The sequence below is a fragment of the Centruroides vittatus genome, unplaced genomic scaffold (genome assembly GCF_030686945.1).
Source record: "Centruroides vittatus isolate TY-2023 unplaced genomic scaffold, ASM3068694v2 contig_1824, whole genome shotgun sequence".
NCBI lineage: Eukaryota > Metazoa > Arthropoda > Arachnida > Scorpiones > Buthidae > Centruroides > Centruroides vittatus.
The window spans coordinates 2,177,498-2,291,137 of record NW_027121123.1 but is presented as its reverse complement, the minus strand read 5'-3'; the positions used below and the strand labels follow the sequence as shown (position 1 = coordinate 2,291,137).

Below are 113,640 nucleotides of genomic sequence, written 5' to 3'. Positions count from 1 at the left end.
AAAAGCACTAAGACATTAACTGAAATCAATTAAAAATTGGAGGTGAATTTATCATATATGGCAATTACCTCACATTTTTCTACCATTTGGATTATTAATTTAGATCAATTTATTGTAGTTATTAATAAAAACACACAGTATTGTTATTTTAAACAGCCAAATAAATATACAAGCAGAGGAATAAGTGCAAAATATCTAAATCAGTATTTTATACCTAAAATGTAAAAAACACTAGTTGAACTCAAAGAAAAATAAATCACTACACAGTTCCAAGTACTTTTGACCCTCTTAGCTCATAAATCAGGAATGCATCATCATCAAATAATAATATAACTAAAAAATTTTAAAATTCAAAATCTTTCCAAATATTAGCCGAATAAAAATTAAATATTTAAAATGATCAAATATTAATAATCTTAAAATACATCATCATCATCATAATTTTCCAGCAAAATCTTTTTAATATCAAACATACTAGCATTTTCAGACATTTTGAATAGCCATTTTCAGGAAATCTTTAAAAAAAACATCACAAATAGAAAAATGAAACAGCACATGATCTACAAGCTCAGATTTAAAGAACTTAAATAATTCAAAGTGCAAACATTAAAGAAAACATTATGAAATTTTAAAATAAAAGTTAAAGAACAATGTAAAATAATAAAGAAAACCATTTAAAATTGATACAAACAAAATATTTAAATAAATATAAACCTAATAACATTCATATGCATGATTCCTCTTGGACACACATAAATTGGGTTTAATAGATTATTTCCATCTCCATCTCCATCATCATCATCCACAAATTTAGACCATGTTGACCCATTTTGGTCTCAGCTAGACAGGATCTAGGAGTCGTTTGTGGACGTCCAGGTCGCTGTCGTCCTCGTGGTTGATACTATAAAACTGCATGAGGTATCCTACCCGGCAACATTTGAGATACATGTTATAAAGAAAAATGGCTTTATGTGGAGAGTTTTTCAATTAATGGTCTCATGTGGAGTTCCTCCAAAATATCCTCATTTCAACAATGATCCAGGAGCGTATATCCAGCAGTTCGGTACATAAACCTCATTTCAGCTGCCTGTAATCTTTTGATATCTTTCTTCTTTAGAACCCAGATTTCACTACCATACAGGAGAGTCAGAACAGCCAGTTTTATATAATTTAAGTCTGGAGTGTTTTTGTACAAGGTGTGGTTTTACAGTATTATTATTTCTAATATTTGTAGAAATTTTGTGAGCTTATTATCTATGTCATTCTCACTTTCATAAGAAATACTGCATCCTAGATAAAGGAAATTATTAACTTGCTCTAAAGTAGCATTATCAATTACGATTTTGCTGCGTATTGGCTCGGTGCCTCTAAATGCCATTACTTTGGGTTTTAGCAGTTGAAATTTTCATGCCATATTCTTTTGAAATTTTATTTAAGGTAAATAAACCTTTTTGTAAATAATCTTCAGAGTTAGCAATAACCACCTGATCATCAGCAAATAGCATGGTGTTGACTTTATGTTGTTTGGAAGCTGAATTCCTAATGTATATTCTTCCTGCCATTGATGTATTATGTTATCTATATAGATGTTAAAAAGTGTTAGTGACAATGGACATCCTTGTCTTACTCCTTGATTTATTCTTCTATATTCTGAAGAAGCATTGTTGAACTTAAGTTGTATGATGTTATTTTCATAAATATTGCACATAGTTTGAAGTAAAATATTTGGTATGTAACATACCAAATATTTTACTTGACATCCTACAAAACAGAAACATACCGTATGTTTCTGTTTTGTAGGATGTCAAAAAGTTTGGGTCTTTTTATCATGTCAAAAGCTTTGGTATAATCTATGAAAGCTAAATGTGTATTCAGATTAAATTCTCAGATTTTAGCTGATTCTCAGATTGGTATAATCAATCAAAGCTAAATGTGTATTCTTCAGATTAGATTAGTTCCAAATATTGCAAATACTGTTCCTCCTGGAAAGTAATAAATTTTTCCTGCCTGTTGATTTGTAAATCTCTATTATTCCCAAAGCTCTCAAATCCTTAATGATATGGTGACCAACCATCCTCCTTTAGGGAGAACAGTCCTCCTTTTGTAAGTTCTGTCTTCCCTCGAAAAGTGTCCTCCTTTTCAATATTTGAAGACTAATCTGTAAATCTCCATATTTGATCAATGCCAAGCAAATTTGTTGCATGTGATGTGATATGTTTGTATTTGACATGATGATTCATCACAGCTCAGTACAGTGCAGTGAGATGTATCAACATCCGCACAGGAGATCTTGAGAGAGTGTATCGTGCACAAGTGGCTTTGTTTACTTCTTACCAAAACACAACATGGCACATACGCATGCAGTAGAAATTATTATAATGTATTATTGTTGCAATGAATAAGATGTTTCTTTTATTTACGATATTTTTTCTTTCAATTTGTGTCCTCCTTTTCATTGTAAAAAAGTTGGTCACCTTATTAATGGTGTATATTCAAGTGGATGATCTTAGTCTGCCACCATCACATCTACATTCCATGGTCCTCTTTCCTATACTCCTTAAGCAAAGTTAAGTTCCTGAATAATGCCCAGTATCTTTGAAAGGTAAATATAGTCATTATTTTGTAGTAGCAGAATACTGTAAGGGTCTTTGTAACAGATAGTGCTGTTTGTTGATCTTGCAGTTTCAGAATGCATACTCTGTAGTTGCATGTTGTAGGTACCAGGCTGTTCTCATGGTCCCTTCCTCTTAATTCTCTCTGTATTATGTTGAAATCTGGTCTCAAATGTATTAACCAAATTCTCTACAATATTCCTTTGAAAATGAAAAGATGAAAGCAAAAAATGAATGGGATCTAATGATGCTGATAGAGGAAATATCAAAATTGAGCAATCAATTTGGACTAACACTGAACTGCAAAAAGACCAAAACTATGGTCATTTCCAGTGAGAAAAACTCCAAAAGTAAATATTAAAATTGGAAACAGTAAACTGGAGCAAGTCAAAAGTTATGTCTATCTGGGACATATGATTACAGATGATGGAAGGAATGATAAGAGAATTGGAAGGAGAATTGAAATTACAAGGACTGCATTTACAAATATGAAACAAGTGTTGACATCAAGGAAGATTAGTATACAAACAAGAGTTAGGTTGGCAAAATGTTGTTTGGTCAACCCTGCTTTACGGAGAGCTGGACAATGAATGCAAATAATGAAAAGAAATTAAAGGCATTTGAAATGTGGCTGATTCGAAGAATGCTGAGAGTTCTTTGGAGGGCAAGAAGAACAAATGAAGATATCCTGGCAACTGCAAATCAAAAAGTAGTAAGGAAAAGAAAAGTGAGTTATCTGGAGCATGTACTGCAACACCAAAGTCTATAAAAACTATTACTGGAGGGAATGATTGAAGGGCAGAGAGGCAGGGGTAGGCCAAGAATAAACTGGTTCAACAACATCAGGAATTGGACATACTTAATGTATGAAGAGTGCTCAAGAGAAGCACAAGATAGATCATAGTAGCATGAAATGGTCATCAACCTCCTGACAGGAGAAGACATCTAAAGAAGAAAATTCTCATTAATGTTTCACTTCAAGAATTCTAACTATAGCTGGTCTAAAAGGACAAACATTTTTGCATATAATAAAACATTTTACTATCCAAAAAAAGCAGTATGGATTTTTGTTTCTAACAATATAGTATCAACAATTTTACAATTTAAAATTTAATAGGATATTTTGTTAAAATATCAAATTAGTAAAACATTAATAGCATGATAAATTGTTATGAACATTTTTCAAATAAACGTTAACAATATTTCAGAGGGATTTCTCAGTAGCCACTTTCATAACTATATACTGTACAGTATACCATTATATGTATAGTATATATCAATAGATGAAACAGTATTCAGCTTATAAACAAGCATATTTGAATTTTCAAATAAGCTTGTTTTCACAGTATCCTTAAATAAATTCTATACACAACATATACTTTGGATAGAACTGTACTTAAAGTAAAGCACTCCTAATTCAGTGTTGTGTAGAAACTTTATTCAGTCCAATGCAACTAAATCTGATATGGTAACATTTCAAGCATGTGAGATTTCCATAAAAAAAAATTAGTATCAAATTTCATCACTATGGTACTTTTGGCATTGCATGCAACAAACATTTCATTTGAATAAATCCCATGCTACATAGATTTAGCAATGCAGGAACGCTGTTCAATGTGGTCTGACTATAATTGATCCCTGTGATGTGTCTCATAGAATCCTCTGCAGTTTAATACTGTCTTTCAAGGCTGCTGAATTTGCAACATGTTCTTGATAAACCATACTTTTTACGTGTTCTCAACCAAAAATCACACAAATTTGGAGAACAAGGCAGCCAGACAGTAGGAAAAGTAAGATTAATCAATCAATCAATCAATCAATCAATCACTCTGTTATTGACGAAATGTTACTACAAACTGCTATATGTAGATTTACACATCTGCATTTACCAGAAGTAAATGCAGATGTGAGATGTAGCTTGTAAATTTGAAATGTACACAATTTTACACAAGTATATACGCTGAGAAGTTTTTACTATTAAACTAATAATGTATGTGCATATACCAAGAAATCCACAAATATTTATGTATCATGACTGGGGAGGGACCTGTTAGGTCTGAAATAAATATAACAAATACATTGAGACAACTTTCTTCTAAGTCAGGGGTGTTCAACCTTTTTGTTTCTCTGGGCCACATTGAAAGAAGTCATGGAGTTTTGGGTCACAAGTATATTGTATATACTTGAATGATGCAGATATACTTCCAATGTGGCCTAGAGACTTATACAAGTATATTTAAGGATTAACATATTTAAGGACTCTTCCGTCTAGATTATAGTAATAAGTATTAAAACTTTATCACGAAAAAGGATATTTTAAAAAATTACTTCTACAGACACTTTCAATTTTTGCTTAGAAATAGATAAATTCATTTATTATAAAGACGACAAACAAAAATTTATTTGAAAAAACACAAAATTTATTTTATTTGGGTCTCTAATCAATAAAAACGACGAAACACCATTTTAAAGTGCATTTTTATTCAACTAATATAGTTATAAGTAATATGTAGCCCAAAAAGTACCCAATGCACTAAATGATATTTTTTATGCGAAACTAAAAAATGGGTAGCTAAATTTGGCACAAAGTAGCCAAATCTTGCAACACTGGAAGTAATACTAAATAAAGCTGGAGTTGGGACTCAAAGGATTATAGACCCAAATTCGGGGAAAGGAGAGAAAGGCCCAAAGATAAAAAGTAGTGAGAAAGGTTAAATAGACCTGTTATGCAAATATTGACTCTTATTGTTTCAACCTTCTTCACCTCATCTTTTGACCTTTCTCTCCTTTCCCAGCATTTGGGTCTATAATCCTTTGAGTCCCAACTCCAGCTTTATTTAGTATTCCTTCCTCATTCACACATTTCCATGTATTTGAAAATATTTTCTTTCCACTTAAAAATAAAATACGTATGAAAGTTTAGCAGTCTAACTGCCTACATTTATAAATTTTGTTATTAATAGTAAGCCAAATTATACCCCCATATAATCTGGAAAATATGATAATAAAATATTTGGGGTTAAGTTGTCTAATATACACACAATTTTTTATAGAAACAAAACAGAAAAAATATTATTATAATACTTGAGTTAATTCCTGGTAGTTAGAAGTTGCTATCACATTTTCAATGGCTAACCTGCAGGTGCAAGATAAACTGCAACTTAATGATGACCATAGGGCAAGTTATGGAAAGGTTTTATTTTGTTTCTGCAATTTTCTGCAGGGTATACATCCAAAATTAGTTACAAAAATAAACTATAACAAGTGAAATTATCATTTTTTCTAATATTTTTATAAATAAGCAATTGATGAAGAAAGCTTTTAGTAATCTAAAATGCATCTCTCTCAAGTTGAGTTAAAAGAATGACACATGATGATCATCTTCATATCATCACCAGGTGACTTGTTATATTCGTGCATAAGCGCCTCTGTATTGATATAGTTTGAGCTTTATAAAATTGATGATGATTGTATTGGATATAACTACTTAACAGTTATGATAAAAAATATATATAGTTAATTATTGAAATAGTGAGAACAAAAAGGGAGACTTGTCAATGATTTTGGGATACGAGTTAGAACCATTATATGTATTTATATACAAGGTGATTCAAGCCACAAAAATTTTAAAAAATTAACAACTTGCAAACTATGATAAGATGATGTAGTTTTCACAGAAATGCTTAGAAAGAAAATGGGAGTTTTTCATGTGTCATAAAAATTTTAGTACCAAAATAGTTACATTTCTTGCCATAGATGGCACTTAATAAGATACATAATTTGTGAAATTGTTACTAGAACTTACACTAAGAACATTTTTATTTTTTTATTCTTACTTTAACAAATTGACAAATAATTTCAGTGTTTTTACAGTACCATCTATGGCAAAAAATATAACTATTTTGGTTCTAAAATTTTCATTAAACCTAATAAAATCCAGGTCTTTCTAAGCATTTCTGTGAAAACTGCATCATCTTACTGTAAATAGTTTGTGAGTTATTAATTTTTAAAAATTTCTGTGACTTTTGAAATCACCCTGTACACACACACACAAACAAAATCCTTGACCATTTGATGATAGTGAATTTCCAAAATTGTGAAGTGTATAGATAACCCTGAAATTAAAGACATCATTTACTCTGTCATTACAAACCTGCTTTTGCACAGGTGATGTTTTAGTTCTACCTTTTACAATGACATTGTAAATAGGTTCAATGATACAGGAAAATCAGCTCAAAAAGATTCAGTTACAGGATAATGATAATGTTAAACAACAATAAATAAATAGCTCAAAGATATATCTTAGCATTAGTGTAATGCTAAGATATACCATATTTACTTGCATATAAGACAAGATTTTTATTTGTTTATCACAGCTTCAAATTCCTAGGTCAGTCCTATACACACGAGCAAAAGATTCTTTGCATTTTTGCAAAGAATTTTTGTGAACCACGTATTTGCATTTTTTTACTGGATGTCTTCCCTCTTGTATTTAAAAACAAAACATATTTTATCTGGGTCGTTTGAATTGTTCTTGTATATTGTCAAGAGTAAAGATGAATAGCAATAGGAAAAGCAAAACTTTTGAATTGAATTCCAGATTGAAATTCCAAAATCACACGGGAGCTCCGATATAAGTTTTAATCCATTCCCACATGAAAACAGATGATTATTTGGAAATCAGAATTCGGAGGAACTCTTAAATGTAATCGATGGAGAGTGGATTCAACTGTTAAGAATTGGCTAAAAAAGGTTCTCAATTGTCCAGCTTTACATGAACAGATTATGTTGTTGATTTTACAAGATTTTTCCTTAAAGTTTAAAATGCCAGTAATTTTTGCAGGACAATGTGTGAATTTACATTTGTTTAATCATAAGTAAAATATCAAATAAACTAAAATTAGATTTGTATTAATAAATCTAATTTTCTTTATATTGATCCTTAAAGTCAAGATTTATCCTATATGCAAGTAAATACAATATATAAGTTCTTCACTGTATTTCTCTTATTGGATAGGTATAAGAAATGTAATTTCAGTTATATAACACTTAATTTATATATAAAATTAAAATATATATTTGTGGTATACCACATAATTTAATTTTTTTTTGAAAATTAAAATTTTAATTTGTTTCAAATATTACTTCTAATGAGGTTGAAAAAAAAGACTTGTCAACAATTGTCGGTCATTTTTGATTATTTACTGGAAATTACCTGTGGTTTTCTATGCTGTGTACTTACTTACATTCAAGTCTATAGAACTATTATTAGTCATTTTAAAAGGCAATTTTTCCAAGGTTCAAACAAATTATTTACACCTAAAACTAAGATAAACTAAATACACTTTTGCTAATAATGAAGTAAAATTTTATTTCCAATTGCAGTAAAACAGCTGGTAAAGTTTTTTGTGTTTTTCTCAAATACAAAACCATGACAAGTCCCCTTTTTGATCTTACAATTGTATAAAAAGTTCTTTCTTGTCCATTACAATAACAAAAAAAAAATCTTAATAAAACTAATACAATAACTCTAAAAATAAAGTTTATTCTAAAAATGTACATACAGTAAAATAAAACTACTGTAATGTTAGTTAAAATCACTTGAGAATCTTCAAATATCAAAATTTTTCTTTTACTCTAAAGCAGTGTTTCTCAAAAACTTTATCTAGTGGCACACTGAAATTATTAAACAATAATAATAGGGGTGCCGTGAATTTTATTATTTTATTTTATTTATTTTTTGCTTTTTTACGGTTAGTAAAGATATGAAGGATGAAAAGTCTTTGAAAAAAATAAACTTACTTACTTTAAAAAACTTTTATTTCCAAACAACACAAAAACATTCAAAACAAAAGTTATTATTATAAACGTATCTGGTGATAAAAAATTGAGAGCTCATTTTATGATTTACTAGTGCTAATTGATTCCTTAGTTTTGCTACCAGTAACCACTACTTGATCATTAGAATCTTCACGTTTTCTTTTCTTAATGAAAAAATTATTCATGATATTGAACAACATAATTAACTTCAATATTTTATTATAAAATTTAATTACACGTTAATAATTTATTTTTTCTTGTTGTAAAGAAGAATATTTTTATATGATGCTTTTTCGTTATTGTCTGAACATATAACAATAATAAAAACAATTACTGCATTCAACGCATTTATATTGCATTTCTACTCGCTGCAGGAACAGAAGAACAGACTAGTAACTAGTTCGTTTTTTTTCCCCTAGTATTTACGTATCGCCAATTACCGAGTCACTGAGACAAGTGGCAACATAACAAGATTAGTAGAAAAAAACCAATATTCATTTTTTATAATTGTTTTAATTATTTATTTAATTTAATACTTTAATTCCATTATTTTAAGTAATTTTAATTTAATTATTTAAAAATTTCGCGGCACTCTTGTGGCGTACTTGCGGCACCCGCTTTGAGAACCACTGCTCTAAAGAGAGGAAAGAACTACAGAACTCTAAAACACAATTAGAATAGAACAAACTTGTCTCCAACAATTATAATTAAATAAGTATTTTCAGCTGCAATTATTGACCATCTTCAGGTTCAAAAAATATAAACATACAATTTGTTTTTGTTCTATATTTCAAATTAGTAGATAGTCAATAAATGCAGCCAAAAATATTTGTTATTCAAGTACAATTAATTACTGAATTAGATTTCCATCAAATGCAATATAAAATCAAAAAAGATGGTGCAATGAATTAAAATAATCACTTTAAGGAAATATTTTATGAATTTTTAATGCATTAGAAACATTTCTGATGTACTGTTAGTTTTAAAAATAATCATCATCATTACTGGAAAACCAATAAGAAAATACAAATTAACAGCAATCTTTATTGAACTTTTATATACGAGTACTTTATTAAATTTTTCACAAAGAAATAAAAAAAAACTACAAGTATGAAAATGATTTGTTAAAATTTAATATTTTTCTATATTTCCTAACCATTCATTATGCTTTATTACATCTATACAGTACATTAATACCCCGAACTTAGGCAATAGGTGGGACCAAGTGATAATCACGTAAGCTGAATTCACATAAGTTGAGGTATAATTTTGCACATAAATACATACAAATTATTTTTAATTGGGGCCGGAGACTAAAGAAAACAATAATTTAGAAAAAAATGTTTAATAAAATCTTAGATAATATAATTTGTTATAGATATGTATTATTAAAATTGTAAACCAAAGTTATTTTGATGTAGAAGGCTTCATAAAATCTAACAAATTCGTTTGACAGATCAAAGATTGTTTTTTTCTCCTGCAAAATTTCCTCGTAGCATGCTAATAAATTTTTTTTTCTCGTTTTGTAGAAGAGATGTGCTCTGCATTGAAGTCTATACTTTCTAAAATTTGTAACTCCTTTTCATTTTTGTATCGAAGTCTTTAATAATGTTAACCTTACACTCCAAAGATAAAGTTTTTCTTTTCTTGTTTGATGCAGAAGAATCAGTTCTACTTTGTTGGATGACATAGTAGAATCTTTCAAGTCTCTGTAGATATAACAAACACAGAAATAAATAACACAAAATAAATTGTAGCTGTGCGTCGATTCCACATGACATTTGAACATGTAAGCTGAACAATAGTGTGAGGGAAGTGAGTAATCAATAGTTGCATGGTGCCCGAACAAAAGATGAATCAACAAAATTTAAAAATCGCGTAACTCCGGGATTGAGTAAGTCGGGGTAGCATAAGTCAAGGTATTACAGTATATTAAACAAGAAACTGTCTATGGATCTGTTTGGAAAGGCTTACTGATCAATTAGTTGATAATGGTGAATGATATTAATATTTGGTCAGTCACACACTAACCCACCTTCAAAGATTGATAAGTCTGGAAGCAACTAGTAAACTTGACGGGAAACTTTGTAGGTAACATTTCTGAATGACACCCAGTTTAAGCAGATGAACCAATAAGCATTTCCAAACAGACCTTATAAATGTAAAACAAATTTCCTTTTCACATTTTCACAGATTTGCATTCATACTTTGTTTGTTGCTTTTTATTTAGTGATACATTAAGGTCATTAAAAGCCTTTTCTCTTTTTATCCAGTATTTTCTCTGTCTTCAGTTGCAATTGGCTTCAAGTGCTTGTAATTTGATACAGTTATAAAATTAGTTTTACAGATAAGATTTTAATTATAAAAAAAGTACTATTTCTTAAATTCACTGTACATACAAAAAAATATTCAGAAGATATTTTAAATCTTCAGTATGAAGTGGGAAGAAGTGCATTTTATCAAAATTATAATGAAAAAAGTTACCAAGTATAATATGAAGATTTTTCAAGTATTAAAGATCTCAAGCAGAAATGAGAAAAATAATGCTATTGAAAAAACAGGCAAATGCTTTGATTTTCCATTAAGAAAATGACAATTCAAAATGTACAGTACTTACAAGTTAATGTATCAAACTGATAAAAATGTGCCTCACAAAAGATTAATGATTATTGAAGAACTGTCTTAAATTTTAATCATATTATTGTTTAAAGAGAATATAAAGCCCCACTTCTAGGGCCAACAACAGAATTTCCAGAATTTTACTTATATGATGTTTATATCTATATTAACTCAAGCAATGTTAACAGTCCAAAACTTTGATACAATAATACTGACATTAATATAGTGTTTATTGTAACCCAATGAACATGTTAATTAAGGAAGAAAAAAAAAATATATATATATATATTTTTTTTTTATGTTTTCTCATTAATCAGATTAAGAATAATCTTTTTTTAAATATTCTAAATGTTTAAACAAATGAAAACTACATTTTTTTTTTTTTAAACAAAACTTATTTTCTTTTAAAATAATACTGTTGTAAACCCTCAAAAATATTTAAAATCTTTAACTTTGTTCAAACAACATAACAATTACTGGTAAATTACACAAAATGAAAAGATTAATGCAATGCAATAACATGAAATATAATAAGCATATATAAAAATAAAGAAATCAATGAGGCAATTTGACAGTGCTTAAAGATCTGATAACTAATGTAAGTGAAGAATTACTTCAGATAAAAAGATAATGGACAAACTGACAATACATAGAAAACAGACAGGTTTTAATTGTCCAAAGACAAATGTTAGAAACAATGGAGAAACTTGAGAACACAATTTTTGTGTGTGTGTGTGTGCAAGGTGTCTAACGCATTTCCTGAAAATTAATATAAAACCTATTATTTTACATCTTTGTATTTATCACTTATTATACATACGTTTATGGCAAACAGTAGAAAGTATTCATTTATGCATATAATTATTAATTACTGTTAAATATCAGTGTAAATACATACATTTCTTGTTAACATAATATGACATTATTATAATTAGAAAGCATGACAGAAATTTTAAAAGTTTCCATTATACATTTACTCAATAACAAAAACCAATAAAAGAAAAAAATAATAATTAAAATCCGTCATACGATTTAAAAAACCTCACCTAAAAGCCAATATGAAGTCTATTGCCGGCTGGCTAGAAACGTAAAACACATCTATTTATTCTTTAAAAACTGGTGGCCGATTCGGCCATTTTCTGTTGCCATATCAACGTGCAAACAATCGATAGACCGCATAAAATGGTAAAAAATTATGACACGTAAAAGAAACTAAACTCGGAAAATAACGACGTAATACTCCATAAAATATTCTCTAATATATTTATAAATTAAATAATAATAACGTAATTATTACTTTTATAGATTTATTGACGTCATTGCTGACGTCGCCTTGACATCATTGTACTTACACGCATGGGACGTAAGAACGGAGAAAACTGTCCGAATCGAATATATTCGAGCAAGTTATGTCGTTGTTATATATTATAGATTTAATTGAATATATAATAATATAGAATATAAGAAAGAAATGAGCGTCGAGGCTTATGGACCAAGTTCTCAGACTTTAACATTTTTGGATACGGAGGAAGGAACGGATTTGCTGGGTGCAGATACACAAGGAACGGAATTTGATTTCACCGATTTCACCTTACCTTCTCAGACTCAAGCATCACAATTAGAACATACGCAAAGTCAGGCGTCAAGAAGTCAGGTAAATTCAATTGTTTTAAGTTAAAAATAAAGATAAAATAACAAAAATCTTAACCTTAAACTAAGCCTTAAACCAACGCTTCCATTTTAACCCTAATATTAGGCCTAATGTCTTCTGTTTTGTAAATTTACTCCCGTGTAATATACAATTGATCATGTGTTTATAATAATTCACGATTCGATTTTTGTTAATTAACGAGTAAAATCTGTGCGTAGTTCGATTCCATTTTTAATTGTTTTCGAAAAAAAATATGTGTAATTAGATCAGGTGTTTGTGTTGTGTTTCTAAACAGAAAACGTTTTTATTTATTTATTTATTTATTTTCTATAATTTTGGCAATTTAAATAATTATTATTATTCTTGGTAATTAGGTTTATTGGATTGTTTATTAAATTTATTTATTTTTTCATCAATTAAGAAGTTATTTTAATTTTTCAAAAATAATTATTGACTTAATTAATTATTCTGATCCATAATTAAAATTCTTTAATGGTGACAATATGTTTAATAATAATCATTTACAGTGTTAAAGCTTTTTTTTTTTTTAAATAAATAAGGTGCATGATGAAAGTTGTTGTTAATTTTTTGGTATTTTTCTGTTAACTGGGTGCTATTCAATTCAATTACAATGAATGTTTATACACATTTTTAATATTACAATGAATATGTTTATACACATGTTTAATATTACAATGAATATGTTTATACACATGTATGAATTACAAAATAAAATATCAATTTTGCTAAAAATACTAGTAAAAATGACTGCCAAAATGACTGGTGCCAGTTAACAGAAAAGTACCAATTTTTTAATAGATTTATTTATTTTTTTGTAATTTGTGTAATAATTACCTACAACATTAGTTCATATTTCTAGTACAATGTGCAAATACATTTATCAAAAATAGTGTTCTACTTTTACACATTTGTTTGTTTCAATGTATAAATAAAAACAGTAAAAGTATTAGAACAGTTTCTTTGTTAAATAATGTAGTGTTGATGTTATGGTTTTAAACTTTTAATATATTTAATACTTTTACTTAACAGATGATCATTCGATTAACTGGTTTTGTGTTTTTATGTATGATTTATTATTTATTGTGATAATTTAGCTTAGTGGTAACTAGTTGGTATGTTACATTCCATCAAAACATTTATTTTTGAAGTTGTTAAATACTTAGAAAAAATCAATATGAAGTTCTGAAAATAAACTTTTATATTATTATTTACAATGTTATTTTTATTGAAATTCCAGAAATAGTTTGTCTTCTTTTACTATTTATACTTACAAGCAATTTATAATAATTATTGCTAATTTTATTCATTTTAAATATATATATGCTACTACTATATTGTAGAAATTGAAATGGAAAAGAAAAATTTTAAACATTTAATGTATAAATTTACAAGAAATTTAATACTGTTTGAGTTAATATCTTGACAGAGTTTACATTTTTAAAATAATAGATGATAAACATACATTTTAAATGATATAGTTTATAAATTTGCATTTTAATCATTCTTATCATCATTTAATGTGTGCAGTGATACATGAATTCAACAAACTCTGTAATTGGCATAGTTTTATCATATACTACTTTTTATAAAAGAGCTTTTTATCTTATTGATGAAATAACTTAAATGTCTGTTTATTTGCAGTAATGTATTTATAGATCAAATAAATTGGAACTTTGAATTTTATTCTGATTCAGTTAACCATTATCTTTTGACAATAACAGTTTGTCCTTCAAATTATGTATATATTTTATTAATATATTTTGAAAATTTAGCAATTTTTGATCACATACGGAAAGTTATATTGAATGGCAGTTTATATACTATTTTCATAAAATGCAACTTACAAATCTAAAATGATTCTTTTAAAATAAGTTGGAATTTGTTGTCATCCCTATTTAGAATATGTACAGTACTGTACATGTTATTTAAGCTACTTGTTTAATAAAATACAAGTTTTTTTTAAGATATATTAAATGATGGGACATTGTTTTCTTAAATATTCTTTAAATATTTAACATAATTAAAACAAATGACATTATTTATTTCTAAGTAATTCTATTATCACATTTGAATTTCCTGTTTTCTATTTTTTTTTTCTTGAGATGTAGATCTTAGATGAATTACATTTTCTTGTATAGTTTTTGTTAATGAACAACAGTTTTATTCAATTCATTTCTATTGTTATTGCTAAGAAATAGTATATTTCAATGTCTTTGCTATTGTATCATATATATATATATATAATTAATATTCTAAATTATCTGTATAATTAGAAAATATATGTATATGTAATTAAAAATTCCAAGATTTCTAAATAAAAGTTATTTAACATAATTCAATTTAAAATTTTCTTCATGATAAAAATGCATTATGTTGTATACCATATTTAGTTTATAATACCAGTAATATTGATATGTATCTTTATAAATTAGAATATTGATAGAAATATCTTTTGCAGTATTATAAAGTTTGAATAATCTACAAAAAAAATAAATACAATTTAAGGCATTTTTTAAAAATTAATTTAATCTTTAAAATTCAAATAGGTATAGTATTACAATATGTAAATTTCTCTACTCTGGTATTTATTGATTTTTTTGAAAAATATACATTCATTAATTTTTTATAAATCAAGAAAAAGCTATATAAGTCTGCAAAAAATTCTTTACAAGAATTTTTAGTGCAAAAAAATTCTTTACAATTTTCAATAGTGAAAATTTTTTATAATTGTTTGCCATAAAAATTTCCATCTCACAGGATTTGTGATGGTTACAATACTAACATTTTCATTGTATTATTATAATAATACAGAGAAAATATTTAATAGATAAATTTTGTTTTGTTTATTTAAATTTTTTTTATTTTTTTACACCATTCTGACTTCTGTATAAACTTTAACTTCTTAACACACTGGGATGAATATAAAATCAACCTTACTTAAATCAAATAACCAGAGCAAAAATATTCTACTAATGCAAACATTTTTGATGCCCCTTCTTTCTTTCTGTACTTCTCCTCCGGTTTATATGGAGATTCTGGCCTTAATTCGCCTTTTCTCCGATAGACTGTGCCACCTCCCTACGAGAAGCGGCCTGTCCGTATTATGTACATCTCAATGCTTGCTAAGTGAGCTTTTGGATTGTTGACCGCGTTCAGCCAGTAAAGCGGGGCCAATGACCTGACTAGGGTAAAGTCCAATGACATGCTCCGGCCCAAGTCCTGGCGGGCCGCCGCGTACTTCGGGCAATGCAACCAGTAGTGCTCCATAGTCTCCTCGTCCCCGCAATGTGGGCACCCGTTAGTGGGGCGTAGCCCCCTCGAATACAAAAACCCGTTGAGGGGAGCCGTCTCTGTCTGGAGCTTGGCCAGAAGCGTCTCCATCCCGCACGTCGAAGCTAGCTGGTAAGGCCACCTGTCGAAAGGCCTTAGGTGCTTTGATGCCCCTTCTGGGCTCTTCTTCAGGCTTTTATGTAAATCCATTGCAAGCTGTTCATTCAATTTTTTGAATTTCATTGAGAAGGCATTCAATTTCTGATTGAAAACGTGCAGGCATTCCAAGATATTCAAATATCGGATAATCATATGAGATTCTAAATGCGCACAAGATTCAATTCAAACCATTAAAAACCAATACAAAATCAAATGCTATCGTCCATTAAAACTTACCATGCCGTGGAAAGTGACATTTTTTCTTTAAAATTAATGCATGTGGTCTTGCAACCCACCTTAAATATTTCCATTGCCTCCAACACCTTGAGGTGATCATGATACGGGATGGTGAGGGTGATACATGCTTTATTAAAGTCAGCTGTGGTGTTTAGGTCTGTCGCATAAGTCGAAAGGGCCGTTGTGCATTTATTGTGTAGTATGTCTGACTTGTTCTCCTTTAATCTTACCGGTAACGAACGTTTGGTAGAACCAACATATACCATATCTCTGTCACATCTGCCATCTCTTAGTGGGACACTAGATCCTCGGTAATCTGTTTGGCTTGGGATGGTCTTTTCCATTCCTTAGTGTGCTGTAAATGGATGGACACCTCCTGTATGCTATACTGATCTTACATTTGAACAGCTTGCAACAGATTTACGTAAAAGCCTGAAGAAGAGTCCAGAAGGGGTGTCAAAAACATTTGCATTAGAATATTTTTGCTCCAGTTATTTGGTTTAAGTAAGGTTGATTTCTGTATAAACTTATTTATTTTTCAGAATAATGTATTCAAAAGTAAAAAAACTGACAATTGTATGCCATATAAATCATATAGCAATGATTGATTTAATTTTATATTTTGGCAGAATGTTAATTTATAAAATAAATTTAAATAAAAGTATTTATAAAGTATTTAATTCTGTTCTTTAAAAAATAAAGTATTTATTTATTTTATTATTCAAATCATTTACAATTTGTTTATTATTATGCAAATAAACAAATTGCATATATAGGTAGAAATTTTTGTCAAGTATGGTATTATCTGAAACTTATTTATATTGATGGTTCTAAAATTGTGATACATGTACAAATGTGGAAACTTGATTATCTTAATCATGATTATCCAAAATGGTTTTAAAAAAAAGAATGTGCAACATTGTTCATATTAAACTCTTCATATAACTGAAAATCAGTCATCTATCAATTGTGGTACCACAAAACTAGGTCATGTACTAACATTATTTTCAATTTTGAGTTAATTATTTATTTTCAAATATAGTAATTGATTACAATATTTATTGTTCATAAAACTTTAAATGTGCAGTGCTTTATGTTGTACCCAAAATGCAAAAAAAGAAGGTTTTTGGATTATCATTTATCCCATAATACCATTTAAGTTTGGATAACCAAGTTTCCACTGTACTGTATTAACTGTATTCCACAAGCTTTGCTTGATAGCCTATAACAGTAAAAAAGTTAATGATCAAGATGCCATCTTATTTTCATTATCAAATCTTTGATTAAATATGATATTAAGCATGTAAGAATTTAGGTAAAATGTATTTTTTCTAATTCTATAAATTTATTTTCAATAACAAATATATCTTATTATATAATTCATGAAGCATCTTTATATAAAAGATTAAATTAGAAAATCATAACAAGTATATGTAAAATAAATTAATATTTTTGAATTAAGTAATTTATTTCTATTTCTTTGAACTTTTAAAGTATTTTATATAAAAATAAGTAAAGAATGAATGTATTTTAATTTAGACATATTCATTTTGATATATTGTATCTTTGATGTATCTATACTCATGATTTAAATTATTTTTTTATTGACATAAACTTAAAAATTTAATAACACTAAATTAACTAATTTTTTTAATCCAAATACATTTGGATTTAAAAAAGTTTTTTAAATTAATAAATTTAATTTTTTATATTACATGTTAAGCTTAGTTGCTATTTGTTTACTATTTGTTTGGAAGTTTATGATTTTGTAGTTTGCAATTAAGCACATTTAATTTCAAAATGTATTACCTCACAGAAAGAAAAATTTATTTTGTATTCTATTACAATCTCTTGTAGAGCAATTTATAGATAAATTTTCATTAGTCTCTGATCTAACTGATAAGTTTAAAAAATATCAAAAAAAAATAATTGTGATATTGGTATAGTTTTTTATTATAATCTTAGTGGAAAATACATTTTTTTACAGATTATAAAAAAATTTTTCTTTTAGAATAAAAAATTAGGAAAAAAATCGTATTTGTTCTTTATGTATAAAATTTTTTCATTCAAAACAAAAATTAGCAAGTTATATAAAATAAAACAAAAAACCCCATAAAAATATTAGAAATTAAATTAGTTGTTAAATGTAAAATGATCTGTCTGGACTTTATCAGTTATTGAGTATATATGTACTTTAGTACAGTAAACATATCTTGAAGCTAAATAAGTATATTTCTTTTAGACTAAGAATAAATATGATTATATGAGTTCATAAATTATTTTAATTACAAGTTACAAATAAAGTTGTGCTATTAATTTTTGAATATCCGGATTATATTAAAATAAGCCTAATTAAATCAATACCAGTTTATTTAAAATATATAGAAGAGTTCATAAAATTAGTAGTCATCATATTCAGATTTGTAGATATTGTGAATCTATAGTTCCTAGAAATATTTATACAAGAATTCTATATATATGTATGTTATATATACATCTATATGATATTATAATACTAATCATAGTAACTAATATTATATTTAAAAAATTTATTGCTCACTTTTTATGAGAATATTATTTTATTTATATATAAAAAAAATTATTTTCTTGCATTATTAGAAAAAGAAATGGTTAAGAATTCATCAATAAAAAAGTTTTAAGTTGTGCTTTTAGTAAATTTTTTTAATGTATTATTAGGAAATTATATGGAAACAGTTACTAGAAATATGTTCTGAATAAAATTCAAAGTTTACATATATTGATGGTAAAGTAAACAATAATTGATGATGTTTATTCCAAAGACTTATTCAATTTTCTTGATAAAATCATAATTTAAGAGAAAAAGTCATAAGATATATCAAAATTTTTGGATATGAATAATATAAAAAAACATTGAAAATTAAATTTTTGATCATGTATCTTTAAACTTCTTACATAAGTATGAATTGTAATGTAATTGAAATATTTAATAGATTACAATATTAAAAGATCTAAAATCAAAACTACCATGCATTACATTCAGTGATAAAGTATAAATTGATCACTTACTGTTATCTGTGAGTGTATTCTGTTAGGCAATCTTGCACCAATCTTGCACAATGTGAACAACTGTAGGAGAAAAGCAAGCAAGTCCTGTGCCACTTGGCCAATTGCCAGAAATCTTTTATATAAGTGGAGACATTTGGATGTGATTTGAACCTATTAGCATCATGCAAGGCTTTGCCAGTAGGCTGTGAGGATTCTAACAAAAGATATTTTCCATGCACTTAAATTGTGTGACTTTGTGTTGTTTTTATTACTAGCAAAAAGCATTTTCATTTATCTCTCATGTAATTAAACACAGACATTTTTTTAAATGTATAAATGCTCATTTTCCATTTGCATGCTGGCAACATATAAAAAAAACACATCATGTCAGAATTACATTCAATCTTATTACAGTTCTATAAAATTCATTCAGAATACTGTTGCAATGTATTACAAAAAAAAAGTGAATGAAAATTTTCAATAGCCTACAGCCTCTTTTATATGCAGAGAAGTTTGAACAAGGTTTTCAGTAGCATCCTATTTGGAAAAGAAAATATTTTGGTAAATTGTGCCAATAACAAAAACATGGGTAATAACAGTTTAATTTTAAACTTTTCAAGTAATTTTTGTCGTCATTATACAAAGATGACTGAATTGTGCAGCTACACAGGAAACATTGAGTATTATACTGGATAATTTTGATAAAACAGCAAGAATAACCACCATCACCACCCAGGGATGGGTAAGATCTAAACCAGGAAGCAAGGAAACTGCAAGTAAATAAGAGGAAAATACAGGAAACACCAAGTGGAATTGCATCTGAAAGAAAAAGCTATAAGGAGGTTAAAGTTTTTGTAGCATGATCTAAAAACAGAATTTGGATCATCAAACAGTTGTATAGGAAATCTAGCATATGATCCATTTTATAATGTTTATGATGGCAGACAGGGACCACCAAACAGTTGTATAAAGATCTATTCATATATGTCAGGATTTCTCTTCTTTTCCAGTAAATGTCTTATGTGATGGACGAATGGACGGTGTTCAAAAGAAAAAAGTTTCGATTGTTTCCCCTCCACCATTTTATCTGTTGAAACCCATAAAAATTATTTCCCACGAACTTGCTTCCTCGTTGAGGATGATCCATCTAGTTGGAGTACGTCACCCGGAACTTTTAGAAGTAATTCACGTATTAGACACCCGACCCTTAACAACGAGATTCTGACCTCATGGAAAAAACCCAAGTGGAAAAATAATACGAAGGAACGATGACAAATCCAGGGAGTTGTCGTTTGGTTAGCCACTGCGAGCCCAACCCTGAAAAAACTTTCCTCAACCTTCTGATCTATCTCTGAAGCCTTACCCCACCTAGAAGACCGGGAATTAATACCATGGAAAGATTACTGAGTGGATTGGTTTATACTGTGAACTGTTTTATTCTGGGGATTGTGTGCCTCTGTGGAATATACTGTCTAGAATCGTGGATACCCAGCTGTTCAAGGAACTCTGACATCTCCTTAACCAAGGTATTTATCAACCCACGGATAGTTTGTAAACTTTCTCTCTCTGTATATCTAGGAATACGTTATTGTTAGCTATGCGTCGTGCTCTAATCTCTGTTATTTTTATTAAATTTATTCTTGTTACTTAGCCAGTGTCCCGAGTGACTCACTTCCTCGATTCTCCTACCTCCATCTCCACAACAAACGTATCCGCTCACCCGCAACCGCTCATGACGTAAGAACCCTCCGTTGCAATTTCCGAGTCTTGACAGACTCGATGGTGTCACATCCTGACGAGGGGTCAAAGAGACTCCGACCCTCCAGTCACACTTATGTACAGCTCCCACAAGGTCACTAGATATAATGTTTCAGTTGTTTTCCTCCTGATTAAAAACAATCAAAAAAATGCTTTCATAAGGAATGAAAAAATTTAAATTGTCTGAACTTGAGTGAGCATGATGCAAGTAACACAAGCAGATGCCCATAGAATGTCACACCATGCATAGATTGCTAAACAGAATACATTCTAATCTTAAATAAAGATTTTATATTTGGAATGGTGAATATTTTTGATGATGAAATTGCAATAATTTCAGGACTTTTTAGCATGCTCCACTATACTAGTGAAGTGCTTATGTTAGGACTTTTGTGTGTCTGTCAGACATTATATATTTGAGATTATGATCCATTCAATCCAAATGTTCAGTTCCCTTTTGCACATGTGCAAAAGGGAACTGAACATTTTCATTTATGGTCACTGTAAGCTATAGTAAAAAACTACCCAGTTCCTCTGGAATCTATAAACTGCATCCCTTATTGTATATTCAGTGAAAAATTTGGTTAAATTCTACATAGGTAGTCCCAATGGTTGTGTTTTCAGTTGCCATTTTGTTTGCAACCTGTGCGCATGCAAACAAGGTGGCAACCATTGAAAATTACCAATGCGCGTCTAGTTTTAAATGTTTTTTTTTTTAACTAAAATATATTAAAAACATAAATTTTCTACTCACTTTTTCCGTACTTATATTTTGTTTTCCTGTTATTTTTTTTCCTGCTTGATGACTTGGTTCTATTTCTGTTTTAGAACCTTCCTTTCTCTAATTTGACGATTTGACTACATTTTTAGTAGAGGTTTTCTTCTTTTCTTTTCAGGCATTCCTTTCTTTTATTTGCTGGATTCGGGGACAGTAGGGGCTCATGTTCTAACCTAACCTAACCCATTCTAATAAATTACCAAAATAATTCATTTTCCAATTTTTTTTTTCCAGCAGACAGATCCTCTGTAAAATGCATTAGCAAAAGTTTCCTAGTTTTTCAAGTACAAAACTAATATTAAAAAAATAAAAGTACAAACATTTGAATAACGTGAACCCCACCACCCACACCCAAAAAAAAAAAAAAAAAAAAAAAAAACACAACCTGCACCTTCTGTCTCACCATCACAGAACTCAAAAGTTTGCATAATTCCTCTTACTTTTTGAAGGGAGAATTTTGAAGCAAATTTGGATCAGAAAGTGTCAATGTGATCAGCAGCACCTACATCGGATTTCTAATCGCATCTGCTGTCAAGATTCTGGAAGTGTAGCCATTTTGGACTACCTAGGTAGAATTTAACCAAAAATTCTTCTGAACAACTACTTGATTCCAAGAATTTATAAAATTTATTTTAAACAAAATTAATATTTGATTTGTTTTTGTGGAGTGTGCTCTCAGATCGGCTTGGCCAATCTTGTTTATTTTCAGAAATGTTAGAAGAATAAATGATCTAAGATCGTATTTTTAATAAACTGAATTGTATTATGAATGTAATGCTACTGTAGCTGTGATGAAAGTATATATATATAATAAATGTGTGTAATAGAAAATTATAGCAATTAACAAAATTTTGTAATTTAAAAGATTTTTAACCTCATACTCACTAGAAATTGCTTTATAAAAACAGATACATTTAATTTGTTTTTCAAATTAATATAAAAGTTTTAGAACAGAAATTGAAAGTTTTGAAGATCCAATATTGTCAATAAAGTAATATTAATTTTAGCTGCATATATGTAGTAAGAAGCTATATATTAAACTTCTCGTTTCTTCATTTTCATCCACTTAGAAATGCTCTTTGATAAAATTTAAATAGTCTGCCACTGACAATTATTATAAACATTTCCAACATTATTCAGGAAGATAATACTTCAAGGACATACTGTTTATTATATTCTTATTAAAAAAAATAGATGCATGTATGAGGGGGCTTCAAAAAGTTTGTGGAAAAGTGATTTCATTCATGATGTTTATTTTTCAAAATATGCTCCATTAAGGTTGATACACTTCTGCAAATGTTAATACCCATCTTTAAGTTTGTCTGAGTAAAACTGAGGGTCTCGTGATCTGAACCATGTCAGAGCAGCTCTTTTTACATCTTCAACTGATGGAAAATTGGTACCTTTCAATGATTTTTTCAACTTTGGAATCAAAAAGAAGTCAGATGGAGCTAAATCAGGGCTGTAAGGGGGATGTCAGATGATTTTCCATTGAAATTCACATAGCATAGCTCTTGTTTGCTGAGCACAGTGAGCAGGTGCATTGTCAGGGTGGAAGAGGATGCGTTGATGCAGCTTTCCAGGGCGTTTTTCTGAGATTCTTTTGGACAGTTTTCTCAGAATGCCTTCATGATAAGCAGATGTAATTGTCTTTTTGTTCTCGAGGAATCAACTAGCAAAATCTCCTCTGCATCCCAGAAGACAGTGGTCATGACCTTTCCTCTTGAATGTTCAGATTTTGCTTTGACTGGTCCACTTCCACCCTGTGGCAGTCACTGCTTTGATTGAATTTTGTCCTCAGGATCATACTGGTAGAGCCATGTTTCATCCCCTGTCACAATTCTTTGCAGAAAAAGCTTCAGAGTCCCCATCCCACTTGTTCAAATTTTTTTTTGAAAGATCTCTCGTTTGCTGCTGATCTGGGTGCATTTATTTGGTGTATGGCTACACATCTAATTAGTAAAAAGAACAGAAAAGCAGAAAAAAGACCACAAACCATAAATGTAAATCTAAGTTAGAAATATAGTTTAGTGCACTTTTAGTCACAATCAGGAAGTCATTCTGTTGTCCCGGAAAAGATCTTATTGGACAATCTTCCAAGATATGATGTCTAGTCATAGTCTAGTCATCAATAGTCTAGTGGAAAGCTTGCTTAGTCCCAAACTCTCCACAAGAATTGTGTGTATCTGCTACCAGTTCAGTGGTTATTCGAACAGCATCAATGTTTTCTTCCCAAACTGACGTTGTTGACCTGCCACTGCAGAGCTCATCTTCAACCTTTGTTTTTCCACTTCTGAAGCAATTATTCATTTGTAGATAGTTGACTTCTTTGGAGCATTTTCACCATAAATGTGTTCCAGAGTGTCAATGATTTGCCTATTCTCCTAACTAAGTTTCACCACAAACTTTGTTTGTTTTGGTCTTGATTTTGATGGATTCCATGTTGCTTGAATGGTGCCTGACTTTCAACTGGCGGTGCTGCGTTCTTACCCACATTTAAGGGTTCATGTTTGAACATGTTATAACACATTGGTACAAGAATGGTCAGGTGCATTGAAATCAAAATCTTTCCAAAGGATTTTTAGTTACAGACTTTTTCCATGAACTTTTTGAGGCTCCCACATATATTGATTTTTCTCTACATTTTGATATTAGATAATAAAACAGTACATCTGATAAAGATAAACATTTCGCATATAGATAACACAGAAACTAGAAGAAAGGAAAAAAAAACCAAAACCTCCAGTAAAAAGTATTTTCTTCAAGATAGTAAAAAGTTACAAAAATGTTTATTTCATTTTCAGATCTATTCTACAGAAAGAAATAACATTGCCTTTAGAACATTATTTCCAATGAGTAAATTTGCAAGGGATAAAAGGATATTGAAAGAGAGACAAATAGCTGTTTATGGGAGTGTTGTGGTAGCTGTATTCATGTATGGTAGTAAAACTTGGGTATGGCAAAAGTCATAGGAGTTGCATTATTGTATGTGAGATGAAGTATTTGAGAGGAGTGTGTTGCATAACAAGGAGACACTATGTGAGAGATGAATATATGGTGAGAGTGTTATTCTAAAGGTGAGTAAATCAGCTCTATGATGGTTTGACCACATTAAGAGAATGAAAGAACTGTTGAAGAGACTATACATGGGAAAGATGGATTGAAAGTGTGGTAGGGAAGGCTGAGAACTCTTGGTTGGACCAAGTGGATGAGTATCTGAAAAAATGTAAGGTGTTAAGTCAGAAAAAGTATATGAAGAAGTATGATAGAAGAGGAATGAGTGTGTCTAGACAGGAAGATGTGGAGAAAGTTGCTGAAGGGATGATATGTAAGATTTTGTCTGCTGCTCATCTTTTTTTGGATTATGAGCAGTAGTATATGTAGATATGTAGAACCTTATTTATTTCTGTACAGCAGATATGCAGATGGATAAGAATAAAAAATTTACCTTTTGGATAGAGAATTGGCCAAGTAAAATGCATCACTATGATGGACTATAGATATTGAAACAGTATTTATTGGACAAAAAACATAGGACATAGGGTGAAATGATTAAATTGATAACTCCATTTGACTGGTGGAATGTGGAAAAAATCAGTATTTTGTTTAGCTGTCCCGAGCAGCAATAACAGTTGCCATATGCCAGGGCATTGAATGAAAGAGGCTTTGGATGACTGGGATATGTCATACCATGCTGTTTTCACATGTTGCCAAAGTTCATTCAATGTAGCCATAGGTGGTGTGTTATGCCAGTCACAAGGCGATCAGTGACTAGACATGTTTGATAGGTAACAAATTGGGAGAACAGGCAGGCTGATGGGTATTGAAACATTGTTGGACGTTGCATGTAATGTGCAATTGCACATCGTCTTGTTGAAAAAGTCATGGAGGTACAGGGTCCAAAATGTTGGAGATGTAACACTGGCTGTTGAGTATACTGTCAATGTATACTAGGCAAGTATGGAAGTAGCAACTAATGACACCCCAAACAATAATACCATGTGACAGACCAGTATGGTGATGCAAAATGCAAGGGTCGGACAGTCTCTTGCTGCATTGCTGCCAGAGGTGGAGTTGTCCGTTGTAGTGCTGTAGACAGAATCGTGATTCATCAGTGAAGACAATGTCCTGCTATTATTGGTTCCAGATGTGGCATTCTATTGCATGCACCATTGCTGCTGCAGACATCTGTGGTCAGAGTCAAAGGCAATCACAGCAATGGACATTTGGTAAAAATTTCCTGCTGCTGGAGACAAAGTTGGATGGTATGTGATTACACAGGTTGTGCAATGCACCTTAATTCCTGTGCTATGACTACTGATGTTACAATGTGACCTGTCATAGCCATGCACACAATATGCCTGTCTTCATGCTGTGGTCTTACAAGGCTGCTGCAATCGTTCATGTTTTCCAGCACCCACCAATTCCATATTAGCATCACTGTAGCTTGATGATGATACACACACACACACACACACACACACACACACACACACCAATTTCTTGGAAGGATAGTCTGCCTTCTTGATGGGCTATTATTCTTTCTCTGTTAAACTTTAATTCATGCTTGAAAGACTGCCATACTTTGTAACAAGGCATAATTAAGCATCCTATACTCAAATAGCATACAAACATGTTTCAAATACTTAAAACTAGCATTTTGTTCTCTCTTTTTTTGTTTTGTTTTGCATGATTTGCATATCCTTCCAAGATCAATGCTTTATGCAAATTACAAGCATAATGGAAGCTTCCTTCATGCTGTTGCATTTTGCTTGGCCAGCAGTATACAAAAAACTGCACAATATAAAATCATATTTTGCTTTACATGAACTTTGTATTTTCTTGAATAGTTTAAATTAGAAATTTTAAGGAAACTAAACAGGATATTATTTTTACAGTTGAATATACTGAATTTCTCTATAAAATTAAATTATTTGATTTTTTTTTGGATAAAAATGAGATTTTTTTATTATTTCATAAAATTAATCATTAGCATGGCAAAGCGATTTTTACCAAAAATGGATGTTGGAAAAATATAAGCCAAAGCTCTTTTTCCAAAATCCAAAGGACATTTTCAATACAGACAAAACTGGTTTATTCTTTTAAGTGTGCACCCAATAGAACTGTGAGAATTCTCGAGTAGAGAACAATTTTATTTCATCAGTTAAAAATTTATTCAATTAATCAGCAATTTAAAGTAACATTTTAACATAAAAAATGACACATTTTGTCACTTTTTGTGGGAAAAGAAGCAAAACTTCCTTTGGGAAAGATGTTATCATACATCTTTGATGAACATCTGTCCCTTTGTGTCAGAAATATATCCCATAAGATGTTATGAATACTGAAACCTGATTGGAGAGGAATTTAGAATTAAAGGCAGAGAATTCGTATTCTCAGGGTAGTCAACAATAATAGGAACTGCCCAAATCACAGGCAGGGATGACAATAACCTGGACTGCCAGAGAGAGAGACAACAACCTGATGAAGAGAGACATAGAAGATTCTCGCATAGCCAAAGTGATCAAGCATTGAAGTCCTGTCTTGCTACACTCCAGCCCTCCTCCGTCTCCATATCAGAAAGACATCTCCACATATCATTTGGATTACATCAACGGAAACGAATCAACTAGCCCAGAGGTATTATAATTATAACCTTTTGTAAACTCTCTCTCCATGTTTAGAGGTGTATGTAGTTAGGCATCGATATAACAATAGATTATTCCTTTATGTATTTCTTTATTTTATTTATTAAACTTTTATTAGTTATTTGTTAACCTGTCTGTTCACTTTGTTAAATACAGACAATTGAACTGCCTATCAGAACTTACCCGCGACTTTCCTACTCAATAATTATAAAGTCCTCTTGTTAAATATAGATCTAAATATCGTGAGTTAAGAGTGCGGATTCTAACTTGTATTTTAACACACAAATGTAAACTTACTTAAAATTAAAATTACATCTGTATTATGTTGTTAATCTATATTATGTTTATATTAATTTAAATTACATAAAATAATGAAAAAAGTTATGTTAAAATAATACTTTATTAACCAAAAAGTGTACCTTTACTTTTAGCTTTATTTCTGTATAATGAAATTTCCCTACAGCAAATTTTTTTTTCTAGGATTTAGCAACTGTTATATAGAGTTTGATTGTATATCTTTTCGGATGTTTATGATAGTGTTAAAATGCATTCATGTTACTTTCGAAAACTTTATTTGCTCGTCAAGTCTGATGGTTTAGACTTGATTGAGCTAATAATAATCAAAATTGTTTTGTAGAAGTCTGGATTTCTGTAAAGTATTTTTATGGATTCTGATATTACATTTACTTTATAATGAAATTGGTAGTTGAAAATATGAAATAATTCATTATTTTGAAAAAATTAGAGATAATTTATAGAGTTTTATATCATAAGTTTTTTTTTTTTTTTTTTTTTTAATAATGTTGTTCCAAAGATGTTCAAAACTTGGAAATTATTGATCTATAAAAACTTACATTTTCTACCCAAAACTTACAGGCTATTCTACATCCTTGGAAATATCAATGTAATTTGTTTTGTAAATATTGCCTCTTGATTTTTGAAAGCAAGCAGTTTTTTTAGCTTTGTAGATTTTTTTTTTTTTTTTTTTTTTTTTTTAACTCTTTCCGCCCTGTGGGCACTAAGAGGGAGCTTTGTAGATTATGATTCATCTCTTTAAACAAAACCATTTTATATATTTCTGCTATACTTTTTATATTTATGGAGATTAAAGAAACTTGGCACCATTGTGGATAAATATGGAATATAACTAGATCTTGGTTGCTTGCTGTTCTCTATGGAATATAACTAGTTTAAGGAAACAACACCTAACTTTATTAAAGCTGTAACACTTTTGACCCATCTAGCACTTTTCTCAATTTGAAGCCAAATTTAATGTTCATTCTTGCTTTATTTGTGAATCAAAAGAGACTTTCCATATTAAAAGTGTTATAGAAAATATTTGAAGGTAAAGAATTAGCAATAAGACAATTCTCATATGATTGTTAAAAATTCAATTCAATGTACATTGTTGTTCCTATAGTATTAATATATTGATAATATTGTCAGCTTGTATTTGACTGTTTATTACAATTTTGCAAATTAATCCATAGTATGATTGCCATATCATATTTTGTATGTTGTCTCATAATTAAGTTACCTTATAAATCCCGAACTATCAATATTTCATTATATAAAAAAATTTTTGTTGAAATAAGTGTTTTAATTTTTATGTAATTTGATATTTCAAAATATTTAATGTGTTTCTTTTTTACAAAATCTGCTTTATGGGAAAAAATTATAAATGTAAACTAGCAATCATCCAATTTGTAATTCCAGGCACTTGGTCTTACTATCTAGAAAGCTATTTTATTGAATAGAGAGAGTAATGAATGAAATGCAAAAAATCAATTTTTTCCAGGTGCTTCTATCTGTTTCAGGAATTAATATGTTCCAAATTTAATTTTGATGATTTCTGAAGATTTAAAGTTTTTTCTTTTTATATTTACTTAATAGTTTAAAAGAACAACTGCAAATTTTTTGCTAGTTACAAGCTTAAAATTAAATATTTCTTGATATTATTGATTTTATTATTATTTACATCATATGTACTGGTAAATTAATTTATTACATTTAGCTTTATAGAAGGTCATGGAATATAGAAAAAAATTAATGTGCTATGTTCAGAAAATTTTTTTTTAAATTTATAAATTACAAAATATTTTTTTATTTTTGATTTATTGTAGTTTAAAATTTAACTTTTCAATGACATGATGGATATTGAAATTTAGCAAGGAAATGCAAATAAAAAAAATTAAGAAATATTCATTGTTGTTTGAATAAAATTGTTATATGCTTTATTAAATATGATGGTTTATATGTTGCAATTGAATCTATTATGTAAATAATAATCATATGAAATCATAGTAAAAATACAATTATTTACTATAATTATAATAATAGGGTAGATGTACCAGTTTTGGCCAGTGTTGTACCAGTTCTGGCCAAAAAACAAATTTAACTTAAAAATATAATCACAAATGAAACAAACGTTTATTGTTAACTGTGTGAACAGTTAACAATAAAAGTTTGTTTCATTGGACAGATTTGAATGTGTGGTGATTATATTTTTAAGTTAAATTTGTTTTCTGGCCAGAACTGGTACACTGGCCAAAACTGGTACATCTACCCTACCTCTAAGGTACTGATATCAATCAAATTAAAATGTCTAGACATTATTTCTCTTAACACATTTAACACTTCTGTAAATACATGTGCATCTTTATGTATATAAAGCAAAGCCAATCCATTTAATGTTTTCTAAAATTAATTTTTGGAAATAGGTCTTTAAAAATTTTAGAATTGAAAAATGATTCTTTGGCCTTTTCATTGTGACTAAAATCTTCAACAATTTGTGCTTAAGTTGCATTCTTTGGTTTGGTTTCCAAATGGGTTCTTAGTTGGTGATTGAATTGATTCTAAATCTTAAAAGTCAGCAGAAAAACATTCATGTACAGTAATACCCCAAACTTACATGATAGGTGGGACCGAGCGATAACTGTGTAAGTTGGGCTATAACTTCACATATAAATACATACAAATTATTTTTAATTGGGGCCAGAGACTACAGAAAACAATATTTAGAAAAAAAATGTTTAATAAAATCTTAGATAATACATATGTATAACAAATTATATTATTAAAATCATAAACCGAAGTTATTTTGATGTAGAAGGCTTCACAAAATCTAACAAATTCGTCTGACAGATCAAAGATTGTTTTGTTTTGTTTTTTTGTTTTTTTTTCCTCCTCAAAATTTCCTCATAGCATGCTAATAATTTTTTTATTTCTCATTTTGTAGAAGAAATGTGCTCTTCATTGGAGTCTATATTTTTTAAAATTTGTAACCTCTTTTTAATTAAACTGAGGCCTTCTGTCAAGTTTCCAACTGTCATTCGATCATCTGATTGAACTGGGTCTAAAGGATCAAGTTTTGCCAATTCACAAATTTTCATTTTTGTATCGAAGTCTTTGGAATGTAAAGTTAACATTATTAAAGATAAAGTTTTTCTTATCTTGTTTGATGCAGAAGAATCAGTTCTACTTTGTTTAGATGACATAGTAGAGTCTCAAGTCTCCATAGATATAACAAACACAGAAATAAATAAGACAAAATAAATTGTAGCTATGCTCCGATTCCGCACGACACGTCCAAACATGTAAGCTGAACAATAGTTTGGGGGGGTGAGTAATCAACAGTTGCGTGGCACTCAAACAAAAGACGAATCATCGAGATTTGAAAATTGCGTAACTCTGGGTTCGCGTAAGTCGGGGTATTACTGTAGTAGATCATTCTCTGTATTGGTTTAGAATCTTAGTGTTCCCACAATGTCAATCCATTTCAGTCAGAAATATAGCTGTTTAGAAAATCAGAGCCAATCCCTTTTTCTATTTTCAAAGTTTTTCTTCCAACTTGCTTTTACTGTCTACTAAATCAATGATAAATTCTTTCTTTATTTAGATGATATTTGGCTCTTAAAACTGAAAATTTGTGGTACTCTTTTTCTTTGTTTTAATTTCAAGTAAGTTTGTGTCAACTTTAAATGGTTCTTTCACAAATTGCCCTAAACCCTGTCTGTTCACCAATTCAGAAACAAAAAAAAACAGTGTCTACAGTACATATTTTAGAATATGCAATCCAAAGTATTCTGTCAACCACCACTGTCAATACATTAAATAAATTTCTTCTTATTTTCTCATTGCTGATAGTTGCAGCAGGAAAAGTATAATTTAGTGATGGTTTCCATAAACTGCTTAAAATCACAATTGGCAATATAAGTTTTTTTCTATCTTATTGTGGAATCTTCCTTTTCTTATTTTGTTATTAGACATTTCTAACTGGCTCATAGTCATATTGAAAAATTAGTAGAATCATTGCTGATGGATAATGCTGTTATAATTGTGTTTGTTGCTGTTATTGATGAAAAAAATGATTTTAATTCAATTATGTGTTTCTTTCTGTATCTTGTCCATCTTGTGTATAAGGCACAATCTTTCATCTGTTGAAATAAACATGTACAAAAATGATTTTCTTTTCATCAAATTTGCTTAAATTAACAAACTTGTATAAAGTTCTTTTTGTCTTTTTATTTTGAGACAAGAAAAAATAAAATACAACAGACAAAAATATATCTTATTTACTTATTTATTTAATTATCTTTATTTTAAATTTTAATATTAAATATACTCACACAAAAAATGAAATTATAGTAACTATTGGTTAATAGTGATAATGTTTCAAAATATGAATTAAAAAAAGGCATAAAAAGATTCTGTTTAAAAAAACTCCCTTTAAGAATGTAAGGAAAAATTCCTTACATTATTTTGCATACAGCCTTATTGAAGCAATTCTTTTCACAAATATTCATTTTTAAACAATAAAATTATTGACAGAAAACAATAGTTAATGCGTGTTACAAAATACATATCCATAACACTGAATAGCAAACTATCTCTTTATTTATTACTTCTTTGGAAATGAAAAGCATGTTCATCTGAAATTTCTCAATGCCTATTGATTTTGAATATGATTATTAAAAGTATTTTGAAATACCAGTTCATAGTGTACCATTGCTCATAAATATGATGACAAATAACAATGTATTCACAATTGTGCTCAGTTTTAATTTTTAATATTTATTTTATTATTATTATTTTTTTTTTTACTTGTCATTATCTTACTGGATGAAATAATTTTAATTTTACTGGCATTGAATACAATTTACTATTCACAGTTTATCTTATCTTACTGGATTATTTTATCTGTCATCTTATTGAATGAAATACTTTTAATTTTACTGACACTGAATATATGAATTTACTATTCACAGTTTAGTAAATTATGATTTTTTTTTAATATTTATATTTTTTAAAGTTCTTCATTCTTCTGTTTTAAGTTATAAATAAATTATATAATGTTTTTATGAAGAATAAAGCAAGCTAAAATGTTTTATCTAAATTAGAACTGTTGGTTAAAGTGGAAACCAATGAGGCATATAGAAGGGTGGGACACTTTTGTTTACAATGTAACATAATATTCTGTGACAATAATTACTTTAGTGTTCTGTCGAAAAGAGAATGTAGAAAAGCTATTTGGAAGGAATTGCCTGTTAAATAAGAACAGTTTCTTAACAATTAAGACATTAATTAAAACATGTCAGGATGAAATTAATACATTACAAAATTAAATGCATAGAAGTATCACAGAAGTGTCTTCTTTATTTCGAATGTCGTTTACACACTTCAGGTACAAACAGTCTTTACAGCATAGTCAATCTTCCTTTATAACCTACTTTCCCTGCCTTGATATGTAAAAACCATTTACCATTTTTATTTACAATAATTTTATTTTTCTGTTATTTAGCTAGGATTATGTTAATACATTTATATTTTATGAGTTTTATTCTATTTTTGAAAGTATGAATTCTAGAAATGTTTTGTGATGTCAAATTATTTGAAAAAAAAAATAATTTCATTATTGGGCTGCAATTTGAAAAACTGTTGTCAGTCTGTCTTTCCTTAATCTCTAGAATGGTGTTAGGATTTCTCATTTTCCGGTCTTTTGCTTGTTCTAGGATTTGGGGAAAAAGTGAAATGTTTCCCAGGATCTCAGGATATAATTAATTATTTTTAAAAGTAATTTAATACATTCTGCAACCTCCGAAATCTTAATATTAATAATGCTGTGTAAAATATATATTAAAATTACCTTTGAATTATGTAGAAATTTTCACTAATGGAAAAAATTAAAGTTTGTTGGAAACTGCTTTAAAAAATGACTTTGAATTGAGTTGAAAATTTAAATAAAAAATGAACTAAGATAAAACTTCTAACTTAGAAGGTAATTTTCGTTTTTTAAATAAAACACAAAAATTTACAATAATATTTTGTATTAATATTTTAAAAACCAAAAATGGTCAATACTCCGATCTCTCAATATGATTATTATTTTAATGATGAAAAGTCCTGCTACTGAAAATGCCCTTTCCAATTCAATGGACATAGGTGGAATCGTCTTTAATGCATTTAAGAGAAAACAAATGTTACATGTTTTTTCACTTGTAGCGTCGAAGATTTCTAGTTTGTTTTCAAGATGCGTTGCAGTACTTCTTTTGCTCTAAAGTATTCTTGATTTGTCTATTTCGGCTACTTTAATAGCAGTATCAAGCTTATAGCTTGATAATTCGGAAGTGTGTTTGGCTTAAATAATCAGGTTTATGAAGAAAGACTTCATACTTGCAGATTTTGTACTCATTTCTATCCTTGCCCAATTTGCACAACCTGGCATAATGCAGTTATTGAAGCTACTGGGCATAGTTAAAATTAAGACAGCATCAGCACAATTATTCAAGATATTACATGTTCTGACAAGTAAAGAATTTTCAGAATCCTGCCACAAATACGTATTGATTATTGGACTATGAACCCAAAGTTGAGTTTTAATTAAACACTTGGCTTTATTTCCATCTTTATTTAGTTTAGTTTAGGTATCTGTAAGATGTCATAACAAGCAAAAATTTAAAAAAATTAATAAGCAGGCTTAAAATTAATAAATACAAATGTATTCTGACAGTTTATGAGTTAATTATACTTTCTGTTTGCAAAATTTCCTCAGCCTTAACACAAAAAAAGAAAAAAGTAAACTTTTAAGAAATTTGCAGATTTCCTGAGATGAGAAGAATTTCCTGGGTTAAAAGTCAGCCAGAATCCAGAGATCCCATTTTAGAAACCCTATGTTAGATAAATGAAATTCAAGACGAGATATGGAAAGCTTAAGGACAGGAGGCCCCAATTAACTGTATTTGAACTTCTGATCCAAACTGAAGTCATATTATTTGAATTCAAAAAATTTTCCCCTGAAAGGAGTTAGATAGATGACAGGCACAACTCCATTGCTAATGAAAAAGTATGATGTACAGGGACAAGACACTACAGTAATAATTTGAGGTGGAGAGCATATATTTTAAATTAAATAAATTAAAAATATGATTGTCACAATGCTGGGCTGCAATTTTTAATGTCATAATAAATAATTTATAAATAAATAAAAAATTATTTATTTATTTTTATTTAATAAAGATTGGCAGTAAATTATTTTATTTACTTTTTGAATTTACTGAATTTTATTTACTTTATTTACTTACTGCAGTTACTATTCCTTGTGTTTTAATACAGAAATGGCATGGTATAAAGACTTATCATTACATAAAAAATATCATTAAAAAATTTGCCAGAACGAATTCACATTTAGAAACAATATATATTTCTTTTTGGACTATACATACAAACGAGTCCAAATCCTTCCGTCCTTTCACACGCTTTTTAGAGGCAATAACAAATCTACGGCAAAACAGACCTTTTATTTGAGGCTACGTGTCTATTGTCAAATGTAAATAAATTAAAAAGTCCTCTAGCTGTGGCTAGCACAATTATAAAATTAATAATTACATAAAATTTCCAAGACAAATTTACATTTAGAAACAATATATATTTCTTTCCTTATTTACATTTGACGGCAGACATGTAGCCTCAAATAAAAGGTCTGTTTTGCCGTAGATTTGTTATTGCCTCTACAAAGTGTGTGAAAGGACAGAAGGATTTGGACTCGTTTGTATGTATAGTCCGGAAAGAAATAGGCCCTATATATTGTTTCTAAATAAAAATATCATGTTTTAAATTCCAAAATGAAGTCAGTTTATGGGTTAATTTGTTTATTAGCATTAGCTACAGATGTTATTCTGAATATTTCTGTAATTATTTTTCAGAAAATTGTTTCAATTAGAATTAAACATGTTAAGAGAGAATTAAAATTTATGATTGATATTTGAGGAGAGTAACAAAATTATTCATTATAATTAATCTTGTAACATTAATTGTAATTATGACAAATGTTTTTCTATTAAAACTTTACTTTTAGTAATTTTTTTCTTTTTTATGTTCAGTTTATTTTCAGCACAAAATTAAAATAAAATAATAGTAAAAGAAAAAACAGCTAATTAAGGAATCCAAGGATAGACCTTCTAAGAGAAACATTTATGATTTTTATTTCAGCTAGCTTCAACTCTGCTCTTTCAAAAAGAGTGCAAAGTAAATGTGGTGTTCCATATAAAGAACTTTTTACAAATTTAAAATATAAAATTAAAGGTAAAAATTCAAGGTGCTGTAGCTTAAAAATAAAATAAAAACTATAAAATAGGAGACCTGCTAATTATTCTATTGTATGTTGGCATGTTTAATGAGCCTTATGTCCATATAGAACAAGTCCACATGTCCATGTTTTAGAGAGTTTACATGCTTTCTGTTCATTTATAACTTCATTATTTCTGTTGAAATAATAAATATACAACTGTTCTAGGATTCTAAGTTGTGAGGAAAGTTATGTTCTCTAATCATGCAAAGGTGCTTCCCATTTGACCATAGGCTCTCAAACTTCATATTTTTACATTAATAATTAGCATATATAGTTTTATCATATAACTATAATTAATTTAAATTTGGTTTTTATATTAGAATTAAAATTGTCTGTTTTTATTTTTTAGTTAAATGGAATAGAAATCCCATTACAGAATGGTTTGGATAGAGATGTCACTGCTGCCACCCAAGGATTAGGTGAATTAACATTTGAAGAAGATGAAGAAGATCAATATTGCACTAAAGATCTGCCTGAACATGCATGCAAGTAAGTCATTTTATGTTTAACTCAATAATATGCTTAATGTATAACATGGGAAAGTATTGGGATTATGTCAAATTTGACTTTCCAGGTTTTTTTGTAATTCTTGACTTTGAAACTCCTTAAACCCAAAAAAGTCAAACTAAACAGCAAAAAGTTTGTGTGTCTGTGTTGGCATCTATTTTGTTTAATATCTCAAGAAGGGGTAAAGATTAAGAAGTGAAATTTGGCATGATAACTTGTATGCAAGGGGCATTGGTGCTATTAAATTTAAGTGGTTAAAGTTTGAGTTCATTTTCTTCCAGTAATTTGAACTAGTCTTTTAAGAGATATTAATGAGATCATATGTCATATCTCAAATAGGATTGGACCTAATTAAAATTTTACTACTAATTGGCATTTACAATTTTTTTTTTTTTTAAACAGATAGCACCACACACAATTTTAACTTTGTGCTGATGTATCTTAGTATTTTGTAAGCATGAATATTTTTTGCAGGGAAAGTTGTACAAGTCATATTGTTAGATTCTTTTTTCTTCTGCTTATGAGGCCATACATGAACTATTGATTTTAGATATATGAACAACTTTTATTGACTTTACATTAAAATTGTGATATTGTCATCTATAATGATTATTGCAGTTTACTCTGTATGATATTTGAATTTCTGAGAATTTTCTTTTTATAGTTATAATTTTTTTTTTTTTTGTCTTATTTTTGAGGAGGTTCATGAGATATTACTATTAATGTTTGAAATAATAAGCTAATTAATTTTTACTTGCAAATTTAATATTTAGCTTTTTCCCTGATATTTAATAATTTTTTATAATGATATCTGGAGAATAAATTCATCTAACTAAGAAAAATATAATATTTTACAACTTGTTCTACTTTGTATACTGTATTTTTCAAAGAATATAAATGCTTTTTGTATAAATTCAAAATATGATCCTATGATATTTAATATTGATGGTGATGTAATTAAGATGAATCAGTTTAATAAGAAAATAAATGTGGGGTCCCTCAATATACTGTAGCTGAATATTATGTAATGTCAGGATGACTGTGACACAGATCAGTTTTTATGAGATCTGGCAACTCACTATATGTATATATGGATTTTAACCTTTTTTATCATAAGCAAGTGTATAATCATTAAAATCATTAGAAGAAAGAAGAGACTGGAGATAAACTTTTAGATTTCTCTTCTGAGAAGATCAGATTAAATTTTTCTAAGTTTTGTGTCTGATTCTCTGCAAAATATTCAAGATCACATATTTTTCACTGAGAAAGTATGAGAATTTTAGCTGGATGAGTGTTAAATATTTGAGTTCTTTGGAACAATTCAAAAAAAAAAAAAAAAAAAAAAAAAGATTCTGGCTGCAAATTCAGTGGACTTAGATTGTTAGTCTTGAAATGAAAGCAGATTTTGTTCATTTTCTTCCAGTAATTTGAACTAGTCTTTTAAGAGATGATTTGGCAGATGGTGAGAGGACTTGATCTAATCAGTGAGGACAGAGCTCTTCTTTGTTTGTCACTTGAACTTAACTCTTTGGATTGGTTCATGGGAAACAGCAAGGACAGATATGACTCTTTTGTCTAGTAGCTCAGGTACAATTTCTTCATCTCTGCAGAGGCTCAGACTTCACTCTTTCTTGTCTCTCTCTGTTTGACTCATATTTTCAAAGATTTTCTGCTCAGATAAATCCCTCTTTTCAGGGATGCTTTTCTATTGGTAAGAAAAATGAGAAAAAAGAATTTGATTACATTTATTTTTTCAGAATTTGATTACATCAGGTTCATTTTATATACTAATTATGAATCCAACATAATGTTTTCTTTAGCATTCTTCACAGTTGAAAGCTCTGTTAACATCTATATGCCAATATGAACACTGGTTTTTTCTGAGAAAGACTGATTTTTAGCTTTCATTTCTTCTACAAGATCATGAAAACTGATATCACTACTGCTGTCATGCAGTGTCATCTTTGAATCTGAATTTGAAACATCATTTGGAGTTGGAGGTCTGTACCCAACTCCAAATGATTAGCTCCATTTCTCTTTCAATTGTATTTTTCCCAGAGGATTTATACACCAGAGTGGAATAAGGAACATTAAAAGTCCTGTTGGCTGTGTGATATCCTATTTTTTATTGCAATAAGAGTTTTATTCATTGCAGACTCAGAATATTTGAATTTTTGGTTTTTTCAAACCTGGTTTAGACTGCATAAGAGACAATCACCAGTTTGATAAAAGAAAATCTAGAATAAAATCAGAAGGAAATGTCTTAATAATAAGGGAACCAGTAATTAACAGTTTATCAGTATTTCAATATCTGTTATGATATAACAGATATTGAAATTAGTAATTGACACTACATGTTTTTGCCTTAAATAGTTATTTGTAGCTTTAGGCAGTATTTTTTAATAATCTTTTACTACTTGAATTATGGAAATAAAAGTAAAACATTATTAAAAACACTTAATACCAATTAGATGTAAATGGATTTTCTCTGCTTTGCTCCTTAACAAAAAATTAAGGTCTTTAGCTTCACACACAAGCCACAACTAAAATGGCTTCTGTACATCTCACTAGCATTCAAAAACTAAACTATATCAAATTATTTGGTAGTACTAAAAAATAACACTAGACTGTTAAATTAAATAACTGTCTTAAAAATAAGTAATTGGTAGAGATATACAAGGCTTATCAAACTGCAATGGAGCCCAGTAATCAAGATCACATCAAGGAAATAAGACTTTTATTTGTGGGATGCATTTCAGTCTTCATTATACACTCCTCAGCCACAGTTATATGAATACAGATACCTACAACAAAGAAAAATTAAATTTACAAGAGATGCTCAAAATGAGTTTAACTAATACAAACTTAATAGCTACAGATAATAGAAGTATATACAGTATATTGTGAAGTTGTTCAAGGTTTGACATATCTCTGCAACAGAATATGTTGAATTTTTTCAAAAACAACATGTTCAAGTGGCCAAGGAAATGCTTTATCAAGACAAGTCATTCTTAAAATGCATCATTATGGGTGATTAAACATGGATTTATGCTTTGGACACCAAAATAACACAACAATCCAGTGAATGGTGCCCAAAAAGTAAAGCAAAAGACCGTCAAAGTCGGTCAAAAATCAAAGTCTTGTTGACTGTTTTCTTCAATTGTCTTGGTGTTGTGCATCACAATTCTTTCCTGATTGGCCAAATTGTCTACAAAGAATGTTGTTTGTTTTGCATCATTTGTGTGAAGCAATTTGTAGAAAATGACCTGATTTGTGGTAAGAAACTAGATTTTGCACCACAATAATGCACCTGCTCACTGTGCTCTTGTTTTCATGAATTTTTTGCCACAAATTTAACAAATATGATTAATTTAAACTTAAATTGTCAACTAGTACATATCTATTATTACAACTTATGCTGGATAACTGTTCTGCAAATTAAGTAAACAAAGTCAGAAAAACAGTCTATATTTATCAACTGAACAGATACATGATATCTTTGTGTTTCGGATCTGTTGGTCCCCTATCAGCAGGTTTACCATTGACATTCTCTAAAAAATTTCAAAATATTTTGGTACCTACATTACTTTTACAAGTTTTTTTTTCCTTATCTATTAATTTTTTTGGTTGTTCATCCTTTTCTATTTCAGTTTAAAATTTTTATGAAATTGTTTAAAATAACATAAAATTTCCAACAACAAATCAATTTAAAACTTACAATTCTTGGGTTTTTTAAGTACATCCTTGAAACCAACAATATTTAATGCAAAATTCAACAATATCAATCCAAACATATTCCTGCTTTAAAACAATATATATAACTAAATTAATGAAGATTGGTTTAAACATATTTTAATAAACTTACATCATCAAGCTTTTGCTTTCCCTTGAACATTGCTTTAACCTCACTTGATTTCTCCTTTTATACTTCCCCTCTCTTCCTTTATAGATGATGCTATTCCATGATTGGTCTATTTCTCTTCCTGTGTTGTTATTTATTCTATCTTTTTGTTTAACTATATAGATGTGTTCGTATAATTGTCTTTTAAAATTATTTTTCTTTATTTTTATTGTGTTTAAATCTACTTCGCATTCTTTTAAATTACAATGTTCTGTTACCGAGGAATTTGCATAATTCCCTTTGATTGCACAAATATGTTCTTTTAATCTTATTTTTAGTTTTCTTTTTGTTTCTCCAATATATGTTTTCTTCTGGCTACAACTACAATTAAATGAATACACCACACCTTTTTCTTCTGTTATTTCATATTTTTAATTTTTTCTATAACAAAGATGTTTTTTAGTTGAACGTATTTTTTCGGGTATTAAATTTATTTTACTATCTATTGCTTTTTTGATTTTTTTCAAATAATCTTGGTACATACATTACTTTTACAAATTTTTTTTCTCTTTATCTATTAATTTTTTTTGGTCGTTTATCTTTTTCTAATTTTTGTATCAATTTTTCCAGTAAGAATTTTGGGTAATTATTTAGTATGTACATTTTTATTGTTTCTTCTTCTTCCTGTTTCTTAGTTTTTATCTCAGTTGTTCTATATTTTATTTTATCCATATACATTTTAAATATATTAAATTTCATGCTAATAGGAATAATAGATTTGAAATTAATTATTTTTTGAAATCTGTATCAGTTTTACATATTTTTTATAAATTAATCTATCTTCTCTTCTTTCAATTGTTAGATCTAAGTAATTAATGCTATTCTGCTTTTCTATTTCTATTTCGAATTTGCTTTTCTTTAATATTTTCTTTTATCTGGTTAGCCTTTTTTAAAATTATATTTTCACTTGTTTTTTTTTGGTCATAAATTATAATAGTCATCTACATACCTGTTGTAGAATTCTATTCCCTCAATATTACTAATTTGTTTATCAATCTGTATCATAGATATTTCTGCCAGTTTTGGACCTGTGCAAGTTCCCATAGGTATTCCATCCATTTGAGTGTAGAATTTTTTATCATACTGGAAATAATTATTTTTGATTATAATTAAACGTAATTTAATTAACCAGTCTTGTGCATTTATTCTTATTAAAGATCTTTCAGTATCTTCTATTGTAATACTAGGGTACAGTACATATTTTTAACGTCCAATGATACTAACTCCATATTATTATTTTGTAATCTTTTTAATAAATCATCTACATTTTTTATATTTGGATATTTCTAATAAGTTTAATTTATTCTTTAAGTATTTTTCTAGATTATAATATACATAGTTTTAACATCTATAAGCAGTCTATACTTAACTGGATTTTTGTGTTTTTACTCTTATATTGAATTTCAGTGTTCTGTTATCTTCTCATTTTATATATTTGATGTCTTCTTCAGTTATCAATTGTTGTGTTTTCAAGTTCTTTTTTCAGAGATTTTGTTAGCTTTTTAATTGGATCCTTATCAAGTTGTTTATAACTTCCTTCTTTTATCAATTCTTTAATAACTTCCATTTTTTATTCATTTTTCATAATTATTATTTTTGTTTTATCACCTTGCAATATCTCTAGATTATTATTAATTAAACATATTTTTACATTATTTAAATGTCTCTTATTTCTTCTTACCTTATTTAACATTTTTTTGTTTAGTTTTTGCTTTTTTATAATTTTTGCATACTTGTTCTTATTTCTTCTCTTTCTTCCTCTGAAAATTTCCATAATAAATGTTCTGTGAGAATTGCAAAATCTTTTGTTTTTATTATTTCTGGTCTGTTGTAGCCCAATCCAAGCTCAAGTGTTTTTTGGATTGGTTCTGGTATATCCACATTCATTATGTTCAGTATTGGACTAGATTTGTAGTTCTTAATAATAAATTTTTGAAAAAAGGTAAAATTCTACACTATCAAATGTTCAAAATAAATTGTGAAATTAAATCTGTTAGAATTTTAAAAAAATTAAGATGTCTGTTCTATGAAATTGCAAAGACCATGAATCTATTATATTCAAGGACTTTTAATATTTACTGATTCCAGACTACTATTTATGATTAAAAACATATTTGTGTGAATCAAAAATACAATAAACTATCATTAAAACAAAATACATGTTAATGAATAATTATCAAATTTTTTATATGATAATAATTTTGGAAAATATTTTTAATATCTGGAAAAATTCTAAATAATTATTCACTATAAAATCTTATCTAAGTAGAATTTATTATGAAGGAGGAATTTTTTATATTGTTTTTTTTATAAATTTACCTTATCAGATTTAAAAACATATAAAAATATTATAGCATGTTTTTTTAGATAAAATAATTTTAATTATTTTTATTTTAGGTACTGTGGTATTCATGATCCATGTTGTGTTGTACAGTGTAATGTGTGCAAAAGATGGTTTTGTAATGGACGAGGAAATACCTCTGGGAGGTAACTTTTATTTTTATTTTTCAGTTAAAATTTGTTTAAAACTAAATAAGACAATAATATTACTAGTATATTATATGAAGGCTATTTTTTAAATAAGGTCTGTTTTTTAATAAGAAGAAAAATACTGTAAATATCGTTAAAATATATTTTTTCTATATTCTACATACTTTTATCTACTTTTCTACATCATTTCCATTTTGTTTAAACATTTGTCATATCGCTCAACAATTTTTTGAATTCCGACTTCAAAGAAATCTGCCGCCTGTCAAGAAGCCTAATCCACGACTGCAGTTTTCACTTCTTCTTCGTTGTTGAAATGTTGACCACCAAGGAACTCCTTTAAGTATCAAAACAAGTGAAAATCACTGGATGCAAGGTCTGGACTGTGTAGATGATCGAGTCAAAACGATAAAGCACTGTTTAATCTTTTTGTTTTGTGATCGTCAGAAAGCAGTCTTGGAACGCACCGAGAAAACAATTTTCGATAATTCAGTTTCTCTGAAACAATGGTATACAAAACTGATCTTGAAATCTATGGAAATTCAATTGATAACGTTGAAATCGTGAATTGTCGGTCCTCTCGAATTTTGTTATCCATATCACTAATCAAATCTTCAGAAATCAGAGAAGGTCGGCCAGGGCGTGGCTCATCATGCACATTAACTCACCCATCCTTGAACATTCTTATTCATTTTCGAACTTTACTGTCACTCATAGCATTATCACCGTAAACTTCACAAATCTGACGGTGAATTTCTGCTGCTGCCAAGTTTCTTGCATTCAAGAATCGAATAACAGATCATATCTCACAGTCTGCGGGAGACTCAATTTTCTTAAACATTTTAAACTTCTACAGCTCAGCATACAGACAGACGATATGGCTGCAAATGGCGTCAAAACGCGCGCCAAGCTTGCTCGGAGCAGAAGCGTATGCATACTGCCGTGATTGCGCATTATTCTCACTTTCATTCACAAACGGATCTTATTTAAAAAATAGCCCTTGTATGTTTTATTTAATGCAGATTGTAAAATACATTACATATCAATAATCTCCTATCATTTGGAATTGTCATAAATGTGATAAATTTTAATAAGTAATTTGATGTATACAATATGATTGTATGATAAATTTTGTTAATTTTTATTGATATAAATACACTAAATATGATAATTAGTTAAATAATTACTACTGATATATTTTTTAAAGCTGTAAATAGCTATTATAATTTAAAATTAAATGTATAGGAAATATTCACTATACGTACAAGCATTCCATGCATTTATCTTTTGTAACTTAAAGTTATTACATGAAACTTACCCTGAAGAATAATAATTACTGCTTTATTCAAATTAAAGAACTGTATCTGTACATGACAAACATATTACTTTAACAAAAAAAAGAAATATGATAATATCCTGATTGGTAAGATGGATCTAAAAATTAAATTGATTTAAATAAATAAATGAAGTAAGATCTTCATATAGAATGACCATGAACTAATTTACAGCTTCATCTCCCATTTCTGAATTGAAATCAACTTTAATTTATTTAGATTAAGCTGTATTCTTTAATATACAGGCTGTCAATAAATTATTTCTAAACTGATACTTAACTATTTTTTAAAAAATAATAAAATTTAAGGTTAATTCAAACATCAAAATAAAATTTATTGTATGCAATAAATTATTTATATAAATTAATTAGCTTGAAATGAAATTGAATATGATTTAAATGAAAATGTTAGCTATAATAAAAGTTTCAAGTTAATTATGCAAGTTTTCAGAAAGATTCTTTGTCTAATTTCACTTTCTCATTTGTTCCATTTTTTCCAATATGAAAATTACAATAATTTATTCAAATGGTAATTGGGCCAGTTTCAGATACAGGGTTTGTATGTACTTGGAAAGTCATGGAAAATCAATGATTTTCATTAGTGTTCAGAAAAGTCATGGAATGTCAGGAAATTTGTTAAAAATTGTCAAAAAGTCAGGGAATTTGCTTCCTTGGCTGCCTTGTTGATTTTTTTCTGACAATATGTTCAACTAAGTATAGCTATCTGAAGGCAGCAAGAAGTAATGTGGTGCAATACAACTTATGAAAAAGAGTGCAGAATATTTTCAGGACTCAAGATTTCTCCTCCCAAGCTTAATACATACATACAAGAAAGACATCGGCCATACACAAAGTGTTTAGCCAGCAGAAAAGAGGGTAAGGGAAAGGGGGGAAGAAGGAGGGAAAAGAGATAGACAGTAGAGAAAGATAGGATCCCTCTGAACGGCATACATATGGCTACAGTACCCTCTATGTTTGATGTTGGTGTGCAGTTTTTATGCTGCAAGGCCGTAGTCCCCCAAAGAATCTAAAAGAAAACCTGAGTGCCACCAATAATTGAGTGCTGCCACGAATAGCTAAGTGTAGAAGTTTACAAGCTTACACAAAATTTTCCCAAAAATTTACAAAATACACAAAATGATAAATAATTTAAATGGTATTATAGTCAAACCTGTTTTTATGCGGGGGATAGGGACCGCATTAAAAAAATTGCACGAAACTTCACGAATGGCTGTAAAAAATAGTTTTCGCAACACAATTAAAAAAATATTTTTTTATGCGGTCAACAGGGACCACATAAAAAAAGTCTCACATAGAAAATAACTCAAAACCGTACGAAATAGAATTTATTGACAACAGATGCCAGCACTTGACTGCATCGTCTGGTCTATCGTCTGTTTTACATATTTTTGTCCAGGTGGTGTTTTGTTGACTTAAAAAGTAAATTATTTCATTTTTCGCATATTCATGCAATAATATTACTATAATAAGTGCATTTATGCTATAATAAGTTTATTTAGCTATAATAAGTCAACGTGAGACATGACGAATCGCACGAGACTAGTCTCCTACTATACCGCACAAATAAAAAATTGCACCAAAAAAACCGCACAAATAAAAATCGCACATAAAAAGAGCGCATAAAAACAGGTTTGACTGTATTTATTATTTTTTTATTTTAATAATTTTGATTGCATAACAAAACAATTTCTGATTTTTTTCCAGTTTATTAATATTTTTTTAAAGTTCAGGAAATTTATTAAGAGATAAATTTAATAAATATATACTTCTCTATATGGATTATATAGAATTTGTTAATGAATAATAAAAAGTAATTTTTTTCAAAGCCTTGTGGATTAATAACAGAATTTTAATAATGCATTTAATAATAGATAAATAATAAAATTTTAATAATTCAGCAATTATAAAAAATATATGACTGTTAATTAGAAAAAATAACTAATTTAAATATTGGAGAAGCAAAACGTAGGAAGTCAAATGCTGTTTTATTTCGTCAATGTGCCATACTCTAAGGCCGCGACTCCACTAGCCGTAAAACAGCCGTAAAACCCCTCGCCGTAAAAGCTTTTAATCACGTGACCTGTTTGCGCTCGGATTGCGGTGGAGGTCCGGCTAGCGAAGCTTTTTACGGCGACAGTACTATTACGGTGTATCCGTGATATATTGATATAAAGACAATAATTATATTCTACAAGTTTTCTCTATACTATAATTACAAATATAGTAAAAGTAATATCTTTACTTTCATATATTGACTTTTTTTATTATATTATTAAGATAATATACAGCATTTATAAGCTTAGCTTTTTTATTATATACTTCTCTAAATTGAAGGATTTTCCTTTGGCCGTTCATATCGCGAATTTTAGGCATCCATTATTATAATCAGGATACCTCTTGTCGTAGATACATGAATACTTTCGGATGTTTTCGATAAATCTTTCCAGATCTTCTAGAGTAGCCGCGACAGAACGTACACAAAAACTCGTTTTCCGCCATTTTCGCACCGTGTCACGATGACCTAAATTTAACTGACTTCTGATTGGTGGATGGTACCAGTTTACGGTCGTATTCACTTCGAAAGTTGAACACTGCTCAACTCGCTTTTACGTTGGTTTTACGACCTGCTCAGGCGTAAAATATCATGGTCACGTGATTAAAAGCTTTTACGGCCCTTTTACGGCTAGTGGAGTCACGGCCTAAGGGACATGAGGGTCAGGGAATTTGTACAAAGTTGGTCAGGGAAAGTCATGGAAATGAAAACGAAAATTTGAGTAGGAACCCTGTAGATAGGATGCCCTGTATAATGTATTAGATGATTATAGCAATTGTCGGTTGTCATTTTCATATATGATTAATAGCTAAAAATTTAAACGTTATATTATTATTGGTCATATAAGTAAAGAAGAACTTTTCAGTTAAAAAATAATTAATTACTTTCTTGAATTAAAGGTAAGGTGCTAATAGAATGCAGAATGGCAATAACTGTACTTTTACAACAAGATTAGAATTATGAAGAAATTTTATATTGAATTTTAATTTTTTAAAGAATGCATTTTAAATATTTGTTTTTGGATTGTTGTATTACAAATATAGATAATTAAATTATTATATTTTATTGATTTAGTCTAATTTGTATTTTTTAGCCATATCTTGAACCACTTAGTAAGAGCTAAGCATAAGGAAGTTACTTTGCATAAAGATGGTCCGTTGGGTGAAACTGTACTTGAATGTTATAGTTGTGGATGTCGTAATGTCTTTGTATTGGGATTTATTCCAGCTAAAGCTGATTCTGTTGTTGTCCTTCTTTGTCGTCAACCATGTGCAGCACAGAGTAGTTTAAAAGATATGAATTGGTAAGTGTCAGTTTTAAAAAATAATGTTATATTTAAAATTACATAAATGATGTAGTTATTGATATAAATAAAAGCATTTTACTTAAAATTTTTAAGTTAAGGATGTGTATCCTAAAAATTGCACAAATCTCAAAGTTGTTTAAAAGTCATTATTTATTCTAAAATAAGGTTTTTTGGATATAGATAGGTTGCTTAACATTCAGATGAGATGATCAGGACTGCAATTGGCTACAAGTCAAACTTTAGTCTTAACCCATTCCATTAACTCCAGAAGTGGACAGCTTTGAAGGGGTGAAGTTTGGTCTTGATCTTGTCCTCCAACTCCTTTGTAGATCTAGCTTCCCAACCATTTTTTTTTAATTTTTTGTTTTAGTTTATATATCTCAATCAGTCTCAGTTGCAGAATATTTTGAACATTGTCTTTACAAGAGATGTATCAGATTTCTTAATGGTTCAACTTGGCAACTGTGTCATGAGCATTATAAATGGGCAATGACCATGTCTTGCTAGAAGACATATCCTTGGTCAGGGTTTAGGAAGATTACTAGTCTCTTCACCATACACTAGTACACCTCTTCACCATAGAAGAGACTAGTACTCCATCACCATACACTTCTTTGGTGATGGAGAACTGTGACAAAGCAATGAATATCTGAACATTCCTTTAGATTGATTGCCAGCTAAACCAGAAGCGTCAAGAAAATTTGGAGTGTTGCTTGAAATTGAATTTAGGATTCATGTCTAGCCCTTCTTTAGTGAAATAATGATAGTTACCAGTACATTCACCTCAACCTAGTATATTTAAACCCATTTTAACTCTCACCTTGTTATGTATGTATCCAGCAGGTACTGTACATGGCATTTTTTTATTGAATTTCTCAAAAATAAATAATAATTGGACTGCAGGCTATATTTGTAGTATTCCTCAATTGGTATGTTCTGAAGTGATTCTGACAGTGGTTTTCAAGTTTATGACTTTTTAAGAGAAATTTTACAAAAAACAGTACCTTACTACTATCTGCTGTAAATTCTTTCACAATGTGAGAGTGCTGTATTCTTGCAATTGTTATGTGCAACAATTGCAATTCATTAAAAAAAAAACAATCTAGACTATTTAACCTTTACCACAGTACTACACATTCTATCTTTTTCTCCTGGTTTCAATGATGGGAGAAATTCCAATTCATTTCAAATAAGTTATTGCAGTCCTTTTGACAATGTGATTTTTTCCTTCAGTGTCGCTCCACTGTCTCTCAATCAGAGCATAAGAAGTTTAGTACTTTCAATTTCACAAACATTATAATTTATGTTTATTATTTAGCAATACCATTTAGTATTGTCACCAAACTATTTATTTGGTAATTTTATCAATACTTTTTTAATTATTAAAAATAAAATTATAGACTTTATTACTGGCATTATTGATTGTTAAATCTAAAAGAAAACATTCCAAGTACAAGAAAACAATTTGTCAGTCATTTGACCCACTACTGACAGAGAAGAGAGTTTTTGAAAACAAAGTAATAAAACAATTAGCAGTTTATTGTATTTCCTCGTGGAAAACTGGCATAGTCTATTACTTTCACTAGAGAAATAAACAAAGCTATACTACCCTAAAATTTAAAAATAATACAATCCTGTGAAATTTAACAAATCTGATGTCAATAAGTAAATATTAAAATTATTCATAGTGAGATAATATTTGATAAGTTTAGTTTTTTGCATTTACAGATCAAACTACAAAAAATAAATAATAATCTCATTCTTTAAACCCATAAGTATTTTATACTGTTAGATAGTAGAGAAAATGTAGAAATTGAAGATATAATCATAGTCAAGCATATATATCAGTAAAAATATAAAAATTGTATTAATTGTAATAATTGTAAATATAATATTCTGTATTCATTTATAATAATCAATATTTTTTTATTCAAGTAAGTATGTGGTCATCTCAAATTTTCCTATGGATTTTAGAATACAGGTATACCTCACCTTATGTTGGTAATTGGTTCCAGGAGAGGTGACGTAAGTCGAATTTACTTGTGTAGTTATGACGTATGTTGAAACCACGGTGGAAAACGCCAATAATGAACACTTAAAGACCACTAAATAAGATGAAAACACAGAAACACAGATGTTTTCATGTTTTGTTCTCTAAGATTTATGATGATTATATTAACATTTACTGTAAATGTACATATTTTAATATGATTTTATGTGCTTTTAACGCTTTTCTAGTGATATTACGACGGATTTGTGGCAGATGGATGTAAAGTTGAATAAAATGACAAACTTGATTTTTATTTTTCCATATACTTTTTTGACAAACAATGTATAATCGAGAATGACGTAACTCGAGGTATACCTGTATTGAAATTTTCACTTATGGCAGTTATACACACTTTTCCTGGGAAAAAGTGCTTGCCAATCCATAAAATGAGCTCAAGAGTTATGGTTCTTGACATGAATTAAAATCATATTAAAATTAAAAAAGTAATATTAGATTTTAAAAAAAAAACAGTGATAACAAAAAGATAAAAGTTTCAAAACAGCAGTACACTTGGTAATGAAGTTCTTTGCTAATTGTATTGTTGTGCTATAATCTTATGACTTTTGCAGTTATTTCATTTAAAATGTTCATTATATTTTCACCGAATGATATTTATTTCAAGTATTTATCCCCACTTTTTTGATCTAAAAAATGATTACACTAATACATTTTACATTTTTTAGTTAAAAAATAGATGTCATTAACTATAGCAATAGTGTATTGAAAATGCATTTTTCATTTACATACCTGGTGGTTCTTGGTAATTTTGTTCCTATTGAAATTTTAAAAAATGGCTTTTCTTGCAAGAAAGCTTGCCAGTCCCTGGTATAATATAATGAAAACTTTATAACTAAGTATTATATTTCATGCAGAATTTATATATAAGTTGTGTAAAGTTATTAAACAGAAGACATTCACAGAAATAGAAATAGAATTGTTATTTTGTTTCATAATTGTCACGTTGAAATGCATAATAAATAATGTTAGGTCCTAGCTGAACATAACAATAAGCTATATATTAATTTGCAAAAATTTTTGAATTAGGAAAAAAACGTTCACACACAACTATTTTGAGTAAACTTTCCAGAATACCTCTTGGAATATAAACACTGATTTGAGGTAAAATAAAATAAATGATTTGTTCATTTCCACTACATAGATTATTATTATTTCAATATATAAATTTAATATTTAGTCATTACATTGAATTTTAAGTTACATGGATTTATTAAAAATAATAAATCTTTCATGTATCTACTGTAAAATAGTAGATACTTCTTGTAATAATAGAGTATATTTATATAAAGAATTTCAGAAGAATTTGTTATCAGTAAATATAATATTCTGTTTTTAGTTTTTTTTTATTCTGAAACAAAATAATAATGATTTGAATTGTAGCAACATCCTTCTAATCAAAAATTTGATTTTAATAAGATATATACATATACAGTCGACTGCACATAAGTTGACACTGGTCAATTAAGTAGTCATTTTTTGTGGTCCCAGCCAACTTACATAGGCATTAATGTAGAAATTTAGAATTCTGATAAGTCGACTCCCCCCCTGAAAAATGAGTTCACACCACACATCTTATTGTATGGTGTGAACTCATTTTTTCAGGAGGGGAGTCGGCTTATCAGACGTCTAAAAAGTGTGAAACAGAAAAAGTATGTTGATTTATTCAGTGGTGACGAGTTAAACGATGTCAAGTAAACAGAGTTTTTTAACATTAATAACATTATTGCCTATGTAAGTCGGCCGGGACCACAGAAAATTGACTAATTAACCTACGGTGTCGACTTATGTGGAGTCGACTGTATATCTTATTAAAATCAAATAGCTTATCTCTCTCTCTCTCTCTCAATAAATTAATTCTTGTTTGAAACTTATTGGTTTCAATATTTCCTTACTATGGTTTAATTCTGATAACTCATACTCATATGATAATAATCACACTATAATGCATAAAAAATTACATATAGTATTCTCTTAGTTCTTCACTAATATATAAAAATATAAAGGCAATATAATTAGTATTTTGCAATTTAGTAGTTAGAAACTGATAATTTAAGTTATTTAGAATCATTCCAACAGTAAGATCAGTAATATATATGTGCACACAATAGATCTTTTAGGTGAAAGTGTGTTTGGCCTGCCAACTCCCACCTGTACAATAAGAAATATAAATTTAGTTAATTACTGTTTTTATAGGGACCCAGAACAATGGAAACCATTAATTGATGATAGGAGTTTTTTAGCATGGTTGGTAAAAGTCCCACAAGAACAAGATCAGTTGAGAGCTCGTCAAGTTACTGCTCAACAAATAAATAAATTGGAAGAATTATGGAAGGTAAGAAAATAGATGTATGTTATAAGCTATTAGTAATTTTATACTTATAATAATAATAATAATAATAATAAATCACATACATTATAGACATATCTATTTCAAACACTCACAATATACAAAATACATTCACTGGAAAAATTAGCAAGTTCACAGAACTTGCCCAGGAAATAAGGCATCTGTGGAGAATGGATAGGGTGCTTATTGTACCTGTTGTTCTTTCCTCTACAGGTGTGATACTACACACATTACACAAAAGCCTGGGAACATTACAATTGAATAGAAATACATACATCACACTACAGAAGGCCACTAGATTGAATACATGCCACATTGTTAGGAAATTCCTGAATACAGACACTGATACACTTATTTAATTTTAGTTTTGTTTTGGTTGCTATGCCTTGGCTTTGGTCCGGCATAGTACACTGCCACTGGTGTCAACCGAGTATAACCCACTAAACCCAACATAATAATAATAATAATAATAATATATATATATATACAACTATTTTTTATTTGTCTAGTTTTTCAAAATTTTATATAAGTTTATAAAAGCAGTAAATATATAATTTATGCAGAAATATTTTTAATAAATTCACTATATAGGCAAAACAAGACAAAGTTGCTTTTCTTGCTTCTTTCTTTTTAGGGTTATTTTTTCTTGTTTACACTTACCTTTCTTGTTAAAGAAACTAAAATAATTGTACACTTTCTCCATTCATCTTGGATTTTTTACTATTTATACTGATAGGTTCTCTTGTCAAATATTGGTTTTTTTTTTTTTTTTATGCAAGCATCAAGCACACAACTGTGACACGAGTTGCAAATGTCCACATTTTTTTGTGTACACTTTCATTAGTTTTGTAATAATGAACCTCCCGTAATACTTTTAACAGTATTTCTTTCTTTTTTAATTTGGACTTACTTTTCTCATTTATTTTCATTTTCCTGACTGTTTTAAGGCCTGAGGTTATATTAGTCTACCAAATAATATTTGTTAAGTTTTAAATTTTACAATGTAAACCAGTTATTTTGTTTTTAATTGAAAATAATTTCATTACGTTTTTTGATTTAAATATTTTTTAAGATATTTGGTTAAAAGTTGTGTATATTTGTGTTTAATTGTAATAGAAAACTCTGAATTAATAGTGATAGAATATTATCATCTGTAAGACAAAATGTTGATAATTTTTAAGGAGTCAGTTTATTACTTGATAAAATATTTTTCAAGATTTATTATATCTTATCATCAGATCCAAACTTACTAGCAATTTTAAAACTGAATGTAAAAGTATAGAACAACTTCCAGTTGAACAATAAAAAAGCAACATAATATTGATATAATTAAATACGAGGTGTAACTATTAAATAACGAGACTGATGCTGTAAACATTTTATTTTGATTTTATACATATTTACTTATTATCACCTTCAATATACACCCCTCCTCTATTCCTACAATGCCCCATGTGAATCTTCCATTGTTCGAAACAGTGCTAGAAGTCTTCTTCTGTCAGCTCCTTCAAGACGCGTGCCACTTTCTCTTTCACAGCTTCAACGGACTCAAATCTTGTTCCTTTTAATGCAGATTTCACCCTAGGAAACAGATAGAAGTCACACAGCGCGAGATCTGGCAAATAAGGCAGATAGTCTAACACTGGGAGGCTGTACTTGGCTAGAAACCTCTTGACAGACAATGCAGAATGAGCCGGCGCATTGTCTTGGTGGAGAATCCATGACTTGTCCTTCTGCAATTCGGGTCGTTTTTTTCTTTATTCTTTCACGGAGTTCAGCAAGAACGTGAAAGGTAGTAATGTTGATTAATGGTTTGACCTTCAGGAATTCAGTTAAGGTACACAATCCCATGAATATCAAAAAAAAGTTGTCATTGCTTTGAATTTTGATTTGCTCATTCAAGCTTTTTTTGGCTCTTGGTGAGGTTGGGCTCTTCCAATGCATGGATTGGCATTTCATTTCAGGATCATAAGTAAAAAAACCACAATTTGTCACATGTTGTTATCCTTTCCAATAAGTTTCGGTCATTTTCAATGGCATTCAAAGTGTCAGTACAAACATTTTTGCGAACTTCTTGTTGTTCAAATGTGAGATTTTTAGGCACCATTTTGGCACACCCTTTTGACATGTTGAAATTGATATGTAAAATTTGCCGTACGCATTCTTTGTCAATTCCTACAGTTTCAGCAATTTCACGGAATAGATAGATGATAGATCCAGGCCGCACCGAAAGGCATAGCTTGAGAAAAAAGGAAGAGGAAGGATGAAGATTACAAGTGTGCCATTGCTGGGCATTAATTGCTAAACATAAAGACAATATATACGCATACAAAGGGTCCCGTGCACGGGATAAGCACATAAATGGTGAAAGAATGTGCAGGGATTGCGTGCCAAAATATGTACAGAAGATACCGAACCACACAGTGTGGTTTCACAGCTAAACGGGAAAAGGAAGAAAGGCCTGTAGGCCCCCCTTCCATAGACAGAATGACACAGTCAATGAAGTCCATAAAGGTAGAGTCCATTCAATGGTAAGTAGTCCTGCTGGAGATGAGCCTTGTCACAAAGTTTGCAAAGGCTTTGTAGTATTGTTTATTGCTGATGAGGAGGCTCGGGCTACAAGGCCAAGTGTTTTTGTTTTTGAGGATGGTGGATATGAGTTCCAGCCTTTCCTCCTCTATGCCCTTACAGTGATAGAGGAGATGCTCGGGTCTCATCCTCCCGTGGCAGCTGCTACATTTTCCGTCACCCTTCTTTAAAAATCTAGCAAGGTAGTAGTGGAAGTTCTCGTGCCCAGTCATGAATTGTGTCATGTAGAAGTTAGGGTTGAAGTGAGTTGGATTCGACCTGTCCACCCTGGGAATGAACTTGTGCGTCCACCTACCAGTGACAGAAGTGTCCCACTCCCTCTGCCATCTGCTTTTAACATAAAGCTTCAGGGCACTGGAAACCCAGGAGACAGGAACAGATGAGAAGGAGACGTCAGTAAGCCTCTAAGGGGCTACCTTAGCAAATATTGGTCTGCCCGTGTTTTTTCCTGGACAACTGGAGTGGCCCTTCACCCAATAGAAGTTAATATCCTTTGAATGTTGCAACTTTTGAAGAAGCCCAAGGATGTCATTAATAATAGGGAGTTGAGTTTGTTGTCTATGTTGATGCCAAGGTAATAAATGCAGTCATTGATCTTAATCCTGTTCCCATCAGTGGTCAAAGACAGTTTTCTGGCCAGGGGATTAGACCTGGGAAAAAGAATGCCAGTGCACTTTTTGGCATTTAACACTAACTTGTTCTCATTGGCCTGGATAGTGATGTGCAGTAGGACGTTGTTCATTTCTCTTTGGAGAAGCATTTGGTTGGCATGAGACAACAAGATGTCAGTGTCATCAGCGTAGGCTTGAATAAGTGGGTCTAGAGAGGTAGGGGCATGCTTAACCATATCAAATAGGCTGTTATGCAGTATGTTCCAGAGGAAGGGCCCAGCCTTTGACCCCTGGGGCACCCTCTGTTAATCTCCTGGCTGTGCATAACCTGACCATTGTAGATACTGCTGGCTTGCCTCTCAGACAAATAGCTGCTAAGAAGATTATACACATTTTTTGGGCAGCCAGAATCGAGAAGGCAATTCCGAATTTCCAGCCACCAGGCATGATGAAAAGCACCCTTAAAGTCCAGGGAGACCATAAGAGTGTGCCGATTAGTTTTCTTGGCTTTCTTAATATATGCCACAAGATTGGCAAGGGCATGGATTGTGCTCTTACTCTTCCTAAATCCATACTGATGGTAATTTATCAGCTCTTTGTGTTCATAATGGTAGGTGACCCGGTCGGTTTGAAGGGCATCAAAAATTTTCCCAATGACTGGGAGGAGAAAGATCAGCCTGAAGCTGTTGGCGAGGTGATATGATCTTGAGGGGATTTTTGGATGAGCTTGATAGGCACCTTCTTCCAATCCTTGGGGAAGTATCCCAACTCCAGACATTTGTTAAAAAGGGTGGAGAAGGTGGTAGGGATAGATAGCCCTGAAGGCATGCTTAGCCATCAGACCTGTAATATGATCCAGGCCCGGAGCCTTCCTGGGATTGATCCGTTTGAATTCTTTGGCAATCTCCTCCATGGTGAAAGAAGGGTCATCGGTGGTGTTACTGTCCCAGAGGGAGTTCTCCCTAGCTTCCTTGTGGTATGGAGTGTCCAGGTATGGATCATCTGTGGGGAAGAGGCTGGTGTAGATTGTCCTGAGCTTGTCAGAGATGGATTCTGGTGGTCTATTGATGGACTGAAGGGTAGGAGGGAGGCTGAAGGTCTCGCCTTCTTGGCCGCGATGTAATATGCAGCCGACCAGGTTCCTTACTTGCTTCTGAGCAGAACTTCCTCCAAGAGTCTGTCCTAGCCTGGTTTATTGTCTTTTTGTATGTCTTGAGAGTATTGATATAGTCTTGACGAAGGGTTTTTCGTCTTGCATAGTCAGTCTCACACCTACACTTTTGCCTGGCAGTCCTTGTATCTTTTCTCTTGCTGTTTAGGTCACAATTCCACCAGGGAGTATCCTTTTTAAATACTCTGATGGTAGTAGAAGCCCAGTAGGCAGAATGGATCTTGTCTTGGAGAGTTGTGACAATGTTGTCAACTTCTGCATGTGTAGTAATGTTGATAATTTGGGGAGGAGCCCAAATATTTTTCAGGGTATTTTCGAAATTTTCCCAGATTGTCCTATGAGCTATACTGATTTTACATTGTACTTGAAATCCATACAACTCTAGATGTGTCTATGATTGCTGGCAGTTTGACGGTCCACACTGCTGCATTTTAGACCTTGACTCATGATGCTGCCGTTGGCCAGGCAGATGTCCACCCAACTTTCGCCTGCATTCGAGTAGAAAGTGGAAAGCAGGCTTGTGTTGACTGAGTGAAGGCCTGCTACAGCCATCAGCTCCAACACAGCTCTGCCTCTGGGATCTTCACGAGGGCTGTGCCACATTGGTGATTTGGCATTGAAGTCCCCACAGATGAAAACATTTTTGCCAATCAACATGTTGGTGGTCTGTCCCAGGAGATGCAGGGCAGGCTCCAGCAATTCCAATGGGGAGCAATAGAAAGATATAATATATAGAGTAATGTCAGGAAGCTCTACAGCAATAGTGGTGTAGTACTTATTACAGTGGTTCTGAACCAACCTTGTGTTGATGTTTTTATTGCATATCACAATCCCAGTCTTGGGAATAATGGAGTTTGGGGAAGTGTATACATGAAGATTACCAAAAAGGGCCACTTTGCTCTGCACCAGGTAAGGTTCCTGTATACAAAGTATATCAATACCCTCCTCCATCGAGACATGGAGGGCCTCAGTGCTGGCTGCTTTAGACCATTGCAGATTTATCTGAAGAATCTGCAGCTTGTTTGTAAGTTTGGTATCCTTGTGGTCCATAATGGAGGGCCGGAAGGACAGGAAATAGTAGAGAACCCAAAGAAATACCTAATTATTCATACATTGTGGCTGAGATTTGTCTAATTCGATATTTAAGAAGACAGGCACATTGATATGAGAAAGCATTGTGATTGGTCATTACTTGTTTTCCTTCGGAAAGGGCCTTGTTCATGGCATGACAATTTGTGCATTTCGGTTCTTTGCCTACCCAGTCACAATTCATGAAGGGAGTGGCTACATCTCTGGAAGTCTGGGCAGGTGCTGGACATATGTCCCAGCCCACAGCACTTGTAGCACCTTATGACCGGGATATAATCATCAGCCATGATAGAACACCAGTCTATTGATACTCTTCTCAACTCCATCATAATGTTTCTTAGTTTTGGTGTCACAGAGATAATTGGGTGCTTAAACTGGCTGCCCTTTTTGGAATGTAGGGATCTTATTGGCTTTATTTCCTTCTGAAATTCCACTTTTCAGTAGCTATCTTTTATTAATCTGTTCTGGCTGTATAGCAAGTCAAGTATTTCCTGATCTTCCATGCTTTTCGGTATGTTAACTAGGATTATCTTTGGTTTTTGTTGAACTTTATCCACAACCCTGATATCCTTCACTAAGGAGTCGACCTCTGTAATAGCCTTCTTTAACTTATCAGCATCCTGTCCAGTTTGCAGGTCTATGCAAATGTCCCCACTTCTAAGGGGCCTAACTCTCTCCACCTCTAGACCAAGTTCCTTAGGGCAGATTGAGTCTTGTATAGTTGACATTAGTTAGTCAGGAACAGACTTTGGATGATTTGGTTGCGTGATCACTGAGAGAATGACACTATGAGCTGGGCAGCTGGGATTCCATACCCCTTTGTAAATAGCAGAATTTTCTCTGATGAGTTTTGTTGTTCTGCTTTGTGCCTTGGGTGGTTTTTTAACTGCTTCAGAGTAAGAAATGGCAGGGGGAGGAAGAAGAGTTTGCCTTCCTTTCTCCCTGAGAGCCAGAATAATACCAAATATCTGATGTGCTGAGGACTGCATCTTGATTGCAGCTTCCCTGGCCGTGGTCCTAGCAGCTATGTTAATCGACCCATTACAATTAGGAGGGATTGCGGAAAGGATAATTTCCAGTTGAGTATTTATGGTCTGTAGTAAGTCCTCTGAAAAGCTGTAGTTTAGGGTGTCCTGGGAGACCATGTCGCTCTGTAGATCCATGCTTAATAAACAAAAACACCAAGAGACGCCAAACAGACAGAGTTATAATGCACAGAAAAGTCCATAAAATAAGCCCGGAAAAAGTGGCCTAGGCGAGCAGGCTCACAAAACTTGGCCCGCGGGCCTAGGCGAGGACCAAATGGAGCTATGACCCGAAGGGATCAGAACTGTTGCCGAGAAAAAACTGCAGAAGCGGTGAGTAAACCCATGGTACAACACTAGTGTGCTGGCAACCGTATTAGGGTCCAGTGGAGTAGGGAACAAAAGGTTTTGTTTTTGTTCCTGACGAAAAACACGATAGCGAAAGATATCACGTTTAACAATACCGAATGTGAAGAACAGAAATAAAAAAAATACCATTGTACATAGCAGAACGTCTGCTACCAACGGTATAAAACACAAAATATTAGGCAAAGTAACAGATCAGCACGAGCGACTGAAAGAGACCACGTGGTCTAGCACTAAACCACCCGTAACTTTGTAAATTAATAACCAATTTTAACGTAATATACATAAAAATGACCCACTTGATAACAATAAACCGAAAAGGAACAGAAACAACCCACAAACAATAGGTAGAATGCATATGAGGTATCCCGAACAGGAGCCAATGGTACTCACGACCTAATGGTATGGCAACCAGAACCAGAAGTCCCAATTTCACAAATACCTACTGACGGTCAGATTGAACCAGATTGCTAATTTTTTTGATATTGTCATTCGTTTTTGACATGGAAGGGCGACCCAGGCGTGAATCATCTTCAACGTCTTCTCGGCCATCTTGAAAACACTTAAACCACTCAAAAACATGTGCACACGATAAACATTTATTGCCATACACTTCTTTCAATAAATTACAAGTTTCAGTAGCAGTTTTTCCAAGTTTCATGTGAAATTTCACAACAATTTATTGCTTTATTGTTACACTTAACATTTTTCCGGCAAAACAAAAAAAAAACAACTCTAATGCGAATGAAGGCTACGGCTATATGGATTTGTTTACAGAAGCGAGAGGTATTCAAAAGCGAAGGCTTCATGCTAAATAGCTGTCAGTTACTGGCATTTGGCACATGCATACTTCTTCTGTAGCAGCATCAGTCTCGTTATTTAATAGCCACACCTCGTAGTTTAAGAATTAACAGAATATTTATTGGTTTACTAACTTATTTGCCCATACTTAGTTTATACTCATGTATTTAATAGTTTCTGTAGTTTATCTTATATGGTAATTTTTTTTCTTCCAAGAATATAAAATTAAAAATATACACAGTTGGAAATATTTCTATAATAAAATTATTTATAGTTAAATTTTTAACATTTTCAATAAGTATTTATTTATTGTTTTCAGTATAATAATATTTGCTTTTTAATCATTAGTTAAAATTTATATTTTATGTTATAGGATAATGTTGATGCAACTTTTCAAGATTTAGAAAAACCAGGAGTTGATGAAGAACCTCAGCAAGTTCTCCTGAGGTAATATAAATTTTTGTTAATTTTATTGTAGGAATTATTATATTATATTATATGAGTGTATTTTTAAGTTAACCCTTAGCCTGCCGTTTGCCACGCCCCCTTATTTTGTAAAGTGACCAAGGTCAAAATAGGTGAATCAGGCAATATTATTTTAAAAATTCACTAAAAATTAAATTATTATTTTATTCATATGAAAAAAATCACATATATTTATCAATATAGTTAGTTTTAAATACGACATATTTCGATAAAGTTTGTTTGAAAAATTTATGAGAAAAAAATATATATATATGATAACTGACATTCAGACTTGAAAATTTGTTACTATTTGTCAAAATTAACATTGTCTGGTTACTTCATTCTTATTGTCACTGAGCCAATACGACATACAATATTGTTCTGTACAATTTGATATAACATTTATGCATGTACGTTTATTCGTTGTGAAATAATCGCACATTATATCAAACATTTGTTTGAAATCTGAACTTTATTCTGCTTTCAACTAATATAATGAACTAATATACTTTATTCCTTTTATATCAAACAAGATTATTTATTTTCGTAATAAGCATATGATTACCAGTAGCAATAGATGTAACATTTGCTGATATTTTAGATTTAAAAAATAATTAAAAATTAAAAAAATATATAAAATATCGGAACTGAAGGTCATAACTTGAATATTTATGATGCATTAACATATTATAGCTGAATAAACTTATTATAGCATTAATGAACTTATTATAGTAATATTATTGCACGAATATGCTAAGAATGAAATTAAAAAATTATCAGAAAATGAAAAATTAAGGAAAAAACATCAATAATTAAAATTTTTTACATCGACAAAACACCACCTGGACAAAAATATGTGAAACAGACGATAAACAAGATGATACTGTCAAGTGCTGACATCTGTTGTCGATAAATTTTATAAAAATCGATTTTTAACAGGGTCCGTTTTGCGAAACAATTAGGGTAACGATAGATCGGTACCCTGGCCAGGAAAGGGTTAAAGTTTAAGTTAAAAAAAAAATTATTTATTTATTTTTAATTTTGAGTTTTAAAGAAATTTGTAAATAAAAATAGAATATTAAATTTAAGACTATTTTTTATGATCTGGAATGTATGTATTTCATAATATATTTTGAATAAGAAAAACTTGCACAACTTGAAATTCAACTCCTAAATCATAAAAATCATGTTTTATTAGATATTACAAATTAACAAGTCATTTAAACCAAGCATTTCTGAATTATTGATATCATCAACATTTGATGGTGTATTTGTAATTATGACAATAGGCAGTGTATATTTCATTATTATTTCACATTATTCTCTTATACTTAGGGTTATAGCTATATTTTGTGTGTTTAAAATTTGAAAGTTTATTGAAATAGTATCTAAATGTTTACATTTACATATTATAAAGAAGTGGTTATTTTCTGTAGATATTTGTTGTATTAATGTTTTAAACATTAAGTTTTGCTAACTTCATCCAAAGTATTGCTACAAACATCTGATTAATGCTTAGTATTTTATTTTAAATTTATTAACATCTTAAAAATTGCTAATATATCTTAAAGAAAAATCAGTTAATTTAAATTTGTTTGTACTACAATAAACATAAGTTATAGATGTAAATTTAAATTTCCAATTAAAAAAACAACTATGTACATGACAAATTATAACCCCTCTTATAATCTTGAGTTATGAGCATGAATATCTGTGTAAATTACAATGAAAGTTTAAAATAATAATATGAATTTTGATATATTTTATAAATATTTCAATTTTTATGTAAACTTTAAACATTAAGAAAGCTTAATAAAATTTTTATTGTTTACAAAATCCTTAATTATTTTATTATTTAATTATTATATAGATATGAAGATGGATATCAGTATCAAAATATATTTGGACCACTTGTTAAAATGGAAGCTGACTATGATAAAAAGTTAAAGGAATCACAAACACAGGATAATATTGAAGTGCGGTGGGACATTGGTCTGAATAAGAAAATTATTGCTTATTTCACTATTGCAAAATCTGATACAGGTAAAGTTTAAAATAATTTAAGTTAACATATACAAAAAAGATTTTGTTATTTGTAAAATCAAATATTGTACAAGGACAGTTTGATGTTAAAGGTACAGGTATCAATTATATATGGCCTGCATATTCAGCTTCAATGTCATGGGCATGTATGATTATGTGGTGGAGAGTAGTAGTTGCTGTGCATTTGTTGTTTTTCTCCATTTGCTAGTCTTCATTTAACAAGCAAACAAAATTGTACGATTGAAAATTATTCCAAGTTTGAGGTGCATATAATTATCAAAATTTTACAAGCAGAAGGAATAAATTACAGAGTTAAATTTATCACAGGTTAGAAAATGCTTGTGGTCAGAATGTTTTAAGCAGAAAAGAAGTGTATGTATGGTGCAACAAATTCAAAGATGACTGAACTATACTAAATGATGACCTAGAAGAAAACAGTGACAGGCCAAGGAATTTGCACACTGATAAAAATTGTATTATTATTGAAGATTTGAAAAGAGATGATCAAAGAGTCAAAGTTTGTGAAATCATGTTGGATTTAAAGTTTCATAAAATGTCTTATCACTGGAGATTCTGAAAATGCTGACAAATGAACACAAAAGTGAAAGAATTGCTGGTTCACTTGAAAATCTATGATTACCAAGATGAAAAGGAATCTTTTGTAAAAACATCATTATAGGAGATCAAACATGGGCTTGAGTTTACTCCAGAATAAAAAAGAAACTCCATGGCATGGAAATATTCTTATTACTAGCTGCAAAATTTTGTGGTAATGAAGTTTAGCCATCTGGAAGCAACTATGTTCAGGGATTGTAAAGACCCTACTAAGCGAATTTCTTCTCCCAAATACAACATTAAAAGTTATAGATACTGCAAAACTGTCGACAAATTGCATGAAGTCATTAATGTGAAAGAGGTGACGATAGTTACGTACTGGAGTGAGACTTTACACAACCTTACTTACTAAACTAGAAAAAGCTTGGTTGGGAAAGTGGGACACTCTGCAGTATTCATTGCATAATCCTGTTTTTACCCCATCAGATTTTCATCTATTTGCCCATGAACTTCTTATTGGGAAAAAGATTCAAGAACCAAATTGCATTGCAGTTGTACAGTACTTCACAACACTTAGACAGGAGAACTACTAGGAAGGAATATTTAAACTTGTGAAATGCAAGATAAATGTCTGAATGTTTATGGAAAAGCAAGCATCAGTTATTAGTGTTTATTAAATTTCTAAGATTTTTACAATAAATAAGTTGATGTAATTTTGATCTGTACCTTAGTTATCAGACAGCCTTTGCATTACAATGAGATTATAATTTGTGTGTCATTAGAACTATTATAATTTAATTTGATAGACTATGAAAATCTGTTTGTTAAACTAGCTGATACTGATTAAACTAACTGATTAATTTTTATACAATGGATTTTTTTACCGTTTTCTCATTTATAAAATGTTATAAATTTCATCTGTAATAAAATGCTTTTTATATTAATAGTTAAATTGAAATTTGTTTCTATATATTGTAATTAAAACATTTTATCATGAATTAAATATTTGATAATTATTTACAGTATGGTCATGTTGATATGCAACCCCCCTATGTAAACAAGTATCACATAAAACAAATTTTGCATTAATTTGTATTCTGCCAAGTATTCCAGATAATCATCTAGACATTTTTATTCAACCATTTGTTACAATTAACCATTCAAATGTGTTTAAAACATTTTACTTGTGTTTTACTGTAATGAATATTTTAATCTAGTATTTCTGAATGTACAGAGTAAAATTTTATTATACTGTATCAAGGACACTGCTTGTGAAAAATACATGTAAACCATGATACTCACCATAATGAGTAGCATTTAGAAGTTCTCTATATTCAAAATGTCAGAAGCTGGGTATGCACAGTTTGCTAAATTAAGAATCAGATTCAGTTGCAGTAGCAGTGTTATGCATAGCAGTTGATTCTTAGAAGAACGTAGTGATGAATAGCCCTACTGCTTTTGTTTTAATTCTCTGAATATAGTTGTGTGTTTTAACATCTTTCCTCAAATTTCATTGTACAAATGAGATTGTCATTTTATTCATAAAAGAAATGTGCAAGGCATTTGGTATCACTCAAGTAATACCTGATGTCAAATACTTTCAAGCTGAGTTTCTTTTTTTTAAAGTTACTCTTCAATTTTGTTCTCATCTTCAGAATTTGAACAAACAAGCTCCTGTAGAACTTGTTTGTTCAAATTCAAACAAGCACTTCATCATCAGTTTTTGCTATTGTCTGCATATTCCAATTAAGAGATAGATAGACAACTTTTACTTCATTATTTGGAAACTTATTTGCAACATTGGATATCCTGGAGCGTTGTTTAGCACAAAGAAGGCTTTGAAGGGAAACTCTGAAAACTCATTTTTCTCTCAGTTATTCTTTAACTCCAGAATTGAAGCAGTGGTGGAAACACTCCAAAAAGAGGTTTATTATTCAAGTTTCCTTGTTTCACATACAATACACAGACAGCATATTCTTGTTATGTCCTCTAAAGCAGCGGTCGGCAACCTTTCTGACCTCACGGACCACTAAACTCGCACTTTTTAATCCCGCGGACCACTATCATGAATTTTTTAAACGATACAAAATCTGTAGAATAATGATCATAAAAGTTTATTGATGCTTGTTTAAAATAAGTTTATGGATTCTTAGTGCTTTTTCACAAAGAATGACTATCACACTCACAATATTGTTTATTATTTATTGATAACAGTAACTTTGGATTTGGTTTTAGAATCAAATAAAAACACCCAATGAGTGAAAAAAAAGCAACTAAGTATTTTGCATTTCTTTCGTAATACTTCGCGTAACCTTCATTGATCAATGTCCAAATCTCTCCACGGATCATCCAAATTATCTCACAGACCACCATTTGCTGACCATTTCTCTAAAGCTCTTGGATTTTTGTACTTGGTAAATTAGATCAAGCTTTATCAGTGACTTGTTGCATTACCACAAAATAGCAGCATATCTCAATCTCTTGCCACCTTAAAGCATGGTACTGTTTTCTCTTCATTTGCTATATAGGTATATTCAGGCATTTTCTTCTAAAATAGTGCTGTCTTGTTGACATTGTAAACCTGTTTAGATTTATATCCATTGTTATTGATGAGCTTCAGCTGTGCAGAGAAAGCATCAGCAGTCTAAAGCAAAGTTTCAATAATTTTTATTTCATATTGTGAGTAGTAACTTTTGAAGTTCTAGAACCATTTTGCTGATAACAAAAATAGTATCTGTAATTCTGCTGATTGAGGAAGTCTGTTGCTTACATATGTTGTAAAGTATTAGGGAGTTTGTGGAAATCATACTAAAATCTACAGGCAGGTTTTCCTGTGTTGATCCATCTAATCCAGAATGAACAATGCATTCTCCATTTTTAACATTATGTTATCAGGCACATAACTTGTGTGTTTAGTAGTTCAAATTTCAACAGCTTGCACTGTCTCTCTGATCTCATATTCTTGTTTTTATATATTGTATGATGTTTTTGTAAAACCGAACATGTGACCTCCATTCATGAATGGGACCTTCTAAACACTTATTTAAAGGCTGTACTGTCTCATCTAATGTCATTACTTTTTCTTGTCTTTATGCCTTTCTCTATCAGCTGAACTTTTTAGAACTTACAGTATTTACTTAAGCATAGGTATTTTATGCATAAGCAGCCATGAAGCAGTCTAAGGAACAATGGACATTGCCCTGCTGTTGTTTCATAGTACCAAAATTTTAATTTTAGCTTTATTTTTACTTCTGCATAGGTTGAAACTTCTTTCTACTTTCTTCATGTTTTCATTAAAATCTTCTGTTTTCATTTCATTACAATAATTCTTTCTTAAAGATAGGCTGTAAAATTTGCTTTTAGTTTTTATACCATTACTTTTGTTACACACTGACTATTTTTATTATAAAATTATTTATGTGCATTAATAGTTAGAATTAACCTGTGCATCTAAGGGTAAATGAAATCATTTGCCAGCTGTGAAAAATACAAATCCATGAATTATCACTTTCACAAAAAAGACCTAATTATATTATTGTTTAATACAGTGAATATGTACATAAACATCACCAAGCCTGATGTATTAATAATAAACTAAATAATTGCCATTGGGCTATTTTTTACTGCTGTTGTATGCAAAAATTTGTCATGTCATTCAAAATATTTTTTATAATTTCTATCAGAAATACAGAAATTGTTTAAAAGTTTTAATTTATATATCAATACATATTACAAAAATGTATTTAAAATATATTGGTTTTCTTTTCTATTTTTTATTATTAAATTTTTAAAAATATAATTATATTGGTATTAGAAATATAAGTGAGATGTATGAAGCTAACATTTAAAACTTTGTCATAATTTTCTTAATAAAAATTATATAAAATATTAAAGAAAAAAAATTTTTTAAGTAACATTTTTGAAAATATTTTGCTCTTTTATTTTACACAGAAATGAGACTTATGCATGGAGATGAATTAAGATTGCGCTATCTTGGTGAATTGCAGAAACCTTGGTCAGGAGTGGGTCATGTCATCAAAATACCAGATAGTATCCTTTTTTTTTATGATTATATATTTGTTTATATTATTATAATAGATAAATACATTTTTATATAAATGAATATATAATAAATGCTTTTGGTAAATTTAATGATGACTTTTTTCAGTTAATAAATAAATATATTAATGTTTATTATTACTGGGATGATATGTTTAAAATGTGAAGTCCACTTGAGTCAAAACATGGCTGCTAGAAAAAATAATTAATAATATCATGTTTGTATGCTATGTATTTTAATAAAAAATTAATATTTTCATTATTTGAAGTGTGAAATAAATTTACTTTGTTTTTTTATCTGTTCTGTAATCATATAATTGATAATATATATATATTATAGATATTATTACCTTAACTTAAATTTTAGACTACAGCGAAGAAGTTGGTATTGAAATGAAAACAAATCTTGGTGTCCCTACTGAATGTACTTCAAATTTTGTTGTTGATTTTGTTTGGAAGTCTACCTCATTTGATAGGTAAAGAAAATAAATTTTTGTTTTATGTAGTAATAAATTGATTGATATTCAATTCTCTGTTAACTTTGTTAAGGTTTAAAACTTTTCTGGAACTATACCGGCAATGCTAGTTCAAATATTAATTAATTCACAATTGAATATTTTTTGTAACATTTATTGACAAGATTATGTTTTGTTTATAAAATCGTACTGCCGTTTTTGTTACCAGCTTAGAGGTACGAAGGAGTACTGTACATGTCAAGAGTTGATATTTGGCACAGAGTATTAGGTGCCCAAATCATTTGCTCATAAAAAATCCAGACTTGTAGGTAGTCAGGGACTGAGAACAGAGTCAAAATAAAATACAAAATGGCAACCCTTTTCTACAAACAGGCAAACAAGCACCTCACCCCACCGAAGTCAGGTGGGGAGAGTACCACCCACAGTCATTCTAAGAAGTGAACTCTGACCTTAGGACTGAACACATAGTATCTTCTATGTTAAATAAAATTTGTACTCTAATTTTGTAAATTTGGGAGTGCTTCAAATATGACATTAAAATGGTTTTATGTTGTTACAAGTGGGTTTTTTTTAACATTATCTAGTATAGTAAAATCGTGGGATTGATAAAAATTTGACATGTAGGGCAGAGGGTGCCACCACGTGACCTTTGCCCTTTGACCTCACTTTTCTCCTAAACTCTAACGAGGAGAGACATCTTTTTACTTTATTTAGTTAACCTTTCGGTTCGACAGATCTTGGATTTATATTATATCTCGACACTATTGTAAATATCACATATTAAGTAAATTATCAGTTTCTCAGTTAATTTTTACCAGCAGAACAAAAGACACAAAACACGTGGTCGAGGTCAACGTGGACATCACAGACAAGGTAGGACATGCCACGTACAGATTTTAGCCACGCCACTAAAGACATTATATTAGGGTTGTCGTTACATCCAATGACTTTATAATTGCGTTAAACTGTATATTGTTTGTGCAAAATAAAAAAATAATTTTGGACGATACAATAGCCATGATTATTTTTTTCAAAAATGGGAAATTTTCGTTACGCATCAACAAAAATTCAACCCTGACTGTCATGCAACGAAAGAAATTTTGACATTGGATAGGGTATACCTGGATAGGTTAATTTCACCAAAAATGCATTGTGGATGATCTCGTGGTCATGGCCAGCGAAGTTTGAATGATTGCACCTAAAACCAGCGATACCAAAGAAGATTGGAGAATGAGAACGAGACCCACTTGAGCGTCAAAGCTTCTGACGCTCAAGTGGATTCTGCTTAGTAGTAAGTCTCCGAGACATAGTCTTGTCCCAAATACAGCTTTGCCGTTTTACTTGTTTTAAATATATGTTACTGTTATTTATACTGTATATTTTTTATTTGATGGTGTATATTTTTAACTTTATTTTATTTTATTTTATTATTTTATTTTTAACTTATATTTGTTTATAAGCCATTAAAATAATACATTTTATCAGTTGGACTATCAATGCATTTTAGATGTATTGATTTCCCCCTGTAGCCAGCAAATAAAAAATTTGAGGAAATGTGATCAAATATCACATGTTTATGATCTGTTCATTATAACTCAAAAAGAGACTTTATTAAATAATGCAGAGATATATCAAATATTTTATATGAAAATATTATGCTAAATAAGTAGATAATTTTTTATTTTGTAATTTTTGTTGTGTAAATTTTTATTTTCATTTTTTAACTATAAAAAGTTACTGTGCTACAAAATTTAGACTTCTACTTGGTTTAATTTTATAAAGTTACTAACTCTTAAAAACTTTTGATAAATACTCCTGCTAATCTGGCCATTCCTTGCACAGGGGGTGCCAGATTGCTGAGAATGTATAGGCCTAATGGCACTGAATGAACATTGCCCTTCAGTACTTTTTTTAAACGTGGGAATACAAATAATATGATGTGCTGACATGCAATACTGTACACAGAAATGAAACACAAATAAACGAGAAAACAGGATGTGTGATGTAACTAACATTTTCTTGGAAATGAAAGCACTTAAGCAATCAATTACACTGGGAAGGATATGTGAGATAATTGAGAGGCCAGAGTAACAAGAATATACTAAAGTTTTTATTTTTTATTTTTTTGAAAAATGATTGAGTAAATGAATTAGAAATATGAGAAAGCTGAATATCTTAATTATATTCAGTGATGTAGCATGATATGAGATTTATTTTTAAAATTTTGAGAAAATTTTATTCTATCAATTGCAAATTAGCTATTAATAAAACATAAATATTCATATGTGATTCATTCCAATCATTTATATGTTAGATTTAATATATAAATTATTTTATCTTAATAAAAATAAAATAAATAGAATAAAAAATTATCATTATTTTTTTCTAAAATAGTCTGTTTTTTTGACACAATTTCTGTCTGAAAAGGCTCAAAAATTTGCCTGCATCTTACCTGTGAAATTGCAATTTCTCACAGGCTAATGAATTCCTCACATTGCATGTACTGCTATTTGTGGTTATTAGTTTTTTCCTGTAGTCAGCAGCTTGTGCATATATTAATTAGAATATATTAATTGTTAATGACTTCTTTTATACGTTTTCCCTGATAAAGTTGCATTATAATTTTACCTTTTTTAGCTAGACTAAAGTGAAAAAATTTATGGGTCAAGTGCCAAAAATACAGAAAGGCCTAAATACACTGAATACTTTTCATATTCTATGCTGAGATGGGATGCATCTTACATGCAATAAAATGCAGTATATATAAATTATTATTATTATACATATTAAAACTTTTATAATTAAATAAATCGTTTACTCAAATTACATGCTATTTAATTATACAGAAGTGTAGAATAAGTTTAGTATTTATAACAATAAATATTTATATCAGTAAGTACTTAATTTTGTTATTCCATATACCGTATTTTACGGACTATAAGATGCACTTTTTTCTTCGAAAAATTGCCTCCAAAATTCAGGTGAGTCTTATAGTCCATAGCATCTTATACGTATTTTTTTAAAAAAATTGCTTAAAAATTAAGGTGCGTCTTATAGTCCCTAGCGTCTTATAGTCCGTAAAATACGGTAAGCAATTTTATTTTTATATTATTGTAAAGAATTATAAAAATAAATAAAATAAAAATTACCATTTTTATTACAGGATGCAAGCTGCATTACGTAAATTTGCTGTAGATGAATCTTCTGTTTCTCCCTATATATATCATAAATTATTAGGACATGAAGTAGAAGATGTTGTTTTGAGATATCAGTTACCAAAACATTTTTCAGCACCTAATCTTCCTGAATTAAATAGATCCCAAGTTTATGCAGTAAAACATGCTTTACAAAGACCATTATCTCTTATTCAGGTATAATTAATAATTTTTGTGATATAATGTAAACAAAAACTTTTTTGATAAAACTAATTCTTATATACAGCACAATTCAGTAATCTGATACATAAGGGAACAGAAAATTGTTGGATTCTTGAAAATAAAGCAATTTTAATCTGTCAATCATTTGGGAAAGAAAACATTTGTTTATCAGCATGCTGTTAAATTGGACTACTGATTAAAACATCCAAGCATGCTACTATTGCCAGTAATTAATATTGTCAAGTTGGTGAATTTTAGGGTTTTTAGTATAGGAATTCCTAGAATTCTGTAAATTTCTGAAAAAGAATGAACTCAAATCCTGGAAATTTTTTTAAGCTTTTAAAACTTGACAAAATATTTTTACACATGTTTGGAACTTATAGCTATATTCATTCTTGATGAACTAAAATTTTTATGTAAGCTGCTATGCTTACAAAAATGGTCCTAAGAAACATTTGGGATGATTTGACTATAATGGTTTTTTTCATGAAATATTCTTAATATATCATACAGAATTTTAGTATTTCATTCATAACATACTTTTCTACAGTTTTTATATTTTCTCAAAATATTACATTGCCATAATATTTTTTAAGATGTGTAGACTTGAAAATATTTCAAAATTTTTAGGTTTTGTGATTTTTCAAGCTGTAATAATAACTTTGTTTTTTACAAATCCCTATATGTTTATTATGTTATTTGTTCCATAAAATATGAAATTTAATAATAATTGTACTTTTAGAAATAAAATTAAAACAAATCTCAAATACTGATATTTTTCATTTCTTATAAATCTAAAAATCAGGAAATGTCAGGAATCCTAGTAGATTTCTAATAAATTCAATGGGAAATTGAAGCATCTGTGAAAAACTTAGTGAAAAGTACAGTATTCTTGGTAGGAAATTTCAAGGGCTGATTTTTATATTTATACAGTATTGTGTTATACTAATATCATGACCAATTTCAGGACATGTTTAGTGGGAAGGTGTTAAAGTTTAGTGGAAACTGGAATTTTAACTAGTGGGAAGCTTTTCTATGACTCAGTGACATACCTGAGAGTAGTTAGTGTCAGATAACTGGATATATCAAACTAGTAAATGGACAGATTACAGAGACTGTACTGTAATTCAAAATGTATAAATTTTTATATATATATAATAAAAGTTTTATTAAATTCAACATACTTAATAGAATATAAACCAGTTTGCCAGCTTTCACTTCATCAGAAAATATGCAGACAATAAAACAAGTGGTTTTGCAGAAATAATTTGTAAATGCATAACCTGTCAAACTATTAATTATACTAATGTTTCATGTATTCAGACTTAACAATTATTAATTTTAGAATTTAGTAGTATAAAGATTATTTTTTTAATATCCATTTATTTTATGTAATAAATATTCACAATCTAATGGTTGAATTTTAAATTATATAACTGTCGGCTTATGATTTATAATCAAACTAAATATTTTAGGGCCCACCTGGAACTGGAAAAACAGTAACTTCTGCTACTATAGTGTATCATTTAGCTCGTCAAAGTAATGGGCCTGTACTTGTTTGTGCACCTAGTAACATTGCAGTTGATCAATTAACCGAAAAAATCCATCGTACTGGATTAAAGGTATGTGTGTGAGATACATTTTAATTCAATGGTATGAAATTATTAGTAATAATACTTATTTTTTATTTTTTTAACAGATAATTAGAATTGTTACTTACTGAAAATAATAATATACATAGTTTTATCAGCTAAAGTTAATAAAATTTGTACAAAATAGTAGTCAAGCAGTGTCTAGCACTAAAGTGTCTTCTCTTTTTTTAAATCACATATGTGCTGATAGATCAGAATAATTTTATTCACATTTCAGCAAATTTTTCATATTTCAGTTAAGCATAGGGTCAGCATTTCATCATTTTTTTCTGCTTCACTTCTATAGCTCAAAAGATGCCTTCAAATTCATTGAGAGTTAATTTCTTCACTTGTACATTATTGCTTTGGCATCATTGTTTTACTTTGTTCAAATTCTCTTTACTGGTTTAAAAGATCATCATTATTATTCAATTCTTCCAAGTGAATTAAGTAATTTCTAGACATTTTGTATCATTTTCTAGTTCATTGTTTTCTAGCTTTTGTTATGTACAATTGAATTCATTTCCAACATTTGCCATTTCTTTTATAACAGTTTTTCTTCAAAATCATTACTACTTGCACAGTGAGGTAAAATGTGCTTTCATTTCCTCATGTCATACATGTTTCTTGCAGTTTTTGTTGCCAAGAATGGTGAATATTTTCTATTTATGCCTATTTATTCCCTTATTCTGATTGATAATATAATTTTTCCAGAACTCTATTAAGGACATTGCATTGTCTCCTGAAATTTTAACAAATGCTGTTCAAAAATTTTTTTATATACAGCAGGCCTTAAATATGTCAGTGGTTCCTTTACTCATGAGCTGTGGCAAAGGTGTGTTTGGCGGCAAAAAATTATTTTTACAATTTCATGCAATTAATCAAATGTAGTAGCATGACATGATATATTACCTAAAATCTAATGCTTTAAATGCTATGAAGCTGTCTTTTACAATATTTTTCAACAGTTGGGCAGAAGTACCTTGAAAACCAATCATTGAATAGAGCTGAATCATTAGTGCTTTCCTATTTGATCATCAAAGAATTGGAAGTGATTTATAGTTGTATCCTTTCAGAATACAAGGATTTGTAGACTGATAGACAAACAGCAGTTTTGATTGAAATTTGTTTTATACACTGCTTTCTTATAAAAGTATTTGGTGCTTTTTAAACACTTTAAATCCATTGAGCTTTTTTGTTTTTGTTTAGAAAATTCTGGGAGGATTTTTATCCAGAATAAGCTAGTTTCATTCATATTAAATAACTTATTTGTTGATCAGTATATTCACTTTTTTTCAATTATAATTTTTTCAAAAACAACAAGATATTTAGATGCTATATCCTCATCTGCACCATCTTGCTGGTAATTTTAACATTATGCAACTGAACTTGATTTTTAAATTAATAAAACCAACTAGAGCTTGCATATAACATTTTTTTTTTCCATTTTAATTGTCACAGCTAGGTGCATATAGACACTGGGCATTTCTGACATCATCATTATTCAGAATATCCTATAGGCCGATACGCATTTCGGGCATAACCCCTCTTCTGTCAGCTACATAATAAAACATATCATGAATTTCTCATATTACAAAATGTTTATATTATAATAGGTTACAACATACCATGACTTCCAGGATTTCTTGTAATATAAGAAATTCATGATATGTTTTATTATGTAGCCGATAGAAGAGGGACTTATGCCCGAAACGCATATTAGCCTATAGGCTATTCCGAATAAAGATGATGTCAAAAATCTCCAGTGTCTATCTATGCACCTAGTCATGACAATTAAAGAAGACATGGTTTCAGAATACACAATTTTTTCCCCCTTTAACAGTCTTAAATAAATTTAAAGCTTTTGTCTGAATGGCTGCACTGTTAATCCATTTTTGATTGCAATCTTCAATCCATATAGTTAAAAGAAGTTTCATTTCTGTCATTTAACACTTCTGTTTTTTTGTAGATGTTTGCAAACAATAAAACATTGATTGAAAACTTCTCTTTATTTTTTTATTTTATTTAGTTTTTTTTTTTTTTAAGAATAGTGCATTCTTTAGTTTGAGGTATTCCATGGGATCATGTTCATTCCATTCAATCATGTCTAATTCTTGCTTAGATTTTGTTCTAACAAGCTCTATTTTTGTTCTCATAATTTTTTTTTTGTATTTGAAGTGGATCATCTGTCCATTTTATTAAAATGGACAGATGATCTATTAAAGACACTTTCTAAAACAATAAAAATAAATCACAAAAAGTGAATATTATGGCAGACAACAGGACATCCATACTTGTTTATTGAAAGGAAACAGATAGAGATTGAAGTACTGGCATATGAAACCCTTGCAGTAACCACAACTGCTCATATGTCACTAGCTTCATGTTAACTGAATTTTGGCTTGCATTAAATGCAACCTGGTATCATTTTATAATTTGCACTAAATCAAATATCATGTTATTCAAACTTGCATTAATTGTGATCTAGCTATATAAATATGCTTATATTTGAAATTATAATTGTTTAATCTTTTTAACTTTATTAACTTTGTAAATTTAATTTTAGGTGGTTCGACTTTGTGCAAAAAGCCGTGAAGCAATTAGTTCACCTGTTTCATTTCTAGCTCTTCACAATCAAATTAGGAATATGGAAGGGTATGGATTATTTTGGTATAGTATCTTTATGAAATCTATGAAGTCTTAATAAGATTATGAAATATAATTAAAATTTTAATTATATTTTATAAGTATAGTAATAATATAGTTTTTAAATACAATTTTTAATGTTCTTTTTAACTGTTAAAATAACTTATATTTTCACATTTGTTTTTAATTAGTGTTTAAGCAATTTTATGATGTAACTAGAGAGGTTTTTCAACAAGTACAATACATTTAATGCATGTTTTAAGAATAAGTTTGCATAAATCTTAGTAATCCAAATATGGGAGAAGAGTTTTTAATCTGATGTAACAACTTTAACCAAATTGTTGAAAATAAAAATGGTAGCTGTTAAGTTACAAATTTAAATAGAAACTTCAGGAAACCAGCTTGATATTTTGCTGTTTAAACCAACTATCTCAGCATAAGATTATTTATTTGATTTTGTCATAGAATTAATATTTGAATATCATATCTGATTGGCATAAATATTGGAGTTAACTCACCAAAGGAAAGTTATGCAAATCTGTTAATATATAAATCTGTTAATCTGTTAATATATAAATTACTATCTTTTTTATTATTTTTGTCAATTTGGTTACATATATTACATATAAATATTTATTGAAAGATCTCATAATTGTAAAAAATGTAAAGTAAATTATATTTGTTTAAAATAATGGAGATGAAAATAATAGTAGCTTCTTAAATATAATAATTCTTTTATTTGTTAAAATTATCATCTTTTGTTAATTAATTGTAAACTGTTATATAATCAATGTTACCAGGTATATTAGATTTTTCTATAGTTTCTAAACTTTATAATGTTTTTATTTTTGTACACCTCAAGAGGAAGTAGAGTAACATTATGTAGAATATATAAATTAGTTAGTTTATTATTTGTACTGTTCTGTTGACTTCAGAAACCAAAAATTATTCTAGTAAAAAACCATTCTTCAACAGTTTTAAAAATTCTGTAGCTTTCATTTGTGCAGTGTATATGTAGCCACTATTTTTCTTGTAGTTCATGAACATTGCTACATTAAAATTTCACTTGAATAAAATGTTGGATAGAGAGTAGAAATTAAATCCAATTTCAATTAATATTACTTTTTTTGAATTATGTAAGTTTAATATTTCCATTTCAGTCATCTTGTTTCTGTCATTAATTGAATATTTCTGTTGGTTAAAAAATCTTCACAAGTTATTCATATAAAGTATATTTTTAATATTCCTGTCAGAAAAGTAGTTTACATTATAAATATTAAATGAGAGCATGAAAAAATGACAGGAATCTCATTTATCATTTGTCATAAGACATGCTAGGCATCAGTGCTTAGATGTCCTAGCCTTAGTTAAATAGAATGATATTGTTATCAACAACATTTCTGAACCTGATATATTAGTTAAACCAAATGAAGTGCCAAATAAAATGTCGCCATCTCAAGAAGATCAGATTCTCCATCTGATCTTCCTGAGATGGCAGCATCTGGGTATCATAACTGGCGACATATTCACAAGGTAAGTGGGAGTTGTAGGTTTGAGTTCCACTTTAGGCTGCTTCTTTTCTTAACTGCAATATTACCACCTGTCTCTAGACAATTAATTTCTAATTATTAACTTAGTCATATAATAGCTTAATAATTTGACACTTCATTTGTTTTAGAATGATATTGATAGAATATATTGTTATCTGCTTAGTAGTATATCTGTCAAAGACTGATTATCTTATTTACATGTATGTTTTATAAATTATTTTTGTAAATTGATTATAATCATTAATATTATGTTGTTTATGTAATTTTGCTAATGTAATACAGGTAAACTTTATTGTTAATAAAAAATTTTATTAACAATAAAGTTTTGTAAAACTATTGGAGATGTAAAGCATTTTTGTTCTTTTTCAGGGTGATATTTTGTTTTACTACTATTTTAATGTATTACTATATGTTTAATGTTTAATGTTATACTACTAATTTAAATGTAGAGTAAATGTTTAATTTAATATTACATTTAAAGTTTAAAATGAGAAATGTTGAAATAACAACATGCATTTTTTTTTTATAAGTTTGTTGTGGGCAGTCACTTATAAGTGCTGTCCATAACAAACTATGACAAATACAAACATACAAAAATAATATTTATAAATGTTATTTTGTTCATAATGAAATTGAACCATTTGTCTTGTCTTGTAATGGTACTGCACATCATTTCACTTTTGATCCTTTCTCTTGGCTAGTGGAAATTTTCCTAGTTGTTTATTTTTGAATCAGTTTTTAGTGACAGTGATGATTTTTTTTGTTATGCACTAAAAATAGTTTTCATAATGATTGGTATTATAATGCTGTCAGAAGTATTTTTATTTATTATTATTATTATTTTTTGGTGACTCTTCACTGAATGTTTTGAAGATATAATAATGATTAAGGTAAATAAATTGGAATTATAAATTTGAAAAATCATAAACAAATTGAAAGATCCAAATTTACAAGATGTTACAGCCAAATTTCTTTTTATAATCCTCCTATAATAAGTAAAGCTGGTTCTACTGAACTGAAAAAATATAGTGAGAGATGTTTCTGCATGAATTTACTATTACTACTTTCAAGATAGATAATGTTGACAGCTTTATGGTAAAATTAATGTACATGAAAATTTGTGTTTGATTTAAACCAGGGTTCTAATGTTATTTCCCATTTATTATTAATAATTTATTTCGAAACTTATTATTTTATTTAAAGTGTGTGTGTGTGTGTATATGTAGATGCTTTATATTTTTTTCTTTTATGTTAAAGCACTTTTTTCATAATGGCAAAATTTTTTTTGTAGTCATTCAGAGTTGAACAAACTGCAACAGTTGAAAGATGAAACAGGTGAATTATCATCAGCAGATGAGAAGCGTTATAGAATGCTTAAAAAAGCTCATGAGAAGGAATTATTAGAGGTACAACTACAAATTGTTATATGTTAATTTTATATAGTACATAGAATTTTTTATATTTTTATATATAAATTTTATTCAAAAATTTACTTTTGAAAAAGTATTTGCATCTTAAAAGTGTTTTTAAAGTCTGAAATTGCCTAGATGAACTGGATCAGTTTGAGTTAAACTATACTTATGGAACATATATATTTGAATAACATTGGAAATAGTATAAAAAATCTGATCAGTCATATCAAAATTTTGTTAGGAGATTTGAAATTAATTCAGTGTTGAGAAGTGTGTTTACATTAATGAAGTCAGTAATTTTATTAAGATTTTTTTTTAGTCTTTAATTTACTAATTTACTCAGTAGTTTATGATCTCTCATCATCTATATTAAATTTTCTGAAAATAACTTTGATATTTGGATATTATTTGAAATATTGTATTTAGAACAAATAAGTTAGTGTTTGATTTCTAAGCATTATCAGTATTACAGAATTCATCTTTAGGAAATTATTAAAAGCTTTAAAAGTTTCATTATATTTTAAAAGTCAGCTACTTTGAAATGATACAATGCTAATAAAGAAATAAAATCAGGGATATGTTTTATTATTATAACAAATAAAAATGTACATTTTTACAATTTAATTAGTAGAATTATATTTGCTCAAAACAATTAAGTATTCTCCAATAGATAGATTAGTTATACTAAGATACAATTTATTGCAACTAACAAATGTAAAAAATAAAATAGAAAATAGTATAAATTTTTTTTTATCAGATTTGGTATTTTTTATAGTTTTAAATTTTAAAATATACTATTAATTGACAAAAACAGGAAATGCAATAATTATGTGATATTTCAATAATAAGTACTTCAATTTTGACACGTTGGAATTATGAACAATTGAGTGTAAATTTTGAGTTTGTTAAGAAAAGTTTAAAATTTAACATTTTTAAGATTGAAAATATATTTCAAATGAATAAAATGGGCTACTTACTTTAAGCCATACAGTTCATATTTATACAAAATCTTCTGTTTCATAAACTTGTTTACATACATATTAAAATTTTGTTAATATCTTTTTTCAGGAAAGAGAAATACGTTAAATTTAATATTTTGTTAAACTTTATAGCATTTTTGAATTTTTATTTGATATTCAGATGTATATACTATAATTATTTAAGAGGATTTTGTATTTAATAATATATTTTTGGTTGAAATAATTTTAAGAAATTTATCTCTAAATAATTTATTCCTTTTACAGGCTGCAGATGTCATTTGTTGTACTTGCGTTGGTGCTGGTGATCCACGATTAGCACGATTCAAATTTCATTCTATTTTGATTGATGAAAGTATGCAAGCTACTGAACCAGAGTGTATGGTACCAGTAGTATTAGGTGCAAAACAGGTAACTAAAAGTTAATTTTCAATCTTAGGATTGAATTTTGTCAGTTGATAAAAGTAGAAATGCAGGAAGGCTGTGCAGCTGTGATATGTATAGGTATATAATGGGTATTTATATAATTAAGTTGGCATAATATACACAATAGGTTCAGTATAGTTATTTTTAAGATTTTATTGATTAAGCATATGATAAAAATTAAATATTTATTGAATTATTTATTTTTTGAATATTTTTATCATTTTCATATATAAGTAATTTATTATATTATAGTTTTGATAATAAAACAAAGCACATTTTATTTATTAACAAAATTATTATTATAATTTTAATTGCACATAAAACTCTTTTGTGAAGAAAGAAAACATATATTTATAGGTATTATTTATTTAATAATTATGTATTGCAGACTTCTTGTTTTGGTATTGAAAGTTAATAAAAATTTATTTTATATAGTTAATTCTTGTTGGAGATCATTGTCAATTAGGACCAGTCGTGATGTGCAAGAAAGCTGCACGAGCTGGTTTGTCTCAGTCATTATTTGAAAGATTAGTAGTTCTTGGAATACGTCCATTTCGTTTGGAAGTACAGTATCGTATGCATCCCCAACTTAGCAAATTTCCTTCCAATTTCTTTTATGAAGGATCATTACAAAATGGTGTTTATGCTGGTAAGCATTGTATTAATTAAAAAATTATTCATTTTTATTAAATTGTTGTACGCTTATTATTTTTTGTAAAATAACTTTTCTTTCTTAAGATTTAGAATAAAAATTGCTGAATGAATTAATTTTTATAAAAATTGAAAAATTATAATTAAAATTCAATATTTAATAACTGTTAATATATTTGATAGTATTAATTATAATAAAGAAATCAAAATAGTTTAAATTATATTTAAAGTTTTCAAATTTAATATGTGGTGGTCACTTTTTATTGTGATCACTAGTTAATGTTATCAGTCGCTTAATGTAATCAAAATCAATTTTCTTGAAATAGTTTTATATCTCTTGTGTCTTCTTGCTAGTTATTGTGATCACCCTGCCACTTGTTGTTATTAGATTAAATTAGGGCATTTATTATATTTATAACTGACCAGGTAGGATTAGTTTAAGATAAATTTTTTGAAAGCATTAGTTATTATTTAATAACTAGTAGCCCAAGACGCCCCCTAATGAGCATTCTACCAGCAGCAGTGTCATTCTGTGGTATAAATAATAAATTCCTATTACAAATAAAAATAATAATATACTGAATTTCTGATGGTATACCCCAGTGATGGGCAAACTTTTTAAAGAGGGGGCCAAAGGAAAGGAAAAAAACTTTAGGCGGGCCAATATAATTTATTAAAAAATAACAATGATACATTTTACAAAATTCTTGTATTTTTTGTGATACTAAGCCCTATTAATGACAAAGATTACGAAGGAGAATGTGATGAATGAAACTGTGACTGCATTTATAAAAGTTTTTCATAATTTGGTTCGAACTGGGATGCACATATTCTTAGAAGAGAAGTTAAATGCTCATCTGTCAGTCTGTTTCTAAGGTAACTCTTTCGAAGTTTTATTGTAGAAAACACCTGTTCACATATATATGATGAAGCAAACATAGCAGTAACTTTCTGGGCATGAGATATCAGATTTGGGAAAGTGGATTTCGACAAGGATTTGTAGAACTCTAATTTTGGAACATTAAAAACAACTGTTTGAGTTGAGTGTTACATTGTAATTCAATCAATTCAAGTTGGAAGTCCGGTTTCACTGTTTCACAGTTCACATTAAAAAAGGCATACCGAAAATTTCAAAGTCTTTTTCAATGACACTGAAGTCTTCAAATCTTCATTCAAATTCACCATGGAGCCTTCTCAGACTATCTTCGTAACTCTTAAGCTTTTCCTTCATCACTGGGAATATTGAATTTAACCTCAGGAAGTGAGACAAGTCATTCTTAGCAAGCTGATTCGCGAATAGAACAAGTTGTAGTTTAAAACTTTTGAGATGGCCCCCAGATATCATCGATAAATTGATTTTTGCCATGCATCTTGACATTCAACTTGTTCATGTAGCAGAGAAGATCCGTAAAAAATGTAAAATCTGAAAGCCATGCAGTTTCTTCCAGGATTTTATACTCTACAGATTCCTGTTTCTCAAGGAAGAATGTCACTATTTCGTCTTTCAGCTGCCAAACTCGCTCGAAGACGCGTCCTGCGCTAAGCCACCTTACTTTCGAGTAGTACAATATATCAGAGTACTCAGATTGCATGGATTCTAGAAACTCCCAAAATTGTCTGTGAGCAAGCCCATTAGATCGAATAGCATTAGCCAGCTTCACAATAACGTCAAGCACAGGTTTCATATCCAAAGTAGATTTACACAGGGCGTCTTGATGTATTATGCAATGTAGAAATATAACATTGTTATCTGGATATTTTTCATTAAAGTTCTCAACAAATCCAGACTTTTTCCCTGTCATATTTCTCACTCCATCTGTTGTTATACTACATATGCAATTTATAGGTACTTTCAAAGTTGAAATTCCTTCCATAAATTCATGAAAAATATCTGACCCTGTTGTAGTTCCCTTCAACGACCTCATGCATGCTAGTTCCTCTGTAATACAGAAGTTTTCGTCAACACCTCTTATAAATAATAGCAACTGTGCAGTATCATTTATATCAGAGCTTTCATCCATAGTAATTGAGCAGAATTTAAATTGGCCAATCTTTGATTCCAACTGTGATAATATTTTTTTATCTATTGCTTCAATTCTAGAAGTCACTGTTTTCCAAGATAAGCTTATTGTTTCAAAATCTTTTCTTTTGTCAGGACATAAAATATTGCAAACTTTGAGCATGCAGTGTTTAACAAACTCTCCATCAGAGAGAGCTTTGTTACTTTTAGCAATATTGTATGCTACAACATAACTTGCATGTGTAGCTGCTTGCTGAGAACTATTTCCTTTCTTAAAAATACTTTGCTAACCTGATAGTTTTTTGCGTAGATCTTCTGCTTTTTGTTTTCTTTTTTCTTCGGTCATGGCTCTAACCTTGACATTGTTGTTCTTAGAGTTGAAGTGTCGCGAAATGTTATATTCTTTGTAGACTGATACAGTTTTGTTGCAGATGAGACATAGTGGTTTATCCCTAAAAACTGTAAAAAAGTACTTCCAAGTCCATTCATCTTTGAAAACATGACACTCAGAATCAACTTTACGTTTCTTAGATAACATCTTAGGGCTAAAATTTCTTACCATATGCAGAGAAAAACTAGCAAACTAACAACACCAAGACAAGTCTGAATCAAGAAACGTGTTTCAATATCTAGCCGCGTTGCCAGTTTTACTCTTCACTACAAAGTTGCCAGCAGCCAGTGCCTCTCACTCTCAGCATAATATTCCAATATCTAGGATAAGTCAATAAATTTGTATGTCGTACTGATATAAAGCGAAAGAGAGGAAAAAAAAGGAAAATATTTAATTTTTTTTATAGCCTGTATTCTTTTTTATTTGTCAGATTAGGAATAATATCATGCGGGCTGGATAGAACATTTCAGAGGACCGCATCTGGCCCTCGGGCCGTAGTTTTACCCATCACTGGTATACCCTATTAAAACACAGTCAAAAATGCAAAAAACCACATTTATTGTTGTTTTAATATAAAGTCAAACTGCACAGCAGAGTATATAACCAAAATAATTGACTTGATTTCTAAGTGAGAATTCGTATTACACAGCGGTTAAAGGTTCACGTAAGTCAATTATTTTTGTTATAATATTGTTATGCAAAAAACTGAATTTATTGTTGATTTAAATAATAGCTAGGAGCACCCCTAGTGGTCGTTCTAGGCATACCGTTACAGATAAACTGAAATGGCTTATATTATTAGATTATCTTTATTTTAAAAATATGGCACTGATTACAGATTTATTAAAAAGTTTCTTTGCCAGTTTGTATATTACCAGTTGAGAACTTCTGTTCTATTACTGTTACTCCTGATTAAGATATTTTTAGCACATTGAAAACTTTAAACAAACAAATGTTAGATACAATATTATACTAGTAATTCCATTTTTATTTATTAAAATAATGCCGTAAATTCATTTCCTTTTAATTTAATCTAATTTTATGATTGTAACTTAATATGTTGTTCTATTGATACTGTAGAACAGGGGTACCAGCTTTTTTTGCTGTGCTCAGCTTTCATTGTATTAAAACTAGTTGCAATCAACTGTTAAACAAAAATTATGTCACTGTGTAAGGTAAATTTATAGGAACATCTCTACTGGCTCTGACCTACTACTATATATACAGTATAAGCAAGTATCCACACTTTCATCCATGATTTAATAGGATTTTTTAATTTGATAAAAAGATAAGTGTTATGAAATTGTGAATTGCAAATACTGTGATGATCAATTGAAAATGTTTTCAAGATTGATCTGTTAATCAGCTGCAATTGACTGTCCTTGTTGTAAACACAGGCCTGCCATGCAAAATAATGGCTGCCAGAGATTGTTATCAGTCGTTTATTATAATAAAAAACAGTATTGAACCAATGTGATTACAACAAGCAGTGATCATTGTATTTATAATGAAAGATGTCTTAAAATTGCTGACAATATTGCTATCAATAAATCTGATATATTAATTATCATAAATTCTTGAGCAATACAAAAATGCATATACAGATATATAAATTTAATGTAAAACAGTGTAGTCAGTTTTATAAGTGTTATTTTGTTAGTGTTTATTGTATTGTTTAAATTTTTAAAATGTAACAGATTCAACATATTTTTATTTTTACATTATCATCAGATGAAAGAATGATGAAAGGTGTAGATTTTCCATGGCCTCAACCTGACAAACCAATGTTTTTCTATGCTTGTCAAGGACAAGAAGAAATAGCAGGATCAGGTACATCTTACCTAAATAGGTATGTAGTAAGTCCATTTTATTATAATATTTTTGTACTGCAAATTTCTATCGGACTGCTTTAATTTCCTTGAACCTCATGTACATGTTTAGACATATTATTCACTCCTGCCATAACCTACTGAAGGCTGTATAGAGGATTTATTAGCCCATGGAGATTGTAACTTCACATATAAGATGCAGGGCAATTTTTTTTTTACAGAAGTTGTCTTATAGGTCAATATAAAATACAATACTTAAATATTTAAATAATTTAGCCATAATAGAGCAAAGCTTTAAAAATGATAATAGTTTGGAATGACTGATGGATGGATAATAAATGTATTATCTATATACTACTAAAGTCTGAGTTTGTTTAGTTGTAATTAAATACAGAAAACATAGTACAAATTATTCAAAAAATTTAAAAAAACCAATGGGATCGGTAAAATTTCAATTCTAAAAACTTTAATTTAAAGTTTTTAGAATAGTATAAATTACCACCACATTTTTAAGTATCTTATAGCCCAGGGATGGGCAACCTTTTTCTATGTACGGGCTGCATTTTAAGACTTTTGAACTGATGTGGGCCACATACAAGAGAAAGAGAAAAAAAAAAATGTTGGTAAATCAGAATTATTTATTCATATATAATTATAAATTAGCATAGGTATACTTAATTTAGCTTCTGAAACTGATGTAAACGTAATATATTGGAAATATTTGGTTAAATATTCGTCACTGCTAGTTTTAAATTAGTTTCCATGTGTCTGTTAGCCGGTTTCTTGTTTTAATTTTTACTAAATTCATTGCGGGAAAAACTATTCACATACATAAGTTGTAAAAATAATGTTTGAATTTTTGCTGCATACTTCCTTAAGCTGAAAAATTGATATATTTATTCACATTTTATGCATCGCGAGCCGCAAAATATATGAATGCAGGCCGCATGCGGCCCGGGGGCCACAGGTTGCCCATCCCTGCTATAGCCGAAATAAGAATAAAAACAAAATAAAACAAGTAAAATGGCAAGGCCATTTTTAGGACAAGATTATGTCTTGGAGACGCACTACTAAGCGGGATCACTTCAACACTCACTGCAGATCTCATTCTCTTTCTCCAATCTTCTTTGGTATCACTGGTTTTCAGCATGATCATTCAAACTTCTCCGGCCATGACCAGGAGGCATTTTCGGTGAAATTAACCTATCCAATGTTGAAATTTCTCTCCGTTGCGTGTCACCTTGGAAAGAATTTTTGTCAATGCCTAACAAAAATTTCCTGTTTTTGAAAAAAATAATCATGGCTATTGTATAATCCAAAATTATTTTTTTTATTATGCACAAACAAAATAAGTATGTTAATAAATGTAAAAACAAAAAAAAATTATATTTCGGAAGTTAGTGTTAATATAAAATTATAATGACTAGTGCCATCTAGTTTCAAAAACGTTCTGATGCTGAAATGAGATATCTCGGGTCAACCAGTCAAGGGATATGTCAGGAATAATGTGGGACAGGTAAATGGGTTTTTTCAAAGATTCATTTGTCAAAATTCAATTTTGCAACGTTCACATTTCCAACTTCCCAACAAGCAATGCATGCACAAATCTCACACTAGCACGTGTTTGTAGAAAGTATTGCCATTTTGTATTTTATTTTGACTTGGTTCTCTGTCCCCTGGGTACCTACAAGTCTGGTTTTTTTTTTTTGTTTGTTTGTTTGTGCATGATTTGGGCACCAAATACTCTGTGTAAATTGCAACTGCTGACATGTACTCCTTCATATCTCTAAGGTGTCCAGCTGTTACAGCATTGTGATTTTATAAACAAGACATAGTCTCATGAAAATTTTGTTAAAATTGTGGAACAGATTACCAAGTTATCATCATTTTCTGCCAATGATGTCACTTTTAAAGTTGCTGAAGGTGATCTTTTTAAATTTATATCACTTCGCCAATAAAATTTTTGCATCGAACACTTTTTAATTTCAAGTTTGAAAATCTATACAAAAACATTCGGTTTAAATATTTACATCGCTTGCCAATGGAATATCAATAAATATTCCTGTAGAACACTTTTTACTTTTAATTTATTCTGTATATGTTAGGTTGAATATAACAGCTGTGTACTAGCTGACAAAGGCCTCTAAATAGGGCTGAAAATGTTTGTGTGATTAGTAAATTGAATACTGGAATAGGTATTGAAGTTGTGTGTTTAAAAAAATGTATAAAAATAATTTTTATTTTTAAATATAAGAACAAATAATAATAGCCAAGTACAAATGTTGCCCCCCAGTGTGCGTGCTACAGGTTCGTCAATCAGCATATTTAAAAAAAAAGGCTCTCCATGCCACATGTTATGGCATCAGCTCTTACCTTGTTCTGTGAGACCAAGGTTTATTTCAAGGGGAAATATATAAAATGAGGTTTGTTAAGGTGTTATGCATCTGTAAAACTTTACTATTACCTATTATGGTATCTTCTATTCTTTATAAATTTAAATAATGAATGACCCAAGAAGTGGTCTAGTTTCAATTATTTTTAATCAGCCATGACATTATTTTAATGACTTTTACTATTATTTTTTTATAACAGGACAGAAGCTGCATTGGTTGAAAAAATAACAACAAGATTTTTGAAGTGTAGTGTAAAACCTGAGCAGATAGGAATTATAACACCCTATGAAGGACAAAGAGCTTACCTTGTTCAATATATGCAGTATAATGGATCACTTCATGCAAAATTATATCAAGTATATTATATTTATCACTTCGAGTAATAAGTTCTTGTTACTGCTTTGCTAATTTTTTTACTTTTTAAGGAAATTGAAGTAGCAAGTGTCGATGCTTTTCAAGGAAGAGAGAAAGATCTTATTATAATGTCTTGTGTACGATCTAATGAACATCAAGGAATTGGTTTTCTGAATGATCCTAGGCGTTTAAATGTTGCTCTTACAAGAGCAAGGTATATTATAAATTTTTTTCTTTTATTAATAGAGATCTTGTAATGCTTTTTATTTTCAACAAATGGTATAAACAGATTATACATAGACTATTGGAGAAAATTCATCTATTTGATAATCCATATATTACAGTTAAATTAATATAAGTCTTTTTTGATGAGAGTAGTAGTTGATTATTAAGTGAAGAATAAAATTTTGAATGTGTTAAGACAATAAAATGTTAAAATAGCATAAATTTTTTTTTTAATATAACTAATTGTATTAGTCATTTTAATGCTATTTTCTTTATTTTAATAGATATGGCATTATTATTGTTGGAAATCCAAAAGTTTTATCAAAGGTAATTTTTGTTATATTTATTTATATTATGTTTTAAGTTTTTTTATACAAGATATTAATAGCCTAAGTTTAGAAACAGTCAGCATTTGATCACTGTGAATAAAATTTATAGTGGATTTTAAATTTTAATTTATTAATAAAAGTGATATTTTTAAAATAATTTATAGTGAATATTTTGTCAATGTGATGAATTGCCAAAATATAGTTTCCATTTTCCAATTAATTACTTTTAAATGATTAAAATTAAGCTGAAATGGGCGATAAATTTTCACATCAGTATTATAATAACTGGAAGAATGTAGTTTTGCATGTTGAATTGAAGAATTTAGTTTCTGGTGGTGGTAATTTTTCTGCAATTTTTTAATCTGAATTTGTGATTATTAGATGACTTTAGATATTTTATAAGTAAAACTCAATTCTGCTTGAATGGTAATAGTCAAGTTCTACAAGTTTGTATAGTATTGTGAGATCTGGAAATCTCCCTGAACGTAAAATTATAATCATTGTTCCCTATTCTTAAAAGAAAATTTTCCTATTATAAACATCCTGGCTAAAAACGGTCCTGGCTGAGAAAATATGCATCCCCGGCCGTATAACTGTCAACTATCCATTGTTCTTACGCTGAGTACAGATCATCTTGCAACTTAAGTTTATAGTTAGCGCCTGAATTCGCCGTATTGTTTCCAATCTTGGGAACACCTATGGCCTAAGCACATGCACGTGACCAACTTTCCCAGCGAAAGGCTATATAAGATGCTTCCCCCCCTCAGGGGAGTCAATCATCGATTTAGATCGAGTCGCAATCTTACCCTTTGTGCCTACGGAATATTTGACTTTTGTGCCGCAAGTGCTACCGACCCTTCCCTTTAAAGGAATATTCAATCATCGTGACCAACAATATTTGAATTACTGATTGTCCAAGAGGTATGGAACCTATTTCTGTGAGCTCTCTCTCTCTCTCTCCTCACGTGGTAGGGATATATAGCTTTTTATATATGTCACCCCTTCTATGTCAGATTTGTGTAACGTATATTTTGTTTTCCATTAAATTGTTGTTATCCTGTTATATGGTGTCTTATTTGCTCGAATATTCGCTTATCGCCTTACCACGACTCCACCTTCCCTCCTACACTCGACCGGATGAAAAGTAGTCCCATCCCTACGGGATCCCTATTGACAAATAAGCCATCTCTGACTCATGGGCAAGTCCCTCCGACTTGTTAGCCGAAATTAGACAGAGGTCTGACCTCGTCGTCTCTCTTTGGTACCCACAGTATCAATCAGCATATATTTTAAAAAACCTGCCTTTTTATAGGCAGGATTGGTTCTTTCTTGGTAAAGTGTGATGGCAGGTTAATCATGTCAAAGTTACCAAAATATTTGAATATACAGTCAAACCTGTTTTTATGCGGTCTTTTTATGTGCGATTTTTATTTGTGCGGTATAGTTGGCAACTAGTCTCATGCGATTCGTCATGTCTCACGTTGACTTATTATAGCTAAATAAACTTATTATAGCATAAATGCACTTATTATAGTAATATTATTGCATGAATATGCGAAAAATGAAATAATTTACTTTTTAAGTCAACAAAACACCACCTGGACAAAAATATGTAAAACAGACGATAGACCAGACGATGCAGTCAAGTGCTGGCATCTGTTGTCAATAAATTCTATTTCGTACGGTTTTGAGTTATTTTCTATGTGAGACTTTTTTTATGCGGTCCCTGTTGACCGCATAAAAAAAATATTTTTTTAATTGTGTTGCGAAAACTATTATTTACAGCCATTCGTGAAGTTTCGTGCGATTTTTTTTTTTTTTTTTTTAATGCGGTCCCTATCCACCGCATAAAAACAGGTTTGACTGTATTCATGAAAAATTGTCTTGTTTTAGTTTTCATAATAGATTTCTTGTGTTTCTTTATATCTGTTTTCAATACTGTTTGGTTTTCCTTATTGAATTTTATAAATCTTCAAAATGCTTTACATTGGCTATTTTAAGAAATTTATTTGCTTTCTTAAAATATTGTGTGATAAGTTCTTTCAATTTACAATGATTTGTTATAAGATGTTTACTGTTGTAGTTTTTGTGTATAATTTTTAATTTTTCTTAAAGATTATCACGTAATGTATCTATTGCAATCTGTTTTGTAATTAATGCATTTTTTTATTATTGTTATACATTTTGTGATAAAAATTAAAGTTTTGGTGAATAGCATTTGATTTTTATCAAGTACAAAAAATTCTTGGTTGGGCTAGTACTACCAAAAATAGCAGGCATAAAAAATTCTCATTTATAATTGTAAATAGCACTTAAAATATATATATATATATATACTTATTTTCATTACTAAGATTTACTTTATGCATTACTAAGATGCAGATTACATTTGCATTACTAAGCTTGTGATATGACTTCATGTAAAATTGTTATTGTGGTCTGTCTTCTATTTTCAAAATTTTCTTGTTCTGTTTATGCTAAGCACCAAATCTTTTGGTAAATATGTTGTTGTTATTCTTCAATACTATGAATGGCTTAGTATTATTGTTAGGATTTTAATATGCATAATAAACTGGATATTCAGATAAAATTAGAAAAAAAAATTTTGAAATTGATTTTACAATTTTTGTTATATTGCATAACTTTTAAACTAATATATCAATTTTCTAGTTATAAAATAGATGCACAAATTACATTTTTATTGTTTGAGCATTTTATTTAAAATATTAGTTCTACTATGTGCAAAAATGTGATTGTTTTGATCATTGAATATAATTTGAATACAGTCCAATATATAATTGATATTTGAATACAGATAATTGAATACAGTCCAAGATATAATTCATATATACATGTGAATTATATCTTGGACTGTATGATATCTTAAAGTTTTCAAATTGTTTATTATCATTATCCACAAATTGTTTATTATTGGATAAGTGATAAAAAATTTTGCCATGTCAAAGACATGCTTACAACAGTCAATAAATTGCTTCTTTTAATTATAATTATTGCAAGTTTCCTACTAAAGCAAATCATGTTTGAATTTGGATTTGTTGAAAGTGTGAATGTTTTTTTTTTTTTTAAGCCACACAGTATTTTGCTGGCTTATGCTGAAAATTTACTAGATTTTAATAATATACTAAATTCTTGGCATAAGCCAGCAACTGTTGTCATTATTTAATATAAGTTCTGGATAGTTTTCATTCTTTAATAAACAATATTAATTTAAAGTGTTTTTGTAAATTTTCGTCATTCCAAATTGAAGTTTAGTTGAATTATGAATACTTTTTTAATTATGATTAAAAATTTTGCTTTTGAATATATTATTTAATGATAGTTATTTAAATTTTTTAAAAAAATGTATATTTTAGAAAATTATAATAAATTGTATGTTGTACATTTAGGCCATCTCTGTAATCATTTGAATTTTTTCAGCAACCTTTATGGAATCATTTATTAAACTTTTATAAGGAAAACAAAGTTCTTGTGGAAGGTCCCTTGAATCATTTAAAAGAAAGTATGATCCAATTTAGTAAACCTAGAAAATTGATTAATACAATAAATCCGGTAAGTATTCTAGATTTATACATTATATATGAGCAGAGTTTCAAGTAAAATAACTCTGCCTTTATCTCTCTGGTTTTCAATATTTGTGAGAAAACATTTTTTACATTGGACAAATTCATTGTTTTTATAATTCAATGATTTTCAAATTCAGAAATAAATTATTTTTATTTAAAAAAATATTTATCAAGTGTTTAAAGAAAAGTTGTCAACTTTATTTTCAAACATCTTAGAATTGAATAAAATAATAATCAAAAAATTTCACATTTCTGTAAAAATAGATTACATTTTCAACAAAATTTTCTTTTGTTTTTTGGTTATAATTGAATTTGATTTGTGAGATGTTTAAAAATACTACATTCATTTATCATTTGATGAATGAATAAAATCAGAGCAAGAAATAAAGGCCAAATAATTTTATTTGAAGCCCACTATTTTTTTCATTTAAAGAAAAGGTTTTAATTCAAGAAAATGATTTACATCTTTTGTGACTTTTTAAGGGTGGTCATTTTATGCACACAACAATGTATGATGCAAGAGAAGCTATGATTCCTGGAAGTGTATATGATCGTTCATCACATTTAAATGGCAAGTGAAAGTTTAGTTTTAAAATTTAAGTATAAATAACCATATAATAAAATTTTAAGAATATGAAAGAAACTTTATTAGGCCAATTTATTTAATTGAACATATCTGTACTTACCAATAAGTTTCAGGTGCTCTCTCTCTCTCTGTTTTTTTCTCTTAATGGAAATCTTTCAGAACTAGAATGGAATTATTTGAAACATACTTTTGTAGCAATAGTATTTTGTTACATGTAGTTTAGAAATAACTATAATGATTTGATAATGTTTGATTATTATCATTATAGTTATTATGTTTACCTGGGGCATGTTGAAAGTACCCAAGGTCAAACATCTAAGTTTACATGCTTTATTGCTTAAAAAATGTATTGAAAATTCAGTTTTTGTTAAAAACATGTGAAAAAATTCAGAGATATAGTATTTCTATTGTAGATTTGTTTTTTAAATATATCAATAGTTTGATTTTTAAAAAATAACAAAGAAGCAATTGTAAAAAAATTTTACGTTTTTAATAATATATTTATTTTTACTAAACTTATAAGATAAGGAATTTTGTTCTATAAGTTATGATATAAATATTATTGACATAGGTTATTATTTTCAGTGTGGAGCACATTTTAAGTTGCACTATGGAAAAATCTTTATATTGCAAAGTTAAGTGCTTTTTAAAGTGCAAACATCTTTTTTCTATTTGGATTTGCTATATTCTGGTTGATAGCAATTAATCACAGATTGGCTTTTATATATATATTGACTGGTTTTATTTTAGCAAATAGGATCATTTGTTACCTCTAAGCATCCATAAATTTAGCCACAAAATTCCTATCCATTATAAGTTTATAGGAAAACTTGTATATTATTTATTAAACTTGTAAAACATCTTGTAAGCTCAGGTTAGTAGTTTTTATGTTGATTGATATTTCTTAAACGAATAAGTGTCAGCTCTGAACTGTGGGGAAGGACTTTATTTGCAAAAGCCTCATTTTTTTTTGGCTGCTGTGTCATCAAGATCATAACATAAAAATATGCTATAAAATCATTATTTTCTTCTTTTTTCAGCTCTAATTATTTGAAATAAAATAGATATATCTAATTACTACATATAGAAAATTAATCTGATGTTTATAAAATAATTTTTTTTGTGTGTGTGTTTTCAAATTTGAAATTTAATTATTTTTTAAAACTTTTATTATATTTTAAACTTAACAGTCGTAAACTGTGATCTGTTTCTGATTAAAAATAATAATAATAATAATAAACAGATTGAATCTAGTGCAATTTTTAGTTTGATATCATAATCTAAAAAATCATCCAAAATTCAAAAATTTTTCTGCACTATGTTGTATGTTTCTGATTTTCATCTCTGCAAAAGGAATTTTTTATGTATTTTAGAAGGACACATTTTTAACCATCGTCATACTATTTCTGCAATGAGCAATAGCTCTTGGGGCTTGATTACCTAACATCTGTACCCTAAGTGCTGCAATAAACCATTTTCATATAAAACATATGCATTTAGGGCTTTAATTGTTGAGCAAACACTCATTGCCCTGATATCAGGAATAATTTGAAAGAACTGGACAGAATTAAGGAGGAGGCTAATGTGTATGAGTACTTGTGCACAAATATAGACTAACTTATATATGTATTCAGAACAGGAAATTGCAAATTCAATATACAAATACAGCAGAGAGCTGTGGTTATTAATACAACATGCACTCTTGGATAGAATACAGTCAAACCTGTTTTTGTGCGATCTTTTTCTGTGCAATTTTTTTTTTGTGCAGTATATGAAAATTTCAATCAAATTGGAACATAATTGACTCTTGTAAAATATTTTAGAACTCTATTGGATGTTTTCTATGACATCAGCAGGTTTTTTCATTTTTTATTCAGTAAAATTTTTTTCTCATACGTTTTTTAGGTCCCCTCTCATTTTAATAGCATAAAAATCATAAATATTATGTTATATTTGAACAGATGCAGTAAGTTAGCTCCCCTCCAGCTTTAGACTGCAGGTGTGAAATTTCAGGCCTTGTTAAATGAAATAACACTTCCTGCAGCTATATTTATCAAATAAAATCATTTTTTAACGATTATTTTTAACTTTTTAATGTTAGATTCATATTTAAGTGGAAATAATTAATTAATATAAAAAATAAAATTCTTAGAGGATTTTTCCCCATTAGGGATTGCAGAAAAAGGCCCAAGGAGTTAAAAAAAGCAGTTCCTAGTTATTTTGTATGGTTTTGAGTTATTTTCTACGTGAGACTTTTTTTTATGTGGTTCCTATCCATCGCACAAAAACAGGTTTGACTGTATACTGTACAAGAAAATATGTAAGAAGGAAGATATACAATTGATCTACAGGAATAACTTTAATGTATACATTTTATGCAATGCTAAAGCCCAATGAACTTAAACATTACACCAGGAATTTATGAAATACCCATCACACTATACAATGAGAATTGCATTAGTAGATACATAAAGTATATAGCACACATTTGAATTAAAGAGCATGAGTATGATGATGATAAAACAAAATGCACAACTGTACTAGCCACTCTATCTGCAGTCTTCGGAAACATACAAAAATCCAAAGGAAGGAAAAATTGTAGAAAAAGTCACCATTTACAAACACACCAAAAATTGTCAATATATTAATCATAAGAATGCAAATTGCCTTTCAGCAACATGAAAATATTAATATATAGCATGATATTTATCTTGCACCTGGCATAGACCTTACAGATATGGGTTACCACTTACAGTTAATTTGTATATATGGTTAATTTTAAATAACAATTTAGAGTTTGGTCCAATTTACATTCTTTATTCTTACATTCAATTTTTATTTGTTTCAATTTGTAATGGATCTTATAAACTAAAAACGGTATAATTTTAGAATGTTCCAATGTTTAATTTGAAATTTGAATATTCTAATTTGATTTATACATAACATTGTATTATTTTCTTATGACATATCCCAATGATGGCTGCAGAGATGATCAAAAATATCTGATTTAATGAATAAATTTGTTGGTTTGCATTAATTAACATGATTATGAGCAGAAAAGTTTTTAATTCTTTTCATTCAAATGTTAATATGGAAAATGAATAAATTATTTTATTGGTCATTCTAGTAGAATTTTCACAAGATAGTAAGTCATTCACTATAGTATAATTATATCTCTAACTTACATCAGTTGGTGTAAGGTACAAAATTATGTAAACTTTATGCTTACTCTTATGTTAAAATTAATATATTAACAGAATTTTATTACTTTAACATATTAAAATAATTACTTCATTATTTTAAATTTGTATTATTTGTATTTAATACTTTCAGTTCAAATATTCCTCATGTTGTTATTGTTTAGAATTACTTGCAAAGATAATTTTAAACACAAATAAGAACATGAATAATATGATATAATCTGGTTGTATTCATTACTTTAAATTAGGTATTTTAATTCAAAAAATTTATTTTAAATCATTAGGTCCAGTTGCATACAATCGAACTCACGATCAGATCTCGTATATAAGCCCAGAGAGAGCACAAGCCGCTATGGCTAATATTCCAGTTCCTTTTGGAATATTTATGAATATGGCTCATATTCCACCAAGATTTTATAATCAACATCAACAGGCATTACAAGGTAAGATTTGTCTCATAAAGTTAACAATGACATTCTTATTGTCAAAAAAGATTTCATCAGTTTTTATAACATACAAATAAAAAAATATAGTAGAATCTACTTGTAGTCATGGATATTGTTATCAATTATTTAATGTTATCAGAATTACCATGTTCCAAATCATAAAAGTATACTAAAATACACTTATAAAACACTGCTTATTGTAATCAGAGTTTTGATTATAGTTATCATTATCTTCAGGTAAATAGTACAATATTACAGCTTATCATGCATATCAGTCTCAATGTACTATCATTATCAGTAATTTAAATTGCTGGCTTCTTATACTCAATAAGTTAATAATTATTATTATTATAATTATACTGTATATTAAATAATAATTTGAAGATTTATTAATTGTTTTAACATGTCATTTATATCTATATAATAAAGTCAAATTGATTTCACTTATGGAAAAATGAAATATTAATAACTCGTTCATTAGGGAACATTGAGTAGATTATTGAATTTAGGTTTTCTGGTAAATTCAAATATTTTAAGCCCTTCAAAATAACAAAATTAGAGAATTAACATAGCCTTTTTATTTTTAACTGTTTTAATTAATTTGTTCTACACTATTTTAAATAACAGCACTTTTATTTTGTCTTACTGTCAATTATAATTTAGATTTTTGAAAAAAAAATATTTGTAATGATTATTTATCTATTATCTAATATTAATATACATATATAACTAATGCAAATTAATATGTATTGTATATGTAACTGGTATTGCATAAAAAATATTGTAAGTTCCAAAATGGCTATGAGAGCAATGTATGATGTCAGAGTTGGACCTGAATGGATTGGGCAGAGCATTAGTACATTATGTATAGTTTTGTATAGTGTTGTGAGTCTGTGTGCATGCATAAATAAAAATAATGTTTTAGATTAAGTATGCATGATGTATATACAGTGGATGATCAAATTATTAGAGCCACCTGCATATTTTTTCAAGAAAAACAAGTTAGTGTTCTTGACTGGTCTGGAAATTCCTCACTTATCAACTCCATTGAGAACCTCTGGGAACTGATGAAGAGATTTCCGTGTTTGTCATCACAAACAGGTGGAAATTAATAGAAAATTTGATTGAAGTGTGCACAAAAGTATGACAATAAAAACAAACTCCTTAAAATGCATATTAAATATGCCAAAAAGAACTGAAGCCATTGTTGCAGCAAATAGCAGAGTACTAAATATTAATTTTAGAATTTTTTTAATGATTTTTTTCAAAGTTTTGATAGCTTTTATAGTACAGTAGAGCATTGATTATCTGACTTAATTGGGGACTGGGGTTGATCGGATAACCGAAAAGTATGAAAAAATATATTATTAGTATAGTGTATTAGGCCTGGTTTAAATACTAGCCTCCCTTTCATGGTCGAGCCAGTGCTGCCAGCTAAAACATGCAAAAATTTAACAAAAATAATATTAAAGTAGCCAAGACATAACCAAATATTGTAGTGCCACATCACTAGCGGACATTTCAATTTGCCAACTAGAACACAGTCGGTTAATCAGGGGTCGGATAATCGATGCTCTGCTGTAGTATAAAGTAAATTTCATTAATTAATTGCTAATAAAAAATTATCACCTGAAAAATCTTTAATATTGTACTTCTATTTCTACACTTACTCAAAAAACATGTGGCTCTAATAATTTGATCACCCACTATACTTATAAAATATAAAGTGCATAAAGTTGTTCTATTTATTTGACATTACAGATCTATCACTTAAGTTTACATTTGCAGCAAAAACATACAATAATATACAAGTTAATTAAAATATTAATGAAACCATGTATCAAAATTTTCAAATTCATATCATTGAAATTATTAATACATTAACTTTTTGTTTTCATATTTATACTTATCAATCAGTAAAAATATTTAAAAAACAATTTATATTATAGCCCATCAAAACCAACGTAATCGTACTGGAAACCGAAGGGGCGGAACAAAACAAATGCCTGGTCGCAGAACAATGCAAGATCGTATGAATCCAAATCTATCTCAGTCTGGCTACAATAGTCAAGCGAGTCAGGTAAGTAAATTGAGATTGTTTGTTTGCTTATCTATAATATATTTGAAAAAATAGTATTTTTTAATCTGTTAAATTTACTTTTGTAGGATGTCATGTTTTCTCAAGGACCATTAACTCAAGGACAACTAACTATGAGTCAGATGAGCCAGCCAGCTTTTCCTGGTCTTTCTCAACCAGGTTTATCACAGCCTGAACTCTCTCAGGTATTATAATTTACTTTTTGTTAACATTCTAAATAAAGTATTTGTAGCTAAATGATTAATAATATACAGATTCTTCCAAAAAGAATGCCACCATTTTAACTTTTTGTAATTATGTTAATTATTACCTGAAAACATTATAATATACATTAAAACATTGGAAAACTGTCCAAGTTTCACATTTGCATTAAAATTTCTCAGTGTGTGTACCTTGTGTGACACAGCACAAATTCATTCCGCACTCATAATAGCATATCTATTTTTACTCATACATCAGCCATAATTTTACACTTTCTATAGATTACTCATGTTGCACAATGACAAGTGATTCTGACTTTGTGAACTAAAGTAGTATACGACAACACATTTGAATGGAGATGAGAGATGAAACTCAAGATGGTTACTCTATCAATTGGCGTACATTGCATACTTCTCAGATAATAATTAACATAATTATAGTAATTTAAAATGGTAGCATTCATTTTGGAAGATGCTGTACATGTACTATAGTATTTTCCAGAATAAAAGCATAGTTGAATCTTGAATCTGTATAATTTTGTCTCTGTAACTAAAAGTTTGAAAATTCAAATGTCACATCATGTAAACTTTAATTTTTTCTTTAAAATTTCAAATTTTTGTAAAAATTTCAAATAGATATGTTTAAACTGTTACAGTTTTTCATAATGAACATAGAACTATTTTTTTGCAAATCAACATAGAACTTTTTTTTTTTTTGGCAAATCTAATGAACATTGGCTCCATTTGTTATTCTGGGAAGGAATTATAGTAAATTAGTTTTGAATTATCATATAAATATTACATCTTGCATTAATATATCATATGTTGTCATTATTCGTGTTTTCAGGATACGTACTTGGTTGACGAATTCCGTTCTCAGACGGAAGGTATGCTTTCTCAAGATTCAACATACCAAGGAGATCGGGCATTTTTCCATGCCTCACAAGGTGGTCAGTTTTCCCAGCCTTATTGAGCCAAAGGGGAGAAAGCGGCAATGGCAGATGCCTGCTGGTTGTTCCAGAGAGCAGCAATGAAGCTCACAGATATCACAGGAGAAGAGAAGCTGAGGAATAACAAGCTACACAGAATCAGAGGTAGAGGAGGGCATACATAAGTGGCCGTTTGATGACAGCCACCCAGGCCTACCTGCCAGTCATCTAGGGGCATTGTTAAGCTTGGCATTAGCATTTGCCTCATCAGAGCTACGAATGAGCACTCGATGCACTTCCTGTGTCTCCAAACCGATGCAATGCATGTGAGGGAAATATACCCCAATCTGCAATGTTTCTGCTCTGGCCTGTCTGTGGCAGTCTGGAATGTTGGCAAAAAAAAAATAAAAAAAATTATTATGTATAATATAATAAACCAGGTTGGCAGCATTAATTAGGCCATAAACAACAACAAAAGACAAAAACATAACATTAGGAAGAATCTTTTTAATATTATTCTATCCAGAATTCTGTGGAAAGGTTTCTTTGTCGCAAGAATGTGTTTGTTACTTTCTTTTTTTGTACTCTTAGGCGTAAAAGTTCCACTGGTATTTTAATGGCCTGTTTTGCATTTTGTTTATATCTGGGTTAATTACATATGTACGTTTATTTCAAGAGTATTTCTTTCAGTTTTTAGTTTAAATAAAGAGAAACAATGGGAAGTTTGTATTAAATCTGTAAGATTTTAGATTTTAAGTATAAAATTTTACTTATATCATTGTTCATTTTTTTATGAATAACACACACATTATATATATATATATATATATACATATACGTATTAACTATATACATGTATATCATTTTGCATTCATTTAACATCAGTTTATATGTTACAGTAAATTCTATAATTTGGGTAGTTTGTTAATAATATTATTATAATTATTATTTTCTATAATGTTGGGATTTTGTTAAATTGCACATAAAAGAAAAGTTTGGGGTCAAAAATTAAATTTGAATTTATAAAGAGAAAAAAATTGTTTATTTAGTAAAAAATTCACCTTAGAAATTTAATGGGTTGCCGATTAAAAGAAAAATGATTTGTACCAGTTTTTAAATCATTGTTCTTAATGTGGAACTTTATCGATTTTATAGTTAAGCTGCCTTGGTACGTACATTATGATTAAAACATCTCTTAATCATTTTATGTTATTGCTGTTTTCCAGAACTGATCTGCAGTAGATATTAAAATATCCATTTGTGTCTAATTGCTGCACATTAACCGATATTTCCGAAAAAATGCTTTGGTAGAATTGCCAATGAAGACCATGCGATGTGTGATGTGTAATTTAGCATCATATAAAAAAAAAATATGTACACAAATAAATGTTAAAATAGCAGCCATTCCAGGATTGTGAAAGTAATCGGAAGGAATAAAACAAAATTCAGATGTAAATTCAATACATCAAAAAAAAAATAAATAAATCGAATTTTTCAGCATTAAACTTGATTTGTTCGTTTAATTAATATAGAATTCTCTTAAAATACCAAACAGCAATTCAAAATAGATGAATGTGTAAAATTTTTAGAATTTGTGTTGATATAAATATCTATATATATACAAATAATCTTTTAAAATATTACTTGAAGAAAATTAACTTTTTTCCAATGAAAAAAAAAATGTGGCTGCTGTGTTGTTAATGTCATATGAGACATCTGCAATTCTTCAAGCAGAAAAAATTTATGTTGCCCATTTTATAATAGTATTAATTGTCTGCTATGTATTAATTCCAAATAAAGTGTGTTCAGCAAAAGCTGCATCTATTTTATCATTATTTTTTTTTACAGTAATTAAAAATATGGCTGTTTTTTTAACTTAAATTCTGCTACAGAACATGTATTAATAAATTTTGAGTTTGGAATTTACTGTACTAAATTCTAAATTTAGAAAAATTATCAGACATATGTCACTATTGTATTCTATTCTATTGTAATTTTCACTTTATTTGTATGTTTTAGTATGGTGGTTCTGAAAATATGGCCCAGAGTAGTTTATAGACTGTATTTTGGAAAATTTAGTCATTCTGTTTTGTCCTTTGAACCTTATTCATTTTGGAAAAATGAATAAGTGCATGTGCTGGTAGTCTGTGGACCACCAACACACGCACTAGATGGTCTACAGATTGTCCTAGTCATCTTTTGAAAATACAATTTTATACTGTTCACCAGAGGAAGGAAAAAACTATTATCATGCATTACATAACTTTTAAATTAGGTTATTGAATAGACAAAATGTTTTGGCACTCAATTTAATGTTATTTAAGGTGATATTTACAGGATAATAAATGGACAGGCGTAAGTGGTCAGTGGTGTATCTGCAACTTGATTTAATCGGTCAGCAATTCATCCAAAATTCAGTTTAAGCAGTCAGCGGTTCATCTCCAAGTCAGTTTAAGTGATATGTGCATCAATAACTTTGAAAACCACAGTACTAGTACTTAAATAAAGTGAAAAATACTCAATTATTCAAAGTAAATTATAGATTAATGCAGTACAATATTCTAATTTCTACTTTATTATTTATACTAAATCTTTTAACATATTGAAGACCATTTTTTCACAAGAATTTATGTAATAAAATTGTTGTAATGATTCTTTTATGGCTACAAATACAACAAAGTATATTAAACTTCACAAGATCAGCAAATTTGCTATTCTTTAGATGGACTTTATTAAAATTTATAAAGGACAGGAGATGGAATTACCATAAATCTTACATTTAAATAGTTAAAATTTAAATTAGTTTTGATCAAATGAATATTTGTAGTAGGAAATTTGTTTCCTCATCACCGGGATGCCCTCATTGTTGGCCTGTTAGGGCAGAATCAAAAAATAATTTATTTTAATTCCAAACAGTCAATTTTTATTGAAGAAAGTAAAATTGGAATAATTATCATCTCATGATTCTTGTTTCTAGGCACCGGGAAGTTAGTTTCGGAGGGCATCATTTTAAATTCTGGTCGAATAACATTAAATTTAAACATACTAATTCAAATTTTTGGAGGAAATTACTTTTTAAATAAAGCAGGCAAGGGGTCTTGTTCTACTGTCATAGCACTCGAACAGGGAGTTAGAGGAACATTAGGAAGCCTGATAATTTCAGTTATACCAGAATATAAAATTTAATAACAAAAGCTTAAAAGGAGTAATTAAGTTAAAAAACATTAGTAATGGTTCAAACTTAAAGTCGTGTGTGGTACCATCTTTATGAGATGTAATAAGTCGATTAATTAAAGTAGATATTCGTATTTGAAACTTCCGGAACTACTATGTTTATAAGAAAAGGAGAAGGAATCCAGAAGAGGCTCGAGTCCTACAACAGCTAGCAGGAGTCATAGCTGCCAGACTTACCCTGTTAATATTCGTCAGGACCAAACGAAAAATCTTCAAATGGATATAGTGATAGGAGAGTCGTGGAAGGCCGAATAATCAAAAAAAGAAACGAACGCAATAGTGATACAGATAAATAATGTAAACATCATTAACAAAATAAGATACAGATGTGGAAATGGCGAAGGAAATCTTAAACATGAAAAGAAAAGAAAAAGATGATGATGAAAAAGGAGAAAGCATAGAAAGATATATAGATTGATACAATCTTTGTTAATTTATTAAATACTAGTAAATAACCATATGCGCTTGCTGGCCTTTTATAATTATCAGACATTACACACCTTCCTTATTTCTTTAATTAAAGCTTGGCACAATTGCAGGCGTGAAAGACACTGTTGGGACCTTAAGAGCTATAGAGCATGCCCATAGAAATAAAAAGTCAAAGAACCCATACCTCTAAATGTGACCCTTTGCGAGATAAAGCCGCACGCGATCTCGAGTCGCATTGCGCGCTCCGATAAGACTATCGCATTTAACTATTTAGCTCACGCGATTATGTCGGCTTCGAGTAGCCCACTTGACTGACTTCGTGGAGTACTCGATGTTATATAGCGGGTCCCCAATCCTATGCCCGCGGGCACCATAGCGCCCGCCGATCGTTTTGTGTGTGCCCGCCGCTGTGCGACCACGATAAAAATAAAAATATTTCAGTTTTCAATAAAATGCTATGTAAAAGTTTTCTCATTTTTAATGATTAACCACACAAAAGTAGAAATGGCACCCAACACAGATAAAAGCACAAAGCGAAATGCGACCGATCTCTTTTTCCCCTTGCGCCAAATCTTCGCCAACCAAATTTCCCATACCTAAAATGAAATGAATCGGTCCGTTTCTATGGTTGCCGTGACAACGCAGACATTTGTCTGGAGCTCATCCAGCGTTGCCATATTTGGCCACTTTGCGACAAATTTGGCTACCCTTTTTTTAGTTTGGCCTAAAAAAGTATCATTTGACGCATTGGCTATTTTTTGGGTTACATAAATTTGACGTGGCTACATTTTTGGCTACATATTACTTATAAATATATTATTTAGCGGCCGGATGGCCGAGCGGTCAAGGTGGCAGACTACCGCTCTGGGGGACCCGGGATCGAATCCGAACGGGTTGAGAAATCCCCAGGAATTTTTCGGAGGGTGGTCCGTTCGGATATGTCGGGCCCCGTCCCTCACCACCCGGTCGCCCCATTGTGGGCCTGGCCGAACCCATAATGGGCCTACTAAAAGAGGCCCTCTTAGTGCCCACAGGGCAGAAAGAGTTAAAATATATATATATATATATTATTTGAATAAAAATTACTTTAAAATGGTGTTTCGTCGTTTTTGATTAATTACAGACCCAAATAAAATAAATATTTGTGTTATGTTTTTCAAATTATGCTTTTTTTCAAATACATTTTTGTTTGTCTTCTTTATAATAAATGAATATATCTATTTCTAAGTAAAAATTGAAAGTGTCTGTAGAAGTAATTTTTTTAAATATCCTTTTTCGTGATAAAGTTTTAATACTTATTATTATAATCTAGACATGTTAATCCTTAAATAATAAAAGTAGAACAAAAATAATAATAATTTTCCTATTCCAAAGAACTTCTCAAACCACAGTTATTTAATTTGAAAGTTGACTGACATTTCTTTACTAAACTAATATGTGCATTTTGCATATATCATGACCCTTCATCAATTTGGTATTAGGTTTTTCTGTTTTAAAAGATATTTTTAAGCGATTTTAACTTTTCCTTTTTTAAACTCCCCCCGTAGGCACTAAGGCCTTTTTAAGCAAGCCCATTATGTGTTCGGCCACCATACAATTGGGCGGCCAGGTGATGAGGGACGGGGCCTGACATATCCGCTTGGACCATCCCGAAAAATTCCTGGGGAATTTTCGACCCGATTGGATTTGATCCCGGGTCTCTCCAGAGGGGTAGAGATAGAAATTTTGGATCTTCAGAACGACATTATCCTAAAATCCATTCTATCAGATGAGAATTTCTGGAATATAGTTGAAAGAAACAAATTTCCATTTTTGAAAAAAGCAGCATATAAAATAAAATCGTTTTTTGGTTCCACATACTTGTGTGAATCATTGTTTTCGACAATGAACATCATAAAATCAAAGTACAGATCACGACTTACAGATGAACACCTTGACGATCGCTTACGAGGAGGAATAACATACTCTTCTAATTACAAAGCAATGGCCAATGAAATAATATGCAAAAATCACATTGACTTTGAGATTTATATTTTTTTTTTATAAAGAATTTTTATACTTTGTAGATTTTGTATGCATTGTTTGGTAATTACTTGTTTTATAAAAATTATTGTTAATATTCTTGTTTATGTTGAATTACATTTTTGAAATTAAATGTTTTTTGTACATTATGTGTATGTATTATTAACTATGTCCAATTCTTGAAAAAATAAATGGTGCCCGCCGTCCGACCGGTATTCTAAAATGTACTCTTAGGTACAAAAAGGTTGGGGACCCCTGTTATATAGTATTAGGTGGTGTGAGGCTCGCCCCACCCGGCGCTGAGGTGCGAGCACCGAAGGGCACGACTACATGCGGAGCGTCGGTCAAGGCGAGCGATAGCGAGCTTTAAACCGACGCTCTGCACGTAGTCGAATTTTAAATTCCGCCAATTCGCTGTCGATGTAAGGCCGCGACTCCACTAGCCGTAAAACAGCCGTAAAACCCTCACCGTAAAAGCTTTTAATCACGTGACCTATTTGCGTTTGCGCTCGGATTGCGGTGGAGGTCCGGCTAGCGAAGCTTTTTACGGCGACAGTACTATTACAGTGTATACGTGATATATCGATATAAAGACAATAATTATATTCTACGAGTTTTTTCTATACTATAATTACAAATATAGTAAAAGTAATATCTTTACTTTCATATATTGACTTTTATAATTATATTATTAAGATAATATACAGCATTTATAAGCTTAGCTTTTTTATTATATACTTCTCTAAATTGAAGGATTTTCCTTTGGCCGTTCATATCGCGTGTTTTAGGCATCCATTATTATAATCGGGATACCTCTTGTCGTAGATACATGAATACTTTCGGATGTTTTCGATAAATCTTTCCAGATCTTCTAGAGTAGCCGCGACAGAACGTACACAAAAGCTCGTTTTCCGCCATTTTCGCACCGTGTCACGATGACCTAGATTTCACTGACTTCTGATTGGTGGATGGTACCAATTTACGGTCGTATTCACTTCGAAAGTTGAACACTGCTCAACTCGCTTTTACGTTGGTTTTACGACCTGCTTAGGCGTAAAATATCATGGTCACGTGATTAAAAGCTTTTACGGCGAGGGGTTTTACGGCCCTTTTACAGCTAGTGGAGTCGCGGCCTTAGTACCCACAAGGCGGAAAATTAAAATGAACGGTACGTTTGTAAGAAGACTTCAAATTTTTATTTTTATTCAGTCTTCGATTCGTAAATTTTTATCATCATCATTATTTAAATTTTTTCTGAAATATTGGATAACAGAACCGAAATTTTACAGGCAGTAAGTTGCATAGAAAATAATTTTATACAAACTTATTTTGATGTTCGTGATTTTTAAACAAGTTATCAACGGTAAATGCCTATCAGTGGCTTAGTGGATAAAACCACCGAACAATGCTTGTTTGTCATGCGATCGCGCCTGACCAACTATCTGGACACGTGGAGTATTTCGGGTTTTTTTACGTTCAGACCTCCCGGGAAGCATTCCCCTCGGCAGAACGCTCATGTGGCGTTGCCCTATACCAGGGGTCTAAAACTCAAACGTAGCAAAGAGTTAGTCAAATAGATCAGACGCGGCCGTATTCAATATTATTCGGTAAACCAAAAGCATGTAATTTAAAAAAGCTTTAATAAAGGCCGTTTTGCTGGTAGGTCTTTACGACTTATGTACAGTTAGATGTTTGAAATTCTTCTCTTTTAATCTTCTCAAGATGTTGGAAATATTGATTTTTAGAAAAGAAATCATCGAGGCCACGTGCCAGATATGAAGCTTCGGATTTTATCCGGGCCCGCGGGCCGCCAGTTTGCGACTGTAATGAGACCGAAACCAATCAATCGTAAATACATATAGTCGTGCTTATAGTTACTATAGAATTATAATCATTTAGCTAAATAATATAGCCAAATTCTCTTCATAACTGATGGGTCTGGCCCTAAATGGGATTAATTGTATTTTGGAATTTAGCGGATTTTTCGGCGTAACGGTGTTATCTTCCGAAAAAGCCGTTCGTTACCGCTTTAAGGCTTGCAACGAGCAATGGCTGCAAAGATACTTCAAAAGAAATGGACTTTGGACTGTGCAATAAAACCAATTAGAAACACTAACATATCAGCCAATTAGATGAACTGTAACGCTTTCGAGAGTGAAAAAAACTCTATTATCTTGGCATCAAGTATTTGCTATCATTTGGCTTTCGAAAGCGGTCGGAGCCATAATCAGAAACCAAAATCGATATGATGGAATTCTCCTTAGCATCGCGACTAGTCACAAATGTCTTGTGGGATTGTATCAATAGTAAATGCTTCCATTTATTGCCACAATTGCTAGAAACAAACGAGTGGAATCGAGTCTTCAGACAGGTTTTTGCTTTACAAAGCAAAAAACCTTTATTCCGTTTCGATGTCTGTGTTCCGTTTTGTTGAGGGTCCGTTTAGGCAGGCATCATTGCGTATATGTATATTATAAAGCCGTAAATTCTCATAATAGAAATAATTAGAATTTGCATTTCACGAAGTTTCAATATGTCCTGAATCAAAAAAGTAAAAATCTTGGGGATCATTTTTTTTTACCGATCGCCATACTTTCCCTCTGTTATCTATAACAGCTGGGAAAGTAAAAATCGATGATTAACTGATGTTTATTTGTTATTAAATTTGCAAATTAATCATTTATTGATCAAAGTTTTGTGATTTTTCATATATCAAGAATTTAATATAGTATATTGTAAGTTTTCTCCTACAAATACAGTTTTTTTGTTTTTACTCTTTCCTCCATGTTGACAATAAGAAGTCCTTTTATCAAGCTCGTCATGGGCAAGGCCCACAATGGAGTAGTCGGGTGTTGAGGGACGGGTGACATGCATGTAAATGTAAAATAATTTTTTATCATTAATAATTTGGATTTCTCAAGTAGTCCATATTACTTGCAAATTATTTATCTGCCGAAACGAATTTATGGGCGATCATTCGTGCAAAAAACATTCATTTTTTTACTTTTATTTTGGTAAGTTATTATAAATAAACCTTAGTTCACCACTACAAAACCAATCACACTTCCTGGCTTCAGTGTATAAAGGCGCTCAATGGTACAAACGATCGCCGCCATTTCTATAGTATTGTTGTAGTGATTTTTTAATGATCGCAAATAAATCAAAAATACACATTTTTATTGTATTCTAATTTTTAGAATATAAATACGTCTCTTAAATTAAAATTTATTTAAAACAATTATCTTTATTTTAAATATTTTACGTTTTAATGTAAAATTTTTGAATATCTATAAAATTAGTAACGAAACGTACAGTACTTCGTCATACGACGGTTTTGTCCGTCATTCTGATCAATTAACCATCAGCTTGATGGCTTTAGATGCTCGATCCTTTCCTAATTTCTTTATTTCTTCTTACTCACTACCAGATAATTCATTTTCATTGATTCTTCGTCTTCTGTTTATGTCAGACATTAGAGTCCCGATTTCCTTTCATTAGTTCATTCTACACATTTATAATTTTCTCCTTATAAATTTCTGAGATATATCGTTTTTGTTCGATTGCATTCCTCCATCTAAATAATGTTTTAAGTGGGAAAATTCAATATATTTTATGTTAAATTCATTCATTTTATGCAAAGTCAGTGTTTCTAAACTATGTGTTCTAAACACTGATACAGTTTTTCCTACATTTAATTCTTGATTTCATTCCCTTATCGAATAAACATTAATAATTGAATAACCCAAAACATAATACACGTTCTTTAATTAATTGATTTGAATTAGGGTTTCTCATTTCCCGGTCTTTTGCTTGTCCCGGGATTCCGAAATAAAAGTGAACTGTTTTCCGGGATCCCAGGAAATCCCGGGACAAAATTAATTATTTTTAAGATACACAAAATATCATGAAATCAAATATAATAATTATTTTTCGTTTTTTAAAGTAATTTAATACGTTCTGCAACCTCCAAAATCATGTTAATAATGCTGCGTGAGATATATATTAAAAATTACCTTTGAATTACGTAGAAATTTTCACAAATAGAAAACATTTATTAAATTTTGCTGGAAACTGCATACAACAACAAAAAATGACTTTGAATTGAGTTGAAAATTTAAAGAAAAATGAATTTAGATCAAACTTCTAACTTAGAAGGTAATTTTTGATTTTTTAAATAAAATATAAAAATTTACAATATTTCGTATTATAAGATTTTAAAAAGCAAAGATGGTCAATACTCCGATCACTCAATCTAATTCTTATTTTAGTAATGAAAAGTCTTGCTACCGAGAATGCCTTTTCCGATTCAATTGATGCGATTGGAATCGTGTTTAATGCATTTAAGAGAAGACAAATATTATGTGTTTTTCACCTGTATCCTGAAAAATTTCTAGTTCGTTTTTGAGATTGTAGTACTTCTTTTGTTCCCTAGTATTCTTGATTTGTCTACCTCGACTACTTTAATAGAAACATCATAGCCCAATAATTCGGCAGTTCGTTTGTCTTTAATAATCAGATTATGAAGAAAAACTTCATACTCGCTGACTTCGTACTCGTTTGTATCCTTGCCCAATTTGCACAACTTGGCGTTACGCAGTCATTGAAGCTACTGGGCATGGTTAAAAGTTAAGACAGCATAAGCACAATTATTCCAGATATTACTGGTAAAGAATTTTGAGAGTCCTGCCACAAATAAGCTACGTATTGATTATTGACCATTTGTGACGCGCCATAACGAGCAAAAATTTAAAAAAAAACTAATAAGTAGGTTTAAAATTAATAAATACAAATGTATTCTGACAGTTTGTGAGTTAATTATACTTTTTATTTGCAAAATTTCTTCAACCTTAACGTAAAATAAGAAAAAAGTGAATTTTTAAGAAATTTGCGGGATTTTCTGGAATATTTCCCGGGTTAAAAAAAACAACCGGGATCCCGGGATCCCGGAATCTCGTTTGAGAAACCCTAATTTGAGTGATACCGTACTTTCGATTGATTCAATTAACGTGAAGCACTGTTTTACTAATGCTATGTGGCTGACAGTTTCGCCCATTATGGACAGGCCTGATTTTCAGTGAAGGCGAGGAATGGGAAATGATGCTCATATCCGTGGTATCATGGTGGTAATACGGAGCATCATTCTCCACCATAACTTATGGAACTAATTTATAGTGGCCGAATGGATAAAATCACTGAACACTGGAAGTTTGTCATGGGTTCGGGCCTGGCCAACTGCTGGCAACGTGGAGTTTTCCGGGTTTTCTTCACGTTTGTAACACCTAAATACTGCCCAGTTTCCTTAAAAGACTTTCCGGGAGGCATTCCTCCTCGGCAGATATCCTCCTCGATGCCGTAATCAAATAAACCAAACCACTGGGCAATCCGAGATCAAATCTGGGTGAGCAATACCGAAAATTTTGCGTGGACCGTCAGTTCTGGATTTGTCAGGTTTCGTCTCCCACCATTCAGTCACCGCCTATTGTAAGCCTGGCCGAACTCACGATGGGCATGGAAAAAGGCTCTCTTGGTGCTCACAGGACTGAAAGAGTTAACATGACAAACAAAATGATAAAGTTTCAATATCAGGGTTTTTTACACACTTGGAATCTGCTCATAGAAAAGCACATTTGTCCACATATATACGGCGTTGTTTAACAGCATAAACGATGACAAATTGCTGAATCTAACATCTATGATTAACATTTACAAAACATATACTTGGACATTATTTCGTTTCCGCACTGAAAATGTACTCTGCATACTAATTTCAAGCGTGATATTTAATATACTTCCTTGAACTTGTTTTACTAAATACTTTTATAACTACTAAAACTCAACAATAAAATTTTAATAATGGAGGGGGCTCAAGCAAATTTTCCGTTTCAGATCTCCATGAAATCATTCCAGATGTTTACACTGTTATTAAAGAACTTTGTTTACTTTGGCCTCATCTTGTATTCGATTCACTTAACTTATCAAAATGTTGCAAATCGAAGAGTTGTAGTTAAAGTGCAAATTTATGTTTCTATCTTCGGTACAAGTGAATTTCATGAGTAGATACGTAGATGAAATTTCGAAAAACTTTGATAAATAGGAAAAGCAGAAAAGTGTGTATAAAAATTATGTATTTATCTGAGTTTTCTAAGAAAATCATCAATAATATTTATCATAAAATCTCTATCTGTTTAGATGATAGAAACTATATTTTTCTTTGGTTAATGTTACCTTAGGTAGCCAAGATGGCGGCTCGTCTCTAATTTCAGCAAGGAAACAGTGGGATGCACGTTCTAATCTAACCTAACCTATTCTAATAATTTGGTTGCTAATAATTATGGTAATTTATTTAAATAGGTTAGGTTAGAACGTGCATCCCACTGTTTCCTTGCTGGAATTAGAGACGAGCCGCCATCTTGGCTACCTAAGGTAACATTAACCTTTTCTTTTAATGATTTTCATTGCAGAATAGCCACAATGAACAAAAAGATGGCGGTAAATAGTAGTTTGAATGGTTTAAAAAATAGAATAAAATTAGAAAAAACGAATTTTGAAGAAAAAGTTCATAAGTGATATGTGAATTTTTGTAATAAATTGAAGAGATTAAAATTTGTTAATGATAAATCAAGATTTGAACATTCAAATTGTTAGATCCGGGATCCGGAGTCAGTAATACACTCAGGAACGAGTCGAAATAGCCTTTAATTCGTTGATAATGTGAGCATACAGCTACTGGTCAGACGGACGGGAAAAAACCGCCAATATATCCCCAATCACGTTCTCCCTGACTAACGCTTCCTGTCAGCGACATATCTTTAGACGATGCACTACAACCCTTCCTCGTATGTTTGAAAGTCTTGCAGGTATGCTGGAGGGTGAACTGTACGACGTGGTCGTGGTGAGTGCTGAGCGTAGCTGTGATCCAACTCGACATGGTCTGGTGGGCTGTACCTGATTCCTGTTCCGCGTTTGGTAGTCCATTTTTCTGTTGCATCGTGAGTTACGAAAGAGCGGTATCTCATTAGTTCTATGTGTCTGTGTCAGGGGCCTTGTGGTGTTTGCACTTCATAGCTCACTGGACCCGTACGACGGGTCACGACAGCTGGAATCCATTCTGAGTTCCCTCCTGCCCTGCGGATATAAACAGGTATATGTTTTTTAAGGGTGCATAGCGGTTTCCTAGGTTCCGAGTTTTGTGTAGAGGGTGGTGTCAGGTCAGGGTGCACAAACTAGACATGTTGGCAGACATCACTTTGACAGCACTTTGATGGGCTCATCCCCGTACTTGCATAAGGAATGATGTCTGTTGTAGCAGAAATTGACACGGTTTTTTGGACCAATCCTCGTGCGTCATTTCTTCAGCTACTCCTTTGTAATTTTATTTAACTAAATTAATATAGAATTGTTTATTCATGTCAGAAGATTAAAATTTATAAGATGGCGAATGAATCGACTACCGTTAGCCCAAATTACATAATATCTGTATACTGTATGTAGCCTGATAACAAATCCGGCTTGATTGTTTGATTAGGATTATTTATTAGAGAGGTTGCGGCCGACATTTTCATCTCTAAAACGTGAACATCGAGCACCGCCATCTTGTAAGTCTAGAAGTTTGACAATGGTGTTTGGAACGTTGAGCATGGTGAGTAGAAGTTAAACTTCTTCGTTTTTTTTTTGTGATTGGGGTTTAAATTTTGACGTATTTTATTAAACTAATAATTTATTAAGCATTTATGAATAATATTCTAATAATAGATGATGTTAATTCATAAATTATTTAATTATTCAATATTTTTAAAGTAATGTGAACTGACCACGGCTGTGTTCACCTTTTCGTTTTTTCCGCGCAGTAAGCGTTTAATTAAAATTATATTTGTAGTCTACTGATGAGGTATTAGTCTTGTTGGATGAATACGAAAGTAATGAAGAAACCATTTTATTATATCATTCACTAAAGCTATACCTGTGACAAAAATAAGAACGAATTTAAATGAAATAACAGATACTGATTGCTTGTTTTATTTTCGGTAAGTGATTAAATTAAAGTAAGAAATAAAAAAAAGGAATAACACTTATAGAATTTTATAATTTTAACAGATTCTCATGTGAGGCTCTTGATAGGTCCGAACCTCACTGAAATTCGCGTTAAAATCATTTGTTTTTAGGAAAAAATTATCTTTTTTTTAGAGAAAAAGAAAATAGAAATAGTTTTTCTTAAGGAAAACGACGCGAACTTTTAAACAATAGAACAATGGGGAAACGTAGATCGTCTATCTCCGAGTGGGAATCGAATTAAACTTCGATTTTGACCTCTCCCGCGCCCCCGAAAGGTTTCGAATTGTCACCAGGTGACGAGGAGAGACCAATCGGAAAGTGGAATCGGAGGAAAACGGATAAAATCTGAAAATTCAAGGACGCGACGGCTTCTTCTCCCGAAAGTTTCAAATAACGGATCTATTGTTGTGTGTGTGTCTCGTGCCCATCTTCGTCTCTGTCTCCCGACCTCGGATCGACATCTTTCTGTCAACGGAAGTCGACCGCATCGTCCCGGAGTCGTCGAGACGTCGAGGGAATTGGCCATTCGCGACCCAGGGACACTCCTTCAAAATGGGACTGTCTTGGAAAGGAGAAGAAGACCCAGAGGCTGCTGCCGACCTAGAACTTCCAAGATCGCGGAAATCTTGTAAGCTTTTTTCGTGTCAAATAAACGGTTTCTTGTAACCGTAGAGTCTGTCTCAGTGCCGATCGCCCACATACGACCCTTCGCGACCGCTCTTGACATAGTTTGCACCCTGTCGGCAACCCTACACTCAAGAGATGATTTGTTTCACCTCCATTCTGCTTTACGCCTTACATCTATAATTATTTGTGAAAATGGATCACGCTCACTTGGAATCGATGCATTATGTATTTTTTTACGAAGATTAGTTTATCCTAATAGACTTGATGATATTTCTGTTTTCTTGGAAAACAAAAAGTGAACTTTTACGATCTGTACATAAATATACAGTATTTAATAATAGCCATTCCAAATTGTTATTGAATATCAACGAAATAAAACTAACAAGAAAAAAATTAAAATTATTTAGCCAAGTAATAACAGCAAAAGGTGCTCCTTTGACAAATCGTTGGGGGTTCGTAAATGGCACGGCACGACCTATTTGTCGACTCCCAAAAAAAAAAAAAATCAAAGGGTGGTATTCAG

The 113,640-nt window shown here is 30.0% G+C and overlaps 1 protein-coding gene across 2 annotated transcripts; it reads left to right on the top strand.

Annotated features, from left to right (window-relative positions):
- Window positions 1–12,370: 12,370 nt before the first annotated feature.
- Window positions 12,371–100,567, top strand: Upf1 (Upf1 RNA helicase). 2 transcript variants are annotated; one of them, XM_067264163.1, is made up of 25 exons: window positions 12,371–12,705; window positions 36,576–36,715; window positions 43,032–43,121; window positions 47,622–47,831; window positions 52,096–52,234; window positions 60,275–60,348; window positions 62,237–62,409; window positions 66,916–67,014; window positions 67,391–67,499; window positions 70,663–70,870; window positions 72,352–72,498; window positions 75,074–75,162; window positions 77,995–78,109; window positions 79,360–79,503; window positions 79,954–80,167; window positions 84,312–84,429; window positions 87,002–87,158; window positions 87,228–87,370; window positions 87,666–87,708; window positions 91,149–91,280; window positions 91,778–91,865; window positions 95,365–95,523; window positions 97,476–97,606; window positions 97,693–97,809; window positions 98,672–100,567. In XM_067264163.1, exons 1-25 carry the CDS (start codon window positions 12,523–12,525, stop codon window positions 98,795–98,797), a joined length of 3,348 nt encoding a protein of 1,115 aa, XP_067120264.1. In that variant the 5' UTR covers window positions 12,371–12,522; the 3' UTR covers window positions 98,798–100,567. The 2 variants fall into 2 exon arrangements, with proteins under 2 accessions (XP_067120264.1, XP_067120262.1); XM_067264161.1 differs by having other exon boundaries at window positions 75,074–75,177.
- The last annotated feature ends 13,073 nt before the right edge of the window (window positions 100,568–113,640 follow it).

Excerpts from the sequence above, each read along its gene's own strand:
- Upf1 (XM_067264161.1), top strand. The coding sequence starts at position 12,523 with ATGAGCGTCGAGGCTTATGGACCAAGTTCTCAGACTTTAACATTTTTG. Across the intron at positions 80,168-84,311 it reads ACAAAATGGTGTTTATGCTG|ATGAAAGAATGATGAAAGGT; the intron begins GTAAGCATTGTA and ends CATTATCATCAG. Across the intron at positions 87,159-87,227 it reads TTCATGCAAAATTATATCAA|GAAATTGAAGTAGCAAGTGT; the intron begins GTATATTATATT and ends TTACTTTTTAAG.